The sequence below is a fragment of the Pyrgilauda ruficollis genome, unplaced genomic scaffold (assembly GCF_017590135.1).
Source record: "Pyrgilauda ruficollis isolate IOZ18807 unplaced genomic scaffold, ASM1759013v1 scaffold6, whole genome shotgun sequence".
NCBI classification, from domain to species: domain Eukaryota; kingdom Metazoa; phylum Chordata; class Aves; order Passeriformes; family Passeridae; genus Pyrgilauda; species Pyrgilauda ruficollis.
In genome coordinates this window covers 15,287,358-15,404,276 of record NW_024527710.1, presented here as the reverse complement: position 1 = coordinate 15,404,276, position 116,919 = coordinate 15,287,358, and the positions used below count along the sequence as shown (strand labels likewise).

The 116,919-nt window shown below is 47.0% G+C and overlaps 1 protein-coding gene across 2 annotated transcripts; it reads left to right on the top strand.

Moving 5' to 3' along the window:
* The first annotated feature begins 24,450 nt into the window (after positions 1 to 24,450).
* PLPP3 (phospholipid phosphatase 3) lies at positions 24,451 to 68,442 on the top strand. Of its 2 annotated transcripts, none has more exons than XM_041483083.1 (7): positions 24,451 to 24,594; positions 24,792 to 25,008; positions 48,551 to 48,708; positions 53,854 to 54,137; positions 55,102 to 55,159; positions 62,115 to 62,291; positions 66,604 to 68,442. In XM_041483083.1, the coding sequence occupies exons 2-7, from the start codon at positions 24,870 to 24,872 to the stop codon at positions 66,727 to 66,729; spliced, it is 942 nt and encodes a 313-aa protein (XP_041339017.1). In that variant the 5' UTR covers positions 24,451 to 24,594; positions 24,792 to 24,869; the 3' UTR covers positions 66,730 to 68,442. The 2 variants fall into 2 exon arrangements, with proteins under 2 accessions (XP_041339017.1, XP_041339018.1); XM_041483084.1 differs by having other exon boundaries at positions 24,451 to 24,605; positions 24,808 to 25,008.
* Positions 68,443 to 116,919: the final 48,477 nt, after the last annotated feature.

The following is a 116,919-nucleotide window of genomic DNA, read 5'->3' as shown; positions in this document are numbered from 1 at the left end:
GGGATGCCACACCTGCCCAGGGATGTCCCCATCAGAGGGTGGCACTGCCCTTGGGGTATGTCCTGCTTGTGATGCTGCTCCCTTGGGGGGATCCCTCCTTTTGGTGACACTGTTCACCAGCCAGGGATGCTGCCTTTGGCCCCAGGAGCACATCCCCACAGGAGGGATGCTGGCTGTGAGGGGCACGGCTCCAAATGCACCCTCTGAGGCTCAGCTGTGCCTTGGGCTGGGAGACAAGGTGCACTCAAGGGACACTTTCATCCAGAATTCCAAAAGATTTAGTGGTGAAAGCAGGATGTTCTCCCTCATCTCCTGTGTAGAACATAAACTCTGTCTGGACCACATTAATTGTTTACATTAAGAAAAAAAAAAAAAAAAGAATGTATGCTCATCCCAAAAAAGCAGCATGATTGAACATCAAAATCTCCTAAAAAGAAAAAGTCACCTAGCGTATCTGGAAAGTGGTCCTGCCACATTTTAATAGTGTTAATTTGTAGCTCTTTGTTTCTCATTCAGCTGCACGAAGTAGCAGAAGGCAGTCACAAATGCAATCTGTGCTCCAAGGTAATAAAGAGCTGTTTGGGAAGCTGGAACAGTGTGTGTAAACACAGGGTCCCCGATAAAATAATGACCAGCCTTTGCAACTGCGCTATCATAAATAATAAAACAGCAGCTTAATTCAAGAAATCCAATAACATAAATAACTAAAATAACAAGCTGGGGGTAGAACAGGAAGGTTGCTGTAACACAAAACCATTTGTAGGATAATGAAACCATCTCTGTTCAACCAGAACAACTGATGTACGTGAAGGCATAAGAGAAACAGCATTTACAAACAGTAAACTCTGGATAAGATGGCAAAGCTACAATCTCCTGGAATGCCTGAGAAAGCTCTGCCTTCTTCAGGCAGCTGCAAAGTTGTCAGCCCATGCAAACCTCTACCCTGCAAGCTCTGAGCAGCTCTGCTCTGTCTTTGGGGTTTGTTTGATCTCCCCTTCCAGTCCTGGCAAGCCCTGGCTCTGTCTGAATGAAACACCACACAAAGAGGTGTGAGCTCGAGTGGTGTTTGTTTAATGGTTAAACTAATATGTTTAACAAGAGCTGCTGTAAGGAGAATCACTGTTCTGCTGTCCTGCTTGTTTCCTGAAAGCTGGAAAAGAGATTTTTCACTAAAACTCAGAGCAAGCTGATGCCATGATTGTTTCCACTGCCTCTTGACACATTGAAGCTGTCTATTAGAAACATCAAATTAATATTAATCAGGTTTTATATTTTGGGGGCTTTGTAGGAGACTCACAGAAAGGCCTTTGCTTGGCAGCAAGGATGTCCCCAGGTGGGTCAGTGCCTTCCACCCTCTCCACTGTTGGTGAGAGCTGAGAGCAGAGCCTGGGATGATCCTGGAAAGCAGTGCCAGGACTCAGGCTTGAGAAGGTTTACTGAATTTCCCTCTGGCTTTTGAGAATCTACATATATGTGTGTGTGTGTATCATGGGTTCCTGGTTTGCAGACACGGGGGAAGGGAGCTGTGCTGGCAGGCAGGAGCTGAAGGGTCTCAGGAAAAGGCTGGGTGGGGCATGTTGCTAGGAGATGGAGACTCCAGTGTCTGGCAAAGTGGCGTTTTTATTTTTGGTGCAGATCACACAAAATGGGATTTGACTGTGAAGCAGGGTAGAAATCTCTTCTCCCTGCTTACATTCATCTCTGAAGGATCTGTTTTGTTCAGAGTAGTAGCGTTGCAGCTCATTTAAAACACAAATCAAATGTAGACTGCATGGTGTTCAGTCCAGCTGGAGGCTGGGTGTTTGCAATCTCTGAGAATCTTTTCTTTTTCTATTTTCTTTTTCCCTGTTCATTGAGAAATCCCTTGTCTGAGCAGCAGGATATATGTCTCTCTTTAGGGGAGGGCATCCTCACATGCCTCTGGTTCCTTTGTGGCCGGTTGTCTCTTGTTTTTTCAGACACCGTGAGTTAGCAGTTGGGTTTTCTGGGCTTATTAAATACATCCTGCCAGAGCTTGTTCTCTCTTGCTCTGCTGCCTATGCCTCTTGTTGCACCAGGAGCCCCCCCATCCCAGCTGGCTGCACGTCCACCCTCCTCTCAGGCAGGGACTGTGTGATGGCACAGGGAAAGCTGCCATGGAATACCTGGCCCTTCCCTCTCCCTGGTGTGCTGCCAGGGCTGGATTTACAGGAGAAATTAGGTCTGAGTGCTAAAACATGGAAATTTTTGCACCCTTCTGTGGGATGCAGGAGTCCTGGGCAGGAATACGGGTCCCTTGCAGCTGCTACAGAGTCTTTGGCTAAGCCCCACATTGTGCTGGTGCTCCTCTCAGGCACCAAACTGCTTTCACTGGATATTCAAAGGGAATTTTCTTGGAACTGCAGGGCTAACCAGCAGGATGCTGAAGGGCTGGGAAGGCACCAAGGAAAATCTGGGTGCTGCCTGTTGCAACACTTGGCTTCAGTCACTATCGTGAACCTGCAGAAGGGTTTGTAGCTGAACATCTCCAGCTGTGTCCAGCCTCCCCCCACAGCACCCTTCCCCTTGTCACCACATTTGGGTGCTGTATTTTTCCAGTTCAATGTGGCCAAAAAAATGCCAGGGATGCTGTGCATCTGTTAACACAAAAGCTCAACTTCTGGGGCATGCTATCCAACCCTTGTAAGTGCCCTAAATCTGTGGATTTTCGGTAGGATTTGCATTCCCAGTCTGTTTTGGGAGGAGATAGTTAATAAGATAATGCAGCAGTGGGTAAACTGTGACACGTGAAATGGGATTTTTTGAATGCTGGAGAAACTGCATGCATCAGAGGCAGCTTATGCACATCAGATTTGTAACTAAGCAATTCCCACTTATATTATGTAAGTGATGCCATTTATCAAACCCCATGTAGCAGGCAAGAGCAGATGTTGAACCATTTGCGCTACAGTGTTGGAAATTAACTTTTCTGGGGGTTATTAAAATTTTTGGTTATTCAAATACAATCTTGTGAGCGTAATATAATGGAACAACAAACAGCATTATTCAAAAAAATGTAATTTTGTGGGTCCAGAACCTATTATGGCCTCTTGTTGGAGTTGGGTGAAAATCTGTGTGGCAATATGAGATGCTCTGGTGGGGATGTGAGCTGAAAACTCTGTATGAGAGTGGGGAAGGAGGGTGGCATTTCTTGCACTGAAAATAGAACATTTTAAGCCTGCACATGATAAACACCCAGTTTGTGAGGAGGCTGCTGAGGAGACACTGCCTGCCTGTACAGGCACTGGGTGCACAACACTCTAACCAGCAGCAAGGGAAGGACATTATTTCTGAGAGGATTACTCCTACATGAGAATGAGACTTCTGGATAAGATTTTATTAAGGGCACAAATGAGTAATTGGATTCCTCAACCCATTAGAATGTAACAGTAATGAATTCCTGCTATCTTTTTATATGCCCTGTGATTAGTGTGATGGCTTGGTTGGGGGGTTATTTTTAAAGCAGATAGTTGTGGTTGGGCTCTATGATCCTAGAGGCCTTTTCCAACTTTAAAAATTCTGTGATTCTCCATGCATTAATCCCTTTTGTGCAGTCATGCAATCCATCTTTCAGGCTTTGTCCACAAATACGAAGCCCAACATGGGGTGTGAGGTGAGCTGCATGGAAAGGTCAGGGTGTATTTTTTTATTTTCATGCTGTTTCACCCTACTTTTCTTTACAAGTCGTGGGCAGTACAGTTCCTACAGGAACTTTGTAGCCTCAGCAGCAAATTCTGGAAGACAACTTTCAGCTGGGTGAAGGCAAAATCAGTGACTGTGAGCTGCTTGTAGTAGCATTTTTTTCCAGTGGTTTGCCAAGTATGTTTTCTCTTAGGGCATAATCTGTGAGATAATCCCAGCTCTGCTGGGAAAGCACTTGCTGCTGAGGAGGAGTTTGAAGTTTATCCTCACCCTTCACTTTGCACCCATGAGCATCTATTCCAGGGACAGACTGAGGAAATGTTTAGGCCTGTGCAGTAGATCCAGCCTTTTCTGACCTTGATATGAAATGCTGTTTAAAGATCTGTGACCTTGCAGCCTCAGACCCCTATTTCCTTGCCCCATCTGAAGAATTTTCTGTATCCAACAGGGAGGAACAGCATGTTCTCCACGTCCACAATGGCCAGGACAAGAATAGGGCTAAAATTAAGCCGCACACAGATGGCATGAAACGAAGAAATACTTGAAGTGAGGCTTACTGAAGTGTCAGAATCTGTTATTTGGATGGGGCTGTGGTGTGCAGATGTTCCTGCCTGGGGTGGAGGGATGCTGTGAGCTCTGTCCCTGCACGTCCAGTGCCTGCCTCTTGCCTCAGCCAGGACCTCAGGATTTGGGTTCAGCCCCTGTGGGATGCTGGAAAAGCTGTCAAGGGTTATATGCAGTTAAGGGTTGGAGTGCCCAAAGTAGGAGAAATGGAGCTGAGCTAAAGTCAAAAAATCTCCATCCAAACCTTCCACTTGGCTGCTGCCAAGCCCTAATCTTTAAGTGGCTTTTATTTTATTTTTGCTTTCAAGCTCCCCACCTGGGAATCTGCCAAAAGTTAGACCTCTCTCATTAACCCAAACTGCTCTGCTTTTAACAGGGCTGAGCTGTGAGGTCACAAAGCCCAGAATAACCCATGGGCTGATATTCTTCTGCATCTTAGGAGCATCTTTAGTGCCTTGTGGTACCTGCAGCTCAGGGCAAAGCTTTACCTGGGGGAAAGCAGGAGTTCTAGTTCCCATTTCCAGTTGTGTCAACATATCACCTTCAATCACAATTTTTTAAGTAAACCTAGGTCTTATATTATTTTTATTTAGCCCTCAATCTGTCTGTGTTTCAGTTCCCCATCCTCGTAACTCATTCCTCCTCCCCGCCTGTGTCTGAGAGGGCATTTTAGGCTGGAAACTCTCAGACCTGCTCTGAAAAATGTCTGTATTTATGGCAGGGCATTACACTCGGTGGCAGGCTGTGAGTATGATGGGTTGGCTGTACCTTTGACAGATTTGTCCCCGCTGTTGTCCCTGGGCCGGGCTGTAGCACATAGTCCTGTTTGTGTGTGTGTGTTTTTAATAACCGGGCTGTTTTAACTGAAATGCCTCTCTCTCCCTGGCCCTGGCACTCTCAGGGAATCGCTCTCGCCCTCTCTCATCACAGTGGCAAACTGAGAAAGGTTTCCTTTAGTCAGCTGGGGGAGAGGAGGAGGATTTATGAATCGGAGAAACACATTCCTGATGCGGAATAGGCACATTCCCCCTTCCCCCCACCCCACTGCCCCCCGCTCCATAAAAGCACCATTTGTGTGGCAAATAGCCAAGGGTTTTATGAATACAGCTCTTACTTTCCCCAGCTGCTAGAAACCTTTCTCAAATATGAATTAAAATAAAAAGCCTTGCTAGACACTTTTAGCGCTCATAATTCTGCTATTTTGGGTCTGCGGTGGGGAGTTCTTGCATCAGAAATCTTGGTTGGAGAGGCTTGAGTGGCTTCTTTCAAATATTATTAAATTGAAAAAAAAATCTGGAAGATGTATGACTTTAAATAATCTCCCACATTATAAGGATCATCGGGACCTCGATGTGATTATGTCCCTAGATTTGATGCTTCCCTCGCTGTTATGGCTGTGAAATTTTCTGTCTCTGATATTTTATGGAAGCTTCCTCTTCCTTCAGAAGCCATTGGGGTGAGTTCTTGAGGAACTGGTCCAGTTGAGATTAAGTATTTTTAATAAATCAACTACTGGGGGGAAAGGAGAGATTCCATGCATAAGAATATCCTGCAGCTTTTAAGAAAAGCATTTTAGGTTCCATCATGGGAATGAGTTTTGGTAGGAGATGTGGGAAACCACAGTAGCATTAGCAAGATGGTTGATTAAAAATCAAATTAAAAAATCCATTTCTGACATCAGAACTTTCCCCCCTCCCCCTCTCCCCCGAAAATACTTTTGAGAGAGCAGCCTGAATAACTTTGGATGTCCACAATCAGTGACAGGGGGATCACCTTCCTGGAGGGAAGGGGCTCACATTGTGACCACGGGCTCATCAGGACCTTCCCAAAAATTTTGTGCATCTGTATTCCAGCCATGTGGCAGCCTGCAAGGCAGGGAAAAAACTCTGGACAAATAGAAAAACTCACTCACTCAGATTTTGAACATGAATCAAGAAAATGCGTCCGGGGAGTGGAATCTAGCTGTGTGTAGGTTGCAGTGGCATGAAGATGGAGTGGGTGTAAGTTGCAGACATTCATTGAATGGTCTCTCATGTATTCCTAGACCTGTGCACAGCAAGGAGAGGTGGAACTGAGAGCAAATCTTGCCTTATGAATTAGGATGGCATGGCAACAGGATGGCTCGATTTATTTGCAAGTTTATTTACAAGAGAAGTAGAGATTTTCCCCTTCTGCTGCATCAGCTTGAAACCCAACCAGATCAGAGATAAATTGCAGAGCCTCTTAGACATGGAAAATCAGCAAAAATGGCCTTTGCATTGGGATGTACATTCAGAAATTCAGATTTTTGTTGGCTGGTAGAAAACCATGCATTCCCCTCATTGCACATCAATCCTGGTAGGATCATCTTTGAGGATGAGAAGTGCCATGTCAGTAATGGCCCTCAAAGGCTGCCACAAAACAGATTTTGGTTCCATGAGTGGCATTCCAGTGTGGCTGTGAGTGGGAGGCTCATGCAGGGCTGCAGCAGCACTGTCTGTGTGGGTCACTGAGCTCGGCACGGCCGCCGTGGGGAACGTGTGAGAGCTGCTGCACTCATTTGGAGAGGAGCCTTAATTATCCAGCAGCTCTGATGAGAAATAATTGCTCCAGGCTTTAGCACAAGCTGCCATTGTCCAAGAAGTTGTTGTCCCTCGGCTGCCCCGCAGGAATTTTGTGCACCCAGGCTTTCCCTGGCGTGGATGGAGCCTGGAATTCCTGTGCTTCCATAGGGAGGTGAGACCTCTTCCATGGGCAGTGATGATCCACCAGCTAAAGCACGGGAACACTTCAACCTGACTGTATACAAAACCCTCTAAAATTTGTGTGCAAACACCAACTTGCAGCACTCCAAGGGAAATTCCCCTCCGGCCCGTGTGTCCTAGTGCCATTGAAAAATCACAGTGAGTTAGGGCCAAAGAGCCAAAGTATCATCCCCAAAAGGACATTACTCTGATTTTACCAATCAGGAGATTAACCACAAACCACACATGTTAAAGGGTGTCTTCCCTGTTTCCCAGGCTTCTGAGTTAACCTCTATCCAATGCTTTCTTTACTAACCCAGCAGCATATTGGGAAAATAAACATAAATTTAACCATCCCTGTTAAAAACAAACAACCCAAAACCTCCTCCATGAGAAATAACAATCTTTGGTCTCTATTTTGTGTTCCTAAGCAGCAGCCTCATGACACCCTAACTAGATGTATGCAGCAGTAGTGCTAGATAGTCAGGGATATCATATTTTGCTTAGGCTCTATTGTGTTTTTGTGCATCAATTTAATTTTACAGTCTTGCTATGGCTGCTTTTATAAGCAGGGATATTATTTCATTTGTGTCCTATTACAAGCCTGTGCATTAGGATAATTTTCCACTTTTTTTTCCGATGCCTGCTGAATGCAGTTGGTTTTTCCCATGGACTTCAGTGTGTGTTGTGTCAGGAATTTACTGATTGATTGCAGAAATGCTATATTGTAATAATCCTGCAAACATTTTCTAACCAACTCATGTAATACCAGACATCATCCTACAGTAGCACTTTTGGCCCATTCTTGTGCCTCATGTAAATGAAAGTGATTTTCACAGCTGGCCTTCCCATCAGCTGCTCCTGCTGCCTCGAGATTAGATCTCCTAATCTGGTTTTATCATTTCTGTCAGCCAGCCATCCTGGTTTAATCCCTCCTGCTCTGCTGAGGCCATGGAATGCTCCCAGGCTGAGGATGCCCTCTGGGATGGGAGCCTTGGGGCTGGCGTGGCCGTGGGAGCTGTGCTCTCATCCTCTGCTGAGGTCTTTGGAGACCTCCTCTCAGATGAGAATCTTCATTTTTCACAGCCCGCTTGAGGAGAAATCAAAATGTTTTTGCCAAGTTTGCTGGGCCGGGAGGGAAAATCTGGAAGGTGCAGATGTACGTGGAATCTTGTGGGCTTCCCCTGAGAGCCCTCCACCAGCACGTACTGCTGTGCAGGAATTACAGTGACAAAGCTTAATTAGTACAAAATGAGGTCTCGTTGAGTCACCCAGTGACATATCTGGACCAGGCTGGGGTGTGTAACAAGCAGGAGCACAACAGAGGACTTTGGGTCTTGTAAGCCTGCACATGGAAAGGGAGCCCTGCTGTGCTCCCCCAGCATCTGAGTCGCACATGTTCAGCCAAGGTGCTTGGGATTTGGCTCTTATCTCTGCATGGGAGGAGTGGGAGATAAATCTGAAGGGTTTTCCAGACAAAAGGAACTTATCGAGTAGTACTGAAAGCAGAGGGCGCAGAGCCAGGCTCGGATTTGGCCCCTGCTTTGAGCAGAGTGGAAAGAAACTGTGGCCAAGGATCAGCTGGAAAACCATTTAACCCTCCTTGAGACTGAGCAGCAGCTTTGCTGAGAAAGTCTGATTTGCAATACAAGCATGAGGAAAATAAAGAGGGCAATGACTGACAGAGTGATTGACAGCATGCCTTGTAGGACAACCTGCAAACTCGGCTGCTGAAGGTTATCCCCTGTGTGATCGTGGGCTCTGATGAGGCAGAGCTGGAAAATACGAGAGGTTATAGTGGAAAAAAGTGCTGCTTCTGATGCTTTTCACTTCTTCTGGTGTGCCTTTTCCTTGCCCTGCCTGCATCTCAAATTCTGGTTTAGTTATTAAATTAGTTAGGGCAAACAGAAGCAGAGGGATTAGCTGAACAAATTAATGCATCCTAACACTGAAGGCTTTTTTATTTGTTGAATTCCTCATTGTGTGTTACATCTCAACTGTCTCATGCCCTGCTTGACCATATTTGCTGTGAGTCTTTATTCTCAGTATATAGTGTCCAGTCTGACCCGTTTCTCTCATTATTATTTTTTTTTAGCTGTCCTGCTCCTTCTGAAGGTCCTTGAATGCACCCAGAGGAGGGTAACAAAGCTGGAAGGAACATCCTAGGAGGAATGGCTAAGGATGTTGGACTTGTCTCATTTGGAATCAACTTCCTGGGACATGGAAAGGGAGGTGCTGAGCTCTTCCCCCTGGTGTCCAGTGATAGGACACGTGGGAATGGTTCAAAGCTACACCAGGGGAGTTTTGGAGGAAGTATTTCTTTACCAGGAGTGTAATTGTGTTGAGGAATTGTGTTCACAATAATAAATGATAAATAAATGGTGTCTGCTGCTTTTTCCCCTTTCTAAAGTGATTGCAGCCACACAGGTGGGGGATGGTAGATGGGATTTTTGGCTAATGGCTGCTTATGCAGTTTAAGACAGGTTTGGGCTCTTGTACAGGGATGCTCTTGGGTCTCCATGTGCAGTAGGAGCAATTTTTACTCTTAAGGCAGCTCTGGTGCTTCTTGAGCCATAATGAAGAGAGCCTGTGGGGTTTTTATTGCAGAACTCATAACTGAAAGTCTGGATTCCTTGCTGCTTATCCTTCATTTGGAGTCCAAGGCTTTCCTGTTTTTATGAAGGATGAGGCTCTGTATTATCAACACAGTTTTCAGCACAATCCAAAACACAGCTCCATACTAACTCCTACGAAGAAAATTAACTCTACCTCAGCCAAAGCCAGCACAGAATCCTAAGAAAAAAATCCCACAAGAACTAACCTCATATCCCATCCTGCTCCAGCTGCAAAGCAGAGGTTTTTGGTCTGCCTTCTTTGATATAAACACTGAGCAGTGTCTATTAAGACAGCTTTCCAAAACAAAACCCCCATCGAAAACAGAAGGAATTGTGTATGATATTTCCAAGGGCAAAAATGAGACTCACTGCTTAGGGAGAGTCATTTCAGTATTCAAGATATGCAAACCTGTGGGACACATACTTATAATTACTTGATATTTCCCAGTTATTTTTAACTGATGTATCATCTGATGTAAATCTCTTTTTTATAAAATGCAGAGCAGCTCGAAGAATAGAGCGCCTGAAATCTTGATTCAGGCAGCTTTTTATCAACCTTTGGAATTCAGCAACAAACTAAGAAGAAATTAAGGATCTGTGTCAGATAAATTGGTGATATAAACAGCTGCTGGGCTGCCTTCTGCATCCTGTAGGGAGTTTGTCTGCTTTTTATAGCAGCTCTTGTCACCTAACACAGAAGGATTTTGAGCCATAGCTTGGGATCCCTCAGAACTGTTGCACAGCAGTCAGTTAATAGAAGACATTGTTCCCTGTAATGTAATGCTATAATTGTTTCAACTGTTTTGTTCAAGGTCTTTAATCTCTCCTCATGATCATCCCCTTCTGCATTTTTAATTATCAATGCTTTACATGAAGAAATGCTGAAGTGTGAAAGATTAGATAAGGAAACACCCAGCATCCAGCAGCCCTTTGCTCAGAGGGGCTGTGATCAGGACTGCTGCACTGATTTGTTAAACCACAGCCTGTGTTTTATCAGTAACACACATATCAAATGCACTGAACACAACAAATAAATACAGCTTCCAACAGGAAAGAGACCCCTTTCAGCATGGTGCTTCTGCTTCCTGGCTCATGTGAGAGAGCAAAAAGAGTGAGTGCTTTTTGTGAAAGAGGAATGATGGAATAGGTCTGTGAGAACAAGACCGGGCTCATTTCAGGTCTGGGGGTGGCTGGTTTGCTCCTGATTCAGAGTGACCCCTGAGCTGCCACACAGATGGCCTCAGCCAGCACCCAAGGGAGAGAGCAGTGCTCAGGGGACCCTGTTCTAAGGGGGACCTGACTCTGATCCAGCTGGGACACCCTTAGGATCTTCTGTGCCCTCAGGCTGGGGATTCCAACTGGGAATGCTGTGCTGGGATGCCCTGCAGAGACCACGTTTACATTCCAATATAACTGGTGAGACTGGCTCTGCCCATACCCTGTTGTTTTCCTGCCCAGAACTGCTGTGCAGAAATGCACCTGTTTCTGACACATTTGGCTTCATTTTATCATAGAACAAGTCCTAAACAATTTAAGCCAAGCTTTTCCTATGTCCAAAAATGAAGTCTCACTTCTATCTCAGATTCACCTGAGGTTAACCTTCAGAGTTTGCCCAGGTGCAGGTTCTGCTGTTCCTGATGTGTTGAATGATGCTGGGCAACATCTACCAGCATCTCCAGCTGCCTGGGAGGTCTGTTCTACCTTACAGGGGACTTCAAAAATTGAAGAGGAAAGACATTTTGGCAGGGCCTGTTGTGACTGTAGTGGTTTTAAATTAAAATAGGAATGATTCAGACTTGATATAAGGAAGAAATCTTTTTATCATGTGGGTGGTAAAACATTGGCACAGGTTGCGCAGAGAGGTGGTGGATGCCCCATCCCTGGAAGTGTCCAAGGCCAGGCTGGACAGGGCTTGGAGCAACCTGGGATAGTGGAAGGTGTCCCTGTTCACTGCAGGGGGGTTGGAAGTAGATGGTCTTTAGGTTCAAACTGAGCTATTTTATGGCTCTGTGATAGCCATGGTACATTTAAAATCTTCCTGCCCTGCAGGAGGAGAGGAGGAAAGGACATACATGGGACTGTTGGAAATATGTTGAAGAAACAAGATAGAGTGTGCACAATATCTTTAAATAAATTGTACCTGAGTACTGCTCCAGGAGCCCAACACAAACATTCCTCTCGCTGGTGGGAGATGGAGCAGCCCCCTGCCTTGTGTCCTGCCCTCTCTTTGTCCATTCAGGACACTCTCCAGCTACTCCTGTGCTCCTCAGGCCAAGGGGAACTGCAGCTATTTCACAGGCAGCACTATCCACTGGGTTTTCTTAAATACTCTGCAGGGCCTGGCCTGACCAAGATCAGTCGAGCACGTATGTTATTCCCACATTAAAGCCAATTAACTCTGGATGGGGATGAGTGAGAGCAACTTTTAGTCCAGTTTTGCTTTCTCTGTGGATAGGTTCACGTTGGCTGAGGCTGAGTCTCACATCTTCCCCGGAGGCAGAGCCTCCTGTGCATGCGAAGGCTGGGCTTAAGCAGAGCCATTAGAGCAGGGCAGGGCTTTGATCTCAAAATTGCACCACTTGAAATTGCAGATGAAAAAACCTGAGTTAATAAAACAGCAGGCAAGCCTGCAAGTGAATCACTTCAGCTTCTCCAAAAGGATCAGCCCTTGTCCCTCTGAATTAGGGGGCAGGAGCCATGCAGGACCCCAGAGGCACTGCAAAGCTCCTGATGGCCTCGGTGCAGAAAGAGCAGGGACATGCCAGCTTTGGCAAGGTAACATGCCAGCAGAGGCAGAGAAAAGCAGGACAGGGGTGGGTGGGAGTGTGCCACAGCTCTTGGGGAGCAGTGGAGGAGCAGGAGGCTGTGGAGGAGCGGCTCTGTGCAGCCTCCTGCCCTGGCCCCGAGCTGTGGAGCTGCTGCGGTCGGCACAGTGCCCAGGCAAACCAGGCTGGCTCTGCACCCCAGTGCCACTCAGCAGCTCCCAAACCAGACCTGACTTGCTCCCTGCCAGCTCCAGAGCAGCCTGAGCAGGGTGGATAGACATGCCCTGAGGATATGTCTGCATTGCAGTGCAGAGGTGAGACCTGGGCTGGGCGAGACAGAGCTGGGCTGGTCCCTGGGAGCCGTGGGGCTGCGGAGCACCCAGGACATGGGAGCTGTGTGCTCCTGGGCTGTGGAGGAGGAGGAGGGAGGTTTTTGGCCTCAAAGAGCCCCATTATCCTTTGGAAACTGAGTCTGGGTGGTGGAAGGACTTTATGGACTGGAATGTGTTGTGCTCATCACTGGGGTGGCCATTCCGTAGAGATCACGTGGAAAAAATCATAAAATTGTGGAATCATTTAGGTTGGAAAAGCCCTTTGAGGTCACTGGGTCCAGCTACTAGCCCAGGGCTGCCAAGGTCACCACCAAACCATGTCTTCAAGTGCCACACCTACACATCTGTTAAATCCCTCCAGGGATGGTGACTCCATCGCTGCCTCAGGTGGCCTATTTCAAAACCTGATAAACATTTTGGTGAAGATTTTTTTATTTTTTCTAATATCCAATGTAAACCTTCCAACCAGCAGGACTGGGAAATGGACAAATTGGTAATGCTGAAATTAGGAAAAATACACTGTCCTCTTCCTCAGAGTGCCTGGATCTTTAGGTTTGACTGAAGATCCTCAGTCCCTGCAACCTGGCGAAGGTGCAAACCACCCTTCAGCTGGGTGGCTCATCTCCAGGAAACCAAAACCATCCAAACAGATTTTGGATGACTCCAGAAAATATTTAAATATTTCCTTTTGAAGGTGTTCCATCTCCTGAGTCTGTGCTGTGAATGTGGTTGCTTGTTCCTGAAATTCTTTTGTTCTAGGGAGAGGTAAAAAAAAAAAAAAAAAAAAAAGGTAGATAAAGAAGTGGTCAGAAGAAATTTTATCAACCCAAATCACAGGTGATTTTCAGCAGAGTCTTGGGAAATAAAGTCTGGCACGAGTCAGCAGCCCCTGGAAGAGGAGTGGAGATGATTTTCCTCCTGGCAGCTCCAGGCACCTTGGGAATTTTCTCTGCTCTCAGCACTCAGCACTAGATGGCATCCAAGGTGGGAATTTGGGCTCCCAAATGCAGTCCTGGGTTCTGAAATCATAATGGTAGGTGGATTAAAAAATGAGGATCCCATCTGGATGAGGGGGAAAATTCAAAGGGCCGAGGAGGTGGAGCTCTCCCATCTCCTGCTGCCATCTCACTGTGGTGCAGCCCCTCCAAGGTCTGTTCCACCACCTCAGCTGAGTGCTGGGCCACCAGGACAGGAAAATAATGTGACAGAGGGAACAGCAAAGGCACCATCCACAAGCCAAGGCGCATTCAAGCCTGCAGGGATGCCTTCACCCATCCTCTTTTTCCTCGGAATGCTGCCAGCCTCGTGGGTGCTTGGACACACAGCACACATTGCTGTGTGGGGTCCCTTGGTGTCACCCAAGCTGTGCAGCCTGGGGTGACTGGAAATGGAGCTGCTCTGAGCTGGAAAACATTTCCCAACGAGGGAATTAGCTTTGCATCATCCACTGTGTTTACTAAATAAACCAAATTGTCCCTAGGCCATTGATGGGATCTGGGAGAAGGCAGAAGCACCATGAGAGACAACCCTTGCCTGGGAGATGCTTCCTCCTTTTTACCTTGCAGGTGTCTTCCTGCTGCTGTGGGATGAGGAAGGGGAGTGCCCAGCCTCTCTCCCTGTCACCCATCTGTGCTCTCCTGGGTGGAAGGTGGCATTAGCCTCCCCAACCCTCCAGCTTGGGGAGCAAACTATTTGCTTTTATCACCTCTCAGCTATGCCATGGCCATGAACAGGTTCCTCAGGAGAGGCAGCACCCAGGAAGGATCTCAAATGCACACAAAGGAGTGAGGAGCAGACAGGTGATGGTTACATGGCCCTGGGTGGCTGCCTGGAGGTGCAGGAGCCACTGAGAGACACGAGGCTCCCTCCCTGCCCTGTTTGCACTCTGCAGGTGACCTTAACAACTTACTGAGCACTGTGGATTGCCAGAACCATTTCCTGTGCCCTGGCCCTGCTGAGGAGGGTGCTGAGACTTTATAGCCTCCTCTCCTAATAATTTTTACTCTGTCTGGAGCTGAGCAAAGGGTTCTCAGGTCTGAATATCTCACCACTGCCCAGAAACAGTTCTCCCTCTGAAACACTTTTGTGCTCATGCCTTTTGTTTTATTTTCCTTGTGTTTTCCTGGTGTGAGCACAGCATCAGGCGGGGATGCAGGAGAGCTTTATCGAGGTTCTGCTGGAGGTTGAAATACTTCTCTTCCCAAAAGTATATGTACCTACAAGGAATAGCTTCAACCCAAGCCCTGAGTAGGCAAAGGCACTACAGACTGCTGTTTGTGTGTCCATTCCCTGTGCCTGCAATTATGGGGAAATTGCCATCGTGTAAGCAGCAGCTGTATGAATAACTCTATTATTTGTTATTATTAGTCCTAGATGTGTGTTTTTCTTGAGATCATATCTGCACAAGAAGGCACATTAATAATAGCCTTTTGAACTGGCCAAGTTTAATTTCTATGGATCGTGAAACTTTTGAAGCAAGGTGCTGTTTATTGCTTTCTCCTGAAATCAAAGGTCTTGAGCCTCAGCAGAGAGAGCTCTGTGTTGTCCAGGCTGAGTTCTTGTAAGGGCAGGCGGTCATGTTGAGCTCACTCTCCTCATCTGGCATCAGCAAAAGGGTCTCGTGTTACAGCCTGGTGCCAGCCTATTTTAGGAAGCAAGATTCCCCTTTTATGCAATTATTTTTCATGTGAGTTTAAGTTCTGTTCTCCTTTGCTCTTTTTCTGTTTCGGTCTGTTCTCTCTCTTGCCTTCAGGTGGGGTGTGTGATACAGAGAACAACAGCTTCTCAGCCACCAAGGTGCTGTCTGAGTCTGGAAAACATGAGCAAGAATGGGTCAAGAAATAGGAAAAACCGTGTGGAGTGTTCATAAAAGGACAAGGAGCTGCTGGAGTGAGTCCAGCCACAAAGATCATCTGAGGGCTGCAGAACCCTGGGAGAGCTGTGGGTGTCCAGCCCAGAGATGGCTCCAAACAGACTTTAAAGCCCCTTCCAGTGCCCAGAGGACCTCCAAGAGAGCTGGAGAGGGACTTGGGACAAGGACATGGAGAGGACAAGGGGCAATGCCTTCACACTGACAGAGGGCAGGGGTAGATTGGATATTAGGAAGAAATTCTTCCCTGTGAGGGTGGGGAGGCCCTGGCACAGGTTCCCAGAGTAGCTGTGGCTGCCCCATCCCTGGAAATGTCCCAGGCCAGGTTGGATGGGGCTTGGAGCAACCTGGCACGGTGAAAGGTGTCCCTGCCATGGCAGGGGGTAGAACAAGGTGATCTTTAAGGTCCCTTCCAACACAAACCATTCTGTTATTCATGTTTTCTCTTTGAGGACCATTATTAGGAGCTCTTCATCCAAGGACTGTAGAAAAGAGTAAAATCAGGGCCAAGTTCCTTAATGCCCATCATGACCTAGCAGTATTTTTTGGGCTGCTTGTCAGGTGCCCACAGAAGCAAACACAATCACAGAGCCACCCGTGCTGGCTGTCCCTGAGGAAACAAACCCAAATGAAAACAGTAAAGCAGTGCCTTCTCAGGCTTGTGTGGTTTGTGCTTCTGCACTTGGGTTTGTCACCTCAAAAGCATTTTGCCCCACTTTCCCAGCAGCTGATGGCCTGAGGATTTGCTGAAGGCAGGAGGGTGTAAAGGTGGGAGTGTGCCTGGGAAAAGGTGGGGATGGGTAAAATGAGAACCCAAAATGCCTCATTTTGAGGTGGGGGAGGTGTCTTTTCTTTCATTTTTAAATCCCAGTGTTTCAAAACAGTCTCGTGGTTTGGAAACAGGAGGATTTTGACATTCAGTGTTTGATGTTGGCAATTCTGATAAAGGAGATAAAGGGTCTGTGGTGGAGCACAGGAGTTATTTGTGGGCTGTTGGGCAATGACTGTCAGTGAACCTGTGTCTTTGTGTGCTTAAAGTGTAGTCTCTGACATTTACTGCCAATTTTAAAGGGATTTATTCTTTGCTATTTCATAATCCCTGATTCAGAGCAAATTTGCAGATTTTGAAGATCAGAAGAGACCATTAATGCCCTAGTCTGAATCTCTGGATAGCTGAAGCCACCTAATTTCATCTCCTCCTGCACTGAGCCAGATATTTTGTGTTCAGCTGCACCACCAAGCAAGACATGAAGGCAGAAAGATCAACCACTAACCCAATACTCAAAAATGTGTTCCAAGGTTTGATCGTTGTCACTATTTAAAATAAAGTGGGCAATGTGTTTCTCATTTTTTTTTAGTCCACATTTGGGGAGAAGAATGCCCAAAAATTTATGTAAAAGCAAGTATTTCTTCATCCTGTTCAAAATAAAGGAAAAGGTAAGCTGGATATATATCCCAGGGAATCTGCTTGGCTCCACAGGGAAAATAGCCTCCTTCTAGTGGTTTGATGCTGTGGTCTGTAAGGCAACTTTGTGTGCATTTGTAAAATTATTTGAGCTGCAGTAAGGTCAATATCATAACTTGAACATAATTTTTTCTTCTTTACAGACATTTCTTCAGCCTTTGGAAATTCAGTGTCCCAAGCAAAATTAAACTGGCAGAGAAAACTGAATCAAGAAGGGAAGTTTGTGCCCTTAGAGAGAAAATGAAAAAGTTTTTTAACTGGAAATGTGTGTGACAAGTGTAACAAGGCTCGACTATTAAAAGGCAGTGTTGCAAGATAAGTTTTTGGGGAAAAATTGCAGTTACAAAGGGGGTGTGAAACAACTGGTTCATGCTGAGTCAATAATTTGAGTGCTGTAGTTTTGTAATGCACTACTAACCCAAACTGTGGATCCTACCACTCCTGAGTTTTTGGGCCTGGCTCTTATCACAGAAGCAAACAGCCTCAGTGAAAGGATTCAGAATACAAATGGGGGAGCAAATCCTTTTCAGAGCTATAAAACCCTCTTGTGTTTTAAGGACCTGAGCGTTTCTTGTGTTTTAAATTTCTGGCAAGACTTTCAAAGAAAACAGTGTCGAGGTCCTCTCGATGAATAGCAACATTAATATATTAGGTGTGTATTATGTAAATCCATGCTTCAGTGGAGCACTAGATAAGATAAATGGGAGCAAAGAGCAGGCTTTGAAGGCTGCTGGTGAGCTTTTGTGGGTGTGCTGTGCCACTTGAAGGCTTGCTGCAGAACTCAGAGCCCTCCTGCTCAAGCGTCTGCTGCCGTGGAACCATTAAATTTTGTCACCACGTGGCACAACCCTGCCCAGTCACAGCATTGCAGGGCTGTGCCTGAAAAACCTCTTTTCTCCCTGTTTTGGTGCAGAGGCAGGGAAGTTCCTGCATGGCAGAACTGGGCTGTGCATCTCGCTTACATCCCCCTGGCACTGCTGGCACAGAGGGATGAGCAGGGCTACAGCAAACCCAGTCTGTGTTCTGCAGCAAATATTTGGGGAGGGTCCAGCCTGGCCCTGGCAAACACACTGAAATTCTTGAGGCTGGTGGACAATGACTTATCAAGGTAGAGAGGCTTGGGAGCAGATAAGCGCAGGGACTTGTGCATTGTATACAAATACCTGGCCTGGCCCTCGCTGCTCACATGAGGAGCGATGCTGGAGCTCTGCCCCAGTGAAACTCCATTTTTTGTTCTATAATTGTGCAAGACAGGATGGGCAGAGGGTCCCCACATGGGGGGCAACATGTTTCACCTTTTTCTTGTGCTGCTTCATCTCTTGATGAGCCCCAGTCTTGCTCCACTTTTTTTCCCCTTTTTTTTTGCTTGTGATGTCTTTCAAAAGCCTCTCCCTGCTTCCCCAGTTACACACCCAGATCCCTTCAGTAGCATCCCATCAGAGCAGAGTCTTGATCCACTTTGGGAAGGCACAACCTCATGTTCAGCATCCCTTTTCCTGCTGCCCCACTGTGGGCACCACACACCTGCCCCAGCACCCGTGTTCATCATCAGGGCATCACGCTTTGAAGGTGATGCCAAAAGCTGTAGGGTGGCCCATAAAAATGGCTTGGTCTAGACGTGGAAAAAGATATTAATTTTTCTTTCACTTTTCACTTGCATGCGGAGCATTTTCAACCAGGTCATTGAGACAGTTTGCGACCAGAAATAAATCCAAGCCGAAAAAATGTCGGCGGACCTGTTTACTTTGCAAACCACAAATGTTTGTATCCTGCAACAAATACCTGGGAAGTGCCTGGACCAGACATTACAAACGTGTTAACTACCCCGAGTTAACCAGTAATCAACTCGGGGAGAAAAACCCGAGCTGGACCTCTCCTCTGAGACTGCTCTTTATAACGGGGCTTTCATTTAGGCCCCGGCCTAGCAGCGTAATTAAACCACGGCACATTCTTGACTTTCAAACAAACTCCTGGGAGCTGGCCAGCCCCGAGCACAGACCCGGATTTCACCAGGCTGGAAACCAGGGTGATGTTCCACGTCTTTCACGAGCTGTTGTTGACGGTGGAAAGGCCTGCCCGCGGTAGAAATTGGGAATTCCACAGCCAACCCTTCAAGGCTACGCTAATAAACACGTGAAAGGATTTGGGGGAAATTTATGAAAATATGTGAAAATACTGGTCTGTTGAAATGCTTTCTTCAACGCCATCAGTTTTGGGGGCAAGGTGTATTATTGAGGCCTGAATTTTTTAATAATTAGCGTGCATCAGTAGTAATTTAGACTGCTGATTTTTGATTTTTGCAGTCGTTTGCTCGTTTCTCTGTCAATACCGGGCCATGACCTGCAGAGGTGCTTTGATGGAGCTGGAGTTTGGCATTCCCAAGCGAATGCTGAGGAATGGCAGTAGATGGTGCTGTTATTCTCTTTTTTGAGGACAGGGATGGCAGACACCACTGTGACTGTACACAAGGTGTTACCAGTCCCCAGCGTCCCCAAATTATAAATCAGCCGCCCTGATTATAAATGATTTAGTCTTTAGAAAATCTTAAATCAAATAGCGTCCTTTATTACAGCTTGGTGTTTTGATCTTTCAGATGAGATTTTGAGCTCACATTTTCAAGCTGTTTCTTGTGATCGTGTGATTTGAAAATTATTTCCTTTTTTTTCCTTCATTTTTTTAATAACGTGAATTGAAATCCTCCAATCATGTCAAGAGCCAGCAAGATTTAGGGGAACTAAATTAAATTAGGGAGAAACTTCAGGGTTGTGAAACTTGGCAGGAATACAGATGCTGATTTCAAAACAGACTGGACTTTAAGTTGTTGGCAAATTGAATGTTGCTGACCCTGAGTGATTTGTGATGCCAGGAGCGGGTCCCTGACCACAGAATGTCCCACTCCTCGGGTCACTGAGGCACGTGCCTGAGGGCTGACCCTCTTGGCCTGCATCAGCCTGGATCCCCAACTTCCTGGACAGCACCAAACGCTGCATCAGGATGACATTTATCAGCTAATTCTTTTTAATGACCTGAAGGTTTATGAGGCTTGATCCTTCCCAGCTGCACTGGGGAGGGCAGAACCGGGCCCCCTTTGGATTTCACTTTTATTTGCCTTTCTCTGCAATGACAGGTCTAACTCCAGCCTTTGTAAAAATTTAACAGGGCAATGTTGACTGTGCAGGTTGGACAACCTGGCGCCGGGGATGGTGTCCAGCGTGGGGACATGGACAGGGGACACAACAGGTGTCTTGCCCTCAACCTCCTCCTGCCATGGGTTGGGCAGGGCAATGCCCCCACTCGCAGCCCCTCTGAGGGTGTTTTCTCCAGCAGCAGCAGCTGGTGATGCTAAAAATACCCCTGAACAGGGTAGTGGTGGTTGAGCTTTGGACTTTTCAGAAGTTTACTGGTATTTTGGCCTCGTGACTCCAGTCCAGGCCACCTGATGTGCAGCACGTAACTGTGCTCCGATTTCCCCCTTCGGTGGGGAACAATCTCAGATAACGGATAACAATCAGCTCGCTTTCTTATTTTAGGATTGCTGTAGCCATGGTCATTAGCAGCTCCAAGAAATACAATAGGCAGGGCCTGGTCCTCCCACACTGCATGTCCCCTCTCCACAAAAGCTGCTGCCAAAATCCTCCCTGTGACAGAAAAGCAAAGTGGGTTCCCAAGGAAGAGCTGGCTGTCGGTCTGAGGGGAAGGGGTGGCATGGCACTGGGCAGTGCACCAAAATGAGCACCGCAAAGGGCACACTGCAGGCACCAAACTGCTCTGCAACAGCGCCTGTGTTTGCAGCACATCAGGAAGAGCAGAAGAGTGGCAACCTGGAGAAGAGAAGGCTCCAGAGAGACCTTAGAACCCCTTCCAGTACCTAAAGGGGATCCAAGGGAAGTGGAGAGGGACTTTGGACAAGGACATGGAGTGATAGAAGGGGGAATGGCTTTGAAATGACAGAGGGCACGGCTACATTAGGTATGAGGAAGAAATTCTTCCCTGTGAGGGTGGGGAGGCCCTGGCATAGGCTGCCCAGAGAAGCTGTGGCTGCCCCATCCTGGAAATGCTCAAGGCCAGGTTGGACAGGGCTTGGAGCAACCTGGGATGATGAAAGGTGTCCCTGTCCATGGGGAATGAGACGATCTTTACTGTTCCCTCCAACCCTAACCATTCCAGGACTCTGGGACACTCTACACTTGTATAAGTGGAGCAGCCAGGAGCACCAGGGCCACGTCCTGCCCAGCCAAGGAGCAGCCCCAGGAGCACAGGGACAGTGCTGGCCAAGGGCAGTGCTGCTGCCCAGCTGCCTCTGCACCCCAGAGCTAGTGCTGCACTGATGGAACATGTTGTAGGGACACCTGAAAGCTATGCTGGGCCATGGGGTAAGCAGGAGTATAAGGACAGGCTGCAGGTTCACTCCCTGCTCCAACAAATAGTTCTTTTACATGAAATAATGTGTGGGATAAACTACTTTCATGAGCTTCAGAGCAGAGTCTGGAGTCTTCTCCCTTCCCTTCTCTCTCCCCACACCAACACTGTGCACCTGGTGGCAACACAAGCTCTCATAACCTCTCAAGCAATAGGTTTGGGCTCCTCTTGCCCCAAATCAGACCTTACTGTCGTACTTGAGCACCCTCTTCTATGGAGAAGAAAGAAAAAAAGGAAATACAAGAACATTTTTACTGTTGTTTTTTTGGTTTGGGATGGTTTTTTTTTGGCAGATATCCTTTTACCAGGACCATGTTGACTGGCCATGATGAGTGAGTAAGGTACAAACCTCCTCTCAGTTTTTAAGTTCTTGACATGTAATGAACAGATTTCCACACAGTCCTGTCCCACTGATACAAAGATTAAAAGGGCAGCAACAAGTTCATGCCCCTTCACCCATTCCAGGAATAGCCTTAAAGAGATGATTCTCTTAAAATGACAAGACTGAATGAATAAAACTCAATTCCTCTTTTCAAATTGTTGGGTTATGAAATAAATCTGGCAAAGAACAAGTGGTACAACAATTTTTGATCTTCCTGGAAATTATATCAGTGTATTCTTTGTTCACCAGAAGTTTGGTGCAGATGGGGTGGGAAGGTGGTGAAAATCAGCCCTTCTTCAAAAAAACAGAGAAAAATTCACTAATAATACTAACTCAGTTAGCTAAAATAATTTATATAAAGCAAAACCTCAGTCCACAGTGAGAATTTCAAGTCTGACTGAAAGGAAAAGCTGAGGTCTTGAAGGATACTGGTGCATGGCGTATTTGATAATTCCATTTATGAATAAACAATTATTACCAATGAATCTCTTGCATATTATTGACAAAGGCACAGAAGCTGCTTTTTGGCACTGCTGACTTACCCATTGTCCAACGTGAACTGGGCAATTGTGGTGGCTACTGCCCCCTTAAGAAATTGTCCAAGATTCAGATTTGTGTGTCCTGGCTTGCATCAATTAACAGCACAATCTTTTTGTTATGAAAATGCAAACATAAGTAGCCTGAGGGGTCTTGTAAATGCAAATACAAAACCATGACTTCAATTTCCCTGAAAGTACAAGAAAGCCTCTTTTTTTTTTTATTTTTATTTGCTGTTACAATGATAAGTCTCAATTTTTGTTTGTTTGGTTTTTTTTTTTTTTTTTTTTTTTTTTTTTTTTTTTTTTTTTTTTTTTTCTCCTTGCTTTGAACGCAAAATGGAATTTAACGAGGGAATCAGCAGATTTGGGGATGTGGGGAGCTGGAGTCTGTGGGCTCCTCTAGGCAGGGCCAGGCTCTGAAGGGTGAGGGGAAGGTGGAAGCTTGGCCCCACAGTGGACATGAGCTGGGCTGGGCAGCGTGCCCACAGCTGGGGGAGAATTCCCACGTGAAGATTCTTTCCGCTTGCTCCAGGCATCCAAGGAGCCTAAATTAAGCACCCACACCTCTGCCACGCTCAGGGGAAAGACAGAGAGACCTTGAGATGTGTCCTTCGAAGCCAGCTTGGTCCCCTGATGGGTGATTGGCACCATTTTGGGCCAAAAGTGATGTTTTTGTATTCAGTGCCATGGGGTGATAATGGGCAAAAGACAAAAGAGTCCACTCAACAGCAAGGTGGGAGGTGGCACCTGATTTCATATCAATGAGGCATCACTGAGGCTTAATGAAAGAATTGGGGGAACGTCCAAGGTCTGTTTTCCCCTTTCTTTTTACACCACACATATAAAAGTAAAATTTGAAAACAGCCGCTTCACTTTCTTCCTCCCTCCCAGGCTGGCCTCAGTATGCCCGTGTATGTGTCTAAACAGATTCCTGGAAAACCTGCCTTGCCCAGGCTTGGGCTGTAGTCTGCAGCTCCAGGAGGAGCAGCAGGGAAGGGTGGCCTTGCTGTGGGCTCTCTCTCCCTGCTCGGGAAACACCAGGGATGCAGCAGGATATGTGCCAGCACACAGGTGAGAGGCTGAGGTCAAATGCACGACCCAAAACGAAGAGGAGAAGTGGTTAAACACCAACCCGAGCAGTTCCCTGGGGTAGCAGCTCTCCCCCCACCTCCTGCACCCCTGCTCAGAGCACAGCATTGCCTTCCTGCCAGCTCGGGTTCCTGGGAAACCTTTCCTTCACTTCCTTGATGATTTTTAATTAGACCAAACGAGCGATTAACCAACACAACAATCCCTCACCCAACTCTCTCGTTACGCTCGTTTGATCAAGGTGGTGTTGCTGCTGCGGGAGGGCAAAGCTGCCACGGTTCGGCGGTGGCACCTGGCAGGGTGGCACAGCCAAAATTCTGCCAGGGTCGCCCCGCTGGGGTCTGCCAGGGTCTCTGGGTACCCCACACATCATGTCCCCTCCCCTGCCTCAGCACACGGAACAGAGCTGGAGGGCAGGGAGCAAAAAACATGAGAAAAATGTTTATGAAGTTATTTTTTTGTTGTTAGTTTTCTGCCCCTTGCACGGTTCCCAGCTTTCGGGAGTCCTGCAGCCTTGGATCGGCTGGTTGTTTTCCTTTCCCCCCTGCACTCCTGTACGAACGAACGCTAGAGGCTCCCTCCTTCTGGTCTGCGAGAGAAAACTTAGCTCCTAACTTTTTTTTTTTTTTTTTTAAACTTCCCTCAGGAAAAAAATGTGGACTTAATTATCTATGTAAAATGTCAGATGCAGGAAAGGGGCTGTGCTTACTTGGATATCCCATCCGAGGCGAAGTGACTGATTTTTTTTTTTTTTTTTTCCCCCCCTTCTTCTCTTTTTTTTTTTTTTTTTTTTTTTTTTTTTTTTTCCTGAGGGGTGGAAAGCGCCTCGCGAAATAAAAGTGCAGAACCGAGCCGGTGGCTCCCAGAGCGGCCGGGGCGGGCGCGGCGGGAGCCCCCAGCGCAGCGCAGCGCAGCGGAGCCCAGCGCGGAGCCCACCTGCCCCCGGGGCAGCATCGCCCCGCACCTTCTCCCGGACTGAGACCTTCATACACACATAGAAACACACACATATATATATATAACCCTCCTCTCTCCTTGGGAAGACCCGCCTGCCTCTCTCGCCTCCCGTGCCCCACCGGAGAGGCCGGGAGCGGCTCCGGCGGCGCGGGCAGCACCTCCCCGGCTCACGGCGTGCGAGCCCGGCGGCGGCGCGGCTCGGCTCGGCTCGGCTCCGAGCGGCTCCCTGCGCTTTTTATTTTTTTAATCCTTCCCCCCGGCTTTCCTCCAGGACTTTTCCACCGCCTTTGGGACAACCCGCAAACTTCTCACTCGCTGCCCCTTCGCTGCTTTCCTGGTGATTGGGGTTTTGGTTGGTTTTTTTTTTTTTTTTGGGGGTTTTTTTTGTTTAATTTGTGGTTATGATGGTCAAGGTTCCGAGCGGCTCCCTGCGGCCCGGCACGGCCCGGCTCGGCTCGGCACGGCTCGTCCCGGGCGCTCGCCCCCGATAATGCAGAGCTACAAGTACGACAAGGCGATCCCGCCGGAGAGCAAGAATGGGGGCAGCCCGGCGCTCAACAACAACCCGGCCAAGAGCAGCAGCAAGAAAGCCCTGCTCATCTGCCTCGACTGCCTCTGCCTCGTCATGGGTGAGCACCGCGGGCTCCGCGCCCCCTCTCCCCGCTCCCGCACCCCCTCCGCTCCCCGGGAAAAACTTTTGGGAAAGTTCGGCGGCGGGCAGGCAGAACTCGGCCGTGCCCCGGCCGCGCCGCTTCCCAAACAAAAGCGGAGCGGGGCCGCCGGGAGAGCCGGGCCGGGCGGCGAGCGGGGAAGCCGGGGAGCGGCCGCGCCGGGCTGGGGAGCGCGGGGGGCGGCCGGGGGTCCCCGCGGGGAGAGCCGGGCACGGCAGCCCCGCACCCCGATGCCCTCATTATGGGTGATTGGCTGTTGCTCGTGCCTCGCCGGCCCCTCGGCCCCGCTGCCGGCCGTGGGGGAGCGGCCCGGGCGGTGCGCAGGGGGCACTGTGGGCTCGGGGATGCGCCCCGGGGCTGCCCCCGGCACGGGCCCCGCTGCCGGCGCTGCCTCGGCGGCACCTCGGCGGCGCCGGGGCCAGCTCCAGGTGGAGGCAGCGCTCTACGCTCAGCCCGGCTCGTGTTTTGGTTAATAATGGAAAACAGCAACTCTTGCCGCTCTGGTTGCCGTGTCGCTCTGCTGGCGGCTTTACCAGCGCTCCTCTCTTTCTCCCATCTCGCTAAACTCATCCCGGAGCGCTCTCGCAGCCCCTGGCAAAGGTTTGGGTTTGCCTGCCTGCTCGGTTTTTGGGAGTTGTGATGGGTTTTGGAGATGCTGTGGCATGGAAGGGAACTGTCAACAGAGCGTCTCAAAAAAACTTTTTGCATTCCAAAACATCAACCCTTCCATTGTGGCTGCGATGCTGAATATTTAATTGACAGACACAGGCAGGGGAAATCAACCGGCTTCCAACAAAGAGATTAATAACACAACAGCACGTGAGTTTAATACTCCAGACACCACAGTCTTTAAAACAATTGTTTCTGCTTAGAGCCCATTTTTTAAAGACTGTCAGTTTGATTTAATTTTTATGCAGTTTGATTTAGTTTTTATGCAGTTATTGATCATCTGGTGTATATTAGGGGGCACTAATACATTAGGAGGGTTTTCTCTTTATATTCCCACAAGAATAGGGGCCAGCGCAGAAAGCTTCATCTTCTCGGATCTGGAAAAAATAAAGATACTTGGTATCCCATATATGAAACTAATATAAGTAGGAGCATAACTAGCTGGACTTACTTATTTAAGCAGAAAGTCGAATTCCTAGTAAAACAGCTCCTAAGAGTCAGAACTTTTAAACTTTTATTTACCCAAGTTTTCTTGACTTGAGGCGTTCCTGGCATGAGTAGGTGCTATTTGAATGGGGAAAGGGTTTTGCTTCCCCTTCTCTGGGCTAAGGGTCCTAAATGGAAAAGCAGTTGGTTGACATGTGTTATTCTACTTGTGCTAGTTTGGATAAACAGGACTTATCAAGCTTCATTGGAAAGTATTGTTAGCAGGGAGTAATGTGATATAGCAAAACTGTGATTGTTGCTTTGTTTCAGGTTGCTACAGGTGGAAATCAGGAAATAAACACCAGAGTTGGCTTGTTTTGGGGTTTTTGTTGGGGTTCTTCGTTGTTGTTTTGTTGTTGGGGTTTTTTTTAGGGTGAGGAGCATTTAAATGCAAGAGCATGAATGCAGCAGAAAGTTTAGATCTGACTGATCACTAGCAGGTGAAGGGCATGGGTGGGACATGGTGAGGGAGATGATTATGGGATGGAGAGCCCATGATGTGTGTTTGGGGATGGATAACTCATGATGTGTGTTTGGGGATGGGCTTTGCATATACACCCGGACCAGGACCAGGAATATCGGACCTGTCAGTGGATGACTGGGCATGAGTTGCTGTCAAAGCTGCCCCACTCATGGGAGGCTTGGCTTGCTCTTCCTTCTGCCTTTTGCTAGGGAAGACTATGGGCTTATAGTTTGCAAGTACTTGAGTCCCATTTTCTTGTTAAAAAAATCCCCAAAAAAACATTTGTGAAGTGGAAAAAAGGTGCCCTAGCTGAATCCTTCCTGTAAGAGAAAGGTGGACTGGTACATGTTGATGGATATTTACATATACAGTGGGGAAAAAAAGTCCCATGTGAGATAACAAGGAGCAGAATTGGGTGAAATGAGTTCTTCTGAGGTGGAGGGACCAGCAGAGATCTAATGCTGGTGCATGTGGGCACATGGCCAGTGGCCTCCAGTGCAGTCAAACTGAGTTACGCCTCTTGAGCAGTTGCCCAAAGACATTCAGAGAAGCAGGGAAACAGAAGGCTTTTTCTCATTTGAGGACCACTTTAGGAAATATTAAAAGTGGCCATTTGATTTGCAGAAGCCTGTGACGCTGCACTGGTTCCTGCTGCAGGTAATGCCATAATTCAGCCTTGAATTGGTTTTCTCTGAGGGGAAAATGAAAAGAGGGAACTACGGCTGGAATGTTTTTCAGAAATGACACACTCTGTGTGAGGCTGTAGATGTGTACAAACCCTTTGTTTACACACAAATTTAAACAAATTACCCAGAAGACAATTACCATAAACATCTAAGAAAGTCTGAATTAGTAAAGCTGAACTATCAGGAGCTTCCTTCAGCTTTAATTTGGTGAGAGTAGTTAGAAAGATCCACTTTTGTCTTTCATCCTTAAGCAGTACAATGGTTATCTCAATAGCAAATGCATGAGAGGAAGATTTGTATCTTTTTTTTCTTGGGGAGCAGGGTCACGGAGCCAATGGCTGGTGGAGCGAGTTGGATGAAGATCCACTGCACCAAACCCTCTCATTTTTCCTGCATTTCCAACTTGAGTTGAGTTGGCAGGGAGCTGGATGTTCCTGAATGACCAGCCCACTCCTCTAATGAGTGCACTTGGCACTCATAAATCCCTGGGCTCTTGCATGAACAAGAGGTTTGATCACCGACACTGTGAACTTCCCAGAAATTCCGTGCCCGTGCTTAACTCCATAAAAGTAGGCAGAAAAGAACTGAGTGTGCATTTATTAAAGCAGGTCATGCAAGGGGGGAAAATAACTTTCTCCATCTGCTTCCTCCTCTTGGGAGGGCTCTGTTTAGAGGAGTGGAAGATGCTTCCTGAAATTGTTAGGGCCACAGGCGAGCTTGGTGGTGTGGAAGAGTCCCCGCTGCCCTGTCCCTGTCTCCTGATCACTGCAAAACATCTGAAAATGTGATGGAGGGGGTCTGGGCAGGTCTGACATTCCTCCTGCTGAGCTGGTTGGTGTCTTTACTTCGTAGAGCAGTGGGGAACTCTCTGAGCAGCAAAACAAGAGGCGTGATGGGTGGACCTCACTCCTCCTTCATCTGATCATCTGCCACCCATCCCTCTGCCAGGAGTTTCCTGCACCTCCTACCTGGAGCTTGGAGTTGTTATTTGGGGGAGCTGGGGTGAGCCTGGCTGGCGCAGATCTCGGGGGACAACTTTCCGTGGTGCCATGGGGTTTTCTATCCTGCAACAGCCACCAAACCTCCTCCTGATGCAGGAGACATGGCCAGGTGGGGAAAAGCCTCCTGCCCTGACCCTTGAGGAGGGATGTTTCGGAGCATGGCCCCACAGATGTAGCATCTAGGGTTAAATTTACGCCTCTCAGACCTGCTGTTTTCCCTTGGCAGGGACTCCTGGTGTTCAGCAAGCTCTGAGCAGCCACCTGTGCTCTGCTGACGGCTGCTAAGTCAAGCGTTTAATCTCAGAAGAGGGGAAGGCTGTGTCAGCAAGGGTGATAGGGCAGATGAGGGTCTTCAGTAGCTTGTATTTGTGCAGCTTGTGCAGGTAAAACAGCTTCCAAAAAGTCCTGCTTGTGCCATAAAATAGAAGGATTTCATCTGGCATACCTGCTTCTGAGGCTTGTGGAAATTGGCTTTATGGGAGCATATGTTTCAGGCTGGTGGGATGTAAACTGCACATAATTTACTGCCCTTCTTCTTTTCTGTCTCTAATTTAATTTTCTCTCTTCTGTCAATCCCAGTTAATCTGTGCAACACAAGTTTTACTGCCTTGGGAAGGTTTTTTTGAAGCAACAGATGGATAGACCTCTTACAACCTTAATATCTCTTCAGCTTTCTCACAAATTTGGCATCTCCTGTAGTGAGCTTGATGCTAAAATGAACTTTGAAAGTAAATATTTATGTTAGCTGGACCTTGACATGTTTATGTAAGTGGGTATATAATCTTATAATTTGGGCTAACAGTTTAGATTACTCTTGACTTCCCTCTTCTGTGTAGAAAATTGTGTAGTCCTCCAGCTCTCAGAAGCAAAAAGGATTTGAGCTCTGCCAGGGGTCCTGTCGCTTCATCACAAAAATTGGTGCAAACAGGCCTGGGATTGTCATCTAAGTGTAAGGAGTGGGAGGAATTGGAGATGAGGGGTGAGGTTAGAGTTATTTGGATGGTGTAAAGCTGGATGTGATGAGCTAAGCAACTTCACTTTGTTTGGGTTGGGGCTGTTGTTTTTATTTTTAGGACTGCCCCGCTGCACAGCACTCACTTGTCACATGGGTCACATCTTTCTGTGCACCTGAAGAAGACACTGAGCCAACCATTTCTTGTTTCCAGCAAGGGACAGCAAGACCTGACTGTACCAAACCAGCTGGACAGTCCCAGCCCCTCGGTGATGCCTTCTCCACACTGTGTCTCCTCCGTGTCAGGGAGGACCGAGCCCACACCACACGGGAGAAGCTGTGTGGGTGGAGAGTCGTCATCGTGTTTTGAGCATCCCTAGGTGGGGTTTGGTCATTAATGTTTATGTATCTCTGCACAACCTGTAGGATCTCCTGGTGGCAGCGAGCTCCTGGCCAGGGATGGCTGCTCTGGAGGTGATCTGGCAAAGGCAGGTTGGCAGAAGTGGTACCTTGGCATGAGGTTGTTGTGCAGTTGGACTCTGCCAGAACTTGGGAGTAAAGGAGCTTTTTTTTTTTTGGAAAAGCTTCTTATTGAACCAACAGTCAGCACCTAAAGTGTGATACCCATCTGTTGTGCCTCCCTTGAAAGACCAAAGAAGCCAAAGATGACTGGAAGTAAAGGCAAGAGAAATATTTTAGAGGTGTTTGAAATCCACTTTTTCTGCATTTGCTTTGTGAAAACAAACAAACAAACAAAAAAAAAAAGACAACCGACCTATCAAAAAGAGATTATTAGTGACAATTATACTTGAGGTGTTAATTGCAGAACAAGGAAATGCTGTACCTATGGCAGACTGAGTCCTCAGGGGTATAAATCTGTTGGCTTTCCTGAGTTGGTGGAACTTGGCCAGCCTGAAGATGTGTCTCCAGGAAAAGCAGAATTACATGCAACTGCTTCATGGCCAGGAGTGCTTTGAATCCTGTGTACCTGCTGCTGAGACAGGCAGGAGATGGGAATCACAATTACAGCAGATGACATTTTTTTAATTGTCTGTTTGTAGTGAGCGCAGAAAATAATATAAACATCACTCCCAGATCAAACGGATTATTTTTATACCCTTTAAATCTCAATTTAATATGCATGCCTTTCCTGGGCTGCTTTGGTCTGACTCTGTTTGTCTGGATACAGGCTGGTGGTGTCTTCTCCAGATGCATGTGCTCTACGTACCACCCAAAAATGGTTTGCATACCACAGCTGGGGAACCTCTGGCAAACCAGGCCCCCTCTTCAGCATCTGAGATAGGCAGGGTGTTTGTGTGGCCCCATCTCTGCCTGAAATCCTTCAAAGAGGGGGAGGCAAAAGCCCAGCTCTGCTCTGGCGGAGCAGGCTCCATCCTCCCCGTTCCCTTCATACAATGCTCCCACTTCATCCATAGTAATCCAGAAGGGACCGTTGTGGTCTCCCGGCCTGCCTGTGCTTGGAACAAGGGCCTGCCTGTTGAAGGCAGCGTGGGGAAAGGCAGCAGCCTTCAAACCCTCCTATCCCAGCATTCACACAGCCAGAGCTGGGAACAGCAGCTTCCCTGGCATCCCAAGGGGCTGTGTCCCAGCGAGGGAAGGAAGCAGGGAAACCCCCTCCCAGGATGTGGCTTTCCCCCCTGCCAGCTGGGGTTTTGTATGAATGCTACCATACATATATACATACATATATTTTTTTTTAATTTTTTTTTTTTTTACATTTTCTTCCTTTTTGTTGTGTCTTAGGGCCTTGTTCGGCTCTTCTGATAGGTCAGGTTTCATATTTCAAACAAACAAAAAGGCTCAGAAATGAGAATGATAAAACCTCAATGAAAGAGGTGAATTAAAGTAATCCAGCGCTTATCCTGTAATTATAAAAGTCTGAAGTCAGTTTTTTGAATGCACTTCTGTGCTTCCTCCCTTGCCAGTGTGTCTGGAGGCCCAGCCTGTGGCCAGCCTTCCATCTGCCTTTCCAGATACCTCAGCTGGGTGGGTTTTTTTCCAGATACCAAAAGCTGGGAGAAGGGTGCCCTGTGTGTCACATTTCCTCATGGATCAGTGGCCCCTTTTCCCAGAAGGGCATTTGCATCCCTTTCAAAGCCACCCCATCTCCGTTTCAGTCTCTCCCATGACATCCACCTTGGAGGGGCACTACCTGCTCCACAATTTTAGAGCAGGTGGAAAGTTCCTTCATGTGGATCAGGTGTCTGTGGCCAGGGATGTGTTGGAGCAGCTGTTGGGAAATTGGAGAATCCCTTCTTGCCTCTTAGCTGCACACAAGGGCTCAGTTGCATTAGTGGGATCGTGATCAGCAGAAGTTGCTACTCCAGTTCGACCTGAGGAATCAGAATGCCACGAAACCCAGGGAATTTGAGGCGTCTTCATTTGGATTTTGATGCAAACAGTTTGAAAGCAGGCCTTCAGCATAAGTTTGTTACCAAGAGAATGCATGAATGAGTTTGAAAATCAGCTTTGTCGTGGCAGGTTTGGAAGTAGCAGAAATTCCTATGGAACTCCATCCTTTGGAGTCAGTCACGTAAGTGGGCTTGTTTTTCACATGTGCTGGATGTTTTGGAGACAGAGGGTTGAAAACAGACTCTGCATCAAGCCAAGTTACAAGCAGAACATGTAATTTAACTCCAGAGCTTGTGATGCTCTGAAAATGCCTGTGCTCTTTGTGCTGTGTGTTCCTGTTCCAGCCCTGGAACAGGACTGCATCCATGCACGACCTTGTCATCTCTGAGCACATGGTGCCCTCCTTCAGGGCCAGGCTGGGGCTGCCAGCCAGAGCCCAGATGGAGCTGCAGCTGCTCTGACATTGGTGGTGACACTGACTCAGTGGAGGGTGCTCATAATCCTCTACTGCTTTCCCATAGTTCTGCATCTCTTGCCCAGAAAGATGTGGAAGTGTGTTGGTCACAGCACTGAGGGGCTTGGGAGGTGCCTCCAGATTTTCTGGTAAAACACACCGCTGGGCATAGCCTGTGATGCTTGGAAAACACAGCAGATTGAGGATGGAGCAGTTGGCATTGCTGGGTTCACCCACAGCTTGCCCTGAACACCAAAGGTGGCTGTGGGACTGAGCTGTCCTTCACTGCTTCAGGAGCTTGCAGGTGTCAGACTGCACCTCTTGGAGCCTCATCATCTTTTTTGGCTGCTGGAGCTGAGAACAGTGTGGGTCTTCCTTCCCTGGCTTTAAAGAGAAGAAGTGAAAGTTACTGGTGAGATGTTTTGGGCAGCCATCCCTTCTGAAAGAAATTATACTCCTTCAGAGAGCTTCTGCCTCCCAAAAGTGTCAGTCTGGTGCTGCACAAAAGAAGAAATTAGCTGCTTTCACCTGTAAAATCATAAAAAATAACTGCCATTTTTGACCAGCCAGCGGTGCCCTGTTGCCTGCCCATGCATGCAGGCTCTGCATACAGATATTAATTATATTTCTGTTAATTGAGCATTAATATGAAGCTGAGACCTCATCACGTCGTCCAAGTGTCCAGCCACTGAATTTGAAAGCCAATGTGCCAAATGGGGTCTGGGCTTCCTGTCTCTTTGACACTCAGCAGGTTATTTATGACTTTTTTGGGGGGGCGTGGTGTGATGGGCTTTCCTTTAAGCCTGGAGGGAGCAGCCAGCCCAGCCCTGGTTATCATTCCCAGCCAGCTGACAGCAAGGTCTCTGCTCTGGTCTTTGTAGCAGCACAGTGGCCGTGGCAACCCACATCCCAAGCATTTTGAGGGCTTCCAAGGCTTTCCTGCAAGGCCCACCACCCTTTAAAGTGCTAGTTTCCAAAGGGAAAGTCGCAAACAGCGTGATGAAATGCTGATAAGCAGGTCTGGTCAGTAACCACTGGGTGCATTTGTGTTCTGAGTGATGCTCAGGGAGTAATTTTGGATGGCTGGCGAGCTGATGGCAGGCAGCAAAACTCCTTTGAAGTTGATAGCTGTGAATCAGTTTGGTGTTAGCAGGTTTCTGGAGCGGCTCTTTGATCACTGATCAGATGGCCCTTGCTTTTTGGGGAGCTGCTTCTCCCTGAATCCAAGTGCTGGGTCGAGGATCCCTGTGCCAGGCTGTGCTGCCCTTGGTCCTGCCCGGGCACGTCATGGGAGGTTTGTGCCTCTGGGAGTTTCTAATCTGGGGAGACAGGGAGCAGAAGGAGCAGCATCACCTCGGCGCGTGGGCAGGCGCTGGAGCCCGGCGAGGGCACACTTTGAAGGCAGTGTTTCCAGTACAGAGGCACCCAGGTGCCCAGTGGGGCTTTCAGAGCTGCTGAGGCACCTCTGATTCCTTCCTGAACTCCCCATTGGAGCTGCAAACTTCAGTGCTTCTGCCAGGCCTCCCAAAGCATCTTGAAATCAGATCCTCGGCGACTGTGGGGGAGTCTGTGACTGCCAGGGCTTGGGCTGAAGTGTGTCCCTAGGACATGCGTGCACCTGTCCTGGAACTTCCCACCTGAATTCCTGTGAAAACTTACCCAGGTGCCTCTGTTCTGGTGCTTCCATGCTCTGCAGAAAAGGGAAACAACCTTGGATTCACCCAATGCAGCAGGAGCTGCCTTGTCCTTTCCCAGAATAAGAGCTGGAGTTTTTCAGGTTAAGGATGTGGAGGAAAAGCTGCAATAAGGCATTTGCCAGTTGATAATACATTACAAAAATGGATGATTCTCAAAGGGAAGGCTTGGAGGGGCTTTTATCCTATTCATACTTCCCAGGCTGAGAGAAAGTTCCCTTTGCTGCCTGACCACAAGAGGCTGTGCTTTTCATAGAGGACTCAGGGGCTTTTTTTGCCTTTTTTTTTTTCCTTCTTATTAACTCATAAAAATTTGCAGCATCAGTTACTATCCCCTCTGATAATCCCATTTTTTCCCCCACATAATCTGGGCCAGATATTTTTTCATCCAGCCCTCCTGGTTTCTTGACCATCCCTGCAGCTTTAGCATGCAGCTGTCATTCTGCTGCAGCTCCCACAAAGCGGCTGAAAACCAAGGTAACAGCAACATTTTGAGTGAAGGGGATGAAATGTGGGATAGGTTCAGCGTATTTCTTTGTCATTGTTGGAGTCCTATTCAGTGTGGAACTGAATAGGAGGCTGATTAGCATGTGGAAGCATTTCTAAAGCATTGGGCTGTGAGGGTTGGGTGGTTTGGTTTTTTTTTTTTTTCCTTAAAGGAGAAGTTTTGTGGCATTTCTTTTTCTTACTGTGCTGGTACGAATCTTTGTCAAATGCAAAACCCATGGAAAAGACAGATAGCATTTTGGAGAAAGCCTGTTTTCATAAATCACCATGGGCACAAAGAAGTTTCCCAGTGTGTAAAACTCTCAGAGCCACTGCAGAATCTAGGCATGCAGCATGTTTGAAATTGCCAGACAAGTAGGATAGTGTTTGGGATACACCAGGATTGTGGATATAACAACAGGTACTTTGCTTTTGCTTTTGCTGAAGCTTTCTGCCACAAGTGGGTATTGGGTCTACAGCCTGAAAATCCACCTGCTTAAATCTCAGGGTTTTGCTTTCACAGGGAAAGATGTAACACCGAGGAAAATTAAAGCTGCCTGCAAGTGAACAACATCTTATTCCCCCGTGAAATTGCTTTAAGTCCTGGGCCTGAGGCTGGTTTTGGGGAAGAGAGGTTTTCCCTTTAGTGTCAGGGTGAGGTGTCAGGCTGATACTCTCATTAACACTTCCTTGCTGCAAGATCTGCTGTGTTTTCTCTGAGGGGTGAAATTGCCACCTTGGTTCTGTTTGTGGGTCTCAGCTGGGTCAGTGCTGGAGCAGACATCCTGCCCTGGGATCACCATATCTCTGCCTTTTGTGGGAACACGGGATTTTGGGGCATTTCCGAGTCCCAAGGGACATAGGGGAGACCCCCATTGCCTTCAGGGGCTGTGTGGATGTAGCAGAGTTGTGCCCTGAGCTTGCAGACAGAGTGGGCAGTGCAAGAAAATGCATTTTATTTCTGTGTACAGTGAGTATTTTTTTTCTGTGCACAGTGGGTGATGGACATGAGGCCTGTCTTGAAGGCCTCAGTGAGTGATGGCCTCGGGCTTGTATGGAAAGCTCACAGCAGTACCTGGAGTCAGACCCTCCTGGGGATGTGTGCATGGTCCAGACCTCATGCCTGGGTTTGTCTGATGCCTTGTCTGGTTTGGTTTCCTTTCAGTTACACCAGTCTAAATGGTCAGCTCACTGGTGTGCCTCAGTGTCATGCAATGGAATGGTTTGGGTGGGAAGGGACCTTAAAACTCATCTTGTTCCAACCCCCTGCCATGGGCAGGGACACCTTCCACTACCCCAGGTTGCTCCAAGCCCTGTCCAACCTGGCCTTGAACACTTCCAGGGATGGGGCAGCCACGGCTTCCCTGGGCAACCTGAGCCAAGGCCTCACCACCCTCTGAGTAATGCCAGCTATTGAAGGCTGATTAAAGCTATTGTTTAATTAAGGAGAACTCAGCTCCTCTGTTCACAATCCATGATTAAAGGATCTTTTGAAGTAATTCTGCAACACTTTCTTGCTCCCTGCCTTTCTCTCCCTCATGGTGGAGAAAGTTCCTGGTGCTGAGGGTGCCCAGCTCGGCGGGCTGCGCGCTATTACGGGACCGCAAACCTGCCGGCAGATCTGGCTGCTGCCAAAGGCATCCCAACATGAAAAAGCCCTGCAGAGGGGTGGAAGGGAGTTCAATCTCAGGATACGCTGATTTGGAAAGGGAATCCAAACAAAGAGGCTTTTCAGCAGAGCCTGAGGCTTGGCTTCTCTCAAGGGCAGTTTGGGCTTGGGGAAGCATCCGGGAGGCGGCGAGCGGAGCAGGAGTACATGAGCTGGATGCTGCGTGGTGTAAGGTTTCCCAGCACAGCCTGGTTTTGTGTTACAGGCTGGGGAGCTGGCTCTAAGCTCTCCTCTCCTTTCTTTTCCTTTTATTTTTTTTTCACCCCCCTTTCTTTTATTTCTGTTGGAAACAAAGGAGAGGTTTAGGGTTTTTTTGTTGTTGTTGTTGTTGTTTTTTTTAATAAAGGTTCCCATCCCCTGCAGGTTTGGCGGTGCCTCTTGCTGTTGATGCTGGAGGGGGACCCTTTGGTGACTGTGACCTGGAGAAACCCTTTTCAGGGTCCCACGCAGGCCTCACAGGGATGTTTTATTTTGCTCAGAAAGCTCAGCCCTCTCAGGGGCTCGCTGAGGGCACTCTGGCAGGAGCTGGCGTTCCTGAGGGGACAGGCACCTCGTAAAGAAGTTCTGGCTCAGATAAGAAGTGAAATGAGGTGGATGCTGAGGCACCTTCTTTGCAGCAGGAGGGATGCAAAGTGGAGGGGGTGTCTGCCAGGCCCCCTGTTCCTATGGCAGCCCTGTCCCTCACTGTGACCCCTCTGGTGCCACCACGTTCCCGTGAGGTGCCAGGAAAGCCGAGTGGGGAGGAGGTGCTACCAACCATCCCAACCAACCAGTTGGGGTTTTTTATAGGCACCAGATGGTTTTAATAGAGGAAAGCTGAACTTCTTATGACCCTTCCCCACAGACGTTGTTTGTTGTTTTGTAATTGTGGCCAGGACAAAACCCTGTTCCAGAACCTGCAGTGAATCGAGAGCTTGGTGCCTTCTTCTCCATCCCACCATAAACCCCCCAGTGTCCCCACGCTCCTCTGCCTGCCCTGACTCCAAATGATCCAGGGGAAGCTGCTGGGCATGGAAAACTTGAGGCTTTCCACTGATCCCTGGCTAAAGAGATTAGCCAGAGAAGAAACCGAAACATCTAAAAGCAAAGCACAAGGAAGCAATAAAATGTCAGGCCATGTTTTCCCTGCTGGTTGATTAAAAATTCTCCTGATAAGCAGGAAAGCTTTCGTGGCTGGACAAGACCTGTATCGTGTCAAATGCAGTGAAAGGTTTATTAGAGAAGGATAAAGCGGTGCGAGCGTTGGGTTGTACTTGCAGCCCTCCTGGAATTGTTATCCCCCAGGGCTGAGGAGCAGCGTTTTTTGGAAAAGAGAAAGTCAAGCAGAAGGAGATGAGGCTGTGCTCCCCATGGGAAAACCATCAGCAGTGGCAAACCAGCAAGCTTGGAGACCTGTGCCCAGCCAGTGCCAAGATGCTCCACTGGGCCCACAGTTTCCCTCTAGCCTGAGAAATCTTGGGATCAAACACAAGATAGGAATGACAAAACAGGAAAACAAAAGGCTCACTTCCATGCTGTTGTGTTTGACTTCCCAAGGTTTTAATTGCCAAGGGCTGCATGGGGAGCCAGCTGGCTGCAAAGGGATGCAGATCTCCAGTAAGAGAGGCAAAGGGATGCAGATTTCAAGAGAAGAAAGGCTCTTTTTTGTTGTGGGTTTTTTTTTTTTTTAATCTTTTGTCAGAGAAACTAACAACTGTTATGTTTTCCTACAGGAGATGCAGTTTTGTGTACATTTCCCATTCAAAAAGTAAATTACCACTTTTAGTTACCTGCTTCCTCAGCTCCCCCAGCTGCTCTTGAAGCTTCTGCTGTTATTACTTTGCTACCTGTAGGAGTAAGAGGGTGCAAGCAGCAGGAAAGCCAAGTATAGAGTGCAAAGGGTGCCTCAATTTTATAATTTTTCTCCTTGGAGCAGTAAACCTCTGCTTGTTACAAAGGGAAAACACTGTAGGTGGTTTATCTTGCAAGCCCTTGTCCCATGCTCCAAGAGATGTGCATTTCCCTGCAGATGCGGTAAACAGTGTCAGCAGGATCAGGCCCACCGGTGTGTGGCCCTGGGAACAGGCTGGACAATCCCGATTTTACTGCCAAAACCTTGTTTTTATATGATAACTTGGAAAGAGGGAAAAAAGGCCAGCTTAAAGTAATAACAATAATAATATTAATAATAAAAAAGCATGGGCTATTTGGCACGCCGGGTGTATAAATCTCAACGTTAGCTACCTGTGAATCATCCAGCAGCACGTTAATTGGTACCCCTCAGTAGATGAGGATTTGGCACAAGGTCTGCATGTAATTACAAGCCACACACAGAAGGACACAGGCAGCTAATGAACTCCTGCCAAACTCCAGCTCCGCTCCTGCGGCTTTTGAAGCCCGCTGGTCTTTCAGCGTTTTGTATGGTAAGCACTGAAAGGCATCAAATCACTCCTTTGACAGTGTTTAGAAAGGGTTGGTTTGTTGAATAACCCAGTCCCTCCAAAGTCCCAAATCTGAGAACTGGAGCATCTATAGGCTCCTTTCTCAACAGAGCAGTAAATAGGCTGGAAATAGAGGACACCCCTGAGGAGCTCCTGCCTTGCTGACAGGAGCCAGAGGGCTCTGGTTGCCACGATGGGCTGCAAGAAAAGAAACTATTTCCACTTAAAAAATACTTCAAAACAATCCCACCAATGGGATGCTTTTTGTTCCCAAGCCCCGTTGTTTCACGCTGAGGCTGTGCACAGCATCTCTCATGGGTTTGCAGTTGCACTGGTGTTCTGAGTGAGGTGGTAAAAAAGGTTTTTGGAGGGTTTCTGCCCTGTTGGGAGGGCAGGTTTTCATGGGGCTGGGTTTGGAAGGATGTGGTGCTTTTTCATGGATGTTTTCTTGCTGGGATGGGATTTGAGCCTGAGCCCTTCTCCTCTTTTCATGTCTGAGATGACAAAGGGAGTAGTTGTTGAGATAAAAACAATTTCCATGAAAACCTGCGATTTTCAGGCAAACATACCAGGCGGGTTTCATGGCAGTACCATGGTGAAGAGGAATAATGCAGCTTGGCACGAAGCCCTTCCAAATAAAAAAAAAAAGGGGGGAGGAGAGGAAACAGAAGAGCCTTTGTCAAAATTAACTGCAATAAAGAAAAAGGGACTCCTATTCCCTTGGGCTTCTTTAACCTTCTTTCCTCAATTTATTCACACGTTCCTTGACAGCAGGGCACAGCATTGTTGCAGGAGTCTGGAAATGGAAATTGGGAGTTGTCCATTTTTGGTTTTAAAAGGCATGGTACATGTTGTGTCCCTCGAGTCAGTGTGAATAGAGCCTTGGCCCTTGCCTGTGCCATTCAGATGTGGCCCAGTTCATCCTGTCCCTTAAAGAAACAGGGTTATGGGATGTCACCTGGCTGCAGAATGCAGCTGTTATGGGCAGGTGCATGGGAAAGGGGCTGGGGTGACAAGGTGGCTGTGCTCATCCTACCTGGTCTTGTGCTTGCAGAACACGGTGGTGAAGTTTTCAGTGCTACTGTTACACTGGATTTACAGAATTTTCAGTTTCTTAGAGGGGGTAAAAGCACCCAGAATTCTGAGGTGTTGTGCAGCATGGAACCATGCTGTCCCAAAAAGTTCTGTTTGGCTTTTAGGGGCACAAATAATTCACTGGGTCTCATCCAGGGGCAGATGGGCAGGTAGGTAAGTCCTTGTGTGCAGCATGGGTCATCTGTCACTGCAGGTGATGTCTTGCCTCCAAAATACCCCATTTCCAGCTGCTTTCCATCAAAACTTCCATGGGCAGGGTGTCAGCATGGCTGGGGTAGCAGTTGTCATACCTCCTCCTTCCCCTGCAAAGTCTCCTTTCCCTGTAATACAAAGCTGTTTTAATTAGGAGCATGGTTTTTATTTATTTTTTTAACATTACCAGCACAATCTCAGATGTATCATGTATTGCTGTACATTAGGATGCCACTCTGTGCAGTCAAAATACAGAGGAACAAGAAGAATGGTAATATTAAACTTTTTTAACCCACTGATAAATAGGTAAAGCCTTTCAGAGCTCTGCTCTGGGGACCACCAAGATCAACCCCCATCACTTTAAGGGCCTTTGGATCACTTCCACCCACGTCTCTCTGCCTTTCAGCACTCTGGGCCGTGCTTTATGTCCTGGAAACTCTACCAAATCGCGACTACCGAGGGGGAAAAGCTTCATTTCCAGTTAATCAAGGGACTTGTGTAATACCATTTTCTCCTGGGGAACTTCCAGAAAAAAGAAAGGAGGAGAGGAAGGAGGGGGAGAAAGGGGAGCATTACATAAAGCAAGTATATTAAGAGGAAATAAATTATGAATTAAAAGTGATTAGTGAACTTTTAAGGAAGAGGTCAGAAGTGCTTTTTGGAATACAAACTTTTTAAGCTTCCAGTGCTTGTATTGGGTTACAGAGTTATAACCCGGCCTTATTTGTGCAGGTGGCTGCTGCTTCAAATCCGAAGAAGGATTTTGCATTTACAATAGGTACATTGACAGAACTGGGTCAAAAAGCTACTGGTGGCAGGATCAGGGCTATGGCCAGGGGCTCTGCTGCATCCTGCACAGGGGCAGTTGCTCCCAAAAACGTGCTTAATTACAGTGGCACTGCCTGGCCATGGTGATCAGGAAGATGTTTAGGAAGTTCAGTGATAAAGTTTGATGAATTTTTATGTAAGAGACCTAATGTTGACTAGGCTAACTGGCTTTATTTTTGCTTCATATGGTTTGTGTCTTTACTGAGTTAAAAATAATAGAATTTTGTTGGCTGCATTACACTGGCTACAGTTTTATATTTCTACCTGTTCTTGTTATGGTTTGGGGTGTCTGTGCAAAGAGGAGGAGCCAGGGCTTCCGTGTTGGGGTGTTTGGGGGCAAGAAACTGAGATAAGGAATTGTTGCTTGCTATTTTATGGATTAAAACAGCACCTACATCTCACAAAATTTTCCTTTTAAGTAGAGGGTGATGAATTGGCTGGATGGGGCCCTGAGCCAACCTGATCTAGTGGGTGATATCCCTGTGCATGAGTTGCAACTGGGTGATTTCTAAGGTTCCTTCAAACCCAATCTTTTCTATCATTCTGTGATGCTAAATGAGCTGAACAGAGTTGTGATTACATGGGGAAATATTAGTGTTCACCCAGCCAGTGGGGTGGCGGGGACAAAGGGGGGCAACTGCTTTGGTTTGGCAGAAATCTCTTAGATTCTCCTTGAAAGAAAGGGGGTGTTGAGTGTTGCTGGGGCTGGACAGTGGTCTGGGCAGTGGGTTGAGCCCTTCCTCGAAGGCAGAGCCCGGAGGAGTGGTGGTGAGAGGCTCGTTCCAAACCCTGCTGTCCAGCAGAGCCAGCCCTGCTCGCTCCATTTGTAATTGGAAACATCTTAGTCACCACAGTGTGTTTTTCACACAAGCTGTTTGCCTTCACCATTGCAGAGTTCACAGGCACATCTTTATTTTTTTTTAATTTTTCCCCTCTCTTCAAGCTGGGTCATCCTAGGTCAGGCTTGTCATATCTGTGAGACTTCCAAAGCACATGGTTATGCAAAGGTGCCTCAAAAAGTGTTGACACTTGGGGGGTTTTCATGGGTGTTGCAGTTTATCCCTTGCTGTAGACAATGGGAAATGATGGCTTTGTTTCCATCAAGTTTGGCTGGAGCTGGCTCTGGATTCCTGTTGGTAATGACTTTTAAATTCACCCTGTCCAAATTTGCTGATTGGCCAGTCTGGTTTAAATCTATTTCAGCCCACAAATGCAGAATTTTTTAAGGACCTACATATTGTGGCTTGGATAAGACCTTTTGTTCTTATTAATGCTTTCTGAGATATTGAAAATAAATGTGCACTTTAATATAAAGGTTTTTTTAATGCATCAGCTCATGCCAAACTCCCATGAAGAACAACTTAACACTCTTTGTAGAATTCCCTTCTCTTTCTTCCTCTGTATGTTGTCCTTATCTTTGAAAATAGGTGACAGCTACTCACTAAAAGCACTTTTTCTCCCAGAAAAAAGCAATGGCAGCATTCCTGTTCATCTGGAGCTCTTGGAGCATGAGGCTGGCACGTTGTGATCCGGCCACACGAAGAAGTATTTCTACTCTTGGTTTCAAATCCAGAGGAATTTGCAGTGCAAGAGGATAATTTGGCATTTGGCTTAAAGTATCCGTGACAAAGAACCTTTTTATAATGATATTCTCCCAGGATGGCTGGGTTAATAAATATGCTCCAGGTTGCACAGGGATTAACCACAAAGGATGAGTGTCATGGAATCGTGGAATGATTTGGGTTGGAAGGGATCTTAAAGCTTGTCTTTTTCATGGACAGTGACACTTTGCACTAGACCAGGTTGCTCAAAGTCCCATCCAACCTGTCCTTGAACATTTCCAAGGATGGGTTTGGGCAGCAGGTAGAGATTCCTGTCACTTTTGACACCACGTTTGGTTCCTTTTAAAGGCACTTCTCAAATACCTCTGCAGCCTGGGGTCATCAGTGTTATGGGGTTGTCCATATAGAAAATAAATATTTTTTCTTTTCTTCTTGTTTGCTATTGCACTAACAGGCATGAGAAGGTGTTTTGCCCAGTGTTCCTGATTAACCAGTTCTTACTAAAAACAAAGAAACAAACCCCAAAAAAGTAAGAACCCAGGAAATATCATCTAAGTCAAAATGAACCTTTATCTGCCACTAGGAAGTCTTTTAGAATCTGTAGCCTCTGGTAGACCTAAAATGGTGATGTTTGCTTTGAAGTTCCTGCCATTTAGCTGAAAAATAAAAATAGTAAAATGGACAACAAAAATGTCACTCTGTTCATAGAAAGGATGCCAGACAAATTAATATAGATGGGGCAAACGTTCATGGGAGTTACATGAACAAACCTACAGCAAGTAAAAAATAAAGTAATTTTTAATTTTTTTTCCTTATTTTTGGTGGAAACCAACCCATTGTGCCCATGAGCTTTTCCAAACAGGTCAAATCAGAGAAATGCAATATATACTGATCCTTGTTTATAGGTTCTTTGGTACTCTGAAGCAGGTACCTGTTTTACCATAAAGTCTAGGGTTTGTTTGTGTGGAGAATTTTCTCTCCCCATGTGTCAGCTGAGAGTAGTGGAACTGTAATCGAGCTGAATGGGAATCTGTTTGGCAAACAAAGATATTAGATGTGTTTCCAAAATACAGGCAGATGCACAGATCAGTCTGCTGGACTGCTGGAATCGAGGTGAAGAACAATTAAGGCTGTGCAGGTGGTAAAATAGCAGAGCTGATGGTTAGCCCGGTTGTCTCCTTGTCCTAGTGAATATGTGGTCCTCAAATATCCAGATTCAGTCAAAAAACATAAGGATGGAAGCACATCACTGATGCTTTCAAGACCTTTAAAAATCTGAATTTAATGTCTTCATCCAGTCTGCAGCAGGATCCTTATTTTGGCCGATACTGGGCTGCAGATCTGGTCCCTTGAGATTATTTTTTTAGCTGACCACACTCCTCCCATTCCTTCAGATAAACCCAGTGCTGGTGCAGAGCTGGCTTCTGTTTTGATTGACAGCACATGCCTGATACGGCAGAAATGTGGAAATAGTTCCGTTCATTGGGTTATTAACTTTTATTTATGTATTTATATATATATTTATACATGTACAGTGTAAGTTGGCTCCAGGAGTTGCTCGTTCTTGCAGCAGTTGCCAAGGCTGGCTTTGCAGTGCTGAAGTTCTTCTCTGAAAGTTTTGGGAAGCCAACTTTTAAAGCCCAAATAAAAGCCCACCGTAGGCTAATCTAGTTTATATGCATTTTTAAATATGTACAAATACTGTAAACCAAATAAGGTTTGTATGTACCCAAGATCAGCCACTAAGTACTTCAAATAGAGAGCTTGTCTCTTGTAGGTACCCAAATATTTACAGTGTGACTTGAGTAAGGAATTAGATAGCCCACTCAGCCCTGCCAAATTAATTAATGGTTTATTTCACTTATTTAGGTAGATGTCTGATCTAGTGAAACCCTAAGAACACCCAGGGTCTGGATAGTGGCAGGCAAAAGCATGGAATACTTGTTAGAAATTACCATTGCTTTTTTCAGATAGCCAGCAACAGCCCACTGACCTGCAGGGTTAAAGAACAAAGGGGAAAAAAACCCCTAAACTCCATCAAAATCAGACATTTAAAAAGGAAAAGGTGGTGATGGTGCTTAATTTGGTGCAAGGTGAAGGCTGGGCTGAGAAGATGAGAGTGGCCTGGGTGGGTCATTGCACAAATGTCTCCTGCCTTCTACTCCTTCCACTTTTTGATGAGTGGCCAATGAAAGCTTATCCCCTTTTTAAATATTTTTCCCCCTATTAAATCTGCACAAGTGTTAACTTTTCAAAGACTCTGAGATTCAAAGTGCTGTACCCAACACAGAGCCCTTTTTTCTCCTGCCTTTGATTTTTATGCACATTTCAAGCTGGTCAGAGAGTACACGGGGGTTTTGTTTAGGCTTGGTGCTGGGGTTTTAGCTTTCAAGCTGCCAGCTTTCCCAGGATTATTGCCTATTAACTGCCTCTTCATAAAGGTGCTGACCAAAGAAAGGAATATTTTTTCCTTGGTGCTAGACTTCCAAACTCGATTGGCTTTATTAAATGGAAAGACAAATAAATTTAAACCCTGCTCTGAAATACCTTAGCACAGGACACCAGCAGTTAGAGGTCACCAAGTCACTTGGACTTCCTCCCAACAAAAGCAACATCATTTTTCAATGTCCAGCCCCACAGCATCCCGCAGTGCCTCACACAATTCCTTAGTGTCCACACCTGCTCCGTGCCACTCGGAGCAGGGCTGAGCCTGTTTGGATGGGGCAAGATCAGTCCTCAAGAGAATTCTGTTATGGTTTGGAGCCATGTTTGATCTCTTACAGCAGAGCTGGATAAAAGCTTGTGGTTGGGATTTCCTCGTTCTGTTATTAAAGCAAAAAATCCCCTTTGTACAAGGAAAAGAAACTTTCCTTCACCTTGTGAAGGATGTTACAGGTCAGAAAGTAATTTCAGCACTGTTTACCTTTATTGCATTGGAAGAAGCAAATCCCTTTGTTTTATGCTTTAGTTTCCCATGAGATGGGGGTAGCAGCCCTTCTCTGGTTGCACATCTCCCTTTGGATATACCAGTGTTGTGTCCATGCTTTAGGACATGGTCATTTCTCAGCATGGAAATACTGGTATTAAGGAGGATGTGAAACCCGTCTGCAGCATTCCTAAAGATTTTGCAGTTGGTCTGCACATGACAGAATGACCAGACAGTACCATCTTTGGAGAAAAACAAACATCCCCAAAATCAGTAATTTTTCTGCCTGCCCTGTACATCTGTCATTCACTTCAGTGCAAGTCACTGTTTCCCGAAGTGAACCTCTTGTATCCTCAACAGTTTGGTACTGTGTGTAGGGATGGGAAGTGGTGGAGGTTGAAGCCTTAGCACATTTATGGGGTTCAATTATTGAATCTGTAGATCTGCAGCCAGGGATACACACTCTGAATTCCCTGTTAAAATGCTGACTCAGAGAAGCAGACAGGGGCAGGAGAGGTGATGAGGACAGATGTTCCATCCTCACAGTACAGCCCTACTCTGCTTGCCTTCCATTTCCAAGGTGTGTGGGCTGTAAGCCCCACTTCTGGATCCTTTTGCCTCGGGCAGATCTCCTAGTGTGAATAATGTCTCTGTGGTGTTTTGTTTGAGGGATTGCAAAGGCATCTCTCCCTGTGTTTAATTTTCTGTCTTCTTCCAGACTTCCCTCTGTAGTGTTTTTTCTGTAGAGCCCATGCTCTGCCAGCCTTTTGGCACCACTACAGGTTTCTCCATGCTAGAACCCCCTTGGCAAAAAAAATGTGAGTGGTGACCTAGTCCTTCAGACTCAGACAGGTCAAGAAATGTGGAAGAAGATGCCATTTTGAGCACAATTTATTATTTGCCATAGGCTGGGTTCTTCCATTCCTTGGGTGAAAGAGAAGCCTCTCACCCAACCCTCAAAATCGAAGGCATGCTATGTCTTCTGAGTAATATTCACTCAGTTATAGGGAGTGTGTTTATGTTTCTCATGTTAAAAAAAAAGGGAGTGGAAGGGGAAAAAAAAAAAGGGAATCTGAGGTTAGTGTTTTGCTGGAAAAATATCAAGACTTGATTGGCAATATCCCACTAAACCACAAGTTTGTAGGAGAGAAAACAAACCCATTGGATTTTCCAAACTATGCCTATGTGCTTTATGAAAATGTGTCCCATACCGGTCACTTATACTCTTATAGCTGTGGCAAGTGTACATATAATTGAAACACAGAAATACTACCCCATGCTGCTCAATGAATGAAGGAGAAACAAATCTTTATTATTCCTGGGTTCACAGAATATATAGGAACGCTATTGTCTCTTTTTTTGTAAAATGTATTTTTTTTAATTTTTTTTTTCTTTTAGGGCCGGTTTTAGCTTTCAGATGTATTTTATTGTCTGTGGGAACATGTGTTTTACAGACCTGTCATGTGAAAGCCATTAGCAAGAGGAACTGGAGGAGTAACAATGAGCCACGTAACCGTGGTGTGTCTACTCCCCAAGTTCAACCCCGTGCCGCCGCTCCGTGCGCGCGCGAAACCGGATCGCGCCCGGCAGCGTTAGCGCTTCTCCCCTGCCCTTCCTCCTCGGGAAACCTAAGGATTTTTTAAGTGGCCCATTAAAATGGGATTGCTGGCATCACAGGCAGGCTTCTGGGGCCAAGCTGGCTGGGCATCAGAACGGTTAAATCGTGGAATGAAGATCAGCTGGATTCATACGAGATGTCCGGTTTTATTTACCAAATCGGAGCTGGGCGGGCAGTTCTGGAACTGCTCCTCGCTGGTTCACACATGTGGTGGAAACTGTCCCGCCTTGCCAAGCAGCTCAGGGCCCAGAACTTGCAATTAACCCATTTCCAGAGTTTTTGAGAGGATCTGAAAGGGGCCCTGAGCAGTGGCCTAGACCACTATTGAGTACCTGAAAATTGTACTTCAGTACGTGTTGTCCCTGCTCACAGGCGATGGAGTTTTTTCTTAAGACTAACAAAACCCTGTAGTAATCCTGGCTTAGGCAAACGCATTAACATATAGGAAAAGCAGCCAAGGTGGATTGCGCAAAGTGAAATCCAGAGAGTGGTTCATGTGGAGAACATGGGGAACATTATTTTGGTGACACTTCTGAGCAGCATGCATGGTGCCCTCGCTAATCACATCTAGCAGATGGTGTTCACTACAAATGTGCTGTGGACAACTTTGGGTCAGACCCAACAGTGCTTCATTTTTTATTTATTATTTTTGTTCATTTTAGAAGGAAAATCCCTGTGATGTCTTTGACTGCTAGCTGTGTAAACAAACCCACAGATACTTAAGCAAGTTAGTGGTCGACAAGTATTCCCTAATGCTTTCTGTAGGATCTGGGTGTGAGACCTGTTGTCTTGGCCCAAGGACAGCTGGAACCACTGTGCATTTGTTTTTCCCCTTACCTGGGTTTCGCTCTGCAAGTGGGAGGAGGGTTTCCTGTGCCTTGTGGCTTGTGATTTACTCTGAACATGGGTTTCAGGGAATTTGGGGCTTGGTTTTGTGGGGATGTAGTGCTCCTCTCGATGATGGGCTTAACAGCAAAGATGGATGAGGAAACTGAGGCAAAGGGAAGGGGGATGCTCTGCCCAAGGTGACACTGTGGCTGGGAAACACCCTTCTAGGTTTGAGGCAGTGCTGTATTTGTCTGAAAAACTTTAAAAAATATGGATGTGCCACAATTTCCAAGTGTGCCCCCCATACTGTGTGTCCTGACCCATGGTCTTGAGCAGATCTGCACCCTGCCTGGTGCAAAGATCCAGCCAAGCTGTACAGACACGGGAATCCTGCACAGAGGGTTCCCAGATAGTATTTAAAACTCAGATTTCACGTGGCTTTATTGTGATTGAAGGTGAACAGGCTCGGATGGGAGTTCATCAGCTTTGGTGGATGCTCCGGTCCTTGCATGGATGGGTGTCCCACAGCTGCCCAAAGCACATGGTTGGTGCATTAGTAGGTACAAACAGGAAGCTGTCAATACAAAGAGGAGGGAGCCAAGGAAGGCTTCAAAGGCAGGGAAGTGATGGGGATGGAGAGAAGCTGGCCAGGTGGGAGAGAAGCCCTGCGGATACTCGATCCTGCCGTGTTTGTTTGCACAGCTCTGGGCTGCTCTGCCCGGCGCACTCGGAGGAGCATCGGGCTCTCCCCAGAGAAAAGTGCCAGATTGGTTTTCATGGCCTTTTGCAGAGGGATTGCTCCAGGGGTCTGTTCCTGTAAGTTAATATTTGCAGCGCACAGGGCTTAACTGGAACCAGGCTGCGCAGACATCTGATAACCATAACAGAGGAGATGCTTTTTCCCTGCAAGACCAGCTTGGAAAAACAAATCCCAATGCTATTCCCTTTGGAAAGATAGCAATACGGAAAGAAAAGCACCAGGAATGGTGGTGTGTGGTTTGCAAGGGGTTTTCTAGTTGAATCTTTGGGGTTTTTTTTGCCAACTTCTTGTTTTTGCCTGTATTGCTGATGGGTTTGGTTGTCTCCCCTTCTTTGTAGCCGGGTTGCCCTTCCTCATCATTGAGACAAGCACAATCCAGCCCTACCAGAGGGGCTTCTACTGCGACGACGACAGCATCAGGTACCCGCAGAAGAACGTGGAAACCATCAACGACGCGGTGCTGTGTGCTGCAGGCATCCTCATCGCCATCCTCGCGGTAAGTCCCACCTCCAAAACCTCCTCTTCTATCCCAGGAGGGGTTTTTTGGCACCTCTTTGTCCTGCTAATGCTGCCACGGTATCTACCCGGTGCACCTCTCTGCGATTGTTTGACTTTTGTAAGCGTGGAGTTGCAAACATTTACAAATGAAAGCTTGTAATGAGAGGAATGAGATTACTCTTGAAGCCTGTAAACAGGCCCAAAGCTGTTTGGGCAAGTCTGTGAGCTTCACAAGAACTTTTTCACCCTCCAGTAGGAGTTCAGAGTAGAGGCAAAAACACTTGAGTGTCAGTAAGGACTTGGCATGGTTTGTTGCTATTCAAATAACTTGTGGTATTTGCCTATTTTATAAGGTTTAAAAACAAAGAAAGGATACATCTTTTCAGCTAACCAGTGCCTGGAAAATTTAACAGGTTAGTATCAGGTTTTTAAGAGATTGCATATTACAGCCATTTTTGAAAGACAATTAAAACCTTCCATGGGGAGCATATTCCCATTCTCGCTGTAAAATGCAATGTCCCACCTTCCCAATGCCTCTTCTTTTTCCTTCTGCCAGTTTTTCTAGAGCTGTGCTTGGAAATGATTGCATGGCAAGAGCTTTATTTGTCAGCCAAAAAGCAGAACTCAGCCCATGAGCTGAGCCTCCTGATGCCCATGTGTGTCTGGTCTGGGTCAGAAGACAAGAGCTGTCTCCAGGTTGTTGCTTAAACACTTCCAGCTAAAATGAAATTCCCCTATGAAAAGTACCTACATATTTTTCCTTCTCACCTGCTGCCAGAACAGCTCAGGTGCTTTCCCAGAAGTGCCACCTTCCTCTTGCTCCTTCAGCTGGGAGGGATGGAGATGGAGAAGTCAGAAGCACTTGTTCTGCCTTTCACCTTTCCTTTCATGGAGTGTCATGGGCAATAGATATTTTAGGATGGCACAGTGCCTGCTTTGGTAATACACCATCCTCAGCCTTGAGAGATGTGAATATCTTCATAATTTCCTCATCTCTCCATCATTTCTTCATCTCTCCATCATTTCCTTATCTCTCCATCATTCCCTGACCACATACCACACACTCAGCAAAGCAAGTCCCCAAAATTTCCCTGTCCCTCTGCCCCCTCCTTCCCCAAAACAAGCCCATAGGTGCCAGGCCCCCAATTCTATAAACACAGCAGAATTTCACCCTGCAGGTGAATGACCCCTGAGTGTGGAAAAGCCATAAAAATGAAATGAAAAAGCCTCTCATTTTCGCATTACTGCCGGAGCTATCGGCACGCCAGCTCCATGCAGAGTGTGCTTCTGATCCCTAATGAGGCAGTGGCAAATACAGGAGTTGGAACAGAAACTGGAAACATAATCAGCTGCCTGTGTGATCCATCAACCCTCTACCACGAAATAGCAGGTCAATTAAAAGAGAATGAAAATCCCCAAAGAATTGGATGTTTCTGCCCTGGTTTCACTGTGCCCACAACAAATGTAACTTAATAAGGTAAATTCAAAAGCTCAGTTATTTGCTGTTGAGTGACACAAATAGCTAACGAGGAACTGAAGCAACAGATTTCTTTGCTATGGCAGCCTGCATGGAAAATTCAAGTCAGCCTGACCTCCTTTTTCAGATGTAACCCAGATACCAGAATTACTGTAGCATAATAGGAATTCCTTCCAAATCCACAGAGCACTGTGCGCGCTCCTTTCGCTCCTTTGGAAGGCAGGGCAGTGGTTATGAGCACTTCCAGGGAGCTGGCTTTTGGGATGGAGCAGCCAAAATTTCACACCCTCGCTTCACGTGGCGTCACAGGCAGTCTAGCCTGGGGTAAAAAGGTCCAGGTCATGTTTTAAGTGGCTTGAGGACACCCAGAGAGTTGGTTAAGTAAACGGCAGAGGCGAGACCTTTGCTTCCTTCAGGATGGGAGAGGACATGCATTTGGTTTTAATATCGGTGTATTTACTGACTTGAGGCAAATTTCCATGCAGATGACACTGGAGAGGCTTGTGCCCCTGGGCTGTGCACTCTCACCTCTCTCCTGACTGCTCTTCATGCTAGAACATGGTTGATGTGATGTTGCTGGATGTTGGTGGTCCCTTGGATGGTGGGAAGGGGAAGGTGACACTCCTGAGCTTCGTAGGAGTACCACTGCTGTGGTACCACGTCCCCACGCCTGATAGGTCCTGAAGGGCTATGAAAAATTCCTAATTAAATTAATTTGCCAGGTGATCTAAGTGACATGCCTGGATTAGCTGGCTGTTTTACAGTTGAAAGTGATATGCTGCAATGTGATTAGCACAGAGAATGTTACACCAAAAGCAAGTGGCTAGAAAAGCTCTAAAAGTAATTACAGGCTAATTGAATTGCTGGTAATATCTTCTAATAACAATAAAATGGACTTGATAACTGAAAGTCTGCAAAAAGCATTCACGGACAGAAACGTTTGATGTTGGCTTCTCTCTAGTGAGAGAAAAACTCTTTTTAAATATGTGTGCCAGGGAATTGTGCCCATCACCTGGGAATGGCACAAGTCCCATGTGGATGGCTCGCCAGGAGTGCAAGGCATGAGAAGAGCTTGATCTCTTTAGAACTTGTTTTCTTTTCAGGATGTCCTTCCAGTCTGTGCACATCTGTGCTGCATTAGTTTTTCACCGTCCTGCTTTATCTGGGACAGCACTGCCAAAAAACCAAGTTTACCCAATTTTTAGCTTCTCATTAAGTTGATCCATGGCTTTCACTAACTGGGGAGGGTTCCTGGGTACCCAGCAGCATTTTAGTGAGGGAGCGAAGGCTCCAATTTACAATCTGCTGCATGTGTGCAATTACCCAGACCACCAACGGTGAGAGAAAAATATTAATCCCCAGACTTTTGTTGGTCCCTGTTTAAAATGGTCACATGCCTTTCCCCAGGCCAAGAGCCTCAGGTTTGAGTGGATCTGTTTGTGACTTTGCAGTAATGGTACATCTCCCAGTGTCAGATATCGTCCTTAATTTGTCTGGCCTTCCCTCTGTGAAAGCCACAAGTTTTGAGCCTCAGAGCTCCCCTTCTTGTGAATTTAGGCTTTTGGGAGTGCAGGAGCCTCTGTGTCCATCCAGGGCAACCTCCCTCTGCAGGCCTCATGCCAGTAGATTTCCTGTGCTGGAAAGTGGTTCAAAATGGAGATAAACCATGGTCTTTGGAGACTATGTGAGGATTAAAATGATGCAGCTCCCTAAACAAGCCTTGGTCACTACCAGATTTCCAAGAGGAAATCTCAACTGTGACGTGTAACCCCCAAATGGTGGTGCAGCCGCTCAAAGAATTTCTGTGCATGGTAGCAGAGCCTGCTCTAGCTTGGCATTTATTTTCTGTTATTACAGTTGTATCTCTCTTTGATAAAGCCTGCTTAGCTGCAATTTCAGCTGCCTTAGGTCAACCTTTGTTTTTCCAAGCCTGGGTACGAGTGAGTTCAAACAATGATACAGCTTCAACTCTTCTTAGTCTAATTGCCATACTTTTCCAGTTTATTAGTTTCCAAAGGTTGTGCCAAGCTTTTAAAAAAGGTAGGCAGGGGAGCCTCGTCTCCTGCTTATGGCTGGCAGGCTGCCACGCTGGGAGGAATATTGCTGGCTGCTCCAGAAGGGGATTAACATGAAGGCATTTTTCTTGACAGTTAATTTTACATATCACAGTCCCTGTGACTACAGAGAGGCAGGGACAAGGGGGCATCCAAAAAAAAACCAACCCCACAAAACCTCTGCCTCAATTTATAACTCAGGTATAAAAACATTTAGAGTAATGAATGAAATCCTAAAGCTGTAAATCTGAAGCTTAAAATTTAGGTGTGTAGCGTGACAGAGAACAATTTAAATCTTTGGCTCTTTGGGAGAGGTGAGACATTTGGACTTCATTTCACAGCCTGATTTTCATTAACCTGCCTCTTAAGAGTCATGAGTGTGAGAAGTTGGATCCTCTGCTCCCTGACAGTGATTTATGGCAATACTGTCAAACCTCAGCACCCCTGACACAAGAAAAACATAATCTGCTGCCATGTGATGGCAAGACACCTTGAAATGCCCCAGAATAGCTGGACTTTTTGGAGGCCTTGAGAGGTCTGAATTAGGTCTGCTAGCAGCAAGTTTTGGGCCAGAATCTGAAAAATTTGGGGCTTTCTGTTTCTTCCCTTGTTGTGTTAGTGATTTTAAGAGAGGAAGGTAAGCAGGATGTGGGTTTATTTTCCTCCAAAATCAGTTTGATAACAGGGTGGTGGGTCTGGCCTCTCCTTCCCAACACACACTAATTCTTTATCTGGTTTATGTCAATTTTCTTCTCCCACTATGCTGGGGTGTTACTCCACTTCTGTAAAGATATGCCAGTGTGCTAACCCAAAATTTACTCTTTTGTTTCATTTATTGGATATTTCCATAAACAACATGCCAAGCACTGGGAGGGACGAGGGGGAGGATGGAGAGACACTGGGCCATGGCTTCTCCTTCCTCGCTCCAGAAGCAGATTCCTGGTTTGAGATCCCAGAGCTGTCTCAGCCCTGCATTCACACCCAGCCCTGCTTTTGCCTGTTGGACCCCTGGATGCCGAGGATTTTAAACTTTCTGTGTTGAAAGGCACAGACCCACAAGAGAATACTGTATTTGACCTGAGGCTGTGGAGAAGGCTTCCAAAATTGAATGATAAAACTGGGATTATGGGTGTGTGTTTGAATAGGGGTGTGTAATATCACAGGGTGGAAAACTTAGAGTTTAAGGTTTTAGAATATAGCAATATATATGGAGCAAGATGGAGGTTTTAGAGCGGTGGCTGGTCCTTCTTCACCTTCTTCTTCAAGGGTTTGTAATTGGACAGAAAAGTCCTCATTGCAGGACATGAGGGATTGGTTATTGGGTTAAAAGTGAAAATAATCTAGGTGTCATTTCTTAATTGGATAGTTTAGCCCTAAAAGACCTTGTAGAGAAAGATAGGCATTTTGTAGCTTGTTAGTAGAATGCTGTAGAACTCACAACTTGTAAGATTGTAATATGGATAAGAAATAATACACATTTGAGCCTGAATACGAAATACCATCTCCAGAGCTTCAATCCCTACCTTGACAGAGGCAGAAAAGAAGTTAAAGAATTGACATTTGCCCAGCATTTTTCCTGCTCTCTGACCTCTCTGTTGTTCTTTCCTCGCAGATTATAACGGGAGAGCTCTACCGCATCCACTACCTGAAGGAGAAATCCCGCTCCTTCATCCAGAACCCCTACGTGGCAGCTCTCTACAAGCAAGTGGGCTGCTTTGTTTTTGGCTGTGCCATCAGCCAGTCCTTCACAGACATTGCCAAAGTGTCCGTCGGGCGCTTGCGGCCGCATTTCCTGGCGGTTTGTGACTTGGATTTCTCCACCATCAACTGCGCCAAGGGAGTTTACATCCAGAACTACACCTGCAGGGGAAACGACAGCAGGGTGCAGGAAGCCAGGTGAGAGCCCCTGGCACCAGGGCCAAGGGTTGCTGACGCCAAATGTGGCTCGGGTTTCTCTGTCTGCAGTAGAGGATTTGAATCTGAAACTGAGAGTGGGGTTAGTTTGGATGTTGGGATGAAATTCTTCCCTGTGAGGGTGGTGAGGCACTGGATGGATTGCTCAGAGAAGCTGTGGATGGATACCCCGTTCCTAGAAGGCCATCTTAGATTGGGATCTAAACAGCCTGGTCTAGTGGAAGCTGTCCCTACCCATAGCAGCTGGTCTTTGATGTCCCTCACAGTACAAACCATTCTAGGATTCTATGAAGTGCTGTGAAGGCCATAAATCCGTTTTCCAGTGGGCAGCGGTTTCCCTTGGGAAGTGTGGCACTCAGCTGAATAGTATTTCTTTTCCTTTCTCTTTGCTCCTACACTATTGTTTCCCTGAGCTGCTGCTCTCTGTGGGAGTTCACCCCTGGAGCTGAGCTCATGGTGAGCAGCCCGAGCTGTCCCGTGTGTCACAGCAGAGCTTTTCCTCAGGGAAGGCTCCACCACACAGGGCTGCCAGTGCCTCCCTTTGGAGCTCTATCACATCCATCAGATGCCCAATTTTGACTTTGCCAGGGGCACATTCCTCATGCTGCAGTCAGGCTTCTGGAGAAGTTGCTCTCTTCTCATTTCTTTTGGGTTTCCCGGTTATTTGAGGCAAGATGATGAGTTATTGGGTTATCCTGGAAATAACTGCTGTCCCATGAGTAGGCCAGGAAGGGACAAACAATGCAAGCATCCTGTCCATCCGTTTGCTTTCTGCCTCACCAGCAAGCAGGGCGGATAACAGGGCTTTTATAACCAAAGAATTGGGGGTTGTGAGTCCCTCTGGTCTGGCACCCTCAGATGCCACAGGCAAGTCACCATATTATAGGGAGAATTGTAATATTGAGGATTATGCTGGCTGGTTCTGAGCACCTGCTTTGTTTTGCAGGAAATCCTTCTTCTCCGGGCACGCGTCCTTCTCCCTGTACACCATGCTGTACTTGGTGGTAAGTGACCTCACTGAGCTGATTGATCCCCTGTCCCCCATCCCACATTCCATACCAGTAATGGCAGGATGAGCGTTGGACATGGAAAGTTGGTTGGAAAAGAAGAGTCTGAGCTGTTGGTGGGAGGATCCACCCTCAGCTGCTGTGGTGTTTTTTAGGATAGAGACTCCTGGGATGATAGCTGAGCTGTGTGTGCAGCTTTGGGACGTGGCCAAGGTGGCTGTTAAATCCAAATCCTGCTAAATTTGTGGACAGCCTGTGCAATTTTGTTTGCACGCTGAGGAGAGTTTGGGGCGAGCCAGAATGTTTCATGGATGGAGGGGCAGGATGTGCTGCGTGGCCATGTCAGGAGGTGATGCCTGGTTCTGAAATGTGCCAGCAGAGCAGGTGGAGCAGCCTCTGCCCGCCTGGTTCCGGAGGGGAGGGCTGGGACTTGTTTTCCTTTGTCAGTGAGAAATGGCTCTGCCCTTCCTGCTCCTGGGCTGGGGCCGGGGTGGCTGCCAAGGTGCTTCCTGCCAGGACTGCGGGAGGCAGCGCTGCCCACACGGGCTGGACACACACACACACCCCCTTCAGGGGGGGCTCACAGGGATTTGTGCCTGGTTTTCCTTTTTTCTAAGTTATTTATTTCATAAAATATCAAGTTTTGTGTTGCTTTTAAGATTTGTGCTCCTCCTCCGTCCCTGGTAATCTCGGACTTGCAAGCAGAGGAACAGCACTGCGCTGATAAAAACATGAAACATGAGCTTTTATCTGTCAGCAGTGTTCCCTCCATCCCTTACCCTCTGGAAAGATAAGTGACCACTGCTCCCTCCAGCCTTTTCAGCCTTGGATCCCCTTCCCTGTGAGCAATTCAGTGTAGCTGAATCACTGAGCTTTCCAGGCTGTTGTGGGCGGCGTATTAAATTCTTTCTTTGTTTTCCCTCTTATTTTGTTCTTGGAAAACTTCTGAATTTCTCCAGCAAACGTTTTGGCCGTTTCCCCCCAGCTATTACAATGAAGAGCTGCCTTGGTGATGCTTCACAGGAGGCTCAGCCCATCGTAAAGCTTTCTGAGCTGAGTTTGGAGGCCATCACTCACACAGGCAGTCATTTATTTCTGGGAAGGTCTCTGGGCAGTCAGATAAGTCAGCCCTGAGATATTTTCAAGCCCAGCATCTGGGAACAGCAAGGACTGCCAGTCCCTATTAAGATGGTGATGGCTTCTCTACCAGGGCTTGACCCATTTGCTGCAGGTTGCGGGATGAACTTTCTTTTTTTCATGTGTTCTCTGAAATTCCAGCACTTTTGGAGGAGGTGAGAAACAAATGGGAATACAGAGCTTGTGGGGCAGAGACCCCAAAACTGCAATATGCCTTCCAAGTTCCCACAGGATGCACAGAAAACCTGCATGGCTCATTTTCCATTGCTGCTTTGCACCAATGCCTGCTGCCTGATGTTCTTTTTAACTTTGCAGCAGGCTTTAGAAGTGGTGTTTAGCTCCTGTGTGGTGCCTCAGAGCACAGAGATGCCTCTGGTCTCTCTTTGCTGCCCTTCCCTGTCCCCATATGGGAGCACTTGAGCTGTCAGCACTCGCCAGACTTTGCCCCACACCCCCCAGGACAACAGGCTGCTCCACTTACCCCTCTCTATGCAGGGGGCAATCCCTTTTAAATTATTTTATTTTTAATTTTCACCTTGTCCCAAAACTGTGATACGGCTGGCAGCAGACTGCCTGACCAGCTGTCCAGTTGCCTTGTGCCTTGAGAAGTCAGGAAAAATTACATCAAGTATTTGGTGATAAATTGAAGGGAGAAAAAGGCAACTTGAGACAAGACAGGTGAGGCAACAATCTTAAGGCTCTCTTCCACCTAAATGATTCAGTGATTCTAGCTTGTCTAGCAGCACCCTGCTCTCCATCACTCCAGTTCCCTGGTCACTGCCAGAGCCTGACAGAGAAATCTCACAGAAAAAGGGAGGCAGAAAATCAGACACATTGGAGAGGCTGATAATATCAAAAAAATAATTACAAGAAAAAAGAGATTATAGTAAGCTAGAGGGATTTTATTTGATGCAAGATAAACCCCGCTGTCTTGCCCACCTCAATGAATGAGTTGGGGTTTGGAAAGCTTGCTTAGAAACGTGGCATCCACCACGCCAGTGCCTGCAGGAGGTGTGTTTGATGGGTTTAATCAGGGAACCATCTCAATCAAGACAAAACGGGTGCTGCCCTGTTCCTGGGAAGTGAGGGCTGTGCTGCAGCAGCTGCTGCCTACACTTTGGATACCAGGAGTGTGCCAGGAGCTTCTGCAGAGCTGGGGTGTCTGTGGGGCTGAGCGTGTCCTGCAGAGGCCTGGCACATCAGCCGTGTCCCGAGCGTGTTCCCGATTGAACAATACTTCATATTTCAAGGATAAGTCACTTCCCGTCTTTCCTGGCGTTCCCTGGCTTCACTCTCGGAGCCCATTCTAAATTAAAATGTTTTCGAGTTTGCTTCACCTGGTGGAGACGGGTGCCAGAAAGTTCCAGTCAGTCTATGAAAAGATCCGTGGATTCCCACGCGTCCCGCAGGGCTTTGCCTGCAGTGTGGGGCTGGATTTGTCCAGATATTTGGTGAGCAGTGGCTGAGTGACCACAGCTTCCCCATTTCCTGGCACAGCAGCAGAGCCCCGTGCTATCCATGGGCTCCTAGTAGGAAAACACTGCTAGATGCCAAGGCCTGGAGGGCTTTGAGGGAAAAGTCCCAGGGAAAGGCACTTGCAACACGGTAAAATCCCCTGGGATTTAGTTCTGAATGCTGACACTTCAGGGCTAAGTTTCTCGCAGCCTTCTTGTCACCAGGAGTACTCAATTAACATCAGGCCTTTGTATAAAAAATTTTAAAGGGGAAATAACTCTTGGGTAATCCTCTTTGTCCTAATTTTCCTTGCTTTGTTACTCCTTGGCTGAGCGAGCTGTAATACATATTTATAGCAGGCTGAGGAAAGAGGAGGTATGGAACAGCTTATTCCATGCAGCCCTCTGGAGCTGACCCACACCTCTTTGTCTTGTTTCTGTGGATGTGGGGGAGTCTTTGCAGGGAGCAATGGATGCTTTCCACTCCCCTGGAGCATGTGAGGCTGTGATTTATTTGCAGCATGAAGTTGCCTGAAATCACATGAAGGGTGGGTGCAGAAAAGCTAAATTTAAATATCAGGAAAATTGAATTAATATCCCTCAGCAATATTGGCTGATTCTGGATAAAATGCAAGCCAGGGGTGGGTGCAGAAAAACTAAATTTAAATATCAAGAAAGTTGAATATCCCTCAGCAATATTGGCTGATTCTGGATAAAATGCAAGCCAACCTTGTGTATTTAATATGTATCAGTGGGTGAGGCAGAAGACTTCAGAATGGGATGTGGTGAGTTCTACTGGTGTAAATGGAAAATGAGAGATGGTGCTGGCTTTATGTGTTGGGAGAGTGTGAGGTTTCTCCCTGGAGCTCCTTGCTGAAGGGTGGAGAAAGTGCCCTGGTACAGCTGAGCAGTGATGTGCCCTTGTGAAGGAACCTCTGTGGTGGTTGAGAACTTGGAGCTGAGTTTAGTGGTGACCTAAGGAAGAGGATAAAATGGAATTACATCAGAGGCCAAGGCTGAGCTGTGAACTGAGCTGCTGGGGATATTTCTGATGGGGTGAGAGGCTGCTGTGCACTCAGCAAAGGCAGGGAGGAGGCAGACAGCACATGCTGAGAGGTCTTTGCCCATCTCCTGTCCTTCCCTTCTGGCCAGTTAGGTGCTAAAAGCCAAATTGTGCATTCCCCAGCCTCCAGCTGGCTTTGTCCAGACAGGGCAGTGCTTTTCGCTGGGATGAATTTGGGCTGGAGAGGTTTCAGCCCTGCAGCACTTTGGGTACCACTCTGCTTTGCAGATGGGGCTGGAGAAGGAATGGTGAAGGAATGGAGAAGGAGGTCACTTGGGGTCAGACAGCCAGCAACAAGCCCAGCTGTTTCCCAGAAGGAAACTTCAGGTGTGACTAAGGGGTTGATGGAGTCCAGCCCTGCGGCAGGGAGAGCGTGAAGGGATTTCTGGAGAGCAGAAAGCCCCGGGAGGCTGGAGGTGATGCTCTGAGCCTGTGTCCCCTGCCAGCTCCTCCTGGGCTTGCTCAGAGGCTGTGTGTGGCTGTGGGCACTCCCCAGCAGCACTGTGGAAGTCCCCTGGCGCAGGAAGAGCGATGTGACGTCCCCCAAACCATCTGCTTTGTGGTAACTCAGCCTCTGCCAGGAGACAGCGGATGGGAACTCCAAATAACTCCCACTCTGTGTGATCCCATTTCTCCCACCCTTGCTCCTGTTGGTGCTCCTGGTTTTCGCTGCCCTGTGATGATCTGTGGTGGAACTAACCCTGGTTGTGGTCTTGCTCTTCCACCCCCTCCTGGGAAGGGCTCCATTCCAGCTCCACATTCCCATCCAAATCTGTCAGTCTGTAGGAGGCAGCATTTCAGATTTTCTCCCAGGAAAAAAGAAAACCAAAAACAACAAACCAACCAAACAAAAAAACCCCCACCAAAACAGCAAAAAACACCTTCATAAGCAGATTTTCAGATAAATTTCCAGGAACTTCCCATTTCTTGGTAATAGCACTAATTCCTGCATTAGGGAAATTCTGATCCTTTCAGCCCCTAAATTCTACTTTCACTTTTTGACCTTGTCATATTAACTGGGTTTTTCTTTCATACTGAGGGCAGAGGCAAAGTTTGGAGCACCCCAAGTCTTACCTTGAAAGTATTTAGGGGATCTGGTATTTGAGAGTAGCTTTTATAATGCTGCATGTTCATAAAATTCCTGTGGAATATGAGGAGTGCTGTTACGCTCTTTTTTTTTTGTCCTTATGAATGGGGCATAAAGAGCAATTTTTCCATGGCCTTTATTGTGGCAGCTGAGCTCTTCACACTGGTGTTGCAGTGTCTGAGGGGCACAGGACTAAACCTGTGGGTTTTAGTTCTCCAAGACAGGCAGGTGTGCTTGTGAGTTGGGTGCTGGGGACTTGGGGGACACCCAGCACACCCCCTCTGGTGCCACACTGCTTTTTGCTCCTTTTCCAGGGCTGAGGATTGCACATGAGGGACACAGTTCAGCCACTACTTAATTGTGTCTTCAAACTTGCTGTTTGCTTTTTATTGCTAATTTTTAACTGATACTTTGCACCCTCACCTCTAGATGACTTTTTTAGTCCAGGCTTGTGGGGTGGAAAGATTTGAGAAGATGTCCAGACTGTGCAAAAGTGGCAAATGTCAGATTATACAGCAACAAATTTCCTTCTTAAGTGATTTGATGGGACAAAGACAGAAGATTAAAATAAGTCATCAGGTCTTGAATGTTCCTGCTAGAGCTGAGAGTGATGGTTTATAATATATAATACTTGGAGCTATTTTTGCTCTGCAGCAGCAGCAGCAGCAGCACACTGGAACCTGAGTTTTGCACTGTCACGTGGGCTGAGTTGAGGCTCTTGAACATGAAAACAGAATCATGGAATGGTTTGGGATGGAAGGGACTGTGCCATGGGGTGTGGGATGTGCACCATGGGGCCGTGGCTCCATTCCCAGCTCGGGCTGGTTTGCAGATATATTCCCCAGAATCACCATGTGCATTAGCCAGCACTGAGCTGTTCTGGTGCTGCTCCCTTCTATGTTAATTGGCTAACAATCTGGATAATTTGGAGCATCTGCTCCATTCAGACAATGTGATGTTTCATTTCTTCTGAAGAGCCCAGTGTGTGTTCTTTCCAAAAAGGGGTAGATGCAGTGTTTATGCAACAGCCAAACATACTGAACTGGCCAAAATTATGCTTCCCCCTTATCAGCTTCCCAGTTAGTTCTGCTTTTATAGGTCATTTTATGCTTTTACGTTGTCATTAAGTTATTTGTGGTTTCAGGGAACCCGGTGAGAGCTTCATCCCCTTTCATATCAAGTGGTGCAAACTGCTCTGGGTGTGTAAAAGGCATCATAAATGGGGAGTAAACCCCTTTGCAGCCCTCTGACGTAGCAGAGCCCTTGAAGGACCCTGTGTCTGACTGCAGTGCTGCATTTAGGAGCAGGCAGAGCGGAGCTGCAGGAGTGGGCTCAGGAGCCGGGCAGCGTTCGCCCGGCGCTTCCACACCCTTTGAGCCTCACTGCTCCCCAGGCCTGGAGGCTGCTGCGGCGTCCCTCCCTTCCCACAGCCTTCCTCCCTGCGCTCATCCACGGCAGGAGTTGCTGTTTTCCTGCCCTCTCTTCCCGCCCAGCTTCCCCGTTCCCACAGGAACCGGCCGTGCCCGGCAGCCGGAGCGGAAACGGGCCCGAGATAGTCACGGCAGGGCTACAATGTCTGCTTGACATCACCCCAGCGTCCTCCTCTCGGGCTCTGCTTGTCATTCCCACCCAGGGAGGGAATTCCCAGGCCATGCACTGGGGCAGCTGCTCTCTGTTTCCCTCAAACCCCGGGGCTCCAGCTGGGGAACATGATGGCAGTGTTGGAGGGTGGCATTGTGCACTTTGTTGGTGGTTGTGGCCATGCCTGGCAGTTCTTGGGATGGCTCTGAAGGTTTAGCATGCTGCATTGTCTCTTGATTTCCCTCTGAGAGATGGTATGAGTCCTAAATACCCCAGGTTTGTGACCTTGATTTTGTTATGTTTAATAATGCTGGGGAGGAATTTCTTTACTGGGGTGCCGTGCTGTGTGGAGGCTGAAGGAGAGCTGGGGTGCAGGGGGTCCCAATCCCCTGTTTGTGGCTCACTGAGGGAGGGCTGTGCCCATCCACCTCTGTCCTCATCCCCTCCACGGGTTAAAAATCCCTCCAGAGGCCACACAGGTGCGAGGAGCATCTTTCCATTTTGTCAACTCCCCCTCCTTGAGCCACAGGGCCGTGGCTGCCCCACAGAGCAGTTGCTGCTGCATTTTGGGCAAATTAGTGTAAATTAACGCAACCTTTTTTGTTTGTTTGTTTCCCTCTCTTGGCACAGTTCTATCTGCAGGCCAGATTCACGTGGAAGGGAGCCCGCCTGCTGCGTCCCCTGCTCCAGTTCACCCTGATCATGATGGCGTTTTACACCGGGCTGTCCCGCGTCTCCGACCACAAGCACCACCCCACCGATGTGCTGGCAGGCTTTGCACAGGGAGCCCTGGTGGCTTACTGCGTGGTGAGTGGGGAAAGCTGGGCAGGAGCAGTGCTGGGAAGGTCCTGTGGGAATAGCAGGGCCTTTGCAACACACCAGTTCGGCTCAGGTATTCCCTGTTACAGCTGGGGATGTGGTGGGAGGCTCCAAAGGCTTGGTCCAGGCAGCTCGGGGCACTGAAAGGTGTTCAGTCAAGGGAGGGTGTTTCCCTGTCCTCCAGAAGCTTTGACTTCTCCAGCTAGGTTCGTTTGCAAGGTTTTCCACCAGGAGCTGAGCAGAGAGTCTGGAGTGCTTGGCATTATGGCTCTTCCACACACAATCCATCCAAAAACTGGTGTCAGCCTGACCAGGGGAGGTGGCTGATGGATTTTCAGGGAGCAAAAAGGCTCGTGAAAAAGAGGCCAGCAAAAGCTGTGCCCACTTCTCTCTGCTGGGCTGGTTCTCATGCCACTTGCTCTCCAAAGGGCGACCTGATTGCACAGCCCTGTAACTCAAAGTGACACATGAAGATGTTTTAAATTGGCAGGATGGGGGGGAACCAAGTCAGGCAGCTGTCTCAGACAGACACAAAGGAGCCGGGGGCTGTGGTGGTTTCTGTGTCTGTGTGAACTCCCCAAAAGCAAGATTCTAACAGCTCACCACACTTTTTGTGGGGTTTTTTGTTGGTTTTTTGTTTTGTTTTGTTTTTTTTTTTTAGCTGCTCTGAAAGTAAATCAGCCTTGGGAACAAGGAGTTAAGTTCACCAATATTACATTTTGCAGGGAGAGAAAATAGGTTATTTATGTACTTCCCACTGGTTGATAATATTCCAAAGCCAAAACAAAAATGGCATTGTTGGGACATTTTCATGGAGTATTATTAACTCCGTGAGCAGTAGCTGTTGGGTTTTGCCTTTGCCTGGTGCCCATGTCCCATGCTGGGCTGGCAGATCCCGAGGGGGAGGTGGGAGCAGTATGTGTCTTTGTGGTGGGAAGTGGGATAACAGCCAGAGTGTGGAAGGGGAGTGGGGAGCAGGCAGTCCATCCCTGGGTCCCAGCAGTGGTTGCAGAAGGACAATAGCTCTCCGGATGCTTGGGATGGGTGTCCGGATGCTTCCTGGCTGGGACGAGCAGCAGGCCTGGCTGTCCCCTCCCAGCCCTCCGGCAGCTGGGAGCTGTGCTGGGAAGGGGAAGCTGTGGCAGGGCTGGGATAGTTTTCCTGTGTCATAGGAAGCAGCTGCCTTGAGTTTCCCAGGCAGGCTGGGGTTTGCTGGGAGCCTGGGGCAGCCTGAGCTGCTCTCCCAGCCTGCTGGTGGAAGGAGCAGTTGTGTCCAAACGCTTTGCAGGAATGGCTCAGTAACCTGGAATTTCTCAGGCTTCAGCTTGGAACTCAGGGAAGGGTTTGAGCCCAGCCCTTGTCCCATTCCATCGGCCTGCAGAGAACCAACTGTTCTCCAGAACCTGGCTTTGCTGGTGGGAGTCTTTGCCTAGTAGGGCCTGGCAGACTTTCCTTCATTTTGGGAGGCGGTGGCAAGGACAAGAGGAAGAGTCATCCCAAAACATCCTAGAGTTTGCACTGAAGGAGCAGTTAGCAGCTTTTTGCTGAAATTCTTGGTATGTCCTGATTGTTCTTGCCCAGCTCTCCTGCACGGGCTGCTCTGAAACAGAGGGAGGGACCTGGAGACTCATCACCTCCCACCCTGGGTCCTCCCGGCCACCCCTTCCCCCAGCACAGCCTTCAGGGTCCACCCTGGTGATAGCCAAGGGCTGTAAAAACACCACAGTTATCAGGCCATAATTTTCAGTAGAAACCAATTGTGGATTTCATCTCCGAAGGCTGCCCGAGCTTAAACCCAGGTCGTGCTGCAGCAGACACGTTTGTCTTCCAGTGCCTGAAATAACAAGCAGAAGACATTAATGTCAAGCACTTCCAGCTGATGAAACATTCAGACTTGGAGCCAGGGTGAAATACAACGAGGATTTCTCAAATAGAAATAGTTTTTATGCGCCTTGCAGGCAGCTTGCTGTGTGTTGTGTGGTTTATGTCTCATCTGAGGGAGAGGGAGAAGGGGAGATGTCAGAAGGACATGCTCCCAGTGTTGCTCTGGTTAGCTCAGAGGAGTTGTTTTAACCTCTCTGTATATGATTAAAAATTGCTTCAGTAGGATGAAAAGTAATAGGAATTGTTAAGTGGGAATGTGAGATACTGGCTTAAAATGCTCTCAGTCTTCTCCCATCAAGTTTTCTTTATGGGTGGAGAGCACCTTCTACAGGAAATGGAGCTAATCCAAGTGAAAAACTTAGCACGTTTATTAGTCCTTTTTTTGTGTTAAACAGTTCAAGCATTAGGAGGATTTAACACACTTTTAACCCCCAAAGATCACGTTTCATGATTCCTATAAATGTTTATATAACCTCCAGCCATGTTAAAGTGAAATACAGTTTAAAGAGAAATGAAACCCCTTAACCAGTCTTTCAATGAAACCTGAAAAGCAGCACAGTAAAAGCAAAAACAGCCAGTATGACACTCGACCATAACTTATTCCTGTCAAAAATAAGCACCAGACTCAAAGCAATCCCCAGATTCTTCTTGCACTCAGCAATCCCCTCCCATAAATTGATTTGTCATGGCTATCTTGGTGCAGAAGCTGAACACCTTTTTGATTGAATCCAGCTCTCAGAGGTAGATGAATGAGCGAGATGGCACCAAAATGCACCAAACCAGACAAATGGGGGGTTTGCAGTTATTAACAGCCCAAAAGAAAACCAGTGCCAGAGCAGTTCAATGTAATTTTACACTGGGATGCTGCAGCAAGGGGCCAGACTTCAGCTTGTGATCCTCAGGAGCATCAGCTGGATCCTTTATTTACCCAAACATACAAAGGCTGCCACTTGGATGTCCTGTAAACAACTTTATCAGCTCTGTTACACAGCCAAACAGACAGACACCAGCACATACATCAAGAAAAGAGCTGTTTTGTTCATCAGCCCCTTCTCAGCTTTTCCACAAAGCAGCACCAGCTCAGCTTCCTTCACCCTAGTTACAGTTGTAGGAGTAAATTGCTGCGTACAGCAGCTTTGCTGTCTGTCCAGCTTGAGCCTTATCTGCTGTGCTGATAGTGGCCTGCAAAAGTTATTTGCAAGGACAGCTTGACCTGCTGCACAAGGCTCTGGGTGGTTAGAAAATGTGGAGATGCAGGTAGGCCAAACCTTTGCTTTCTCCCTGTGTTACCCAGCCTGGAAGTTGTAATCTAGCATTATTTCTTTAAACACCTTGGAATTATTTTTTTCCCCTGGTTTATCTGGGTGCTTAAATGCATTTGAGTAGTGTGAGGGAAAAAAACAAATGTACTGCTGATTCCTACAGCCATGTGCTGCTCATCCTGGGATTTCAGCTCAGCAAACCCATGGCTTCAGTTGGGATTATTGGGGTTTAAGGCTTTCTGAGATGAGCTGTCAAATTTGGGCTGGCAGGGACAGTCAGTGGCAGGACGGAAGTTTGGGGCTGTGGCTCCAGGTGACAAAATGATGAATCCTTGCCACTTCTTGCTCCATCCAGAGGATCTGTGCTGTCTGACTCTTTTCCCTTCTGGCACGGGGCTGAGGTTTGGCAAGGGTGAAAGTGCCCCAGTCCTGGAGGACTGATAAGCTTCGTGCTGCTGCCAGAGGAGGATGTGGAAGTTTCCTCCCAGCACTTTTGTTTCTTATTGTGTTGCTACCTTCCGAAATTGCCAGGCTCTGGCTTTTTCACATCCGGGAGAGGGGTTACGTCACGGGGTATTTAGGAAGAAGGAGTCAGGAATAGATTCTCCTCTCCTTAGCCTTTGGCTTCCACCAGACCCCAGCTCTGTACTGGTGCCTTGGTGGGGCATGAGGAGCGTGGCTCACCATTGACTCACTGCTGATAGCTTTTAACACAGTTTTGACTTGAAAGCTTTTAAGTGCCTACCTGATGTCTGTGTGAATGAATTGTTCCACCGACTCCATCCCTGAAACCACTCAGGATGAGTCAGGCCGGCCCTTTGGAGACCTTTGTTATTTTATTGGAGTGCAGGCCGTGGATCTGTTTCCTGGCTTTTCAACCCGTTCAGCAGAGGTCTGGGTGTTGCACTCAGTGATGACGCAGTGAGAAATCAAGTTGTCCTCTCATGTTTTTACAGTTTTGAGAGGTCTGAGCCTTTTTCTCTGCTGTACAGAAAGGTGGTAGCAGGCGCTTGGGATTTCACAGCTGTTATGGGCAGGAATTCAAAAAGTGCTATTTTTGCTGCTTAAAGGTGTGTATATATTCCGTAAACCAACTTTTTGAACAAACCATCACCCACTGTGGCTAAGTTTGCCTTTTCTACTTATTCCTGCAGGTGTTTTACGTCTCAGATCTCTTCAAACCCAAGACAAAGACTTGCCTGCCTCCACCTCCCATCCGGAAGGAGATCCTTTCACCTGTGGACATCATTGAGAGGAATAATCATCACAACATGGTGTAGAACTTCGAGGAACCAGATGGGTGTTGCATTTTAAACTTTTTTTTTTTTTTTTTTTTTGCAAAAAAAAAAGTGACTGCTGACAGCAACTACCTGCTGCTCTCAAATCTCATCAGACAGTAGAATGTAGGGAGAGACTTTCTTGCCCAACCAGTAAAGTCTTACTCTGTGGTCTTTTCAACTTGCGACATTTGGATGAAAGGGGTGGTGGTGGTCAACTAAGGCAAAGGCAATAATGAGAAAGGAAAAAAAAAACAACCCACACTACACAAAAAGCTGAACAAACAAAGAGAGGTGCCGGAGTTCTGGGTGTGCAATTGGTTTGAGTGTTCATGTTGTAGTGAACGCCAAATTGTTCCCAGCCCAGTGAACACTAAGGGATTTTTGGAAAGCTGGCCATCCTAGGTTTTTTTCTGACTAAGAAGATTTCCAATGCCTGCGAGAAAAAAAACCAACTCACGACTAAATTGTATAGCACTATGTATGAGCAACAGCACTGAGTCAAGATCTGGGATTGGTTTGTAAGAGTTGCTTTTTTCTCTTCTTCATCCTAGTTTATTTTTGCCTCCTCTCTTCCATACTGTGACTTAATTTAGAAGAAGCTTGCCCAGTCCAAGGTCTCCGAAGGGTCTCTGTTCTCTCTGCTCACACTAGACTCCTTTAACGAGCGGCTCGAGACGCGCCGTGAGGCCGGAGAGCTCCTTCCTCCGCACAGAGAAGCCACATTTCTTCCTCCCCGCTCGCTCCCTGGCGAGGGCTCATCCCACCCGAGCCCCTCTAAATGAAGAGCATCCTCCACTTCCCAGCCATCCCCTTTCCCCCGAAGGAAAACCCCAGCAGGTTTCGTGCGCGCCCGCCCGCGGGAGCCGGCGGTTTGCGCCAGGGCAGCGGCGGCGCTGCCGAAGACTCGTTCGCACTACGACCCCGGGGCTGAGTCCCGGGGAAACTTTTATTCTGCAGTTTTGGGACGGGCTGCTGGGCGGCACGTCCCGGCCTGGGTGTCAGTCGGTTTGTGCATCCCCTCCTCTCCTCCTCCTCCTCCTCCTCCTGCTCCCTGGGGCGCCCCGGGGTGCGCCGTGGCAGTGCCAGGTCCTGTGCTCCGCTGGGTCACTCCGGTGGGAAATCAGCTGTGCCTCTCTCGGGTGTGATGATGGCATTTTTTTTTTTTGCCCAGAAGCCACAGGTGCTTGGTTTGCAGCCCTTCCACGAAGCGCATTTGCAAAGGGATCCCGCAGAACACGCAGAACGGCCATTTGCACATCCTTCTCACAGAATCCGTCCTATCATTTCAACTTATAGCAAGCTATGATTTTTTTTATATTATAAATATTATATAAATAATGTATAAAACCTTAAAAATTAACTATGTAAAATATTATTTCTGAAACAATTTTAGATATATCCACTATGACTATAAACTGTGTCCTGACCTGTGTTATTTACATTTTGCTGCTTAAAAAAGCATTGAATTAATTTTTTTATAGTCGACTAAAATATTGTAGTTCTGTGGTAGTAATATTTTAATGAAAATAACTACAATTAGAGACATTTGTATAAAAAAAAAACATATTAAATTGTCTGTATTTTTGTAATGTTCCATTTTGTAAAGAGAAGAATATTCAAAGACTTTTGTAGAATACAAAATTGAAGTTTGTATCTGCGAAATTATTGCTGTATAAATGTGCTTTTTAAATAAAAGCTCATAACACAACTAAACATCCTGGTACAAGCTGCATTCTGTCTTTGGGTTGCCCTTTCCTTGCCAGAAAAAGAGGGTCCTTGCCCAGTGGGACAGTTGGAAGTGTGATGTGGATGTTGGATGGCATTTGGGGATGTGATGGTACAAGAGGGCAGCTGAATAAAAAGGACAAGGTGCCATTTTTGATGGGAGTGATGAGAAGGTCCCACCAGCTCCTGCCTGGGGGAACTTGTGGATTTGCATTGATCTTCTCTTTTCTATGTCCAGTCTTAAAGTAAATCCCATTTTACTGAAGGCATCCCCTTTACTTTAACAATCTTACGAGCTTTAAAGAAATACTATGGAAGTAAATAAGGTCTGAAGAGCCACAGCCCAGCTTCTGGTTGTCCTGGACAGCCCCTGCCTAGGAGGGCTCCCAGCTATGCTCTGCACAAACACCTTTCCCATGAAAAGCAGGCACTTGGCAGCTGAACCAAAATCTTGCAGCTTGCTGGATTGCGAACGTAGGTGGGAGGGGAAAGAAGCAAAAAGAAAAAAATCTCACAACAACATGTGCTCAGAGAGGCACATGAGCTCAGCACACAGAAGTTATGAGGCAGCCTGGATTTTTTTATTATTGTTTTCATTTTTTTATTACTGTTTTTATTTTTTTATTATTGTTATTTTCCTCCTCCTACAGAGGCAAATGAACTTGTTGGTGGTGACACACGGTCAGAGCCGCGTTTCGACCACTCCTTGAGTGAACCACATCAGCGAGATAACACGGCACAGAAATAATATGCAAGAATGCATGACAGGAAGCAAATACCACATCAAACTGCAGAGAAAGAGCAGGTGGAAATTAAGCCAGCAGAACTGAGCTAGCATTTGCTATTATTATCCTAATTAGGAGTAAAATTTTATTACGCGTGGAAAAACTTTGTAAACCTGCACCTGTCCCAAATGCAAAGGGAGTTCTGGTGCCACGTGTGAGCTGAGCCTGACTGGAGGTTGAGTGTGTTGCAGAGGTGAGACTTCAGCTTCGGGGCAATGGCTGTGAGGCTCTTAATCCCCAGTTTATCTCCGAAATGCATTGCCTGGGTGTAAGTAACCCCCCGGAGAAGGGAACGCTGTCCTGTCTGCCTGTGGAGCTCTCCCTGTGCAGAGCCAGCCCCAGTGCTGCAAGCACCGGGCTGAGAAAAGCGTTTGCTTGCATCTTAACCCCAGCTACCTGGAAAAAGCCAGGAATACAGATGTCTGGGTGAAAGAGGAGGGCTTGGAGAAGGGTCAGAGGGGAAGCAGAACAGGAGGTGATAAGAGCCCAGGCAGGGCAGCGGGGCTGGCGACTCACGGGATCTCACTCAGGATGTGTGGGTCAGCCTGGAGAGAGGGAGAAAAGGCCATGGATAAACCAACAGGGTTGAGCTCTGTAATGTGGGGCTGAGCATCAGCAGTGCCAAGTCCTATTTGTGGATGGTTGAGCGATGGTTGTTTCCTCCTCTGCTTCCTGCCCGCCTCTCCCGTGCTGTCCCATTCCATCCCATCCTGGGGAGGGTAAGGGCAGCTTTGCTGGAGTGGAACTTTGCTGGGGCTCATCCCTGCTCACTGCCTGGGATTAAGAGAAGTGATCACTTCTGGCAGCATGGGTGGAAAAAGGCAAGGTCCTTGGAGAGCTCTGGGCTAGCCAAGCACAGAGAAATGATCCAGTGCTACAGGAGGAATAAGGACTGATTTTAAATGAGCGTTTCAATGAAACCCCACAGAGAAGTGAAAGCCAAAGGAACAGAGTTGTAGGTACCGCAAACCATGTGTGGTGACAGGATGTATCTACTGCCACAGCTTCCTGAGGGGCAGGAAGGAAGAGAAAATAAATAGGTGAAATGGAAAAAAACCCAAACCCAAACCCATGTGAGCGCTGGGATCCTGAGGCCACCACTTTCTGTCGTGTCTGCAGGTGCAGTTGGAGCTTGCACCTTGCACTGCTGTGCTGCTTGGTCCTTCCCGCTGGGATGCTGAGCAGCCAGGACACTTTGGGGTTTGCAGGAGGAGGCAGACGGGTGTACAAACCCAGATGCACTCATGCAAACAAGGCGTGTTGCTGGAGCCCGGGGCTGGGTGCTGGTTGTGGCCTTTAGTGCTGCAAACACCGGGCTCTGCTCATGCTGATGCTAATCAGGGGCTGCGGAGCACCCAGCTGTCTGCCTTTGATGCTGGGGCCTGGCTGGCAGAGCCTCTCTGCACAAGGGGACGTTCTGGTCAAACCTGTCTTTTTTTGCACTGGGACTGGTTGAACACGTTTTCAAAGGCAGGGATTCGTGTGTGCACCTGACTGCCATGGGAGCAGGTCTTTTGTTCCAGGGGAAGGGAGGTTTACGCAAGCCCCAGGTCCGGCCGTGTCTGGGTGCACCTAAACAGCTTCACTCAGCAAGAATGCCTTGGCAGCCTGCAGAGGCTGGAGCTGTTGTACTTCTGCTCAATGATTTTCGGATATGAAGCTCTCAATCAAGGGAGGGGGAGGGAGGAGATCCGCCCCACAAGCAGAGACCTGTTTTTCTCAGGCTCCAAGCCTGCCTTGTTCTGGGTGTCCGAAGGTTTCACCCAGCTCTTCGTAAAGCCGAAACCAACCGTGGAGCCAGAGGATGTGCTGGGCTGAGGTCCTGCTGCACAGGAGGGCTGGTGTCAAGCCCACTTCAATGGCTGGGGTGCAGCACAGCTTGTTCCTGGAGCCAGCACCCCACTTCAGCTGCATTTTTCCTCCCCATCTTTGCCATGACACACCCTGTGCCTTCATCCACTGTTCTCTCAAAAGGCAAGTGATTCCTCCCTTGTGTTTACCTTTTCCTCTGGACACCAGATCAGAGGTTCAGATTTTTAGGAATGAAGTGAATCACTTGCCTCCTGGCTTCTGTAAACATGGTCCATACACCTGCCCTCAGACAGGAGCTACTGCCCATCTCCTCCAGACATTCCTACCCTTGTTCCTGGGTTCCAGGTGATGCTCTGGGCACAGCCCTGACTGCTTGGATTACCCAGCAAAACTGAACAGAACCTGTCACCCTCTGGAGGAAACAGAAGGTAGAAAACAACCTCCTGTTGACTCAGAGGAGGGGGAAAAAGACACACAAACAAACCCCAAAACCCAACAACTTTCAATTATCACCTTTGCACGCCACCCCCACTGGCACCAGCCGGAGCAGGAGTGCCTGCGTTAGCTTGTCTCGAGTTACAATTTCCTCGGGGCACAGACTACACCTATGTGTGTGTTTGGGTAATGATGATCCGACTGGTTGTGATGAGTCCACGCCCCATCCTATCTGTAGCTAGAAGGGAGCGAAGTCACCGGGATCATCTCCCAGTTTCCTTAGAAAGTCTCGTTCTGCGAGTTCCTGCCCTGCCGGAGCCGCCGAGTGCCACCGTGGCGGCACCTCGCAGGCAGCTCTGCTTTTAATATATAGTGCTGTGGCCTGGTGCAGTGTTTAATTCTTGCCTTGAACCCAGAAAATAACCGTCCTGGCTTCTTTATTTATTTTTTCCCCCCCCAATTTCGCATCAGGTGGCTCTCAGAGCTGTGTTTTGGTGAAGTGCGAGGCTGCCCGGTTATTCAGCGCTGAGCACCTCTGGTGTCTGAAGGCATGAGCTCTGCAGGGCTTGATCTGACTTTGTGCAGAGGGTTCACAACCAGCAGGAACAATGGGCTGTTATTTTAAAAAAACACCTTTTAGTGTTTCCACGTGTCAGCAGAAAGCTGAGGAACAGAACCACCAAAACACCAAACTGTGTACACACTCATCCACGGATGGGATGAATGGGAATTGTGGTGGATTCATCTCGCTCCTGAAGTCTTTGAAATTATTCAAAATCTACCAAAACTTGAAATAAAATGTGACTTCTCTTTCCCACCTGAAAAATGAATAAATTGAAACAAAGCCATCTGCTCATTTGTACGGGAACTGGTGTGAAAAGCTGGGCTTTGACATCTCCATTTCCAGGTGTGTGGTGTGAGTGCATGTGAGCTGAGGTCAGCCTGAGATATAAATTAAATAAAGGAGCCTTTAATTCTTGCTAGGCTGATCTTTCCCCTGGAGAAACACCATGAATGGAACAGAAAGAATGGTGCTGTTTCAATAAGGAACTCAGAAAGAAAATAAAATGTGAAAAAGAGAATAAAAATTCTTTTTATCCAAAGAAGAAAGGGAGCCAGATCTCCTGTGAGCACCATCCTTTCAAAGGGATCTGCCTTCTGCACAAGTGCGTAATTTGCTTATTTTCAAAGAAATTTTAGTGATGTTGAAGGCAAATTAATAACACTGCTCCAGCCTCCCAGGGCTTGTCTGAACAAGAAAAGTTGTTAATGTTTAATATGAGGTAAAATTTTAATCCGTTTCATTAAACTGAGTAGATATTCTTAGTCCATTTTTAAGCAGGATTAACTGTGTTTACCTCAAGTCAAGTAAGCACAAGTATAATGTCAACTGATACAAGCCTTGCTTAAATTAAAGGAAGAATACTACCAAGGCTTAGGGGAGGGAAAAGCCTGTTGAAGTTTTTATTTAAAACAAAGAAATGAGGATTTTTTTTTTTCTTTACAAGGTATTTCTTTCCATGGGAAAACAATAAAACCCAGAAAAAGTCTATGAAAGTTTTGCTTGTAAATGATGAGACGATTGCAGCTGAAAAAACACTGCTTAATTCAGGAGAGGTAATTCTTTTCAGCACTGAGTGGATCTGGGGGAGTCTGGGCCTGTTGGGCTTAGCAGTTCCAACTCACCCATCTAAGAGTCACCAGCATTGTCCATCAGCAAATTAATGATGCTCCAGCCCTCTCTCAGGAACCATCCAGCAGCTCTTAGATTTAGCTTTGTAACCTATGGCCAAGGTACTGCAAGTCCTTTAGGAAGAAATCCAGGCTCAATGTGGAGGTGCCAGATTAAAAGGGATTTACCACATCCCTTGGCCAGCTGTCCCACCAGCTCGCTGGCCTCACTGTTAAAAACATGTTAATACTTCCCTTGGTTTTCATTAATAACTGCTTTTGTGTTCCTATGCCCCATATCCCTTTCCTTTTATTTATTAAAAAAAGGGGGCTTTTTATTATTAAATTGTGCTATTTTCCCACAGCTGAATCCCTTGGTTAACTTTTCAGGGGGTTTCCTCACAAATAATGCTTCTCACTTTAAAACATACTCAGGTTTTTTGCTTCCCCTACAAGAACATAAGAAATGCTGCAAGTTAACACAAAGTCAGTGGGGGAGGGACCAGCTGGGGACCAATTTTCCTCTGTACAAGCAATTAAGTAGGAACACCTTCTGCTTGTAGGTCAGATTTAATCTGATGCTCTTCTGGAGGAGAGATTCTTTATTGGGTCTCACCCCCTTCACCTTCCAGGCCCTGGGAGAATAAAGACTTGAATAAAAAATTCACCTTCCCTCAGTCTTCTTCAGTCAGGCCCCTTATCTGCCAGACCTGGGGGTACTTCTGAGCTCAGGGTACCCCTGAGCAGCAAATAACCCTCCCCATGGGGTTTTCTGCAGCTGCAGAAAAAGCCCTTTTTAAAAGTGATCATTAATGATATCCAATGTGTGAAATGAGTTTCATCGAGCAGTGTTGAGGGTGGGCAGCATTTCCAAGCTAGTGTGGGGTGGGATAAATCACTTTGTACTTGGCATAAATGAGGTAGGACACTGTTAGGCAGGTAAACTGGGGCACTGTGAGTTAGGATAGGCTGTATTTAGCAAAAATCTTTGAGGTTTGGAGGTGACTTCTCGGGGTGATGTGAAGCTTCAAGGTTAAGTCATGGCAAGGAGGTTCTGTGTGGATTGACAAGCACCTCAAAACTCACGCAGCACAGCTGTCTCTAACCACCTCATCTTTCCAAAGCAGCTACGAAGGAACTGGAAGTTACCTCTGTGCTGAATTCTTGCACTGCAGCTGATGTTCCAGCAGAGACAAATGCAGATGTGACCTTGCAGTGAGCACAGAGCAGCACCCTGGGCTGAGGGTGAGTAAACTGCACGGGCACCAGTGGCTGTCAGCTGAACAAAAGGCTGCAGGACATTTTCCACCCACCCCGTGCTGCCAGCCTGGAGGGGTGAGGCGAGGGATGCTAAACACAGGGTTACATCTTCGCTTTTATTTATTATGGACAAAACATTCAAATAACTCCGTGCCTGCTCCCTGCCTGAACTGGCATGAAAATAGGATAAGACAATTGCCTGGCTGAGCTCTTGGGGGAAGATTTGAATAAAGAAGGCAAGTTTACTGCAGGCACTAAGCCATGCATGTCTTATCTTGCTGTGCAGCTCGGGGTTAGGCACCCAGCAGGTGGATTAACTGTTCAGGGGAAAGACATGGAAAGCAGCTTTCTTGCAGGGCAGGTCTCCATCCAAATAAGTCCGAGGCAGCGTGGATTAGTGCTTAAACTAACGAGCGAGCCGGCAGAGCTCACTGGGAGAGGATATTAGCACATAGCGGGACAGCCCTCGACAGGCTGGCACCCGTGGCCAGCCTCCCAAAAACACACTGCGCGCTTTAATGGGAGCCTAACGCGAACTCTGCCAGCGCAGGACCTGTAATGAGCTTCCAGTTTGCCTCAGGACGTTTTCTCCCAATTTGGTTGTATTTATGAGCAGCTATTTTTTGCTTAAGTGGAGAAAAGTGGGGGAGAAATGGCACGGGCAGAGCTCTGCTTACCCCTGCACCCACAGTGGTGACCTTTTTGGGTGGTTCACATCCTCTCATCAGCTGTTGTGCTTTATTTTTTTTTTTTAGGAGGGGAAATATATACATTTTCACAGATGAAAGTCAGAGGGTTTATTGAACAGAAAATGAGCTTAAGAACAAAGAGAGGCAAAATGAAGGTGCCAAGGTGAGCAGGAGTGGGTTGAGGCTGGGGCATGGAGGTGGGTTTGGATGTAAAGCTGTCGTCCTGCCCCACCCATGGAAAACCTTTGGTGGGTGGCTGGCAGAGGTCAGAAGGGAAGTGCATCCCCCAGGGACACCCCCGTGGCATTTCCCCCCATCTGCATTATCAGCCAAGGTAACCCTGTGAGGGGGAAGGCAATCTGCTGGTATTTCTACTGACCAAAACTACTGATTGGGGTTTCCTCTCACCATCCCTCACGTTATTAGGGAGGTTTTGAGTTTGGGATTTTCCCTTGAGAAATTCCAATGTTTGAGTCAGAAAATAAAAATATAATTTTTTTTTTTAAACCCATGGAATGAGAAATTCCAAACAATCCCCATTAGGAAATGTTAAACATTTTTTGTGCAAATATATTTGCCCATTTAGTGCAGCCCCACATAGCTCCAGACACTCAGACACTTATCAGACACTTATCACAGGAGAAGTGCCCTTGACTCCAACATCACTTAAAACCTCAAAGCAGTCAAGGAACACATTTTTTTCTTTCCTTCAGTGCTTCGAGACGTGGTAGGAAAATAAGATTAATTATTTTAAAGTGTGGTGAGCTCGTGTTCACCGACAGCAGTTGTGCAAGTGCATTTGCTTGCCACCATCCTGTGAGACATTGCCTGGAGTGTCACTCCTGAGCTCAGGAAAAGCTTGGTCCTCCTGGCACAGCCTCTGGGTGCCTCAGCAGGGATTGCCTGTCTCCTTCTCCCCTGGAGCTGTGCTAATCGACGCTCGGGGTTCCGGGGATGCTCAGCAGTGGTGAGGCCATCCCCTGCTGAAGCCTCCGGGGAAGGAGCTTTTGTTGGAACGACCTAGAGCAAGGCAGGGAGGTAAAGTGGGAGCAAGTATTCCAGCAATAATGAAGTGGTGGGGTTAAAATGACTCCTGCAGTAACACAAGTCGCCCAGCTCTGGTTTCACGTTTACTTTGCTGTGCAGCATCTGCCAAGCACCTAAAGCTCTCAGGAATCCCGGTGCTGTTTTGTGAGGTTATTCAGGCACTCTGCTCTTTCAGATTTTAACAGGAGCTGGTGCTAACTGGGCAAAAGAGGTCTAAACAACCTCTTCTGTACAGACCCCAAGTCCTGAGCATGAGCCCTGCACTCTGCACCCACACTCTGCTGCCATAAACAGCATGAATCACAGGACGCTGCGTCTGCACAGACCATCATAACCTGATAAAAATCCAGCAAAACATCCTTCACCTCCTCAAACAACTCAGAACTGAGTCAAAATAAGTGCCAGCAGAAAGAGCGTGCTCCTGCAGCAACGGGATTTCCAGGAATGCTGCTCTCCTTCCCAAACCCAGTGTTGTCCAAGGGCTCTGGGTGTTGGGGCTGAGACAAGTGAGAATTCGCTGCCCGGCCCAGCAGCACATGTTTCACATTATGGAGCTGTTTGAGGGGCCTGTGTGGCTTAGTGGATAAATTGTCAGGTTTGTCCCCTTGCAGCTCACATGTCCGGAATAGCTTTTGGTCCTAAAGGAGGAGAAAACCCTCGACACAAGCTCAGTAGGTTTCCATCACGGAGGTTGTGCTCTGGTGTGAAACAGCCGCTGGGGCAGAGGCCAAGTCTGCAGGGTGGACCCGTGGGAAAGCCCAGTCCCACCTCGTGTGGGACCTTGGGAGAAGTTTGAGGATGTGACAGCGCCAGTCCTGCCACCCACGGCTCCTCTGTGGGTGCCCTCCTCCATCCACAACCTCGGGAGCAGGCGGAAACATGGGAAAAGCGATGAAAACTCATTGGAACACAAGCTCAAGGATCCAGCACACAAATAGCAAAGGAAGGAGAGATAAATACTAGGATAGTCTTTAAATATCTGTGAAGGAAACCAGCCAGGAGCCAGTTTGGCTGCAGGGGGAAGGCTGGAAGCTAACATGGATAATCCCGATCTTACCCACTGGCTAAGTGGATTTCTAACTACTGTTTTCACCAAAAAAAAAAAAAAAAAGAAGAAGCTGAATGATCCGGTTAATTTTCTTGGGTGGGGGAAAGAACTGCTAAAAGCCTTTAATAGCTCCTGTTCAGGCAATCGTGATTATGAGCATCTGGGAGGAAGTCGGGCCTGAAGTATGAGATGCCAGACTTGGAGGTGGTAAACAGGGGCAGGGGAATATTTGTTTTGACAGCACGCTCAGTACACAGGAAACATCGAGCAATGAGAGGGACGACTCTGCACAGGAGTTCCCAGTCCTATATTTAAGAGCAAATCAAACTAAGGGAGGACCCTGCAAATTACAGACATCTACAAATAACCCCAGACCTTTTGTCTCAGCTGTGGGAAGATCCTGAGGACACTGATAAGAGACACTGCATTGCACAACCTTGGGAAAGAGGGGGCCTGGTGGTGTGTCCACTGTGCCCAGGATCTTGGCTCTTGACTGGTTACAGGCTGCAGGGGAAGGTGGAGAAAGCCCAGGAGAGGATAATTATGGAACAACCTGTTGATGGAGGAAGTGGCTTCCCAACCTCCCTTTACTTAGGGCCTGAGTTCTGCTCCAAAGCAGGAAGATTTATAGCCCTCCCCATGGCTGTGTTGTGCTCTCCTTCTGGCCAGATTAGTTTAATGAATGAGAGGTAGGGAAAAAAAAAACCTGCTGAAAAGCAAATCCCCTACAGCCATGCTGTGTCACATCATTAAATAAGGACACTTTTTACTTAAGAGGAGTTGTTTGACCCATAATTACAGCTAAACTCCCATTTGGCTTTTGGTCTATGAAGGCTTCTCCTATAATTTTAACTGGATGCAGCCTATGAATCCTCACCCTCCATTTTCCAGGGCAGCAAAAAGTGATTATATAATATTAAACAGCAGCTGTTTTTCAGTCTGGAAGGGGCTCTTCACTGCTGTTATCCACAGCCTCTCTCTGAAACCAAACACTCTCTGTAAATGTCAAATAGCACTGGGCTCTCATTTCTGAGGTCTGCACACAATTCCTTGTGGCAAGACACAGGCTGAAAGCTGACCTGGCTTGTGTGACACAATGAGTATCGACTGGGAATTTCCAAATCCCAGCATCACTGGGGCACCTGGAGCTCAGAAGATTGTGAAGGTGTCACAGTGTCCTGAAGCATGGGTTAACAGCAGTATTTACTGTTCCCCAAAGACTGGATTGGGCATAGCAAGAATGCAGTGGCATGTTTAGCCTTGTTGCCTCATCACCATTTTGATCTAAACCAATTATGAATCTATAAATCAGCTCTGAGGTCAGCAGGCAGCTTCTTTGGTGATAATAATAATTACATTCCTTGCATTTACACTGTATTTTTCACTTGCAGATCACAGGAGACTTCATCAAAGCAGGCAGCAGTCATTGCTTCCCTTTATTAGCAGCAGGGAAAATGAGGTGCAGGGAAGGTAAACACCACGTTTGTCCCAAACTCGGGGTCAGGTGAGGGGGGTGGCAGCAATTAGGAGCTCTGTGGGACCATATTCAAAGGAGAAGCCATAGCTGCTGACCCACTCTTTCAGGAGGATTAGCATGGTCTGCTCAAAATCTAATGGTGAGAAGACAAATGGGAAGTCCTGGATTAGCTACTTCAGCTTTGTCCTTTATTTGTTCTAGTTTTCTTCCAAAAGAAACATTTCATGACAACCAGCTCTTTCTAACTTCCCTCCCCTGAAGAAAGGTTTCTGGGCACCACAAGCTGCTTTGTAGTTCAAAAATGTGTGTATTTGGCCACGAAGAACTTTGATGGAGATGTGGGAACCCCAGACCTGTGTCAGAATTCATGGCCAAATCTCCCCATCCTTGAAGAAACTTCTGGTCATGGTCTCACCAGATTGGTGCAGCTGTTCTGGGCTGCTCACAAAAGCCTGGCCAAAGCAACTTCATTATTGCTTTAGCTATTGCTAAAAAAAAAAAAAAAAAAAGAAAAGGTATTTAAAATTATGTGATCCCCCAGTGTTTGGATTGTGACCAGTTGTGGGACAAGACACGAGCTGTCTTCCTTTCTGGAAGCTTTGAAAGGTGTTGGTCTCACATCCACTTCCCGGAGAGCAGGGCTGCGTTCTGATGCCTCAGCAAATTTTTCTGCCTGTCCTCATGTGGGAAATTTCCTGTCCATATTAAAGCCTTGCACAGCCTCTCTCTGCTGTCACTCCCTCTAACAATAGAGTTGCAAAAAAGGGAGTAAAACCCAAAAAGACAAGCCTGTTAAAATGTCCCCTGCATTACACCCTTAAGAAAAACATTAATAGTGCATTATCCAATTGAACATTTTCCTTTCACATCACTTTTAATCAGAACTCCAGCCTCATTTCAAATTTGAGGTCTGGGAAAAATAGCAATTTTTTTAAAATAAGAAAATATTGCGTTCTTGGGGAAAAAAAAAAAGCCCACCCAACCACCAAAAAATTCCTCCTGATTCTTTCTGAGCAATTCTTCAGTATTTGATCTGGAGTGGTTTATAATGCATAAAGGCATTTATATTTTGCATGCAGCCATCTTTGGGCTTTTGCCTATGGTTGAACAAAATTCTGACAAAAATATCCCCAGCAAGAGTTATTTCAGTTTTTGACTCACATTTTGGTGTCAGCAAGGGACTGAGATCTCAAAGATGGAAAGAAGTTAATTTCTCATAATTTTGCAAGACTACGTGTCATTTTTTTTTGTCTGAATCAACTCTATGAAAGCTTTATTGCTATTATTGTCTTGGCCTCCTTCACTGGAACAGGGTATTCCTTCAGAAATGAGGAGAAAAAGAGGGAAATTAGGGACAAGAGAAAGCCTTGCATCCCAACTTCTTTTATATATAAAGGTGCAATTTGCAACTTTAATTCTTCCAGGTTGGTTTCTATTCTTTCAGTTTTGCATTTGAGGAGAGGCAGGCTCACAAAAAACCCCAGATTATCTCCTTAGAGCTCTGTGCTTTGCATTGGTTTGACTTTTCTTTCCCCCCCAAAAAACAGCTAACCCACTGCAAAGCAGTTTCAGACTCACAAACTCCAAACAAAACCCTGACCTGGAGGTGGAACCCCCGCTGTCCTGCAGAAGCAGCAGAGCGTTTTATGGCGAGGCGGAGCAGCGATTTTTGGGGCGCCGGGGCTGCGCCTGCTGGCAGCTCCCAGGACAGATTTGTGTCTCCACCGAGTTCTGCGCAACCCTCGCCAAGTTTCGTGTCCCCAGCAGACCTGGAGTGTGTGTTGTTTTCTGCCTTCCAGGGGCAGGGAGAGAAATCCAACGCCATCCTGAGCGGGCTTGCCCCCAGTGGAGGAGGATCTGGCATGGAGGTGCTAATGTGCCGAATAAAACCATCACGGTGCAAAGCCCCTTTGTCGATGAAGCCCATCTAAATACCAGTTCTCCATGGCAGCCCATGGTTAGGCTGTGTAAACGAGCAAAGAGAAGGATCTTTGCATTGATTTTGCTTCCCTAAAGAATATTCCTGGTATTCCATCTCAGCAGCTGCCCAGGGAGCCAGTGCCAGAACTGGAGGACAGCACAGTGTCATGCAAAGCAGCCACCAGCTCCTCCAGTATCTGATATGGTGGCAGGAGAGAGAAGAGGAGCCAGATTTTCTTGGGAGATAGGACTGGCAGACCCAGGATGGGGGGATGAATCCTCCTGACCTGGCAGGTGATTGCCATCCCCAGAGGAGGCTGCAAAGAGAAGCCCCCGACAGCCAAGCGCCGCCAACCCTCCTCCGCTTCCAAGGAGATAAAACCAGCCCGTGGACAGCGTAAGTTGAAGCTGATATAGACACAGCTGGTGTGCTGGGAGCTGAAGGTAATTTATTTCTCTTGGCTGATGACCCGCTCCCTTCGAGGGCTGCGTTTTCCAAGCGCTCTCCGCTTGGCCGCAACGTTTGTACCTCTGGCAGTTATTGTTATTTTAATATTAGGCTAAGAGCTAATGTATTAGGCTAATATATTAAGCTGGTAAACTCTTTAGCCAGCCTGTCCTGGTGACACATGAAGGAGATTTTATAGATAGGCTCTTCAAACCCAGCTCAGCCCAGGTCTGGCATTCAACTGTGACCTGCAGAATATAATGGCTGAATGTATTTCGCCCATGCCCACAATAACTCTCTTTGAGAAGAACTTCCAATAAATATGTAATTCAAATGCGGATGTATTTCGGTAAAAATTAGTGAAACTGATGCTATGAATAACCTGCAGTGCAGTTTCTGTTGCTCTCCCATCAGCCAGGACAGAGATGATTAACACCAGACCAGCCACGATATTTATATTGCTCGGATCATGGTGTGTCATGAGCAAATGTGAAATTGGGTACTCTATCAGAACAGCAGGGATGGGAAGAGCCACGTAATGAGCTGGTTTTACAGGGAGAAACAAATGGGATTGTAACACAACCCTGGAAACAAGGGAGGGCTTCCAGGAGGGGTGGGGGAGCAGCACTGAGGACGACTTTGGGGTTAAATCAAGTAATTTATACAAACAGAGGTGTTGGGTGTTTTTTTTTCTTGCCATGACATAGCACGCATTTGAATATATGCTGTGAACAACATATTCCCAGACCTGACCACCTTGGGAGAGCATTTTATTAAGTCAATTATTTCTGTTTATTTCTGCTAAAATAATCCCCTGCCTTTTTTTCCCCCTATTGTCCTCTCTCCATCCCTTCTATTCTATCCATAATGGGGTTCCTGTGAATCTGCCCCTGCAAGCAGAGAGTCCCTCCCCCACCTGCGGCCCCTTTCCACCCAGTGCTATTTTGTAAGATCTCTTGTCACCAGGACTCTGCAAAGACTTAGGCATGTAATGGGAAACATGTGTCTTTCCCTGGCTCTTGCAATCTTACCCCGAGGAGCTCCAGCGAGGGCTGAAATGGGAGTGCTCTCTGTGGAGTCAGGGAGCTGACAGGGGGGAAAACGTTTGGAGCCAGAGACTGCAACTTGGGTGTTTTTTGTTGTTTGCTCCCAGAAGTGAAGGATTTTGCACCAAAATGATAGTGGCAAACGGTGGTTTCTGCTCAGGAGGTTGGGGGGATTGTTGGGCAACGGAGTTTGTGACAGGCTGCCCAGACAAAAGGGAGCAAGGGAGACATAAATGGCTTTTTGGAAGATGGCAAAAGCAAAATGATGGGAAAATAACCCCCAGACTGGAGCCTCAGCCCGCCACAGTTTTGCACATTTTCCTGAGCAAGAGAAAAACACAGGAAGGCGCTGAAGAAGATACAGTGAGGTTGGGAAATCACTTGGGTTGTAAAATTATGTTTTCGTGAATCATCACCATTAAAAAGAAAAAGTGGTCATCATGATACTGTATGAATGGTATATGACATATATCGTATACATAATATATGGGATAACTGGCCCCATTCCTCATTGTTATTCCTTCTGGGTGACTTAATCTGTACTGTTCTGGACAAAGTTGATCCTGTAGAGAATGTGGTGCGTGCACAAGGATGTCAGGCTCAAAGTAGATGAGGTTTACTCCAGTGATTAAACCTACTCATCACCTCGGCCTCCTCCTTCTATTTTTCTGGGGTGCCAGCCAGAAATACAGTCCAGAGCAATCAGGACCCAGACCCAATTGTCATATCTAAAATCTGAGTGTGCCTTGGCCTCATCTGGGATCAAACACCGGAATAACAAAGCACGCAGGATCTGGCTGGTGTCTGACAGCCAGTGCTTCTGGGTTTCCAACAGCCAAATTCATTCTGAGGAAAAAAAAATTTAAAAAAAAAAAAAAAAATCAGGCTAAGGCTGAGGCACGTTGTTGTTTCCTTATGAGTTCACTTGCAAAGGTCACTGCTCCTCTCCCCCTCCCCAGTCTCTCTCTCTTTCTCTGCAACTCTTTTGTTTGTGCAAGACTCCAGGAATTAAAACCTCATTTCAAGGGTTATGAGTAGACCACAGCAGCGATACATTGCCCTGATTATCAGCAGCAGGCGAGCTGTTCCCCAGCAGCCCTTTTGCTGTGCAAGTTCTCTGTGGCTTACACTGATTTTTCCTGCCTGTAAATTTTTCTTTAGAGTTAACAGAGACTCCATTGCATGGACTTACCATGATAAATTACATGGGATTATATTGTTACAGGGAATTGCCATCACCTCAGCAGTAATAGAAAGGAAAGGTTAAAAAAAAAAAAAAAAAGATAAGTAGATAAAGAACAGCAAGATGGCTGGGAGTACACTGAGAAGAGAAATGGCCCTGATGGGGAAGCTGATAGATGTCTTCCTCAGGTGAAAAGATTCATTTATGGACAGAGCACTCTGGGAAATCTTTGGATGGAAGAGCCAAACTATAAGAAAGTCATTGTCTTTATAAAAAAAAAAAAAAAAAAAATAATGAGTGGAGATTTAAGGGTTCCTAGGGGCTTAAGTTTTCTAGATCTGGAGTTCATATTTTGGTGCAATGATGGGAACACCATTTTCAGAAGTAAACAGCAATTTTCAGTGGCCTTACATCTGGGCAGATACAGGGAGAAATCTTGGAAAATGCTGGATTTCCCAAAAGAAGCTGTTCCCTCCCCTGGGAAATTCAGTCTTCCTGCAGCAGGACCCCTGAAAACTGAGGGAGCCCCAAATCATTCCGTGCTTTTGCAATGGGCAAATCATTGATTAAAGGCCTGGCAGAAATGTTATCTTCCCTGGCCTCTTGCATAAGACAGGCTAGATAATTAAATTGTATAATCTTTGCATCAAGCCTGTAATTCCCTGATTGCATTAGAGTATATCCTGGAGAAAAAGCCCCAGCCTCAATGCCCCCAGAAGCATTTTGCTTCCCTGAGCAGTCTTTACATTAGAAGGGGTCAGACTTTGCCATTTCCACCTCCCATTTGCACTGATTTTATCTGGGCTCAGCTTCCAGCCCTGGCACCATTTCTGATGGCTCAGGGAAAGGCTGATTTGCCGCCAGCAGCCCTTTCCCTTCCGTGAGCACCATCCAGCTGTGATGGAGATGGAGACACCTCTTGCCCTCCTCGGGGCACTCAGTGGTCTGAGATCCTCACTCCAGCCAGGTTTTCAAACATCTTTTTGCAGGCATGCTTTCCTAAACCCTCAGTAACTCACTGATGGCCTCTCCAAAGCCCAGCTGAGCCAGGCACGTTCCCAGCAGCTCCAACAGGAGCAGCGACGCTCACACGCTCGTAAGGCCAACCTCTGCCTCTCTTTTATTTCTCTATATCATTATGGTGATGTAATAAATATGCAGAGGAGCTCCAGGCACTGGCTGTCTCCTTTTGTTGGAAACGCTGCCCCACGTTCTCCCAACTGGGCATTATCCTCTGATTATACACATGCCAGAGGAATGGCTCCCGATGTCCGTGCAGCTTTTGCACCGTGTCCCTGCCTCCCTGTCCTTCCCTTTGCACTTCCCATCCCACATTCACACGCTCCCATTACATGCCAAGCCTATATTTTACTCCCTCTGTTCTTGCTGAAGCCCTTCTTGGTAAGGGAAGTCTTGATTATACGTTTGGCCAAGTGACTTAAATCACAGAAGAAAAGAAAAAAAAAGAAACACGCAGGAGCGTTGCCTTGAGGTCAGAATCCATCAGGATTTAACCTCCATCCTAGGAAACTCCAACCCCCCCCAAGCCAGCCCAGGGTGAACTGGGTGGAGAGCAAAATCTTCCACATGGGCTGCAGACTTGAGGCACTGGGAAGTTCCCTGCCTATTTCCAGCAGTGGGAAAATGTAGGAGCGGGGAAGTCGTATTTACATAAGTCAAGGAAAACACTGTTTCCTTCTTGGGCAGGAAACAGAAGTTATTCTCAGAGCTTCGGCAAGAGAACGAGAAATTAAATAAAGTGCTGGCAGCCTAAACTTGTTTTATTCCTGTGGTTTTACAATCTCTGAGTAAAAATAAACACATTTTCAATCTCAGGAGAATTATTAGGGTAATAATAGCGGGGGGGGGAGTTATTTACAGGCTCCAATGGAATCGCTCAATGAATCACGAGAACTGTGACAGCAGATCCAGGGCAAAAAAATTCACATTTATGCAACTGTCTGGTCTGTGGGTGCTGTGATGCAGCAATACAAGACTGGGCAAACCTTTGGGTGCTCCCAGCAGGAGTTTTACGTGGGAGAAGGGTAATGATGAATACTTCAGCACCCAATTTCTGTCATTTGGGAGTTTTGATGGATTTTAATGGTCTTGTCCCTCCTTAAGCCTGGGATGGACTCCTGTTGGTGGGTACCAGAGCGAAGTTCCTAGATGAGGGCTCCCATCCCAGGCATAATATGGTGCTAATTTGCATTGCCTTGTGATATTCAAATATTAAGTGCAAATGAGGAATTTGAACGCTCACACCTTGTACTTAACATCTCAGCTATTAAAAATAACCCAGTTTGGCACTGTTTATCCTCAGGACAAGAGACCAATAGTCCACAGAGTCCTTCATCTTCTCTTCTGCCTGGAACAGTTGTGTTTGCCCTGGCTAAGACAAGGACATCCCTATGGGCACCACCTTCCCATCTCCTCCAATCTGTGCTTTTCCTATGAAATTCTATGGTATTGCAAAGACAGCTCTTTTTGGGGTTGAATTTCTGTCTACCAGCCACTATTTTCTACATGCCCAAAACACTCTCTGTGAATGAATGGAAGAGTTAGATGTTTATCAGATATACATATATGTATATAGCATATATAGATGTATTTAGACTGCATGGTTTAGGCATTTAGACATAAATATATTTATCATAGGTATCATATAATCTGTCTACAGCCAGCAAGAGCTGCAGGTACAAGGACAACCCACAGCAATTACAAAAAATAGCTACAAGAGGTAGTTACAAGGGAAACTACAAGAGGTACAAGTACAAGGGTAAGCATCAGAAGTAGGTTCAAGGCTCTCAGCCCTGGAAGCATGAAGAGCACAGGAAAAGGAGCCTGGTTTTGGATGCTAGGATGGGAATGATGCAATCAGAGAGTCCTGCAGCTCTTGGCAAAGCTCTCACCTTTCTCTGGGATCCCGGGAGATAAAAGCAGATAGCAGCTAAGTGAGAAAATCTTCAATTGCTCACCCCTTTCAAGCGGGGAGGAGCAGCTCACCCTGCACAAAGCAGTGCCTGAGCTTAGGCTGCTCTTCAAAGGGTAGGGGTTAAACTCGGATGCAAGCCTGTAATTTTTATAAACAAGGCTCATGTTTCCCTTCTGGCAAAACATGTATGGAAACCCACGTAGGCATGGAGCCCAAGAGATGCACGGGAGGACCATTGAAGCCTCGTTATCTTTGCTTTTGTTCCACTTTCCTGGTGCTTTTTTTAATCCCTGCACCGGCACTGCCTTGGGATCGACTCCCTTTTCCAGGACGAGCTTTTCCAGGGCTGAAGGGCTCTTTGTTCTCCTTGGCTGCCCCTCGGAGCTGTTTGTTGTGCAGTCCCTGGGGTGTGCTTTGCTCTTCCAGAGGGCCAGGAGTGAGAGGAAGAGGCAGAGGATGTGAACTCCCATGTTGGAACACAAAGAGAGAGAAAGGACCTGTTTATTCTTCTGCTAAGTGCTCCCTGAGCAGACAGAGAGATTTCCTCATGTTCACAGAATTCACAGGATCACTGTGTTGGAAGAGACCTTCAAGATCATTGAGTCCAACCCAGCCCCAGCACCCCAACTCAACCCTGGCCCCCAGTGCCACATCCAGGCTTTGTTAAACACACCCAGGGATGGTGACTCCATCACCTCCCTGGGCAGCCATTCCAGAACTTTATCACCCTTTCTGGAAAAAACTTTTTCCTAATATCCAACCTAAATTTCCCTTGACGCAGCTTGAGGCTGTGTCCTCTCATTCTGTCAGTTTCTGTTCAAGAGTAAAACACTAAAAAAAGGGGACAAGGGAAGAGAGGGATGTGAGTTGTTGGGGTGCTGTGGTGCTGGATTCCTCCCCATGGGTTGGTTTGCAGCCCTTGCTGGCTCTGTCATCATCTCAGTGCTTGGGTGAACCCTTCAGACCTGTGTGGGAGTCGCCTGTGGGACTTCCAGGTACAAAACCTGCTGGTTCCAGCAGAGCTGCTCCACACACCACGGCAGGGAAGGTGAATACATCCGTGCTGATGGCTTGGGAGGGAGCCACGGCCATTCCCAGGCAGGCAGGGCTGGAAGGGACCACCTACGTCACGGGGCTCAGTCACCAGTCCCTCACAAACACCTTCCTCAAGCTGGTCAAGCCCCGGCTCCTCGGTGATTTCCTGGTTAGTCCTGCAGCTGCTCCCCCTCGCTTATTAAAAGCTTGGCATAAAAATTGGAGTTCTTCTGTTTGCCTCAATGTTTTTTTTAACTGAAGTCCACAGAGTCTGGATTTTTTTTTTTTTTTTTTTGAGGAGCACCCTGAGTCCACCATCCGTGTGCCATCACCTTTTGTTTTTTAATTCAAGAAAACTAGAAAAATACAGCGAGGATGCATCCTCGCTGTTTTACTGGTTGGTTGGGTTTTTTTCCCCTGCACTCCTGAGAACTAATACCTGGCGAGGATTTTGTGTTTGGTTGTCCACCATAGGGAGGAAAGTCGTCAATCATTTCACAGCCCTCCTCTCCAGTCTTACGGCCCTGGTGGTCCACAGCTGAAGCCTGAGGACTGTGGGGTTGGTGGTTAGACCCAGCCAAGTGCTCTTGTGCTCCCCCCAGCAGGTTGTCGTGACTGATTGAATCATTAAAGTGAGTAATTTGTTGTAACACAAGGGCAGCTGAAACACCTTCTGCATCTTCACAATGGTGTTGCTCCACCATCCCCCTTGCTCAAACTGCACAGCCAAGGTGTGACTCAGATCTTGGAGGTGATCTGGGCTATAAACAATATTTTAGAGGGAGAAAGAATTAATTTCGGTGGGGGCAATTTCTCCACAGCCCAACATGCAGTTGGGAGAACTGGCAAGCCCTCAGCCCCAGGAAAGGGCAGGAAGGAGTTTCTTACTTTGGCTCTCTTTGCAGGCAGGCCCACCGTGAAACCATCACAAAAATGGGTATTTCAGGGGAAATAGATACATATCTTTGCAGGATTGAGCTGTGCAGTGTGGCAGCCCTGCACAAATGTCATCCTGGGGTAACAGTGATGGGACTTGGGGGTTCTCACGACTCAGTGAAACTGGAGTTCCCTTGCATTTATTGTGGATGAAGGTGAGGACATGGAAGTTAGTCCATTACAAACTGGTGCTGTCCCTGCCTGCTGGGAACCTGCTGGAGAGGCCATACCCATGGAAGGAGTGGACAGTGGTTATCTCAAGGTCAGGGATGCAGGAAACAACCAGGACCATGGGAACACTGTGTAGGTGGGAGCTGCTGTGGGGCTATCAGAGCTTCCCAGGTCAGGCAGGACACACAGGGAGCCACCCTGTCCCAGAACAAAGCAGGAAGGAGTGAAGATGGAGCCAGAAAGCCTGGAGAGGAGGTTCAGAGTCTGGTCAGAGCAACCAGCTCTTGTCGAGTGAGCAATACGCAAATGGAGCTCACCCTCACAGGGTGCCCCTGTCTTGCAGAACCTGCCCTGCTGAGGCTGGAATTACAGAATCTTTCCAGATTCTGTAATCTGAACACCTTCTGACACATCAGAAGGTGTCTCCTTGCTTGTTATTTATTTATTCCTTCATCTGAGAGTATCGTGGTCCAAGGAGGAGCTCACAAGCAAATAGCAACAGGAGTGGTAATAAATCCACCAGCAGCATCTGGATCTCCTCGAGGGTGGAAACAAACCATGATGTGGCTGCACAGCCATAAAATCAACAGCAGCTCCCAAAAAAAGCCTGAGGAGAAGGACTTTGCTGGAGCACCAGACATTGGGGATGTCTTTAAGGGTTAAGGTAGAAAGCTGACAAAACCCTTAATGTTTTTACAGCACACAGACATGTAACATACAATACAGGACAATTCGTTCTATTGATGTCTAAAAATTCTTAATGGAGAAACAGGCTGTTAAAATACAGGATACTTTATAGGTTAGCTCTTCTCCATACTTCATCCTCAGGTATTTGCCAAGTTAGCAGAGGATCAGACTTCAAGTCACATTTAGGCTCCTCTAGAGCAATTTTTCCACTAAAAGCTTAGCTCAAAGGCATACATATTAACGAAAAAAAAGAGCCATTCATTCTTGTCACACATTTTGTCCTCAGAACAGTTGAAAATCCTGCATATCATTTTTTTCTAATCAAAGGGAAATAAAACATCTTTTATATAGTTAGACAATTGTCCACAGTCTTTCCCCAGAATGGAAAAATGCCCTAAAAAAGGAAAGCAGGTGGGGTTTCTCAACAGCAACTTTCTTCTTCTGCACCAGAACGAGAAGGCTGCATCCCTGTTTGCTGTTTAAAAAATTCCACAATCAATGTGGCTACTAAAAGAGTCCTGTGAGCTGGGGATCTCTTGGCAGTGCTTTTTAGCTGTAGTTGTCTACAGTTCCATTAACCAGATGGAGAAAACTTTCCTGCTTTCCTACTGTACCACAGCAACCTTGGCATCCCACCTTTCCTTTCCACTGCTACTAACTTGGGAAGCTCTGCAGATTTCTTTGATGTTGCTGTTGGCTTGGCAGTGTCACAGCTGAAGAAAAAACAGGGGACACCTTCAGAGATTGTTGGTGGGGCTGGGGGACAAGAAGCAGTTTGGGTTTTGCTTTAAAGACACCAGAGATATGCAGAATATAAGGTGGGAGGGAAAACTTGACAAAATAATCCCCAGTGCAGGACTGGGGTTCTGAATCTCACTGATATTTCACTGAGGATTTGCTTCCTTGCATCTAAAGATCTTCAGGAGCTCAGAAAGGAACAGAGATGGCAAAATTTCACCCCTCTGGCAAGTCCTTTTTTCCACACCCAGGTGGATCCCAACGAGGCACAGAGTCACACCATTATTTCAGACATGGGTTATCAGCAACACACACAAAAACGCAGGGTTAGAGGAGCAACTTGCAGAAGAAAAGCTGCTGATAAACCTGGAAATACTCTCAGACCTCCCGTAGCACAGGAACAGCCAGGAATAGTTAATTGAGTGCCAAAGCAAAACCCTTGACCTGAACAACTGCATATTTCAGAGACATTTAAAACAAAATCTCAGGCTGAACTCAGAGGCATGAGAACAGGATAGAAAATTGAGGTGATACTAATGAGGCACAAAACGGGTCAGAGTTTAGCTTGGGGTCAAATTTTGGGACCTTCCTGGCTTTTCTGGATTTTTTTTTGGCGGTTTTTATTATTTGTTGTTGTTGTTTTTTTGGGTGGTTTTTTTTTGTTTTTTTGTTTTTTGAGTGCTCTAACTCAAAGTGGGAAGTACTCAGCAAACACCTCCAGCTTGTTTTCCATTCAGCAGCCCAGCATCCCTCAGAGATAAACCAGTCTGAACCACCCTTGCTTGCTGTGACAGCTAATGGAGGGATAAAGGCAGATGAGATGGTTCCGTTTTGTTATTTTTCCTCCCACCTTTCTTCCTCACTGCCAGTCTCCTCTCCTCCCCCCCCCTTTAAAACAAAACATCTGCCACAGTTTTAAGACACTTTGGGCCTTTTCAGGCCGCTACCAGCAAGGACAGGACTTGGCAGGGAGGGGAGCCGAGCGAGAGCCGCAGCAGGTGAAGGGTTTTCATTCAATCCGCGGCCACGGAGCGTCCGTGGGAGGCAACAGTAATGATTTCCAAACCCAAAAGAGAGCCCTGGCAGGCTGGCCTGGGGCTTGGCCCCATCCCTCGGAGCTCTGCAGGGCCCAGCTGGTGACTAGTCGCTGCGTCACTCCTTTCTGATTAAATTCCCGTTAAGTTTAAAATAATAACACGTCCTTAGTGGAATAAGAAACTCTGGAAGAAGAAGGAAACCAGCCTTTGTGGGGATTTTTTGGCCAGCAGTGAACTAAGGGCCAGCCCTGGAGAATCATATGGGAAAAATGGCTCTCGGACCACGCTTTTCTGCTGTTAAGGCACAGGGCTTATCCTTGCATTTTCTGTGACCACAGAATCCAGATCCACCAGTGAACTAAGACCCTTTATACGATTAGCACAGGGAAAAAATGCTGGACAAGGCACATAAATTATGATGTGTGAACTATGAGGTACAGAAGCGCCCAAGTCTTTCAGCAGACAATTTCTCAGAGGGGTTGATCAGAACAACCTGCACATTTCTGTCCAAGATATTTGGTCTGACATTCTGTTCTCCCAGCTCCCTGACCCTTTTTTTCATTATCTGTCTGCTTGCCGTCCTGTGAAGGAGCCAAGCAGATGGAGTAGAGGGGTCACCAGCTATTTTGGCATGCCTAGTCACATTCCCTGAAGGAAAATAGGTCCATGCCAGTGGATCCTGGGTAGGGGAGGTCCTACCACCTTTACCACCAGGATTTGTCCATGTTAAAAGGTAATCACAGCAGCAATATTGATAATTATACCAATAATTAATCATCTTGTCTTTTGTTTCTTCTCCTGTAGTTCTTACAGTCCTGCTGGGGAGGGACTATTAGGTTGTGTCTAACCTCACTTGTTTTAGGACTGAAATGGAAGAAACAATCCTAGAAACTTTCATTAGTGGGTTCAAAATGAAATTTTTGGCTAGACGTGAGATAAAACTTCTGACTTCATTTGGGGGCTGTATAATCTTTTTGGATAACCTTCTCCTTTGGTTCAAGTTAATTTTTGAAACTGAAGCATGATGAAAAGCAGATCTGAAACAGGTGAGCACTCAGAAAAAAACAACAAAATGAAACATTGCAGCATTTCCATGGCCAACCTTTGCATTTAAGAAACACTGATAGAAAAGTAGAGATGCTTTCCAGGACTCTCTCTTTTCACAGGGGCTACTCACCAGATTTGAATCCATTCACTGATTTTTTTTTTTTTAGTCTTCCCAAAGCCTCATTTGGAGGGATGAACTTATGGTAGAACTTCAGGAGCAGATGTGGCTGAGGAACTTTGGTTCAGCCCTACCTCCCCATCCTGGACCAACACCCCACACAGACCCCCCAAATTTTGCATAGTGAGTAACCACATGCATCATATTCCTAGTGGAAAGTGGAAGAGCTGCTGAAATTATGGGGGCCATGAGAATAGTAACACCATGCTCAGCTAATTACACCAGTCTACCTGGGGCTTGGGTCCAAGGTCTGTAAAATAGGTGGAGCAAGTGAAAGACACTGGCAAATACTCATTTTTGCTTGTGGTTGCTCACATGACTTCCCTACTCAGGGGTCATTCACATCAAAGTCAGGTTAGATGGGAAAAGGTTTTTAAAAAAAGCAAAAGAAGCTGTAAATCACCTGGAGATCAGGTTGGGTTCCTCAGGACCACGAGGTTGTGGCCAAAGGCAGGAGAGCAGCCTTTGCTCATCCCCTCAGTGTTGTATCCCAGAGTTCCTCATGGTGCGCAGTGACAGGAACACCAGCTTCAGGGACAACACCATAAAAGAGGGTCCCTGCTCCAGGCAGCACAGCCAGGTCACTCCAAGGCATCACAGCCTCATCCCTGCTGCCCAAAGACACATCCCTGCACGTCTTCTGTTCCCACCCTGGTCTCCTCTGGACCCTGATGGCTCCTGGCATGATTTGGCTCAGGTTATTAAAGAATTAGAAAGCAAAACAGAGCTCCTCAGAGTCCCAGGGAACTCTACCTGGCACGCACAGAGGGGCTGGTAACACCACCCTCTGCTCATGCAGGCAGGGGGGAGAAGGAGCAGAACTATTAATCTTCTGTAATCTAGCTGGAATTAAGTGACAGTGATGGAGTGCTTTGTAATGGACTTCCTGAATCCTCATACAAATGGAGGAAGTGACCACCCTTGACCAGGTTTCTGCTCATGTTGCCTGTTTCCCTGTCTGCACTGCACATTTTCCCTTTTGCAATCAGCTGCGACCCCGCTTGGGCAAGGCCAAAGAGTTAATGCTCAGCCAGCCTGTGGGAATGGCTCCTGGAAGGGCCCTGGGGACTGGTTTGCAGGGTGCCATCGAGCTGAAAGCCTCAGAAAGGTCTGCTGTGTACCAGGAACCAGCTCTGGGGTAGCCAGCCTCAAGTCCCCGCTGCCTGAGGAAATCTGTCTGGCCAGTCCTAAAACACTGGGCTCTCCTGGGGACCCCAAGAAATGCTGTCCTTGGGCTGTCCCTGTGACACAGAGAATGCCTGGCATTCCTGGTGCCTCTGGTTCCTCCTCAGCAGCAGAGACATGTCCAACAGAACCAGCAGCACAGGAGCTGCTGGAGCCTTTCAAGCCTTGCAGGGGGAGAGGATGGCTTTATTTTTGGAAAGCATAATTTCTGCTCTACTGTCCCGGCATATCCATGTCACAAATCCATGTTGGGGACACCTCCCTGCCTCATGCTGGGCTTTCACAACCCTCCTTGGTGTTGACAAGGGACCATGACCTTCCCTTTGAGGAGCAGGGCTGCCCTGCCAGCTGGGAGCTCTGGCAGGCAGGCCCTGGCAGGATTGTGAATTCCCTGCCTCCCACCCAACGAGCCGGCCATGGACAGACCCCGAAGGCTCCTGCAGAGGAGTCAGTGTGGAACAAAAAAGAGACCACAGCCCGTGGGAACTGCCAGGCATGCCAGAGGGAAGAGCCAGTGGATGCTGCAGACATAGAAGGACATTTTGGAGTCTGCTCCCAGCATCCCAACCTTGGGCTCGACACAGTCTGGCAGTCTGTGTGGGCTCTGCCTCTGGCAGGAGGGAACTGCGGGAGAAAAGGAGCTCAGAGAAATAAATCCCTTTTCCAGCCTGGGCCTGGGAGTCTCACAAGCACAGGGACAAAGAGAGGGATGCAGGGAGGGAGCAGAATGACCTCACCAGGACAGCAAGCAGCACAGTGAGATGTCTCACCAGCCAGCCCAGCCCTCATTAATATCATCTCCCAGAACAACAGCTGGCCCACCACACCTCAGCTCAGGTGTGGGCTTTGATTTTTACCTCTTTTCCCACATCAAACTCCCAGGTACACTGAGCAGGAGGGGGTTCAAGATGGGAACACCCCTTGACACCACCTCTGGATATGGCCCCTTGGCCCTGATATGTTCCAAAACAAACATGATATTGTCAGTGGTGTTCTGCCCCTCTCCTGCAGCCCATCACTCAGCACAGAGCCACCCCTGATCTCCTCAAACGTGGATTCACTCCTGCTGCAGGGGAGGGTCAGAATCAGGCACTCAGTTTGGGCACTGATGTAGTCCTTTGTTCTCTTTCTTCCTTTCTCATCTTCTTTTGGTCTTGCCTCAGCTGGTTAAACCCCCACTTACTTGCTGCCTGAATCAGGAGGGTCTAAAGATTTAGCAAAGAATTCAGGCTACAGTCCAGTGTTCTTTGTCACTTTCTTGTCTAAATAATGCAGGAAAAGCTCCTGCTTTGCAGGCCAGGCGCTCCATGAAAGGTGTGGAAGAGCAGAGGTGCAAATGGAAGCCTTGGTGGCATTAGGTGTTGTTTTTCTAAACATTCCCCATCAGTAAGCACACAGTCTCTCAGCGCTGCACGGTCCCACCGAGGTCTTTAAGTTGTATTTTTAGGATTTCTCTAAAACAGGGGCCTCAAGCTTTTAAATACAAAGGGAGCTGGGGAATGGTTTCTTTACTAAGAGATTTGAGCAAATCAGTGCTTTTTGTCTCTCCCTCATTTTTTTTTTTTTTTAATGGACATCTGCTGGGGTTTGTATTTTTTGAGTCATGGGGGTGAAGGAGGTTGAGGGCAGAAGAGAGGTTTGCAGACAGGGTGAGCACAACATATACTGGAAAAAATCCCGGATGCTATAAATGGGAGCCCCCTAACAGTGCAGCTCATCTGAAGCAAAATGAAAATATCAGGCATCCAAGAAACATATGTGCAGATGGCTTGGAGCCCAGTCTCCTTTCTAGGGCTCTGCATTAAATAAAATGCACCAGGTCATGTTGCTATAGATATAAGAGATTACTGGGTGCAATGTGCACTTCGCTGTGAAGCTGCAGGTTTTTAAACAATTGCAAATACAGACCCTGTTTATGGATCAAGTAAACGGCTTCAGTCAAGCAGAGCAGCCCTTATTTGAGTTTTTTGTGGGGTTTTTTTGCCAGGGTTGGGGTCAGGAGGCTCCTACTCTGTGAGATTGTGCTGCAGCCTCTGCTCAGGAGGAGCAGCCTCACCACTCACGTGAGAAGCAGCGTCCAAGAGGGCTCTTGACTGTGACCTGTATTTTTGAAGGATGATATGAATCAACCCAGAGCCTTGGCAAGACCTCGCTGCTGGGGCTTTTGCTTTCAGCCAATGTCAATTATGTCATTACTGAGCCTGCAGAAGCTATTACTAATGTTACTTTTACAGTTCACTGCCGACCAGAGAAAAGAGTTTTTCACACTGTTGTCGTTTTGTTGGAGCAGGACTATACGAATCACAGATGGCTTCCCTGCCAGATGTAGCCTCGCAGGACGGCAGTTTGGGGTTTACAAGAGGTTTAATGAAAACTTGGCGCTTTACCAACTTTTGGCAAATACTCTTGGGCTGTCAACTCACACACAAGCAAATCAAGATCCTAAAAAAAAAAAAAAAAGCCTAATGACTTGTTCTCGCCGAACGAGGAGGTGAAAAGTTTTACCTGAGAAACAAAACCCAAATGAGCAAACCAATAGTCTATCACACTGGGCCTGAGCTCACGATCAGTGAGGTTACTGAAAGCTCTCACTGCACCCTGGATCTGTTCCCAAGTCCTTGCTCTTTGCACTTGAGGGGTCCAAGATATTTCTGCTGACACAGAACACGGATGGTGAGCTGGGGTGGGGGGGGAAGTGACATCCAGGTGTGTGGAAAATCACCTCATCCTTACTTTGATGTCTGCTGCTCCTTTTTTATTGAGTTATGACTTTGCTGCTCTGCCCTGGCTGAGAGTTCCTTGGCTGGCCTTTCCGCTTGGTTGGTTTCTTCCTTGATGACATGAGCAGCTCATTAAAACTCTGCTAAAAGAAATTCTCAGGTGTGTGCCTTCGGATATAGGGCTCGTCCCCTACTAAACATGCTGAAATTGTGCAGAAATAACCAACATCTCCGGATGCAAGCTGGAAACTGCATTTTTTTTTTTTGAGTTTTCAGGCCTATTGCTTCCTTTTCTCTGTTAATGAAAGTGTGTGCTAAGTGAGACTTGCCATAGCACAGTGTCACTTTAGGCACAGCTTTTCTTAGTTTATGAGTCTCCACATTTCTCCACTCTCATCATCCTGGACCAAATGTCACGCTGATCCAATGAGTCAAACAGAGTCAGCTGCGGTGCAGAAATAACCAACATCTCCGGATGCAAGCTGGAAACTGCATTTTTTTTTTTTGAGTTTTCAGGCCTATTGCTTCCTTTTCTCTGTTAATGAAAGTGTGTGCTAAGTGAGACTTGCCATAGCACAGTGTCACTTTAGGCACAGCTTTTCTTAGTTTATGAGTCTCCACATTTCTCCACTCTCATCATCCTAGACCAAATGTCATGCTGATCCCAATGGCCAAACAGAGTCAGCTGCAGTCATTTGGCTGTGAAGCTTCTTCAGCTATGGTTTGGATGAGAAATTAGTTCTTAAATCCCAGTAGCCCCAAAGTGCTGCCTAATGGGTGCAGCTTGTGCACCAGGGGGATGGAGCATGAAGGTGCCCGGACATATAAACAAATACATTTGAGACATTCAAAAAATCATCTCCAGCAAGCAAACCCTGAAGCATTATCCACACCACAGCTCAAAGTCCCATCTGAGGGCCTTTAGCAGTCTCCCAGAACCAACTGCCTTTGCCTCAGCCTGCCTGCCTTTAAATATCTTCATCCTGAGCCTTACTTGAATGGTAGATTTTTTATCACCACTGGTGCACAAACCAGATGACTGAATTCTCTGGAGGGGGGAGGAAGTAGCAGTTTACATCCAGGTGGCAAAGGAATTAATAAAAGAGCTGGAGAAACATAATCACAGAGATGTCATCCTTTTTCCACTGACTGAGGTTTGGATGCAAACCTGATACCTAACTCTCCTTAGAGTTCCTGAGGATTCATCTCCTTCGGAGTCTCTCTTAAAAAGAGTTATTCTGACTTTTTCTGTGCCGGGTGCTCTGAAAGTTTACAGAAATGAAGTTGATTTATGAGATGCAGATTGAATCAGCAACTGAATCCCTGAGACAAAGATCACCAAGCACTGTGGGTCTCCCTCTTTTTTCTTTGGTGTTGTAGATCACAGAATCCTAGAATGGTTTGGAGTGGAAGAGCCCTTAAAAACCATCCAGTCCCAGCCCCATCCAACCTGGCCTTGAACATTTCCAGTGATGGGATGTTAGGGAAGCTAAAATGGAATGTAGATCTCCTTCCTTCTCTCCCCCCCAAAAAAACCTGTAAGTGTCAGGCTTCATTAAATGAGATTTTTAATAACCTTCAGTTTTATAGAAGGACTTTGGACAGGATCAGAAGAACTCTAGTGGTTTGTGATAACCAGCCTTTAAAAAGTGCCATGTGCCTTTTAATAAAGCATTGGCTTGCTGGCCTGGGAGGGATATTGCAAATGAAAGGCTGCAAAACTGCATAACATTCTCTACTTTATGCAGCAGAAGAGACTCAGTACAGCAGTAGCCATGATAATAATCAACCCTGAAATTTGTTCTGCTTGAAGTTATCTTTACTTGGAAAACCCTTTGTCTGCCCAGTGAAATGCTGAGTACTGCTGTTCCCATGGTGCACAACACCCCAATCTCAGCTCTGCAGTTGCTTCTCTGCAGGTGAACTGCTCTTTGCTGAGCTCTGGATGGGGCTGAAGGTTGGAATTCTGAGTGACAATGAAGCTGAGAGGTGTGGGAGAGGATGGCTTAATTCCTTTTCATCCCATAAACTGCTGATGTGGGCCCTCAGCTAAGGCAGCTGGGGCAGATTTCATCCCACTGTGCTCCAACTACATCTGTGCTCAATGAGAAGAGGAAGAGGTACTTTTTACAGGAGCTTGTGGTGACAGGATATGGGGGAATGGCTTCAAACTGAAAGAGGGCAGGGTTAGATTAGATACTAGGAAAATTTCTTTATTGCGAGGGTGGTGAGGTACTGACACAGGTTGCCCTGAGAAGCTGTGGATGTCTCACCTCTGGAAGTGTTAAAGGTCAGGGGGGATGGAGCTCTGAGCAACCTGGTCTGGTGAAAAGTGCCCCTGACCATGGCAGAGGGTGGAACAAGATGATCTTTAAGGTCCCTTCCAACCCAAACCGTTCTATGACTCTGTGATGATCCTAAATCTCCAGAAAAGTTGTGAAAATTGACAAATCTGCTCCTTCCTTCCTTCCTTCCTTCCTTCCTTCCTTCCTTCCTTCCTTCCTTCCTTCCTTCCTTCCTTCCTTCCTTCCTTCCTTCCTTCCTTCCTTCCTTCCTTCCTTCCTTCCTTCCTTCCTTCCTTCCTTCCTTCCTTCCTTCCTTCCTTCCTTCCTTCCTTCCTGCCATGATCCACCAAGGTGGCCATGGTAAATACCAACATCCAAGACTGATTGCTAATGTTTAACATTCCCCAGTAAAATCACAGCATTATTAATTTTCCTGCCTTATATACCTCTGGAATGGCAAAAGCAAGAGGAGAAACCTGGGCCCAGTGATCCATCATGCAAAGCTTTGAAATAAAGCCAACTTCAGTGAAATCTGAGCGAGCCCCCAGAAACACAAGGAGGGCTGGAGCAACAAGTGCATTCAGTGAGCTGTGATATCACCCTCTGCTCCTTTCTGCAGGGGAAACTGTTCATCAGATGTGCAGGAGAGAAGAAAGAAGCAGAAAAGCACACACACATATATTTAAATATTAAAAGCTGCCCCAGGAAAGAACTTAAAAATATGAGGTCATTTCCTCGATGAGCTTAAAACATTATTTGTCATCCACGCTGAAACAGGAGAGAAAGGGGAATAAAAGAAGGAGAGGAAAAGCACCCTGGGCACTTGTGGTTTGGAGGGAAGGTGCTGGGTTACACCGAGAGCTGAGACAGCCCTGAGGGTGCCCCTTGGGTCTGCTCCTGGCTGGCTCCGAGCACCACGGTGGCAGAATTCCTGGAGGGGAGCAGACGAGCCTTGGCAAAGCCTTGGCAGCACCTGGGACTGGTTTACATTTCCTGACCATGCAGGCATTTGTCAGAGCCTCCACAGCCAAACGGCCTCAGAGGAATGAACTTTGCTGTGGCTGGTCTGGGCTGTGGATAGCAAATCCCACCAAGCCCCTGGAGAGTGCCTCCATCATATATTAAGGTGTATCTGCTTGGGTTCTGGGCTGGGTTTAATACATTCCCCTGCATATCAGAGCAAATCGGGTGTAATAAGGTGCCACTACATAAAGGGAAAGTTAAAAAGTGCCATTTAGGGGGTTGTTGTGACCCAAGTGCAGGATCCAGCTCTTGGCCTTGCTGAACCTGCCAACAGCCACACTCTCCATGATTTGTGCTTCCTTCTGCTCCTGCTGAGCTCCCTGCAGAAGCTCTGGGCACCCCTGTGGTGGCAGGGCAGCAGGATGGGAGCAGTGTGAAAGCACAGACTGGCACAGGCACCTGTGGGATGGGATGCTTGGCTCCGGCCCCGTGTCCTCTCTTGGCGTGGATGCAGCTGAGATATCCTGGGGAGGATCATGAAATCAGGAAATCACAGCCTGCTTTGGGTTGGAAGGGAATTTAAGGCTTATCTCATTCCACACCTTCCACTATCCCAAGCCTTGTCCAGCCTGGCCTTGGACACTTCCAGGGATCCAGGGGAAGCCACAGCTTCTCTGGGCAGCCTGTCCAGGGCCTCACCTCCCTCACAGGGAAGATGAAGCCATGGAGAAGGCATCTGGAAAGGGCCCTGGAAACTTTCTGCCTCCACTTGATCTGCCCCTGGACAAGACAAGAAGCCTTGCTCCACAAGGAGCCTGTGGTCTGCCCAGCAGCACTGAGCTGCCCTTTGGAGCCAGTGATTTCTCTGGAGCTGGGAAATCCAGCTGCTGCTTGGCCTCTGGATTGTGCAGCTCCAAAGAAACCACTGGTTCCCTGTTATCAAGGGCTCTGACTCAGAGCTCAGGGAAACATTGCTGTTCCAACCTCTGGGAGCTGGATCATTTTTCCCTTGGCAAATTTGGCTTCAGCCACACCAGTTTTGTGAAAAATAAGAATGTCTAAGAAAAGAGGAGACTGGTGATTTTTTGCATATTTGCCTATTATAAAAGCTGCACTTCCAGCATCTTGTGACTCAGCCGAGGGAAACTTCAACATTTCTTTTTTACTCCAAAAAAGAAAATTAAAATGATGATAAATAACTGCCCTGCCAGGGAAGCACTCAGGCCTCTGAGTGCTGCACAAATCACAGAATTAAATGCAGGGTGCCCATGCTCAAACAGAGCAAAGGGGGGTTCAGGTGGCTCTGCAGCCCCTCTGCACCGGGGGAATGTCACACAGCCAGCAGGTCCTTGCTGGCAGTAAGGGAATGAATGATTCCTGTCTGTCTGTGTGCAGCAGATGGGAAAACAGCAGGGCAGCAGTGGCCAGCAAGGCAGCAAGGGCTCCATAGCAAGTCAGCACCTGGAGCTCCACAGACATTGCTCTGAAGCAATAAATGCTGCCAGTTTAATACTGCACAGCCCCATAGGGATGTGAATGCTCCCTGAGCACTCCCCGAGTCCATTTCAGCTCATTTCAGCTTCTTCTAATACACATTCAAAAAAATTAATATTTTTAAAGGGTTATTAATCCGTTTTTGGGGCAGAAGGAGGCTGCAGTGCAGCCACCTGCTCTGCATGGATCACATGGATCATCCAGCTTCAATCAGCAGCATCAGCATCACAGTCATAATTTCTGGTGGAGCAAGGGTCATTTTCATCGAATGTGGAAAGGATTAGCTTATTCCCTGCTCCACATAATTATATCAATTAATTTTTAAAATGGTTTTATTTTTTTTTTTCTCTTGGTATTTGAATTTAAAAATAACAAAGTGGAATTTCTCAGCAGGATGAACTTCAGCACTAACCACAAACACAGACCTGGCTGCAGGAAGCAGTGAGCTTGGAGGCATTACCACGTTTTTAGTGTTAAAAGAAATAAATGGTGAGGAAAATCTGTTCCCTGCTCCTTCCAAGTGTTCTGATCTCTGGTCAGCCTTCCCAGGCTGGTAGTGTGAAAATCAGCAATGCCCAGCCAGCCATTTAGGCATAAAGAGGGAAGGGTGGAGATCAGCACATCATTAGGAATGATTAGGAGCATCCATGGGGAAGCAATTCTCCAAAGAAAACCCACTCAGCATCTTCCAGATTTCCATTTGCCTCCTTTTATTACAGACACCATATTGTTATTGATATTTTTTTCTTCTTTGCTTCTGCGAAAGGTCACCAGACTAAATCAGCCATCTCTCACTCGAGCAGCCTTTCACTGACAGAAAGTGACAATTCCCTACAAAACGTCTCAGTCTCCAGCCCTGGAGCTGAGTGGGTTTGTCAGCTCAGAGGAAGCAATTTTAGCTGCCACCTTACATTGAGGCTTGCAGGCCTGGGAGATGGAAGGTGAGAGCTGAGTGACTTTCTGCATCACCCTGAGCAAACAGGACCTCTGAGAGTCCCATGTCTGCCTCCTCCTTCTCCCTTTTGCCCCTTATCTCCCTTTCTCACCATACATTGCACCCTGACACCATGCAGACACGTTTTTCTTGATCCCAGCAGACCTTTAGCAAGGCAATGCTTTTGCAGGCAATTTCCCCCCCCCCCCATTTAATTTTTTTCTGAGACCTGGGTGAAAACTCATTTTTTTTTTTAATTAATTTTTAGTTTTGTTCTTTATTCTTTTGGAAGAAGGACAGGTTCCCTGATCATCCTTCACTGTGGCCACCAGAGTTCCTCAGGACACTCTGAGGCCATGCCTGTCCTCCCCTCACTCCTGTGCCCTCCTGAGATCCCCCATGCAACGCTCTCCGTGCTTTGCTTTGACTTTTCTGTCAATAACCCTGCTGGAATGGGCCTGGGCTTTGTCAGGAGAAGGATGTTTTGCTCACACACAACTCAATGCTCAGTTTGGACCATTTGTGATCCGTCTCTGCCTGACACTTTCTGCACTTTGAGAAACCCACACGGCCTCGAGTGGAGTTAGATAACCCTTTAATGGTGCTGTGGGCAGCAAGGCAACAGGGTCAGGGTGAAAAATGCCAGAAGTCAAATTAAACAATAAAAACAGTTGCTTTGAACCAAAGCAGGCCTTGTTTATATCATAACACAAGGTTCATCCAGGTTAGGTGTGCTGGAGAATGGAGCACTGCACTCCTCCTCAGCTTATCAGCAGAGAAGATTTTATTCATTCCTCAGACAAGCCCTTGGACCCAGCCAGAGCTCCCAGGAGGAGAAACTCCCCAGACTATGTCAGATTTCAGAAAAACACGACAACAACAGCCTTGCTTCGCAGATGCTGTTATTTCAGAGAGAAAAGTGCATTTTTTCAAGGCAGAAGGCAGCAGCCTGGAGTTCAGTTACATTGTCTGGGTGATTAATGTGTTGTGTAGGGAGCAGACAGAAGCAAGGAGCCTGAGAGAGACCTCCTCCCCTCTGTGCCTGCCTTCAAGCGCTGCAAAAAAAACCCCACAGACAAGAAAAAAAACCCCACAGACAAGACAAAAACCCCACAGACAAAAAAAAAAAAAAAAAAAAAAAAAAGATTAAATTAACTCAGGGGGAAACTGTNAGGGAGAAAAAAAAACCCACAAAAAAAAAAAAAAAAAAAAAAAAAAAAAAAAAAAAAAATTAACTCATGTGGACACTGTTTTCTGACTATCTAAGGAGCATTTGAGGGACGTTGTGTGTATGACAGGAATGACCCAAATTTGTGCCAGCTGAAGACAAATTCTCATGTTTAATTCCTTCACAGAACCAGCTTATCAGAGCACCCAGGCTAACAACAAGCAAAAGTAACATTGCAAACAAAAACCCCAAAGGAAATGAGCTGTGTCTGGTTTATCCTTTTAGACACGTGAGAAGCAGGATCCAAACTGGTGTGGGTTTCACAGCAGAGGCACCAAATCTCCCTCCCCATCTCCTGCCCTTTGTATGACAGAGGTGGCTGAAAGGAGAAGGAATTTTATCCCAAATATGAGGACCCTTTAATGGCAGAGATTCAGTAGAAATTCTCAGCTTTAGGGTGGCAGAGAGGAGAATTTCCAACCCACCTGGGGGTGATCTGAGTGATGGAGGTGGGTGCAGGACAGAGTGTGGCTTTGTCTTAGGTTGGAAATTGGAGTGTGTGTTCTGTCCCCATCTGTCAGAGCTGGGGCAGTTCTCTCCTGTTAATTGGGCAATTGCATTTGTATTTTTTAAAGTTTTCCTAGTAAAGAACTGTTACTCCTATTCCAATATCTTTGCCTGAGAGCCCCTTAATTTCAAAATCGTAATGATTCAGAGGGAGGGGGTTTACATTTTCCATTTCAAGGGAGGCTCCTGCCTTCCTTAGCAGACACCTGTCTTTTCAAACCAAGACAGGCATTTAACATCCACATCCAGGGGTGGATGCAAGGAGTAAGGATCTCACTTTCCTCCTGGGTACCAGACATAATCAATGCTCTCTGCACCAGCTCAGAACTGTCAGGCTCTGATTCCTAAGTGGGAAGTAGAGACCTCTGAGCATCCCCTGGGAGATTTTCTGCCTGGAATTCTGTGTCCATGTCTCAGATGTGCAGCCCTAGCATGTGTATTTTGCAGGGTGTATTTTTCATCACATGGTTTGCCCTCTCTCCTCCCAGCCTCCTCTCCTCCCCTCCTGGGGAATGCAGCACAGTGCGCGCATTCGGCACATGCTGAAATGTATAAATAAACCAACATTTTGCTGGGTCAGCCCTCTGTTGGCAGCCTCCTTGTACTTTGTCACTCAGGCCACAGCTCCACTCACAGTGACCATCTTGTCTTGGCAGGGCTCGTTTGCTTATTCACTCCGTCCTCAGCTCTGCTGCTTGGTGCCAAAGCACACCAAGAGCCCCTCAATTGCCCTCTGCAAAGGAATGCTGACTTGTGGGGACAGTCCACACCAAAAGGAAAAGGGATTAAAATGTTGGTTGCCCGTGTCCAAGGAAAGGGAGGAGTTCTTTGCTGTCAGGTCCTACTCAAATATGATCCATGGGGAGAACTGAAGGAGGTGTTTATGGCTCCCACCACTGGCTTCCATGTGGGGTTGCAGATACCCTCACACAGTAATAAGGATAAATATCCCTTGGCCCTGATGAAGATAGACATTTTATGGAACTCTAAATCTTTAAAGTTGGAGAAGACCCCTAAGATCACCTATTCTATTCATTCCCCCAGCACTGCCATGTCCACCACTAAACCATGTCCCCAGATATCACATCCACATGCCTCTTGAACACTTCCAGGGTGGCAACTCCCCCACTTCCCTGGGCAGCCTGTTCCGATGCCTGACCACCCTTTCAGTGAAGAAATTTTTCCTAATATCCAGTGTAATCCTTCCCTGGCACAACTTGAACCACAGCTGCTCACAAAATTTCCCAGACAAGTATCATTCCTCTCTTTTTGTCCAGAAACGGAATCATCTCATCCCTTTCCCTGCATTTAAAATTTGAATTGCTTTTCCCCATCCTAACTCTTACACGAGTTTGATCTTTTTCAGTGCTGCATTATTTCCAAAGTGCAAAGTGTCTGGAAATGGAAAAAGAAGAAGTCACAGGTACATGGCTGCCTGTCGTGCAAGAACAATGGGCTGCCCCATCACTGGAAGGATGCTGCTGTGGATGCATCCCTAAACATGAGGTGTTCAAAGAGGGAGGTTGAAATTTGCAAAACAGGCTGTCAGTTCCAGAAGTACAACCTCAAAGTAGCCTCATTCTTCGAGGACAGCACTCTCAAAAAATCACCCTGATCCCAAGCTGGACATTGCTCTGGAAAATATAAAAAGTCTTGCATGGCATTTCAGAGCGACGTCCAAAACATTTGTGTTTTGTAAACAGGAAGTCACTTTGTCTGGAGAGGATATTTTCCCCCCTTCAATAGCTGCATGCAGCCTTTTTACATAACCCCCTTTTTTGCAGTATTTTGGGACTGAAAAGCTCATTTCCCTCTCATAAGCACAGAGGAGAATGCAGCTGCCACCCAGACATCCTTTAAATGGGACCACATGTAAGCCACTTAGTCTCCAAAAATGAAAGCAAAACACAGAGCTGTCATCACTGCACGGCACCGTCAATCAGAGCTGCTCACAACATGCTGCACCATGGACATCTTACACCACGTCCATTATGAGCTTAGCCTAATGTGGAGTAGTGCAGCACAACATTACAAACCCTAGAAATTCTGCATTAGTAAGTGAGGGATAAGCAGGAACAAAAAAGTTCTGATCCAGCCTTTTTTTTTTTTTTTTTTCCTGGCCATGAGCGTTGGTGGATACAAATTCCTCCGATGTTTTTTTCCCAGCTTCACCCTGACCAGGTTGGGTGCAACCTCCTGAAAAAGGGTATTTTTTGCTCCTGTTGCTCCACTGAACAATCCCAATCCAAGAATTTTGCTTGCAAGTTCAGCCAAATGGTCTTGCCAGGGTCAGTCCCCCGTGGTGTGGATGGAGACACCAGGCTGGGTCGTGCCCAGCTGGTTTCTTCTGCCGCTTTGTCCTGTTGGTCCCATCCCAGGATGCAGGAAAGCCACAATGGGATGTGCTGCGAGGGCAGATGGTGCCTGTCACCCCAAGGGCCAGGAGAACAGAGAATGTCTACAGACAGCCCTGGGGCTTTGGGCTGCTGCTGGGATTGCCAGGAAAAACTGCCTGGAAAACACATCCTGTGCAATGAAATGGTTGGTCAGGGTCAAATCCCTGCATCTCAAAACTGCTGAAAGCTGGGAAGTCAACGTTGCCTATATAGTACACTGAAAAAAAAAAAAGTGGCGTCAAGGCTCTTGCCTTGTTTAGAGGCATGAAAGGCTGAGATGGAAAAGGATGTGTGCTTCCAAGGGTGGAAAGGATGCATAAAGGCTGGCAAAAGTAAAAGCTATTGATAATTGCACCTTCCCTGTAGCTGCATACCTTGTAAGACTTCTTAATTTCCACATAGAAAAGGTCATTGTTTCTTCCTGCTTAGCATCATTGCTGGGATCCTGGGCTTGGCACTGAAAAAGAAATGTCTGGGGGCAACAGATGACAGGAGGCTTCTGTACTGAGACAGATACAGAGAACAGGAGGAAGAGGACAAGGAGATGGGTCCAGCTGAACGAGTGTGCAGTGGAAAAAAATGTTCAAGGAGCAAAACCTCAGAGAAAAAATGGTTCAGTTCATAGATCTATTGGAAATATTGTTTTAAAAACACAAGGAAATTATTAAAATATATTTGGTAATTTGTGTAAAGCTCTTCAAGTATCTTAACATCATCTGTAAAGTGCCTGAAAGAGTGAGGAGAGTCCATTAGGAACGAGGGTAGGGAAAGAGGAGCCAAGGCTCTCTGGTGGGGACTGGTGGGTGGGTTGGTTTCTTCGTGGGAAGGCGTTTCCCCTCCTTTCAACATGCCCTGGCTGCAGGAGCAGTTACAGCCTTAAACAAACCAGCTGGCACAGTCTTAAAATTGTGTTGTTATTCATATGCATCCAAGTATAAAACAAGGACTGTATGAGCTGAATAAATAAACAGACTCACTGGCCTCTGGTGAGGAGGTCTGTGTCGTTTTATTCACACTTTTTGCCATGTCCTCTGGGGTCATTTGCCAGACTGGGAGTAAATGGCATCTGGTTCTTTAGCCCAGGCTTGATCTGCTCTCTCGTATAAAGGCTTTTCTTTACTGGCTTCTGGGATGCAAAATCCAGGTGAAGTGGAAGGAAAATCTAGCCAGAAAGAGTCTAAAATATATCAGAAACCTTTGGGCCTGGTTCTGGCTGTGTTTATTCCCTTTTTCTGCCATTATAATAGGGCAGAGACTACAGTACCCTTGGTTTCACTTAAATTCAGCAAGAAAGTAGTGAGATATTTGTTATAAACTTGCTAAATCTCAACAGAACTAATTTAACTAAATCAGCTGCTTTCAAAAACTCAATATATCTACAGTCAAACACTAAGCATGTTTCAGTGGGAGGTTGTAACAAAAGTGATTTCAGAGAAGGAAAAAATGCCATTTGCAGGCAGAAGAAATCCACACATTTCAAGTCAAATTTTTCAGCAGTCACACAGAATTCACACCAATTCACCCCAATTTGACTTTGCTCAAGCTGCTCTGTGTCAATGCCTGTGAGAAAGGCAAGTTGGCCCTAACGAGCTGCCTTTGTGGAGATTGTTGGACTCTATTCTTTCAACAAACCCATTTTATTGCTTCATGATGGGGTTGGAAAATGAAAGACAATTCAGATCTGGCTGCAGCTGTGCAGACACCCCCCCCTCACATCCTCCTGTGGAAGACCAGAAGTAGGAGAATGAATGGTTTTGCTCAGTAAACCAAATTCTACAAATATTACTATATTTTGAAAATAATGTAGGAGAGGAGAGAGGAGAGAGGAGAGAGGAGAGGAGAGGAGAGGAGAGGAGAGAAGAGAAGAGAAGAGAAGAGAAGAGAAGAGAAGAGAAGAGAAGAGTGTAAAGTGACATTGCAGGGTGCCAGGAGCAGCAAAGTGGTTTGGATTGAGACGTGGGGGCCTGAAGACCATGGCCAGAGCTTTGACCACCATCCCTTGTGCCAAACATTCACTTGCTGCCACCTGAAACCAGAGAGATTCCTTAAAACACAGAACAGGGAGAAGTAAAGGGGACATCTGTGAATGCTGCTGCTGGTAGGAGATATTGTGGGCACACTGATCAGCCACATCAAAGCCAGGGTGGCAAAGTTTGGGCTCGGGCTGGTTTTCTGTGGAACGCGTTGCTGGAAAATCCAGCACGATGCTGGTTGCATCCGAAACCTTCCCCGTGTCATTAATGCTGGAAACCCCTCATTATACTCTCATTAAACCTCCCTTTAAATGCCCTTCCTGCGTTTTTGTGCTGAGGGCTGTGCCTGGCACGTGCAGCGGCTCTTGCTGGCATTTCAGGTGTGAATTTTTGGCCTCCTGGCAGGGAAGAAGAGCAAAACCAGAGGCAGAGCAGCTTTAACCCCCTCACCGTGTGGAAGGTGGGTGTTTGTGGTCCAGTGCTGCTGCTGAAATGAATGGCAGTGATGTCTGAGGGAGCAGGATTAGGCTGGGGCTGAGATGCAGCCCTGGCATCGGAGCAGGGCCCAGCTGCATTAATTAGGGGGTGATTAATAGAAAAACCAATCCCCAGCAGCACAGATCATTTAGTGGCGGAGCAACGTGGGTTCATGACTTCTGCTCTTGCACTGCTCTCATCCCGTGCTCTGCCCTGGCCTCCCAAAAATGCTTTTGCCCTGTGAGAGAACACGGCACGCAGACGCAATCCTGGCGAGAGCATCGTGGCTGCCTTGACACGGATTTTTCGGGGATGGTGACAGGGGAAGAAAGGCTCATGCATGCTACAGATGTATCTTTGAAGGCAGAATGTGGGTCGTGTCTTGGAATTTAGGGGCAGTGGTATGGGAATGGTTTACTGGGCTTTTAGGGTTTCTTTGTGTTTCATAGCAAGAGAGATCCTCACCTGCTGCCATTCACACAGGCCTGATTGCATGTTATACCACAGGGAAGCATCTTTTTGTCTTGACCTTGGCTCCTTGCCTGGCATTTTCCTCTCACCTGATACAGCTGCAGGTGTAATCCTTATCCTCATGCTTGCTTCCATGTGTGCATCAGCCTTTCCCATCATTCTGGAAGCATCTCGCCTTGGTGAGCCCCAAAACTCAGATTCCCTTTCCAGGTGGTTCCTTGTGCTGCCTGCTGTGCCAGGCAGGGCTGAGGCAGCTGAGGACCCAGCAGATGAGCACTCGAGTGCCTCAGCAGGGTTTTCCCTCCCATGTCCATGTTTCCAGGACTCAGAATCTCCTTTCTGACATGCCCCAGCAGCATTTTTGGTGTCTAAGGCCCAGTTAGCATCCAGGAGAAGCTCCAGCCCAGAAGGCTGTGCCCACAGCAGTTTCACTGAGCAGCACATCAGTCAGCTGCTGAGATGAATGTCCTTCCAGATACGCACATGGAATTAATTAATTCAATTAAGAATTTTTGTTGTTGCTGTTTCCTGGAAGCAAACGTGGCTTTTAGCTCTGGGATATACTACTATTGCACAAAGGGATAAAAAAACCAAAATCAAGGGGGTGATTTTTGTTTGTGTGTGGCAAAGAGCGAAGCTTTTAAAGTGGATTTAGTGTTATTGTTGGGTGGTGGGAAACATGAGACTCATCCAAGTACAGCTTGGAGCTCACTGTGATTTGCAAACCAGGCAAACCTGGGTGATGGCTGTACATCAAAACCATGGTAAGGGCTTGCTAGGCTCTGTTTGATGCTTGTAGCCATGAAAGCAGGAGAGTTTGGCTGGGTCATGCTCCAGTTTAGGTTAATAACACACGTGATAGATGCTGAGACACTGCGGCCACTCAGTGCTGTGGACACAGAGGATCCAGCTCTGAGGAGCTCCAGTGGCAGACTAGGTTATTTTGTTTTGGAAAAGTTCATCCCAAATGCAATATTGTGCAATATTTACTCCTCTGTGTATTTACTCCCACAGCGTAGCAGTGATTCACAAGAGCAGTATTACATTATTTACTTTTTTCCTCAGTTTTTTCTCTTGCCAGACGCTGCCTCTGCTGGGTCACCAGGCTGAAATGCCTGCTGGCACATGACCCCTTTCACAAGATTAAAATAAAATAAAATAAAATAAAATAAAATAAAATAAAATAAAATAAAATAAAACCAGCCATGATTTTATTTTAAAAGCAGGTTTTCAGAAATTATTCTCCTCACTGTGTGGTTGTCCTCGACCTCAGCGCCCTCATGGTTGCAGAAGAGCTCAAGGGGATTTATTCAGAGCCCGAGATGGTTTGGCAGTGTGGATGAGGTGTTTGATCAGGGTTTGGAAGCTCTCAGGGGGCTCAGGGTGGTTTGTGCTGTGATAGCCAAGGACTATTGTCTGTCTGGGCACAAGAGGGACTCGTTTTGAACCAGCCTCCTTCACCCTCACACTCCTCCAGGGAGGTTGCAACAGCCCCAGCTCCTCAGGGTGAGCCCAGGCTTGAAACAAAAACACATTTTCCTATCATCAGGAATAATCATTCAGGGAATGATCAGAGGAAGCCAAAGCCTGGACGTGCTGGGTAAGTTTTGGTAAAATGTCACTGTCCACATTGAACACTGGAGGTGGTTTGGAAAGCCAGAGGGGGATTATTTGGGTTTTCTCTTTGCTGGTTTATTAATAAAATCCAACAATAACAACAAAACAAAATAAATTTCCCTCGTACTGAGGGTAATTTCAAACAACAACGCTTAGGTGCTGACAAGGGAAGAGGTGCTGTAAAACCTTTCTGTGGAGAAAATTAGAGCCACAACCTGAACAAAGTGAGGTTCCATCTGAAATAAAAAGAATGGGATTTTTTTTTTTTTTTTGTGGAAAAAGGTAGACCCTGGCACTTCTCTAGCACAGCTGGGGAGAGCAGGAAAGAAACTGGGAATCTGCAGGAGCAGAGAATGATGAGAGGTCTAGAAAATGTGATTTCTACAGGAAGATGACAAGAACCAAGCTCGTGCTGTCCTGAGCAGGGAGGCTGGAGGGTGAAGACATGACATTGTAACTCAAGTATTTAGATGGAGAAGAAATTCATAAACTGGTTTTGTGTCCACTGAGCAATGAGGAAAGAAATCATAGGCTTAATCACAGGCAGCAAAAGGGTCTGAGGCTAAAATCTGTAAAAGAGACCTAGGGATGCTCTGGCATGGATTTTGCAGGCAGACTGTGCATTTGCCACTGCTGCAAACCCACACAGGACACCTCCACCTCCCAGGCATGGCTCAGAGAGCTTTTGGCACCCATGGAAACTCACAAACTCCCTTCCAGCTCCATTTTCTCTGATTTTGAAATAACAGCAAAATTACAGCCTGGCAGCATAAGAGCTGGGATTATTTGTTTTAGGATTAGCATAATTAGGCTAAGCATGAGTCAGATGTTTTAGCAATTTGCAATTAAAGCACACAGGAGAGATGCGAGTCTGTCTCTCTGTCACTGAAAGATCTACAGGCAGGAAGGAAATGCTGACACCTTCCTCTCACCTCCACACGTGCCAGGTAGGGCTACAGGAAGGATTAGCATCACCTTTTAATCCTGTACAGTGCCAGGCTGAGCCCTGCTTGTGTAACCATAGCCTTCCTGCAGTCAGACTTTCAGTGTCGTAATTAACATCTATAAATGTTAGCACTTGCTGGATTTGCTGGGACGGTTTGGACTCCAGCTTAACCCAGTGCTGACCTATCAGCACTCAAACTCAGAGATCAGATCCCTCCTAGAGCTGCCTGTTTGAAGATCACAAGGGGTTGCTCTTGGCTGCCTGCAGCTCCTGCAGTGTGGAGCCCACGTGCAGGAGCAGAATGGGATGCTCTGGGAACGACACCCCATCCTGGCTGGAAACCTTTGATGAGAGTCAACCACATCCCTTGGGACAGCCCCAGTGGATAATTACCCTGACAGCTCAAAATGTGCCTATTTTATGGCTGGAAGAGCTTTAACTCCGTCTGCTGGACACCCCTGGGCTTCTCTGGATCTGATAAGTGACTTTATCAGTGAACAGGTCAGGAAGAAGATGCTGATCCCCCCATGGGTGCACACAGCAAGCAGTGATCAAGTCAGGAAATTTCAGAGGGTGATTACAATAATATTCTGTGTTATAATAATAATCTAGACATTATTCCAGCCTCTTTATGACAGGCAAACCATGAAGACTTTTCCAGTTTTCCCCAGTTTTCCTCCTGGTAGCCAAGCTGTTTGCTCATTACACCTTGCCACTAACAATGAGTTTGGTTCAGGGAAACTCCATCCTTGCTCTGCATGGTCCTGGCGTGAGCAAGGGAATAACATTTGTTTCTGACTGCCGTTGAGGGATTTATGTTATTTTGGTGACTGTTTGAATGCAATGTGAACTGGCAGTGCACCCCCAAGTGCAGGGAGAGGGGCTGGTGCTCTTCAAACACATGGAAAACTTCTTAAGCCCAAAAATGTCCCTGGTGCTGTTTTGCCCCTGATTTGAAATCAGCATCACCTTTCACATCTGTGGCAGTGGATAAATAAGGTTCTGCAGCAGTATAGACTCAGGAGAGTGGAAGCCCAACAAGTGTATTTTACACCCAAGGGTGTGTTTTAGAGGCAGCTGGACCTATCCATCCCTCCAAACTATGTGCACACCAGTCTTTCTCCTCCTGAATCTCGGCACTAAAAGTCCAGAGGGCTCAATTTTATCCCATCCATCCCACTTCTGGCATGATTTCCTCTCAGGAGAGGACACTGTGCTGCAGACTCTCCCAGCAGCAAACACCAAAGAAGGTTTTTGGAGGACTGTATTTAAATTATTTAAATGCACCAGCCTGCAGCTCACCAACACCACTGGTTTACTGGGAATCTCTCTCACACTTTGATCAGCATCTGCTATAAAAAAATGCAGAGGCATGGGCATTTCTCTGACAAATGCTTCATTTCTTTAAGGAAGAAGTGCCTACAGAAGGCTTGAAATCAGGCTGGAGTTCCTAAAGTAAAAAAAAAAAAAAAAACCAAAAAGAAGTGGCCAGGCTTGGTTCCCAACATCAAACTCCTCTGAAAATCCTGGCTGGAGACAGGGACATGCAATCCCAAGGTCCAGGCTGCTGTTTGCAGACCAATTTAGCAGCATGCCTGCTCGACCCCTGGCTACAGTGGTACCATCTGTGGTCTATTACTGGGGATTTTGTACCAGCTGGGCAGCAGGAGCTTGTCTGAAATCCACTTCAGCTCGGGAGCTGATGAGCTATTTAGCTACTGCTTGTATTTTTCTTATAAAAGTAATAATGCCATGTTCTCTTGCCATTAAGGTTTGACATTAAATGCATTAATTTCCTAATAGATCTGAAGTAAGAGCTAGGGCAGCCTTTTATTTTAATGAACTGAGGACTGCTGTGATCCCATTCATCCACCCATGAAATCCACTGACTGACAAGGTCCCATTTCTGGGCAGCGGGGTTAAATGTGCTTCAGACAAAAGCCAGATTTTCCTTTCTTCTGCGTGCCATGGGCAGGATCAAAGGAGTGGGGAAATGGACATTAAAGCACTTGTAATCAGGGACACAGACTCCATCCCAGCATGGGCCAGCCCCCTCCCAGGCTTATGGGAATGCTGCTGTGTGTTATTGCATGGGAAGCCTGGGAGCTCTGGGGAGAAAAGCAGGTAATGAGGCTGGGGGCAAGAGCTGCAAGGACCAGGCTCAGATGTCATCACCAGGAGCTTCTCCACGTGGGAGTGAATATCCCTTCCAGCTCTGGGGCTTCCTCCCTGTTCAAGGCTCTCTTTAGGAGCTTGTAGTAACACTGGGACTCAGCAGATGGTGCTGCTATGGATAACACTGGAACGGAATGGATGGATGGAGGGATGGATGGATGGATGGATGGATGGATGGATGGATGGATGGGCCAGCAGGTCTGGGGGGCAAAAGGAAAGCAGGAATACCAGTCGAATCACATTTCTCTTAAAAAGCTGTGCTAATACACCAGAAAAGCTTTTTCATGTGTCACTACAGGACACGAAATAAAACGACATGAAGTTCCTTGGAGCTGGGAATTCCAAGGTAAAAAGAAGGGTAGTTTATTTTCTGACTTCAACAATTATAGACTTTTAAAAGTAACAGTGGATTGGAGGATGAAAGTACCACCTTTCCAATGACACCGGACAAGACAACAGTCCATCAGATTTTTCTTCTTCCAGAAAAGAAAGTAAAACAATAATTATTTACATAAAAATACTTGGAAAAGTTCATTACAAGAATATAAACATCACAAGGCTTAAAAAAAAACCTTAAAAAACCAAAACAACACTCATGAATCACACCTCCCTGCAACTGGAACAACCCTGTAGGAAATCCATAATGTGGGATGGAGACCTGGGTGGGTGGCAGGGCCGTTCCCTTTGGCTTGCTGGGTAAACCAAGGACCTTAGAGGTGAGGATGAAGGTCACCTTCAGAGAAGCTGGGGAGTCACCCCCTCCCCTTTGCCTTTCTCTTTGGCCTTTTTAGACACCCTTTTTCAAACAACCCTCTCAAATAGTCTTGAAAGGACCAGGGCAGAAAGGCTGCTGGTGTCTCCCAAAAGACAGCAAACTGGGAAAGGTTTGTTTTCCAAGCACATATGAGTTCATTTTATTCTCAAAATTTGCATTTATTTTTATCTGGATTAACATCCAGCTAATGTGGATGTCAACCAGTTGGAATGCAATTTTGGGAATTATGGAGGAATTTAGCACTGTTGATATAAACCATGTGATGGAGTTGGAAAGCATATGATGTTTATCTGCCTGGGCTTGGTGTCATTAGTATGCTCCGTGTTTCTCCTAGCTTAACTCTTAGGTGATCCAAATGGGAAGAAATATTTCTACCATAGCTCCCATATGGCTAAAATGCGGGAGTGCATTACTCAGCTTGGGGTTTAAAAGAAATAATAGGGATTTTATTACCCAGATCTTCCTCCTAACAGGAATAGATAATAGCACTATATATATAAAATGATTTTTTACTTGTTAGGCTGGGTTGTTTTTTTTTTCCATTTGTCAATGTTTGAATTATTGCAGTGCATGATGATTTGTAAGCACATATGTATGAGCATAAGCAGGCAGCTCTCCTCATCCTGCATCTATTTCAGGCATGTTCAGAGGAGTTATTATGGCATGTGCTGAAACTTGAAGCTGATAAGTCAGGAGAGGACTTAAACATCTTTAAGTCTGTACCACGAAAGTGGAACCAACTTTGCTTTAAACAGATGAGGCCCAGTGACCTTCTCAGTGCTGAAATCCTGCCCCCAGGAATCACAGACCAGGAAGCATCAAAGCAGACAGGACGAGTTGTTCCTTAATGAAAATATTGTGAAACTCTGGTTCTGCCAATGGTTTGCTGCTCGGCGTTTGCAGATACGTAGGATGGTTGGGGGGCTTCAAAGAAAGATGTCAACCAAATGTTCTCCCCAGTCACATGCAGGGCAGAAGGAAATGTGCTTCCTAAAGGTCCTACCGGCAGATGAATATCTTTCTGCAGTCATTAAAGTTGTAAAGTCATCCCCCAGCCCCCTCCCTACGCACACATGAAAGATGAGGGGATTTGCGTCCCAGACAAAGCCAGATTTGGGATCTGGACGTTTCCCTTCGGCACGTGGATCTCGAAGTGGGTGTGGTGGGGGAAAGCACAGCAAGGACCTGGCTGTGTTGGGGCAGCTTTTTGTGACCTGCTGCTGTGATGCTGTGCCCCAACACCCGCTGGCATCTCTGTGCAGGGACCCCACCCCAGAGACAGGCCAGCCCTGGGACACAGGGCCACTCCTGGCCTCTGCTTGGCTGCCTCTTCCCACACAAGTGGTGGAAAATCTATGGAAAAGGGGCTTGGTTGGAACTGTCTCCAGAAACCTGCATTTACTGCGTAGAAGAACATTTCCTGACTTGCCCCTGCTCCACAGAGGGCTCATTACAGCACAGAATTCCTTGTAAGTCACACCACAGTGGCCTTTCTTCAGAATGCTCCACAATACCTGCTCCATGCTGACAAAGGTGGGAGGGTTTCCATGTGCTAGCATTGCTCCCTCCTTCTCCCTGGGCATGGCCTCTCCCACAGGACATGATCCTGGACAGCTGCCTTCTTCACTGCTCCATCATCCATCTACATCCCTCATGAGGAAAAATTCATTTGGGAATGGTGAGGCTGGCAGAGGCTTCTCACACCTCTATTTCCACAGGGTTGTGTTCACCCAGCTGTACTTTCTCACCCCAAAAAAACGCCCAGCAAGATGGGAACTCCTTTCCAAAGAGGCCAGGGACATGAGGGATGACTCTGAGACCCTCAGCAATGAGCTAAGGGGGTGATAAAAGGATAGTGGTGGTCTTTGGGCTCGTACCTCTCTCATGTAGGGTCTGTAGTACCAATGGCAGCTGCTTTGATGAATGTGGATTGGAGCAGAGCTCCCAGTTTCTCAATTCAGGCCAAATTTTAGTTCTACTTGATGGTCCCTGGGAATGCAGAAGGCTGATTTATGAATTGGGAAAATGACTTTAATTCATCCTCCTCCTCTTCCTGATAACTCCTTCCCTGCCTGAATTTGCGGGAAGGCTGACTCATCATGGCATTGGGACATCTTCAGTGCAAGGTGGGATCCAAGGTTACTCTTATTTTATTACTTATTTTATTTTATTTATTTATTATACCTGTTTTATTTATGCCTAATTCCTTGGAATTGGAGGCCTTTGTAGGGATATTGCTTGTGCAACACAGAGCAGCTGAGCTGTGGTGGTGGTGGTGGCACTCCTCAAGATCTCACATGGACTCTTTACTCTTGCAATTGTCTTGCAATTAACAGAACCATTCCCTATCAAGTCCCACGAATGGCTAGAGGGCATTAAAAAGCCTCTTATCACCAACTAATTCCGTAATTTTTGGAAAGAGAACCCCCATGTGTTTTTTCAATAAGCTCTTCTCCTGACAGCGCCACATCTTTCACAAACACAGCAAGAGTAACCTCAGGACTTTGCCTGCAGCAGTGAAGTATGAAATTTTGAATTCCATGGGTCACTGTTTTCGCTGCAGCCAGATGTGGATAAAAGGCAAAGGGTGTTTTATTGTTGTTTTTTCAAGAAACAGAGAAAGGTTTGTACTAAGGTACACCCTCTACCCTAAAAACAAGTGGCTAACATGTGGCTTGAATATCACCAATTGGCATTTCAAAAGATGAAACTTTAAAAAAAAATATTTTGAATT

Bases quoted from the DNA above. Each gene is read 5' to 3' on its own strand.
- PLPP3 (XM_041483083.1), top strand. From the start codon at position 24,870: ATGCAGAGCTACAAGTACGACAAGGCGATCCCGCCGGAGAGCAAGAAT. The intron at 25,009-48,550 runs GTGAGCACCGCG...CCTTCTTTGTAG, and splicing joins CTGCCTCTGCCTCGTCATGG to CCGGGTTGCCCTTCCTCATC. The intron at 48,709-53,853 runs GTAAGTCCCACC...CTTTCCTCGCAG, and splicing joins TCCTCATCGCCATCCTCGCG to ATTATAACGGGAGAGCTCTA.